The 144,179-nt window shown below is 43.6% G+C and overlaps 2 protein-coding genes and 1 long non-coding RNA gene across 29 annotated transcripts; 1 reads left to right on the plus strand and 2 right to left on the minus strand.

Annotated features, from left to right (window-relative positions):
* Positions 1-16,214: 16,214 nt before the first annotated feature.
* LONRF3 (LON peptidase N-terminal domain and ring finger 3) lies at positions 16,215-55,261 on the minus strand. 6 transcript variants are annotated; one of them, XM_081564406.1, is made up of 12 exons: positions 54,294-55,261; positions 51,458-51,576; positions 47,816-47,938; positions 43,602-43,757; positions 41,150-41,414; positions 40,312-40,402; positions 31,427-31,541; positions 29,114-29,235; positions 26,657-26,815; positions 25,886-26,048; positions 24,724-24,873; positions 16,215-21,093 (listed from the first exon to the last, which is right to left on the minus strand). In XM_081564406.1, the coding sequence occupies exons 1-12, from the start codon at positions 55,108-55,110 to the stop codon at positions 20,938-20,940; spliced, it is 2,436 nt and encodes an 811-aa protein (XP_081420532.1). In that variant the 5' UTR covers positions 55,111-55,261; the 3' UTR covers positions 16,215-20,937. The 6 variants fall into 6 exon arrangements, with proteins under 6 accessions (XP_081420532.1, XP_081420536.1, XP_081420534.1 ...); XM_081564407.1 differs by lacking the exon at positions 16,215-21,093 and adding an exon at positions 23,182-24,272; XM_081564410.1 differs by lacking the exon at positions 43,602-43,757 and having other exon boundaries at positions 41,240-41,414.
* A 136-nt stretch (positions 55,262-55,397) lies between these two features.
* On the plus strand, positions 55,398-58,792 carry LOC145536034 (uncharacterized). Of its 2 annotated transcripts, none has more exons than XM_081564412.1 (3): positions 55,398-56,653; positions 57,477-57,537; positions 57,952-58,304. In XM_081564412.1, exon 1 carries the CDS (start codon positions 55,475-55,477, stop codon positions 56,033-56,035), a length of 561 nt encoding a protein of 186 aa, XP_081420538.1. In that variant the 5' UTR covers positions 55,398-55,474; the 3' UTR covers positions 56,036-56,653; positions 57,477-57,537; positions 57,952-58,304. The 2 variants fall into 2 exon arrangements, 1 of the variants encoding a protein (XP_081420538.1); XR_014075603.1 differs by lacking the exon at positions 57,952-58,304 and adding an exon at positions 58,598-58,792 and having other exon boundaries at positions 56,328-56,653.
* Positions 58,793-83,739: 24,947 nt separating this feature from the next.
* On the minus strand, positions 83,740-141,289 carry LOC145536036 (uncharacterized). Of its 21 annotated transcripts, XR_014075615.1 has the most exons (11): positions 141,080-141,289; positions 139,753-139,813; positions 138,908-138,973; positions 137,795-137,906; positions 134,788-134,863; positions 133,787-133,935; positions 133,618-133,695; positions 125,188-125,263; positions 116,021-116,062; positions 104,043-104,134; positions 86,814-88,295 (listed from the first exon to the last, which is right to left on the minus strand). It is a non-coding gene; the product is annotated as an uncharacterized LOC145536036 (long non-coding RNA). The 21 variants fall into 21 exon arrangements; XR_014075608.1 differs by lacking the exons at positions 86,814-88,295; positions 138,908-138,973; positions 139,753-139,813 and adding exons at positions 83,740-84,040; positions 139,181-139,239; XR_014075616.1 differs by lacking the exons at positions 138,908-138,973; positions 139,753-139,813 and adding an exon at positions 139,181-139,239.
* Between the last annotated feature and the right edge of the window lie 2,890 nt (positions 141,290-144,179).

Consider the following 144,179-nt stretch of genomic DNA (forward strand, 5'->3'; position numbering starts at 1 on the left):
TTCCCCCACTTTAAATGACAGTGGGTTCATCTGGTTTGCAGAGGTGTTGCTGAGATCAAAGCAACTAATGGTGGGTATTCACTTCCAGCAGTCTCTGTATTAATCATCAATTTTCTACCTGACACGAGTAAGTATAAATGGAAATTTCCAGTTGTTGTAATAGATCGTGGGATGGGGAGAATGAGGGCTGCAGGGAATGGGTCTACTGGGCAGCTTAGCCCTTTTAACCTTGGAAAACTCTCAGGTTCCCAGGGCTAGGTCTTTTGTTGTTGTTGTTTCTTGGTTTTTCTGGTACCTACCATCCTGGTCTTCCTGTGCTTTCTTGTCCACACATCACTTTACATGCAAGTATTGGGTTGGCCAAAAAGTTCGTTTAAACCCCAATAAACTTTTTGGCCAACCCAATACATCTGGCTTGTAGTCATCTCTACCCCCACCCCACTCCTGCAAAAAAAAAAAAAGGAGTCCTGCCCGTTCTTGCCAAGGAACCAGACCAGCAGGGATTACCTAGTCTGAGTAGCACCAGGCTTTTCAGAATTAAGCTTTCTGCTTTTTTCCTTTGTCCTCCCACTCTTTAAGGCACTCTCCCCAACCCCACCTCATCCTGAAGACATGTACACAATATATATATATACTCCCAACCTCCACTCCCCACTCAGAGTTGAAGGCCTTCCTGACAATATGGCCATATGATGCAGCCTCTGACATTTATAAATACCTACTTGTCTCCTCCTTGTTGAGTGGGCTATAACCTTCATTTATTCCAGTTATATAACCATTGTCCAGCCAATTCCCATAAGGCCTTTCTCTGATCTAGTTGCACCTCATAATTTAATGATTTCATAGGTTACAAGAGGTGCGGCTGCCAGGCTGCTATAGAAACTTTTGCTCCACTGACCTTTTTTCCCCCTAATAAAATCTTAAAACAAAGTTAAATCAACTATCCAATGAAGGATTTGGTATATTTTAAGCATAATATGTTCTTTCACACTGTTGAATGCTTGAAAGCCTTCTACCTCAGACAAATTCGATATGTCTCTTGGGTTTTGGGTTTTGTTTTGTATTTTTACATTTTCAATCAAATAATCCTATTGAGTTCCCCCAAGGGAGAAATAACAAGCTGAAAATTACCCCTAATTGTGCATGCTCTTGCCAAAGGATTGACTTCATTGTCATGTCCAGACTCCACAGGCTGGAGTGGAAGAGGAAAAACCAGGGAATTGATAAGATATGGAAAAGAGAGTTGGAGGTATGGAAGTCCGGCAAGCCTGAGGTCACACTGTTTTAGGTCCAAGGCATTAGGCTATGAAACCCCTGAATCCTGTGCCTAGGAGACCAATGAGCAGAGGTAGAGGGCCAGACAACCAGAAGTCAGGCCCCAGGAAGGTGGCTGAGGAACAGCATAAGTCCTTAGAGCAAAAATTGAACTTGTGGCTGAATAACTGCCCTCTGACATAAGGTTGGGGGCCATAGGTGCCTCCTGTCCAGCAGTGGGGGCACCAATGAGTAGCTTCGGAGAGCTATATAGACCCCCTTTAATCCATCTGTCTCTCAAAGTTACTCTCAAATAAAAATATGAAAAGCCTTCTTTGATAGGGACAACCAATATTTTTAAATATTTGGTAAAGTATAAAAAGGGCTTCCCTGGTGGCTCAGTGATAAAGAATCTGCCTTCCAAATGCAGGAGACATAAGAGACAGGGTTTCAATCCCTGGATCGGGAGGATCCCCTGGAGGAGGGCGTGGCAACCCACTCCAGTATTCTTGACTGGAGAATTCGATGGACAGAGGAGCTCGGCAGGCTACAGTCTATGGGATCGAACAGAGTCAGACACAACTGAAGAAACTTAGCACATACACACAAAGTATAAATAAGACCATATTTGGAGACTTTTGGTATTTTTGCTCCACTACCATATACCACCTTAATAGAAACCGTGTGTTTGCTATATAAACTTAGCAAACTTAGGGCCACACAGAGTGCTCCTCTGTCTTGGCCCACCTCATCATCTCCCACTAGTAACTATTTGTGGCCTTAATGTGTGTTAGTCATTCAGTTGTGTCCAACTCTATGTGACCCCAGGGACTGTAGCCCCCCAGGTTCCTCTGTTCATGAGATTTCCCAGGCAAAAATACTGGAGTGGGTTGCCACTCCCTTCTCTAGGGGAATCTTCCCAACCCAGGGGTCAAACCTGTGTCTCCTGCATTGCAGGCAGACTCTTTACTGTCTGAGCCATCAGGAAAGCCAGATATTCTTCCTTTATACAAATTCTAGAGCTGCCATGCTCTCTCAGGATAATTGTTGGTTCCAAAGTAATAGAGAATCAAAGTTTACACAGAAATAATGTCGTATTATCCTTATTTACTAGTCTTCATGGCTAAGTCCAAGCAGGGCTGAGATGAGGCGGAAGGGGATGAATTCTAAGGCAACTTTCATTCCCAAGACAGCCCAGATTGAGCAGGGCCCTAGGGCTGAACAATGTCTGTGGAGTCTAGTGACCTAGCCAAAGCATTGGGCTAAGGATGAGTAGTAATACACACAAGGACCAAAGGAAGTAGGACAGAGAAAAGAGAAAAGTGTTCCTCTTGCAAGCATCTCTGATGGTTGGAGCACTGCTTAAAATTGCCTCAATCCTGGGGGACTTCCCTGGTGGTCCGGTGGTTCAGACTCTGAGCTTCCATTGTAGGGTGCGTGGGTTTGATTTCTGGTTAGGGAACTAGGGTCCTGCATGAGGAGCAGTGCAACCAAAAAAAAAAAAAGAAATTGCCTCAATCCTGGGAACACTGAGGCCATCACCCATCCAATTTTGAATGTCCCTGACACCTAGGAACACTTGCAGTTGATTTACTGTCAGGATATAGATGTAGACCTGAATCGTAGTGGTCCGTGGTCTTAATTATAAGCCACAGAAGCCACCTCTGATTTAAGGGAGAAAATGTATTCAGCACTTATTTATAGGTTCTTGGTAGCTCCCAGATTCCCTGGGGGAGAGCCAGCCAGCCCAGGACATTCCTACAGTCGTCTTCCATGGGCACTAGACACAACAGCCTGGCCCCTTAATTCTCTCAACATTGAAATCCATCTTGACGCAACTATTGCTGCTGCTAGAGAGGCTCTGCCTCCCCAAGTACTCATCAGTGAGCGAAAGTGAAAGTCACTCAGTTGAGTCCGACTCTTTGCGACCCCATGGACTGTAGCCCGCCAAGCTCTTCTGTCCATGGAATTCTCCAGGCCAGAATACTGGAGTGGGTAGCCTATCTCTTCTCCAGGGGATCTTCCCAACCCAGGAATCAATCCGGGGTTTCCTGCATTGGCAGGCAGATTCTTTACCAGCTGAACCACCAGGGAAGTCCAAGAATACTGGAGTGGGTAGCCTATCCCTTCTCCAGGGCTCTTCTTGACCCAGGAATCGAGCCGGGGTCTCCTGCATTGCAGGTAGACCAGCTGAGATGCCAGGGAAGCCCTCATCAGTGAGGACTTCCCCCAAATATTAGAAGGAGCTTTAGAGTCTAGGAAGTAAAAAAAGGGGGGGTATTCATTCACTAGGGCTATCAGGACAAAATAACACATATGGGTGGCTTAAACAACAGAGATTTATTTTCTCATTGTTCTGGAGGCTCAGAGTCCAAGATCAAGGTGTCAGCAGGTCTGGCTCTCCTGAGGCTTCTCTCCTTAGCTTTTTCAGATGACCACCTTCTCACTGTGTCCTCGTGTGTCTCTTCCTTTTCTTATAGGAACACTGGTCAGATGGGATTGGGGTCTATCCTAGTGGCCTCATTTTCACTTCATCACTTCTTTAAAGGCACTCTCTCCAAATACAGTCAGATTCTGAGGTACGGGGTGGTGTGTTAGGGCTTCTTCAGCTCATGAATTTTGCAGGGGACACAGTTCAGCTTGCAACAGGGACAGATATTTGTTCTGTTTTTAGATCTTTTTTTTTTTAATTTGGTTGGGTCATTCAACTTATGGGATCTTAGTTCCCTGACCAGAGATCACACCTGTGATGCCAGCAGTGGATGCATGGAGTCCTAACCACTGGACTGCCAGGGAAATCCCCTGGAACAAATGCTTATTATTAAAGAGATTGCCTTTAAGTAGGTAATTAAGTGCTTCCCTGGTGGCTCAGATGGTAAAGAATCTGCTTGTAATGTGAGAAACCCGGGTTTGATACCTGGTTGGAAAGATCCCGTGGAGAAGGGAACAGCTACCCCACTCCAGTATTCTGGCCTGGAGAATTCCAAGGACAGAGGAGCCTGGCGGGCTACAGTCCATGGGATTGCATAGAGTCGGACACAGTAAAAATGAGGTCATTATAGTGTGGATCCCAATCCCAAATAAACAAATGCTTATTTCCCTGAGTTTGCCACCCTGACTTGGGCACTATTAGTTTGGAATGGCTTGTTACCCCATCCCCTTGACCCTTCTAGGGGCAAACCAGGTTGTCTTCCCCTCCACAATCTTTTTTTTTTTTTTAATTAGTTTATTTATCTATTTTTTAACTTTACAATATTGTATTTGTTTTGCCATACATCGACATGAATCCACCATGGGTGTACATGTTTTCCCCTTCCAGAACCCCCCTCCCACCTCCCTCCCCATCCCGGGAGGGTCATCCTAGTGCACCAGCCCCGAGCACCCTGTATCATGCATTGAACCTGGACTGGAGATTCGTTTCACATATGATAATTTACATGCTTCAATGCCATTCTCCCATATCATCCCGCCCTCACCCTCTCCCATAGAGTCCATAATACTGTTCTATTTATCTGTGTCTCTTTTGATGTCTCGCATACAGGGTTATCTTTACCGATTAACTAAATACCATATATATATGTGTTAGTATACTGTATTGGTGTTTTTCTTTCTGGCTTACTTCACTCTGTATAATAGGCTCCAGTTTCATCCACCTCATTAGAACTGATTCAAATGTATTCTTTTTAATGGCTGAGTAATATTCCATTGTGTATATGTACCACAGCTTCCTTATCCATTCTTCTGCTGATGAGCATCTAGGCTGCTTCCATGTCCTGGCTATTATAAACAGTGCTGCGATGAACATTGGGGTACATGTGTCTCTTTCAATTCTGGTTTCCTCGGTGTGTATGCCCAGCAGTGGGATTGCTGGGTCATATGGCAGTTCTATTCCCAGTTTTTTAAGGAATCTCCACACTGTCCTCCATAGTGGCTGTACTAGTTTGCATTCCCACCAACAGTGTAAGAGGGTTCCCTTTTCTCCACACCCTCTCCAGCATTTATTGCTTGTAGACTTTTGGATAGCAGCCATTCTGACTGGTGTGAAATGGTACCTCATTGTGGTTTTGATTTGCATTTCTCTAACAATGAGTGATTTTGAGCATCTTTTCATGTGTTTGTTAGCCATCTGTATGTTTTCTTTGGAGAAATGTCTGTTTAGTTCTTTGGGCCATTTTCTGATTGGGTCATTTATTTTTCTGGAATTCAGCTGCAGGAGTTGCTTGTATATTTTTGAGATTAATTGTTTGTCTGTTGCTTCGTTTGCTATTATTTTCTCCCATTCTGAAGGCTGTCTTTTCACCTTGCTTATAGTTTCCCTTGTTGTGCAAAAGCTTTTAATTTTAATTAGGTCCCATTTGTTTATTTTTGCTTTTATTTCCAATATTCTGGGAGGTGGGTCATGGAGGATCCTGCTGTGATTTATGTCAGAGAGTGTTTTGCCTATGTTTTCCTCTAGGAGTTTTATAGTTTCTGTTCTTACGTTTAGATCTTTAATCCATTTTGAGTTTATTTTTGTGTATGGTGTTAGAAAGTGTTCTAGTTTCATTCTTTTACAAGTGGTTGACCAGTTTTCCCAGCACCACTTGTTAAAGAGATTGTCTTTTCTCCATTGTATATTCTTGCCTCCTTTGTCGAAGATAAGGTGTCCATAGGTGCGTGGATTTATCTCTGGGCTTTCTATTTTGTTCCATCTATCTATATTTCTATCTTTGTGCCAGTACCATACTGTCTTAATGACTGTGGCTTTGTAGTAGAGCCTGAAGTCAGGCAGGTTGATTCCTCCAGTTCCATTCTTCTTTCTCGAGATTGCTTTGGCTATTCGAGGTTTCTTATATTTCCATACAAATTGTGAAATGATTTGTTCTAGTTCTGTGAAAAATACCGTTGGTAGCTTGATAGGGATTGCATTGAATCTATAGATTGCTTTGGGTAGTATACTCACTTTCACTATATTGATTCTTCTGATCCATGAACACGGTATATTTTTCCATCTGTTTGTGTCCTCTTGGATTTCTTTCAACAGTATTTTATAGTTTTCTATATATAAATCTTTTGTTTCTTTAGGTAGATATATTCCTACGTATTTTATTCTTTTTGTTGCCATGGTGAATGGTATTGTTTCCTTAATTTCCCTTTCTATTTTCTCATTATTGGTGTATAGGAATGCAAGGGATTTCTGTGTGTTAATTTTATATCCTGCAATTTTACTATATTAATTGATTAGCTCTAGTAATTTTCTGGTAGAAGCTTTAGGGTTTTCTATGTAGAGGATCATGTCATCTGCAAACAGTGAGAGTTTTACTTCTTCTTTTCGTATCTGTATTCCTTTTGTTTCTTTTTCAGCTCTGATTGCTGTGGCCAAAACTTCCAAAACTATGTTGAATAGTAGTGGTGAGAGTGGGCATCCTTGCCTTGTTCCTGACTTTAGGGGAAATGCTTTCAATTTTTCACCATTGAGGATAATGTTTGCTCTGGGTTTGTCATATATAGCTTTTATTATGTTGAGATATGTTCCTTCTATTCCTGCTTTCTGGAGGGTTTTTATCATAAATGGATGTTGAATTTTGTCAAAGGCTTTTTCTGCATCTATTGAGATAATCATATGGTTTTTATCTTTCAATTTGTTAATGTGGTGTATGACATTGATTGATTTGTGGATGTTAAAGAAACCTTGCAGTCCTGGGACAAACCCCACTTGGTCATGATGTATGATCTTTTTAATATGATGTTGGATTCTGTTTGCTAGAATTTTATTAAGGATTTTTGCATCTATGTTCATCAGTGATATTGGCCTGTGGTTTTCTTTTTTTGTGGCATCTTTGTCTGGTTTTGGAATTAGGGTGATGGTGGGCTCATAGAATGAGTTTGGAAGTTTACCATCTTCTGCAATTTTCTGGAAGAGTTTGAGTAGGATAGGTGTTAGCTCTTCTCTAAATGTTTTGTAGAATTCAGCTGTGAAGCCGTCTGGTCCTGGGCTTTTGTTTGCTGGAAGATTTCTGATTACAGTTTCGATTTCCGTGCTTGTGATGGGTCTGTTAAGATCTTCTATTTCTTCCTGGTTCAGTTTTGGAAAGTTATACTTTTCTAAGAATTTGTCCATTTCTTCCAAGTTGTCCATTTTATTGGCATATAGCTGTTGGTAGTAGTCTCTTATGATCCTTTGTATTTCGGTGTAGTCTGTTGTGATCTCTCCATTTTCATTTCTAATTTTGTTGATCTGATTCTTCTCCCTTTGTTTCTTGATGAGTCTGGCTAATGGCATGTCAATTTTGTTTATCTTCTCGAAAAACCAGCTTTTAGTTTTGTTGATTTTTGCTATGGTCTCTTTTGTTTCTCTTGTATTTATTTCTGCCCTAATTTTTAAGATTTCTTTCCTTCTACTAACCCTGGGTTCTTCATTTCTTCCTTCTCTAGTTGCTTTAGGTGTAGAGTTAGGTTATTTATTTGATTTGTTTTTCTTGTTTCTTGAGGTACGCCTGTATTGCTATGAACCTTCCCCTTAGCATTGCTTTTACAGTGTCCCACAGGTTTTGGGTTGTTGTGTTTTCATTTTCATTCGTTTCTATGCATATTTTGATTTCTTTTTTGATTTCTTCTGTGATTTGTTGGTTATTCGGAAGCGTGTTGTTTAGCCTCCATATGTTGGAATTTTTAATAGTTTTTTTCCTGTAATTGAGGTCTAATCTTACTGCATTGTGGTCAGAGAAGATGGCTGGGATGGTTTCAATCTTTTTGAATTTACAAAGGCTAGATTTATGGCCCAGGATGTGATCTATCCTGGAGAAAGTTCCGTGTGCACTTGAGAAAAAGGTGAAATTGATTGTTTTGGGGTGGAAAGTCCTGTAAATACCAATTAAATCTAATTTGTCTATTGTATCATTGAAAGCAAAACAAGACTCTTAAAAAATATATCAACATGGCTTCCTGAGGTGTGGGTCTTGTTTTTATTTTGGCAAAGCCAAAATTGATGAGAATTATAATAAAAATGCAAATATATGTTGAGAAGCCATAATGAAACTGTTTAGGAGAATAAGGCAAAGCCCATTTGTGGGAGATGCTGGGAACCTTGAGCTAGGCCAGGCATGCAGTGTTCAGAGGTTATTGGGAAAAAAGAGGCACTGAGACCAAAATGCCAGAACAGTGTGATGCAAGCCTCAAAAAATAATGGCCAAAAGTGTAAAGGAGGGAAACTGAGTGGAAACATAACTATGGATCCATGATGCGAGCACTTGGGTGTGTGGAGATAGGGAAGCAGGCAAGGACAGACACCACCAGATGAATAAAACAGGGGGGAAACCAGGAACTGAATGTCCAATTGTCTTTAGCTTAGACTCTAGAATCAGAGAAAAACTATTTCAAGAAGGGCCCAGATCAGGAGCCAGAGAATATATAGAGCAGGAAGGTCCATGAGTACATGTCAAGGGGGTCTAAGAGTCTGCAAATATATGTGCCTATGTATATGACTTTCAGCAGATTTTCAAGGGCAGAATGACTTATATACATTTTCTGTTTACACAGAATGGCCCCAGAGATAGTCCATGAGTATTTACGTTTGCTTGTCTTCTGGGTCAATTCTAGGCTGTAGCCAAATAATCACCATGCTGGGGAAACTAAGTCAGAGGGAGGTGTCGGGGGCAGTCCCTAAACTGGTCAGACTGTTAATGTTGGGAGTTTAGCTCAAGTTCAAATTTAGCATGTTGTCCTGATATGCTGAACCAGCAGCAAATCACTGACATATTATGGGGCTTTCATGTTAACCTTGGTGATCTCAAACAAATACTATTAGAGTGTAGAAAGTTCTTCCACAGAGAGCACATGAATGGGCTTCACTGATATGGAGGAGGTCTGTAGACTGAGTATATGCAAAGTGTATTCAAAATAGTGTGTGTGCCTTTTTCTAGAGAGCAGACACATAATGTTCTGCACTTGTAACACAATAAAGGTGATGACCTGTGACATACAAAAATATAAAGAATGATGAAACAACAAGGTCCTTCTGTATAACACAGGAAATTATATTCAACATTCTATAATAAAGTATAATGGGAAAGTATCTGAAAAGGAATATACATCCAGTTATTCAAGCTGGATAACTTTACTGTATACCAGAAGCTAACACAAAATTGTGTCAATAAATCAACTATACTTCAATTTTTAAACTTTTTTTTAAAAAAAGAATGATGAAATAAGGTTAAAGTTTGTGTTTGAATGACCAAAAAAGTCAAGACAAGGTTGTTTCGGCCTGGAAGGACTTTCAAGCTTGTGGGGTCCCTCTGGAAGCTACAGTATAGGTCAGAGCTGTGAAACTGAGTGTGAAATTGATAGTACTTGTGAGAGGTCCTCTACTGCCAAAAGCCTCATGTCAGATCAGGGCAAAACATGGCTGGGGCAACTAGGAAAGCCATTTGATCAAGGCCTTACATTCACGACAGACCTCAGTATTTGGGTTTATCTCACAACTAGGCTATTTTTCATACCTTCACAGAGTTTCACTGATAGGTCCGGACAAGCACAATATTCACCATATAGCTTAAAGCTTGTGTCCCATTTTCAGATGACACTACATACAGTGCAATACAAATTAATTTCTATATAAATACTGGATTTAGCCTGTGAATAGTAAAGTCATATTGTATTAAACTGCTCTGTAATTAAATATATAAATGTGTTACCACAAATTTTATAACCTTATCTTTGACTTTTCCTCATTATTTTCATATACCTGCTATAATTTTTTTTAATTGTAGTAAAAAGCACTTAACATAAAATATACCATGTTAATCAACTTTAAGTGTAAAGTTCAGTTGTGTTAACTATATTCATATCGTTGTGCAACAGATTCTTAGAACTTTTTTAATCTTTAAACTCTATCCCCATTGGGCAAACGCCCCACTTCTCTTGTGACTCACAAAATTATATTGCACTATGTTTCTCTGTATTAAATGTGTGAATGTGTTACTACAAATTTTGTAACCTTATCTTTGGTATTTCCTCATATTTTTGTTTGTTGTAATACACTGGAAGGATCATAAAATGGAAACAGTCTGGGACTTACTCAGCTTCTATGATTTCCTCACTTAATGGTCAAATTCAGCCACATATCTAAGCCCCTAGGTGTGCCATCCTTCAATGAACAGGGAGAGAGTACAGTCTGGTCAGAGAGAGGAGCGGATGAGTCCTGGCCAAGCCAAGGAAGAGCCATGAGGACAGCTTTGATGGGAGCAATCTCCCCTCCATGATGAGAAAGGAGCACTCTGGAAGCCAACTACTTGGATCCCTAGCTCCCTCCATGGCTTGAGCACTCTGTGCCTCTAAACACGTTCCTTAACCTCTCTGAGCCTCAGTTTCCTCTTCTATAACATGAGGATGGTAATGGTATTTGCCTTCCAGGATTGTTGTGAGCACTAAAGAGCACTGCCTGGTAGATAGTAAGCACTCAATATATATTACCTGCTAGTGGTATTGTTATTATTATTATTAGTTACCCTTGTATAGTGGTGGTTAAAGTGAACCTCTCCAGCCGGGAACACCTAGGCTAAGGACCTGTCGATCCATCTTGTCATGACCTTAGTGAGATGAATGATGAAGAATCATCTGTTTAATTCCACTGAAATCTTAGGCCAGGAGAATAGTTTCAGGGTTGTGGTTTGAAGGGGGTGGATGTTGAGGGATGACCTTAAAGAAAAGCATAGAAGGGATTGTTGTCTATTATGTCCATCTCAACAGTGGTTGAAAAGGTTGGTCTGAAAATGTCTTGTCAATCACACCATCTTGGTGTCCCCCAAAAACCTCTCTTAAAGCATGAATAAATTATCTAAGAGCCCACCAGAAATCTGGACTCCTAACACTTTGCATGTCCACACACATTAGTTTTCAGGATTGCTGTTTCCTGAAAATAGCTATTGGCATTGGGGGTAAGTTGAGAGAGGGACAAAGGAAAATGACCCAGAGTCGGTGCTGTGCTGGTAAAAATGTAGCAACCTGTTCTCTGGGAGAGAAGCCCTAATTTCTAGTGTGCTGTACATCTCCTACCATGGCTGATTTCAGCTACCAACCTGACGTCACTGAACGAGAGGTGCTCAGTAAGTGGCGTACGATGATATGGCATTTCCACCTGCAGATGCAGGAGGGCTCAATAACTTCAACAGCGTGAATGAGAGTGAAAAGTAGTACAACAATTAGGAAGTGATAAATTTGGAGTATCCGTTATTTTGTTTTTAACATAATTTATTTAATTGTAAGTTTATACAACTCATTTAAAAATAAATTCAGTTCACTCGCTCAGTCCGACTCTTTGCGACCCCATGAACCTCAGCACGCCAGGCCTCCCTGTCCATCACCAACTCCCGGAGTCCACCCAAACCCATGTCCATCGAGTCAATGATGCCATTCAACTGTCTCATCCTCTGTTGTCCCCTTCTCCTCCCACCCTCAATCTTTCCCAGCATCAGGGTCTTTTCCAATGAGTCAGCTCTTCGCATCAGGTGGCCAAAGTATTGGAGTTTCAGCTTCAACATCAGTCTTTCCAATGAACACCCAGGACTGATCTCCTTTAGGATGGACTGGTTGGATCTCCTTGCAGTCCAAGGGACTCTCAAGAGTCTTCTCCAACACCACAGTTCAAAAGCATCAATTCTGTGGTGCTCAGCTTTCTTTATAGTCCAACTATCACATCCATACATGACCACTGGAAAAACCATAGCCTTGACTAGATGGACCTTTGTTGGCAAAGTAATGTCTCTGCTTTTTAATATGCTGTCTAGGTTGGTCATAACTTTCCTTCCAAGGAGTAAGTGTCTTTTAATTTCATTGCTGCAATCACCATAATGGCCATGTTTAACAACCAGCTTGTAAAATTTCTGAAATCTTAACAGTTGTCTTTCATGAGGACAATAAGCCAGCTCCAGTGCCCCACGGCAGGCGCCCCGTTTATGTCTGGTTGATCAAGGTGAGAAGATTCATCTCGGTCCATTGTGCTAAAGCCTCTGGATCTTATAAAATACAACCCTTCACTCTAGCCCAGCCAACTCCTTTCTTTCCCCACTCTACCATGGCCTCCCCACTTCTGAAGGTTTCAGTCACTCCCCAAAGCACGTCCCTCCCACAACCACCCCAGCTTCTCTTTCTCTCGTCTGGATCATAACAGGGCTCCTGGGCTCAACAGCAGGAGTCTGGCTGTGCTGAAGGGGTTCCCATGGCAGTTACCCCACGAACCCTGACTTGGCTGGTGGGCTGGGATCTCCCATGCTAGCCCACCTCCTTCTCCCAGAAGTTCACTGCACAGGTCTCCCCAGACAGTGGCTGGTGCTTTCAATCAGGATAAAACAAAAGTTTGAGACACTGAGGCCTGCTTCCCTGTCAGGAATTTCCAGGCCTTGGGTCCTGTGCTCTGTTAGACTGAACTGCTCACAATATTCCACACCATTGGCTGATGCTCTCTTTATGGACTTAATAGATTTTTTTCATGTGTTTCTTCTGCCTGGAATGTTCTTCAGTCTCTCTCCATACTTTCATCTGGAAAACTTCTCATCCTTCAGGATTCAGCTTCTGTACCACCTCCTCAAGGAAGCCTTCCCTGAATACCTCCCCAAGTAAGATTAGGTGCTTTTCCTTTGAAGAAAGTAATGCTCTGTGTATCTGTGTAATACCCTACATTTTCTTCCCTATGCTGTGAGCCTCTCAAGGGCACAGATGTGCTGTGTTCTTCCCTGTAGTCCAGTGCCTGGCATATAATGTGTCCTGTAAATACTTGTTCTGCCCTTGTAGGACCTGGACTAAGAATTACCATTGTAGCTGAACCTCTGTTTTGCTGTCAGTTCCTACAGGTGGAAAGGCCTCTGGTGAATATCCTTCTATCTGAACTTTGAAGGAGATGTGAGCATCAGAACACCCATCCGCTTTTCACTTATTTATTTTTCGAACACAAAGATTGTGTTTAACTCACAATTAATAAAGGAACCAGTAAGATGTCACAGGCTGTTCTAAGGAGAATGCAAAACACCTTTTTCAACTTAAAAAAATTCTTTCATCTGTGGATTTATAGTCCTGTATTACAGGTGGCTGACAAAACCCCACCCCTTTTGGCACCTGGCTCCCAGCAGGAAGGATGCGGTAGACAGCCTTCTTTGTGAAGTTGTTTCATTAATGATGAGGCTTTAAAAACATTCATGATGGACTTCCCTGGTGGTCTGGTGGTTAAGAATCCACCTGCCAATGCAGGGGACATGGGTTCGATCCCTTGTCCAGAAAGATTCCACATGCCATGGAGCAACTAAGCCAATTCGCCAGCCACAACTACTGAGCCCGTGCTCTGGAGCCGGTGCTCTGCAACAAGAAGCAAGTGCAATGAGTAGCCCATGCACCACAACTAGAGAGTAGCCCGCACACAGCAATGAGCACCCAGTGCAGCCAAAAACCAACACAAAAGACAAACAAAACAAACAAACAAAAAAAAACATTTGGGAAAGATGGAAACAGACCAGGCACTTGGTGGGATTATTGGCCCTAAGAACCAACCCGAAATCTCTTGCTTCTGGTCTTCTTATTAGATAGATGTCTTTTGGTGGGGGGTGGGGGGCAGCTGTCAGAATATAGGAAATGTGAGGCCTGAGAAGTGAGAGCAGTGGAGTTCATGAGAGGCAGTTTAAGGACTGTGGAGTCAGACAGCCTGGATCCCAAGGTCAGCTGTGTGGCCTTCAACAAGTTGTGTTCTTTTTCTGAAGCACAGCATCCTCCTCTGTAGAACAGGGATGATAACAGGACCCATCTCAGGACTAAACACAATAATGTGGAGCACAACACCCCACACGTTGTTCATTATTGGTCAAGGGGTGCTGCTCGCACAGAAAAGGTTGCTGTCACTCTTTCTGCAGGTTCCCCCACCAAGTGTCCACCAGGTGAGTCTGTGGCACCCTGTGAGGGGAGCTCATAAGAGTGGTGAAGGTTGGGGGCTCTGGAATCAGATTGCCCAGGTTTTCATCTGTATGACCCTAGGCAAGTACTGTAACCAGGCTGTGCTACAGTTTACTACCCAGAACATGGGACTAGAGATCTACTTCACAGATTAGAGTGAAGATCTTATGAGAAGCTTAATATTTGAAAACCTAGAAAAGAGCCTGGCATGCTGGGAACACTCAGTGTATGTTAGTTGGGCCTTTGAACATCTAAGAGTATAAGAACATGACTTGTGCTTCCTGAAGACACGACTTCAGTCTTGGTTTGGGCATAAGTGGCATCCCCAACCAGGATGGAAGATCAAATCCAGTCACCATGAGAAGAGGATGCATGAAGTTCTGCCCAGAAGGCGGTAAAAGGAAGTCACATGAGTTGTCATGATTAACCATTTCCTCCTTCTCTCCCTCCAGTTGGAACTCATCCTTGTAGACTGCCGAAACCAAAGGGCTTAACTCCATTTGTAGACTTCATGCTCTTCCAACTCTCAGCCCTGATCCTCTTATGAAAGTGCTCACTGGGGCTTGTAGGAGAAGCACATGGTCCAAAGGGTCAGTGATCTCCCCTTTTTCTGTGATTGTGTTGGATGTTCCCATAATGCACCTTTAAAACCCAAGAGAATCAAGATTTTATAGCAAAACTCGACTTCTGTTAAGTAAGCTATTTGGGGACTTAATTTTGTTGCACTTGTGGTATCCAGAAATTGTTGATATTGACTTATTGAGAGGCAGGTGGTGTTCTGCAGCGGGGCTAGTGGGAAGCACTTCACTAAGTGGAGGAAAGGGTTTTTTAGGACTTTGTAATGCAACTATGACAATGGCTCATACATGTGTGGACAGTAAATGTGGCTGAGCAGTCAATGTGAGGATCAATTGAAATGGGGAAATCAGTAGCAGAAAACTGGAAAGAGTGGGAGAGGTGAACTCTGAGATCTACAGCAGGGCTCCTTGGGGCCTCCCCCTCCTCTGCCTTGACCAGGGCATGGCTCTGCAGTGGGCTGACCATGAACAAGTCTTGCTGGGAAGTTTCTGCATTGTCTGGAAGAAGGCAATATGGAGAGTATTGACATCAGCTCCTTCCCATCCCACCCCAGTCCCTCCTAGGAGTGAAGAAATCGTAGAACATAAGAGGGGACAGGAAAGTTTAAACATCTGGGAGCCTGTGGGTTGAGGGCATTTGTCCATCCCTTCTCTGGCTCCTGTCTTATTTTCAGACCGGGAGTTCCTTCTAGGGAGGCATCTTTGGCTGTGGAGAACTCAAAGGGTGGATCCCAGAAGACAGAAAGCAGAAAGTGTTGGCTTTGGCTTTGATTGAACAAGACCTTCTTTTTAGATGATTCAATCCAGTTCTCCAGAGAGAATTAGGTGGCATTCTGGGCAGAAGACCTGCCTTGAAGGGAAGACTGTGCCTTTGGGCTGCGTGTGCTCTATCTCATGAGAACCAGACAGCAGCAAATGAGGCATAGAAGGGCCATGTCCAACAGAGCCAAGCATTCCCTCTGGGACCTGGCTGGCAGGAGTTCGGATTTTTCTCAATTACCAGAAAGATTCTGTTACAAAGAACAAGGTCAGGCCCAAGTGGAGTTTTCTATCATTTTTTTAATTGTTCTACTCCTATGTCTTTTTTTTTCTTCAGTGGTTAAATGGAACCTGTGTAAAGTCCTCAATGGCACGAGACTAACACCTGTATGCTAAAGGAGGTGAGATGTTACTGAAGCTCTCATGCCAGTGTCAGCTCAGTCAATATCACTCATTGTCCTAGCCAATTTTACCAGTTTTCCTGTCAAACAGCTCATGCTGTGGGCCTTAGCTTCAGCCTATTGTTGAGACACTATTGAATCGAAATAAAAATGTGTAATTTGCTTTCATGAGCATTTTATCATGCCAAAGAAAATATACTAGGTATTGTGCTCTGCTTTAAACAAACCCAATATATGAATGGATTGACAAAGTAGTGGCAGGTTATTAGCAAAAAGTTTCAACATAATTAGTAACAACAAGCTTTTCTGGTGCATTTTTAAACAATAAGTTTAATCAGTTCATACCTGCCTTGCTGTCACATACATAAGGTCTATTTCCTTGAAACATCTTCCAGTCAAATGTATTACAACCAATAGGAACAAGAACAAAACAGATGTTCTGATTGCTTTCAATTCAGCTTCTGACAAAAAGATACTGAAGTTATTTGGGCAATTCTTGCCCTACAGTATGGGTAGAGTTGTGTTAGATACAAAGTGAGACAATAGGAAACATTTTTAAATGAACAACAAGCTTTCACAGAGACTGTCTATATCACATTGTTATTACAACATAGACGAGCTGAAACTTCATTTGTATAGATTTAGAGGAAAGAAGACCCTAAAGAGACATCAAGCATATAGAGGTAGTTGAATAGCAATATGGGAAGAAAAAAAAGAAGCATTATCTTTATTCCCCATTTGGGTCATTACAGTGCAAGAGTAAAATGGCTGCTCAACAAACAACAGGAATTACAAACACAAAGACACATTTGCCACTGTTTAAATGGCTTGCTTGATATTTTAATCCTGGCATTACTGAGAACTGCATAAAATGATGGAACTAGTTTATCTAAGGTAAAACCTATGAAGCCACACTGAACTATTTGCTCTCCTTTGATTTTGTTGTTTATTATCATTGCTTTGACTATAGATAAATGTCAAGCAACTTTTAAAATGAAGCATAAGCTACAGTGTTGCTTTGTAAACTTGTTAATCACATTTGCTGCGACAAGGTTTTAAACGGCTACACAGTCACAAAGCAAAAGCTTTAAAATGACACCAGGAACAGAGATTACAGGCACTTCTCTCTCAAGGTTAACTTAGCGCATTTGAAAACACCCATTTATAAGGGGAAATATCTTCATTTCACCTCTGGTTGTGCATAATCCAGATTATTAAATAGTCGAACAGTGGGAGCTATCATTCTAAGAGGAACCAAATGCATACATTTGACTTGGCTCCTTTTCCTTTCTTTCTTGCACTCAGGAAAGGCCACAAATCGCAGGCTATACAGCCAGCTGCTTCTCAGAACTGTCTTCGATCAAATCAAAACCTCATTCCTCAAGCCCAAGAATGGGCTGAAAATTTGTTCTTTTCTCTTATTTAGGATGCCTTCTATTTGCATCTCGATTGCACATCTCTGCTATGATTCTGCCTTGGGAAACAGAAATGGATGCAAAGTCAACATGTTGGGAATTCAAGGAACAAGTCCCTGAATAACACTCCCATCTTGGAAAAGGAGTTGTTGAGGGGAAACACAGTCCCCAGTGGATTCCAGTCCATCAACAGTATGTGATCTATTGGCAGTGAGGGACCTCTGGGTGCTGTGAACCAGCCTCAGAGCTCCACTGCTCCAACACCCAGTCACAGGGGACCGGCTGAATCCAGTCCGGCTCCACAAGCAGAACTGGAAGCGCCACATGAGCAGTGATTTGGCTAGCCCCAGAGTGCTATGGCAGCAGTGGACTAGATGCAGTTGGCCTTCAGAAAAGGCAAATTGTTGACATAGTCATTTCTCTACCCCACTAAGTAAGGGGCAAGCACTCTTTCCTCCAAGTTATCTACAGAAAATTAGTTTTTATCATTTTTGATTTTCTACATTGTGCTGGTTATTAGCTAGCAGCAATAATAGTACAGTACAAAGCAGAAAGGCATAATGTCTGCTTGGTACCTAATATATATATACACAAGTACACATACACACAAACACACACACACATATATATATATATATGCACATCTATATACACCTATATACATCTTTATACACACACACACACACACACACACACACACACACACACAGGGAAAATAACCTACTAGGAAAAGACTAGGTCAATCACAATAAACTAGCTGAATAAATGGCACTGACTACCAAGGGGGAAGTCTTGTCCTTCTGGCCTAGATTTAACTTCATGTTTTTACTGTGTATACTCTTGATTCCTAAGCTTTGCAGCAAAATCAATTCACAAACAGTGAAATGGTCATGTCCAATTGATTACCCCATTCAAGTACATATCAAAGAAAGTCAAGGCTTAGCTTTGCACCTTGCCTCCCACCACTACTGAAACAAAAGCTTGCTATAAAACAATCCAAATGTGTATCAAGGGTACTGGGAGGCAAGTGCATTTCTGCCCAGCCAAGATCTATTGCTACAGTTAGGTCCTCACTCATCAATATGAAATATCCTATGATGTGGAATCTTACACATTTTGGAGAGCAAGAAGTGATGATTTGGTTATTCTATGGAGTTAGAATTTAAGGCTTCCATTATATCAGAAATTCTAAACCAAACAACACTAAAACAACACTACTACCAAACAACACTACTTTTTAGTCCTCTTGAAAGAGGGAAAATTTGCTGGGATGGGATTTTCCCCTTATTTCTAACCCTCATTTGTTTTCCAGTCTTTTCACTTTCCCCAACGGACTTGATCCCCAAAGGAATTACATGTAAATCATTAAGTTATGGTCTGAAAATCAGAGGTGTGGATTCCCTCAACCAATTGTCAAGGGGTTGGAAATGGGTATTGTATGTAAAGGCAGGGTTTTATGGAAATGTAGCCCCTGATGATATTCTGTAACTATGAATAATCTAATCATAGCAGTTACTTGTTGAATGATTCCTATGTGCTAGGCACTATGCTAAGTGATGTATGTATATTATCTCACTTAATGTTGTATTAATAACAACCCTACATGCAGTATTTATCATCGCCATTTGCTAGATGACAAATTGGTTCTCAGAAAAACTGAAATCACAAAAGTAACACATCTAGCAGAGACACTTAGGACCCTCTTCTTTGATGCATTTATTCTAGATAATAGGAAACTATTGTCCTAGGACTGTGTTCTGACCATCTGGTTGGGCACCAGGTGGGAGCAGGAGCCTTTCATTTCCTCCTCCCTGAGTCTGGGAGAGGTTGCTTGGGCAGTAACCACTTCCATTCTTTACTGGCCCAGTTGGGCTCCAAACATCCAACCTGGGAACACAATGTTCTGACAACATGGTGTTTGTTAAGAAAGTGCAGAAGAGGTTATTTGGTTTCTGCTTACATGAATCTCTTTTCTGTTGCCTGGATCAACTCATTCTCCCTTTTGTGTTTCTGGCCACAGGTGGTGATGGAAGAAGTCAGGCTGATTACTTGAGGCAATAACCTCTCATGGGAACAGAGTGGATGGGCTGCACATGAGTCACACATCGCAGCTGTCCAGAGTCACATGGGGGGATTATTTACGTGAAGGTAGGAATAACACGATTCATTTCTTCCCTGCCCTAATCTTTTCACTTGGTTGTTATAACACTCCTGTTTTCAGGTTGTCCTGGCACTAAAGAAATCAAACTGGCACTAAGCAAGCTAAACAAGACCTCACCCTTACCCTCTTATCACTGTTCTTCCCCTGTGTTGAAATCTTTAGCCCATCACAACAAGGAGGGAAGATCATGTTCAGATAAAATCATGGATTAACTGTCTGCTTCCTTCGAAAAGACTTAAAAACCAAAAAGGTAGTTTGAGGGTTTTTTTAAAAGGGTTCTACATCTTTTTTTGCCTGGCTTCTTTACACTTTTAATAACGAACCATCCTCATCAAGTGTTTCCACACATGCTAGCCAGGCCATGATCCTCACAACCCTGACTGACAAGTGGCGGGGTATGGAGGCTAGCTGGGCATGGCTGTGATGTGCCAGACTGAAAACCATCACCTCTGAAGAGTTAAATATTCTCCTGCCTTCCCATTCTAACTGAATTGGAGAGAAATTAAGATATAATTAGATTGCTGAAATAAATGCCTATGAGAGATTGTAATAAAATATACTCCTCTAATTCATCTCTTGATTCCAGAAAAATAATTCCTTCATCCTGCTTCCACAGCAAATGGATTATTTTTATTGTACCCCAGCTTATTCCATAACCTATGCCGAATCCCATAAGTATTTTCTACTGTTGCATTCAAATTGAAAGCAAAATAGAATCTGTAAAGATAGATGATCTTAGCATGATGCTGAACTTCCTTTAAGCATCCAATTGGATAGATACTGAAATGGTTCAAGAACTGGGGTCACATGTAGCACAAACTGTTAAAGCAAAAATCACACATTTCTAGTATTGTTACTTCCCCCTAGGTACATGGTAAACCACAGCAATAAATAAAGCAGTATTTTTCAGTAATACACACTTAAATAGTTATAAACACACATGTAGGGAAAAAAAGATATTGTAGTGCAAAAAATAAATTATTAAAACAGAAAGAACTATGAACATTATTTTACACAATGCTATATAAAATCTGAAACATTTGGAATGAGATCTCAAAAGTCAGTAAGATAATGTAGCAACATGATTAGGAACTGGGTATCACATTTCAACCACACAGTCATTCCTCTATGAAAGACAGAAAATTAAAGAAAAACCACTTTAAACTTTGAGAAAATTTTATGTCAAAATCAAAAAAAATTTTTTTTTTCTTCTGGGCTCTTAAACAACCTCTGCTGTGCATGTAGTTGTGCAGCATGTCAAGAAGCATCTTTGAAAGAAAGTTGCAAACAGATCACATTTTTCTGGTCTTTCCACTTATTTTCTCTCTGATCAATAGCAGGAGAGTGATTCTGTTTGATACTTCCTTCTAAGATGTTATTGCAATTAGATATATTTACAAGATGACTCCCCCACAGTGGTGGGGGAGCATGGGGGCTCCTTTTCAGCAATCCACTCACTAGTTCTGGTTTCGCGATATAAAGGCCAGGACTCGCCGAATACCGTTCAGCCGATCCTTCAGGGACCTCATTGCTAGGAACGGGAGCTGAGCTCGGCTTTCCAATGGAAGAACCGCTAACGTCCACCAGCACCAGGCCGGGCCATTCGGGTTGATCTGCAACAGAGAAATGGTATGGGTTCATCCTATTCCCACAGAAGCGATCCCAGTCTGCAGGCTTCCAAAGCCGCCAGGAAACAATCCAGGTGGAATTGCTTCTGTGTGTGGCAGAGACGGCTAATTACACCCCCTCCCCAATATCTATTTCCCTTTATCTTAGCTGGGCGTACAGCCACTGGGGTCGAGGCGGAGAAGCTACATTGATCAGTCTCCCTTGCAGCTAGGTGAGGCCATAAGACAAAGTCCTGGCTAATGAGATGTAAGAGGCACTGATGCATATAACTTCTGGGTCATTCTCTGGGAAAGGGGCATGTGCCCTTGCCTTCATCTTTCTCTCCCTTTCCCCTGGCTAGAACGTGGACATAGTGATGATCACCTTCTTCACTCAGGAGGATGAGGGCAGCAGTTACAGGAGGGTAGAGCTTTGTCAGGAATGAGCCTGGGTGTCTGAATGATCTCACAGAATAGAGCTGCCCTAGCTCCTTATCTCTATGACTTCTGCTCTCTATCTAGTTTAAGCTACAGTTATTTTTGGTAGTGGTTAAATCAGATACATCGATATCTTAACAAATACACCATACTTTCTAGTAAGTGTGATTTCATGAGCTGAACTAGCTACTACAATCAGCCCTCCATATCCACAGACTCAACCAACTATGGATTGAAATTGGTTGGTTGAATCCGCAGACATGAAACCTGTAGATGCAGAGGGCTGGTTGTACTCATTGCACTGTGTCACTTTATAGAAGGGGCCTCCTGGAACCAATCCCCTGTGGAGACCGAGAGATGACTACTCAGCCTCTTCTACTTCTTAGATTCTGTTTAGGCCCTTTGGTGTGCAAAGCTTGTGAGCCTTCAGTTCTTATGACCTCTTAGGCTTTGTGTGTCTCTTACCTCCCTTCCTTTACCTGTTTCTGGATGAAGCCAAGAGTCTACATATGCCAGGTCACTATATGGGCCACAGTTAGTTTCTCCCCAAACACCAGAGCCAGTGATTCACAGTCCCAAAGGACAACTTTGCAAAATTTCCAATTGCAAAACACAGTCACATGGAAATATATTCCACCCTAGGTTTCCTCGAATAAAGAGCTTTCCCACCCCACAGAAATCCTGAACCAAAATTCTGTTTGTCAGCAGTGTCCCAGGCACACACTGTAGACATTGCTGATTTATTTTCTTGTTTGTTGTTGTTTAGTTGCTCAGTCCTGTCTGACTCTTTTGCAACCCCATGGACTGAGCCCTCCAGGCTCCTCTGTCCATGGAATTTTCCAGGCAAGAATACTGGAGTGGGTTGCCATTTCCTTCACCAGTGATTCTTCCCCATACAGGGATCAAACTCACGTCACCTGCATTGCAGGCGGATTCTTTACCACTGAGCCACCAGGGAAGCCCAACTTATTTCCTGCTGCTGCTGCTGCTGCTGCCAAGTCACTTCAGCCATGTCCGACTCTGTGCAACCCCACAGATGGCAGCCCACCAGGTTCCCCCGTCCCTGGGATTCTCCAGGCAAGAACACTGGAGTGGGTTGCCATTTCCTTCTCCAATGCGTGAAAGTGAAGTCGCTCAGTCGTGTCTGACTCTTAGCGACCCCATGGACTTCAGCCTACCAGGCTCCTCTGTCTATGGGATTTTCCAGGCAAGAGTACCGGAGTGGGGTGCCATTGCCTTCTCCGAACTTATTTCCTATTAAGCCCCAAATGAGCTTTCTGCCCACATCCTTCGGAAGGTTGGCTTTAGGACTGCAGAGAACCACATTCTGGTCAAACCATCTACACGTGGGATTATTTGCCTCCAAAATGGTCACCTGATTTCCCCCAACCCTTGCTGCCTCTTTGTTTCTCTATGCCTCTAGATTCATTTGGATTCTTTTTGTCCCTCACTGTAATCTGTAACATCTCCCTCCTCTGATTAGTTCTGAATGTTAGATCGACATATCCTGAACTGTATTTCCCAAGATCATTAAGAAAGATATTTAAGCTGATGCTAATACATGTGGCAGTTTCTAAGAAACCCCCTCTGGAACCTTAGAACATTATTAATGGGACCACTGGGGCTACAGCATTGAATGGCTCAAACTGGATGGGATTTTTTTTTTTTTTTTTTGCTGCTGCCGCCGCCAAAGCAACATGATAACAGTCCTCATAAGAAATGAAACAGAACCCAAGATTTCAGCTTTCTGTGTCATTGAGCCCTTATGAATCACTCTGTGGCATCTGTGTTTTCTCTTTTGGAAGATGCTTTCACCATTACTGATCTCTATCATCTGCCTGACTGGGGAAGAATGCTTTCCAGAAGATGAAGGGGAATATTCAACTTGATCGTGAGCTTTCTCAGAGCTCTGTCATAGTCATGAGTCACACTGGCCCAGAGCCAGGAGCCTGATCACTGGGAAGCATTAACTGCCCTTCTCCCTCCAACATTCATGATGCCTTTGAATAGGGGGAAGGAGCCACATTTGTGGTCTGGAGAAAACAAGACACTTCAGCCCATTAGGGAAGAGACTGGGGTTTTACAGCCTCAGAAGGCAAGAGGAAGAAGAGACTTTAGAGACCTCCTTGTCTACTTCCTCATTTCAGAGATGGGGGAAAGTTGACAAAGGGGAAAGGACTTGCCCAAGGTCACATAGCTAGAGGTAAGGAGGACCAATATTTTAGCATGGATGTCAGAACCTACATATTCTATTTTACTATTGTGACAGAGTCAAGAATGAGTATAAGTCAAGAATCAAGGAAGTTATGGGGATGATACTGCAGAAGCTAGCTCAGAATGTGGAAAGGTGATGGCGTGAAAATATTAATATTTGACTACAACATCTCCAATCTTGTCCTAGAGAGACAGTATTCCCTGATTTACACTAGGCACAGAAAGCATCATGAAACTTAGCTACTGCCACTTTCCTAGGGAGCTTCTTTCTGATCTGCAGCTGGATCTCTCACATGGACCTATCCCTCCAGGAAATAGACTGATCTGGTAGAATCTAGTGAACTCTTTTCTAGTAGAGAAAAGGGTAGAGTTAAGGATTGGGTCAGTCTTCTCAGGAAACTTGCTCATCCATAATGACGACAATGACAAGGGTCTAGACCTCCAAGGCTAAGCTTCGAGGGAGCTGGGTATGAAAAGTTTCTGTGGTCCTGCAGCTGGAGCCCTGCAAGGTGGCTGGCCCTGGCTCCTCGCTCCTGCAGCAATGGGGAAGAAAGCAATGGGGAAGAGAGTTCTGAAGCCCCTGAGACATGGCAGCCTTTGGTCTGAGCTCCCCTAGATCCCCTTCTTTTAGGCTTGGCCTTTTGCGAATCCTGTCACCCTAACACATGACCACGGTGGGCATCTGGACTCCCATGAAAGACTCTGTTGATGGTGCCTGCATTCCCATCCTCTCACCTAACTAATTTCTCAAACCTGTCTTGGATCCAAATTCCTACTGCTTTACTTTAGTTACCACAAGTCTGACATGAGGTCCTTTTGTTCTTAACCATGATGCCCATTGCCCAGCCAAATGAGACCAATTTGGATCCATCTTCCCCTCTACACTAAATTTGCTGGATGGAAACCACACACCCATCTAATAACAAAACCCAGACTCTCTTATCTGGTGGGAATGACTGATTACAAAAAGACATTTTCATATACCTGGGGATCAGCATCTTTCTCTGGCATTGGACCAAAATGATTGAGTATCCGGTTCTTCAGAGATGATTTGAGGGAATGGAACCATGATGATGCTTGCTCATAGACACAGTTATGTAATCCCATGAGCTCAGCACAATCCTCTCCTTGAACCTGAAAGTACCAAAGTGGAATGAAGCATTCTGTACCTTCTCCATCACACCTAGAACCCTTTTTGACACGTGGCTCTTTGAGCATCTATCCTGCCACCCTCTGGGAAGGCTCACCCTTCTGGTTGTCTGCTGTGTGACGTGTGAAAGGCTCTTCAGCCGGATGATGGACTGTGTGGAAATACTGCTGAGGGTGGTGGATTGGAGAAAGGTTCAGCTGGGTAAATGAGCTGAAACAGCCAGACATATAGAAAACTAGCGATGCAAACTGGCCTGAGTGGATGCATGCTGTTCAACTAGGTTGTGCTGGTTCACACCTCTCTCCTTTTCATTTTTGACATTTGCTTTCCCATTGCTCCCTTGGAAGAGGGACATAAATGTGTCTGTGTCTCAGTGTGTAACTCTATCTTCCAAGGCAAATACATTTATTCACTGAGCAAATGTTTATTACTCTTGTACTATGTAGTGAATGGAAATATCAATGATTATGGGATAATTTACCTCTTCTTCTACCCATTAATTCAGAAAACCCAGGATTAACTGGACGTGTCCTCTTTCTCCCTTCTGGGATGATGGATTATCGGGAAGGGCTCTTGGCCAGGTTGCACATTTAAAAATAGAAATGTGCATGTGATTTACAATTATCTCAAAAGAAAAAGTTGTAAAAGATAAATAAATCAAAAAATCAAATATATATATGTAGATCCAGCTCCAGATCTTGGTATCCCTGGCAGAGACCCAATTCCAGTGCTGAATGGGCTGCGGGGTTGATCTGGCTTGGCACCTCTCATGCACAGATACAGCTCAGCAACTAAGCAGGGGAAGGCTGGACACTGGGCTGTGCACTGCTGTTCCACAATCGAACTGCAACCCGGTGGCATTCAGTGTGGCTGCAGCAGATGGGGAAGAAATCCCCAGGCTCCCTTCAGTGCCGAGAAATCCTCCTGCAATCATCTTGATCTGCCAAGCTACATGGTGAGCCTGGCTTCAGGATTCTTGGCACTGGCCACCCTCACCTTTTGGTCTTCAATGTATTCGATGTCGGCTGTGTTGTAACCATCCCGCTGGCCCTGATGGAGGACCTTGAAGCGCCTCTTGCCTATGCTGTCGACCACTGAGCGGCCATCAGCAAAGAACTGAACATTTCTGATCTCTAGGATGCAGCCATATTCCGCAAACCTGTTTAGAGGGAATAGAGTTAAGAACGTAAATTCTTGATAAGCTGTTTCCCTGGCCCGCTATCCCTGCTCCATCTCTATATCCCCATGTTGTGCCTTGAGGGACTTCTGCCTTCTTGTCTGTCCCAGGGTCTATGGCTGCAATAACACCACAGGCAATGCTTGTGTGAAAACCGATCTTAATGTGTAACCGTTACCGTTTATTGTACTGTACTCAGTACTTTATGTGCATTATTAACTCCCCAATCCTTCCAACAAACCAGAGAAGTAGGCACTATTATTGCACCCATCCTACAGATAAGGAAACTGAGTCACAGAAAGGTTAAGTTATTTGCCCAAAGTCAAACTTCCTCCAAGGCTGGAGCCAGAATATGAACCCAGGCACTTTGATTCCAGAGCCCACACTCTTATAATACAAGTTTTAGAATATATATCAGCCATTTAACAAAAGGTTGATCCTGGGGTGCCTTTAAACAGGCAGCCTCTCACACGATAAAACTAGGGGCCAGAGGGACCCTGATCCTTACAAATGCACCTGGAAGGGCCCCGAAGTAAACCCAAAAATCCTTTCCACCCAACCTCCCTTGACACACCTAACTCCTTGCTTACCCTTTGACAGGATCTCCAAGGCACATGCCAAACTGTCGTGTGCCTGTCTCAATGCATCTACGGATCATCAGACGATAGCAAGGCTCAAAGATGTGCAGGGGACAAGGAACCGTGGGGTAGGCCATGGTGCACACAAAAATAGGCACGTTCTTATTTAAGCTGTCAGGAAGAGCAAATGACATGGATCTCATAGCATGGGGGCAGAACAGAGAAAGGCTGGTCAAATTTCACCATGTGGCTCCCCCACAGGAAGACAAGGAGACATAAAGTATGGACAGCTGATAAAAAGTAGTAAAATGCATCTGATGCTGTGGGCTGAGTCCCATTGCCTGATGCACAGGTCAGCTTAAGGGCTATCATTTAAATGGATATTCTATACATTCTAATTTGGGTAATGAAGTTCTCTAGTATCTTAACATTGTTGATGATAGTTATACCTCATATTTTTCTTTCTTTCATACTCTCCACTCCAAACAATCTCTCCAGGTGTCTTGCTGGCAGTATGGGGAAGGGCACTGGTGGTAAAAGTGGACACAGCTCTCCAGAGGGATGGTAGGAAAATCTCTGCAAGATCCCTGTGAGCATCTCCCATTTGCAAAGCTCCCAGAGGATGTGCATGGCAGGCCCAGCTGGGAGGAGGGAGCAGTAGAGAGGAAAGAGTAATATAGCCCAGTGATGCTCAAATGCTCCTGTGCATTGGAGTCACTGGAGGCCCTTAAACACAGACAACCTGGCCACTACACCTTGCCCTCCCAGAGACAGTGGTGCAGCGGCTCTGAAATCAAGACCTACGAGTCTGCCTGTCAATGTGTGTCCATGAAGATTCAGACACACAGCCTGATGGGGAACCACCAACCAGGGCAGCTCCTCCCAATCACTGTTCTCTTGTTTGTCTAGTAAATCCAACACAGGGACATCTGAACCTAAACCTGTCAACAGATACAAGATTGTTTGCCCAAATCTCAAAAGGATTAAATTTGATTCCCTAAAGGAATATCCCCAGTAAATTTCAGTGTTTATTAATAAGACATTAAATGATATGTGAGAAGAGGGTTCAGAAAGATTCAAGGTGAACTTAATATCAGAAAGAAAGATAAAGACTCCTGCAGCAGATCTAATATGTCAAATGAGAAAAGAAGGACTGCACTTCTGGCTTCCCAGGAAAACATGTTAGTCAAAGGGAGAGGTGCAAACAAACTGGTTGCAGTTTAACAATGTTTTCTACGGGGTGGGCATAAAACCAGAACAGCGCCATCGGGAACGTCACCCTCAGAACGCTGTGAGAATTCCACTGAAAATGGGGAGATGAGAGGGCAGCAGTATGAGAGGCAGAAATTAGTGACTTCCCCCTGCTTTTTCTGCTACCTGAGGCAGAGAGTTTGGATCCCTACTTCCATCTCACCGCTACTTGCTACCTCTCACAACACCTGTGATGGAAGAGGAATCATAATAACCAGAAGCATTCTTACCATTACTTTAATTAAGTGCTTACTCTGTACCAGCTCATTTGATCTTCATGAGTCCTTGAGGTAGGAACTACTATTATCCCCAAGTTACAGATGAGGAAACTGAGGCCCAGAGACATTAAGTGACTTGCCTAAGGTCATGAAGTTTACTCACTTTGTGGCAAAACTGTGTCACAAGCCCAGGTCTGGCTGACATCAAAGTTCTTAACCTCATAGAATCTCCTTATGTATCTGAAGACTGTCTTCAGAATACAGCTGACCCTTGAACAACTCGGGGGTTACAGTGACTGACCCTCTGCACAGCTGAAAATCAGCATGTAACTTAGAGCCAGCCCTCTTTATCCATGCTTTCCTGGTGGCTCAGCTGGTAAAGAATCTGCCTGCAATGCAGGAGACCTGGGTTCAATCCCTGGGTTGGGAAGATCCCCTGGAGAAGGGAATGGCTACCCACTCCGGTATTCTGGCCTGAAGAATTCCATGGACTGTATAGTCCATGGGGTCAGAAAGAGTTGGACACAACTGAGTGACTTTCACTTTCATTGATCTTTATCCATGGTTCAGCATCCGTGGATCTGACCAACCACACATTGGATCACGTAGTACTACAGTATTTACTACTAAAAAAAATTCACATATAAGTGGAACCGCACAATTCAAATCCATGTTGTTTAAAGGTCAGCTATACTTCATTCAGTTCCCCTGGTAACTTATTCCAATCTAATCCTGCCCATGACACCCAGCTACTAGCACCAATAACCTGGTCAGTGGTTTGGCTTAAGTTTCTTCAGTGGTGAGCTGGTAAATGAACAATTGGCTTTCTAGGGGTGGGGAGGGGAAGCCCTTGTTACTGCATTTGCCAATTTTCATGGTGTCAACACTCTCACTGTGGCCAATTTCAAGCTATCAGCATGGTATCATTAAATAGGGAAGATATGTGCACTTTCAGTCTATGAGCTGGCATGAATGAAACTGAAAACAGCAGTGTGCATACTTAGAAAGTTCTTCCATTTCCTCTTCATAAAGCCTCCTTCGTTCCTTGAGTTCTTCTGGAAGGAATTTAGCTATTAGCTCTTCCATTATGACATTTTTGCTGTACTTTCTTGATGCCAAGCACTACATGGGGAACAAAGCAGTTAGATATTATGCAGTCATCAGAGAAATACAAAGCACTTCTGATGTAATCAGTAGAACAGGTCAATGACCAACATACTGGAGTAACATGGACTGACACATTGGCAGCTCATATGATCATAATGCATATAATCTCTGGAGGTTAGAATTTACCTTAAAAAAACACATGCAATGAATTACTTTTATAATTAGAAAAAATATTTTAACAAGGAAAGACACCTGCATTGAAGTTTTAAAAATGCCATAGCCTTCCTAAAACACTGAAATTGATTGAGATCATGTTCCTTGTCAATTAAGGGAGACAATCCTTTTCTTTCCTTTTTCTGATTATTGTGTTTATAAGTTCCCAGAATGTTCTCCACTTGGGATACGCTTCAAGTCCATGGTCAAACGGTTCAGGGAACTAAAAAGCAATTTTAAAATCATTCATCCTTTCCTGCCCTGCCACACTCTCAGTGCTTGGCTTCTGGATATTTTGAGTCTATACATTATAACTATTTTTATCCTCTAACTTAAGTATTTTTAAAATAAACTAAATACTGGTGATTTCATTTGCCTATTTATTTATTTTTTATTATAACACCTATATATCACTGAATTTACATTATAAACCCTGATTTCAGAACCTAACTCAGGCTCAACTGTCACTATTACTGTCATCCCAAACACCCCTAGTCGATGCATATCCAAGGAGCTGTAAGGAGTGGATGTTTAAAGGCATGAACCAGGCAATGGGGATGACATCTGCAGAGAATTGCTGGTTATGGAAACTACCCACACAGACCCAGCAGGGGGAGCTCCTGAGTATAAAACTGCAGGCTTCAGACATTTTTTTCCTTTGCCAACGTCTGTCTATTCCGCAGTGAACATGATCGGAGTAAGATATTTCTCTCTCTGGAAAATGGTGCAAGTGTGACCTCAGGTAAATACCCAGAGACAGGTGGGAATAACTTCTAGCCCCTAAGTCCAGGACCCCACAGCCTCCGCTTCCAGGATGCCTTCTTAGCCACTGCCATTGCCTGGCTGCAGGAAAATCAGAGGCTTGCCCAGTCTTTGGGAGAAAGCAATGGCTCAGAAGGTAGCCTATCCAAGAAGGAGGTGACACCTCTGCTGATGCTAAAACAAAAACCCAGGAAAGGCACACACTAAAATGTCAACAGTAGATTTTCCTTCTTTCTACTGTTCTGAATGTTGTAATGTTCCCACAACACGAATATATTATTTAAGTATAATGACCATGGGCTTCTCACCTACAATCAGGACAGCAATCCCACCTCTTTACCCAGGCCAGACATGACACTGACCCTCCCTCCAGCCCAACACACACCCTCAGGGCTATCCTGGGTGATTACCTCACTTCCTTCCCTTAGTTTAAATGGTGGGGTGCTGGGAGAGCTCAACATGTGACTTCTCTGGATCTCCATTCACCAAGAGAGAGTCTTGCATCATCTCCAGCCTCTCCTCAGGGATGACAGGGGTCAAGGAACATGAATACTAACTGTAAAATGTGGCAAACGAGTCCCTGGCAGGGGGAGAGGGGGTAACAAGATGGATTCCCGGATCTTCTTGTGCTATAGAAAATTACAGCAAACCCACTTGAAAAGCAAAGGTGGCTGTTTGTGTGATTCATTTTAGAGCACCTGGAAGCCCCAGAGATTTTCAAGCAGACAAATACCTGCTAATAATAATGGAGGCAGATGAGGAGATGGACAAGGACCACAATGAAGGGCTGTGAGGTTTTCCTGGGCACCTGGGGGTGATCTCTTCAAACTATGGAATAAACATTGATGATAAAGGAACACTGGAGCTCATAGATGAATGAGCCAAGGGCAGTGAATCAGGGGCCATGATGGGATTAGAACTAAGATCCATGTTTATCATCAATTTGATCCATGTTTATCACCATTTTGATTCATGTTTACTATCATTTTGATACTTTTGTTTCCAACACAGATTGATCTCACTGCTAGCAGTTCATAAAAAGGTAGCTGTTGCCTCATTTCCCTGGAGGACTTTGTGGAGAGAGGAGGGGTGCCTCTAAGACAGGAGAAATTGATGGTCTGAGGGGGTGTTTTGCTCTAGCACAGTGCAGTGGCTTGGGATCCAATAGGATACTGTCTTCGTACCCAATTCCAAATAAGCTAACCTGATCAAGAAAGAAACAACGTTTTACCTGGGAAAGACCGTCTTTGCACAGTGGACACTTCGCATTGTGATCTAGACATCTTTCAAGGCATTTTAAGCAAAAGGTGTGCCCACAGGGTGTTGTGACTGGTTCGTAGAATAATCTGAAATTTAGGAATCAAAATGGAAGAAAATTGCAATCAGACCAAACATAAAAGACAAAGCTATTCAATGTTAAGGTTTTTACAGTATTATTTGAAAAAGTCTATGCATGGGAGTAAGAGGGGGGTTCTTTTCCCTTTTTAAAAAACAATCCCTTACACTTTAGAAAACCATTTGCTTTTTATTTCTGAGCTGGATTTAAATGCATCAAATAATGCATTTATTAAAATTTAGGACATAGCTAGATCATTTTATAACATTAGTTCTAGTCAGTCTCTTCCAGAACATCCAGATTTTTTCCCTGTCAGGTCCCAGAAAAATGAAGATGAATGCCCAGAGTGTCTGATTAGATTCCATTCTAAAATACTTAGCCAACCTGTTCACCTGAATATACGTAAACACATAGATAAACAGACACAGAGATAAATACACACACTCCCATATTTAAGCACTTTATATCATATTAAATGGAAAAAGACTAGGTTTATTTGCTAGCTTTGATTCTATTTTTCATCTAAACAATGTTTACAGTCTGAAGAATCTCAAAATTGCACCTGTAACAAGCATACTACCTTTTACATGGATGGATCATTTGCCCAGGGGCAGTAGAGTAGTATTACTACTGTGCTTATTAGTAGACAGACAGACACATACATAGATACATGTGTATACATACACATTCTCTAGTTAGATCCTATTTTGATTGCTTTGCTGGAGCTGGCTATTTTTTTCAAAGCAATCTGAGCCTCTTTTAAAAAGCTGTTCTGTACATTCAGAGATTCATGGATTTATTTTGCTTAAAGAAAGTCTCACCTGCAGCAGGACCACTGGATGGGGGCAGCTGAAGATGATGCTTCAGAAGTGGAGCTCGCATTCTCCAAGAGGACAGAAAGAAGGGAAAGACGCCAGAACAGCCTATTTTGACCTCACTAGAGTGTTCAGTTGAGAGGAAGAGGCTGCAAGCTGCACAGCCCCCTCGTGTGGCCAGGAGGTGCACCAGCAGCCTGGGCCACACAGCCAGGCGAGCAAAACAATCAAAACATCAGAGCTGAAAAGTACTTGAGAAAACATCGAGCCCACCAGCCAGAATGAAACGGATCCAGAGTGAATGAAGTCACTGATCTAAGAGTACACAGCCAACTGTTGGCAGATGAAAGTCTTTCCAACTTCCCCTTCCAGCCGTGTGCCCTTTCTATTAGAACAATGATTCTCAACCGTTGCTGTGTGCAAGAATCATGTGGATTGTTTTTTCTTTAAACAGTTTTTCAGATATATTATTGACATGCAATAAATTGCACATACTTAAAGTGTACAATCTGATAAGTGTTGACACATGTACACACCTATGAAACCATCTCCAAGATCAAGATAATCAACATACTTGTCACCCCCAAATGTCTCCTTGTGTCCCTGAGCAAACCCTCCCCCTCTTGCTCCTCCCTAGACCACCCTCCTCCACCACCTGGGGGAACTTTTAAAAACTACAGAGGCTGGACCTCACCTATAGAGATTCAGATCAGTTGGTCTAGGGTAAGAGCCAGGCATCAGGATTTGTTTTAATGTGCAGCCAGAGTTGGGAGTCACTGAATTACACAATTCTACTAACCTCTGCATGGACAAATCTCCATTGGTCTCTAAACCTAATTATCAGAGTCCCATGTGGAAGTTTAAAAACACAGACATAGCAAAGTCTCACTTGATAAAGTTTGCAATTCAGGAGATTTGTTATTTTTAACAAGCCAATGAAGGCCTGGACCTGGGAAGAAGTTTTTCATATATTTACTGTTTTCTACTTTTTAAATGTTATCAATGTGTTTAAAAAGTAGTTAATGTGTCTAACTGAGTTAACAAATTTTAGTCACTAAACTGGCCAAAAAGTAAAATTAATTTTCAAAAAACTTCTTTAATGGAGGTCCTAACCAGTATATCAAGGCAAGGGATAAAAAAGTCTGAAGACTGAAAAGGAAAAAAACAAAGTTGTTGTTATTCATAAATGGTATGATGATGAACTTAGAAAATCTAAAAGAATCTTAGAATGATTATTAGAATTAATAGGAATTGAGATAATTAGCAAGAACTCTAGACAAATACACACACACACAACTGTAGTTCTACATACCAACAAGAAGCATGAGAGAATACATATTTTTAAAGATGACATTTACAATTGCTTTTGAAAATCAAGTGCCCATGAGTGAAGTCAGACAAAGACAAATATAATATGGTATCACTTAAATGTGGAGTCTAAAAAAAAAAAGTAGAAATGAACTTATTTAAAAAACAGAAATAGAGTCACAGACATAGAAAACAAAATTATGGTTACCAGGGGCTAAAGTGGGGAGGGAGATACAGATTGACACATGCATACTACTATATACAAAATTGATAACTAATAAGGACCTACTGGGGGCTTCCCAGGTGGCACTAGTGGTAAAGAACCCACTTGCCAATGCAGAAGATGCAGGAGACACGAGTTCTATCCCTGGGTCAGGAAGATTCCCTGGAGGAGTGGCAACCCACTCTAGTATTCTTGCCTGGAGAATCCCACGGACAGAGGAGCCTGGCAGGCTACAGTCCACAGGGTCACAAAGAGACAGACCACGACTGAAGTGACTTAGCACGCAGCATACAAGGACCTACTGTATAGCAGAGTGAACTCTACTCAATACTCTAGAATGGCCTATATGGGAAAAGAATTTTAAAAAGAGTGGATAACTGATCCACTTTGCTGTTGACATTAACGTAACATTGTAAATCAACTATGCTCCAATAAAAGTATTTTTAAAAAGACAAAAAAAAAATGAAAAAGAAAATCAAGTGCCCAGGAATAAATCTAACAGAAGTTTATGAGACCTCTATTGTAAGAAACTGTAAATATTTCATTGAAAGTAAAAGAAGACCTAACTAAGTCCCAGTGAAAGACCCCAATGGGTTATTTCACTTGTTTGCTTGTTTTTGTGGAACTTGGCAAGTTGATTTCTAAACTTCATAAGGCAAGGCGAAGTGCCAAGAAGAGCCAAGACACTTTTGAAGAGCAGCAACGTGGGAGAACTTGCTCTACCAGACATGAGAATTTATTATAAAATAGTACTGATTGAAACGCAGTAAGACTAGCACAGGAACAAACAGATCTGTAGAATAGAATAGAAAACCCAGAAATAGATTCAGACCCAGATTCTTGATTTTTAAAAATGTGGCACTTCAAAACAGAAGATTTTCCACACAGAATCCTCAATAAATGCTATTTGGGATAGTTGGCTATCCATAGGGGGCAAAGAAGTTGGACTGATTCTCACACCATACACAAAAAGCAACACCATGTGGGCTGTAAAAATGAACGTGAAAGACAAAGAGTAAAGCTTTTAGAAGACAAGATAGAACATCTGTATGACCTCAAGGGGGAAAAAATATTTCCTAAACAACACACACACACACACACACACACACACACACACAATGCTAACTGTAAATGAAAAGGTTGATCATTGTTACCACATTAAATTTAAGAACTTGTTAGTGTATTGAAAGATGCCATTAAGAGACCTTTCATGTTGAAAAATGTCTTTATTTAATAAGCCTCACAGAATGGCTTTCTTCCTTAAACTATGTGCATGTAAAACTTTGATAAAAATTTAAAAACCAAATTAAAGGCCATTAACAGGAAAAAAAGAAAGGTGCCATTAAGAAAGCAAAAAGGCAAGTCACGGAGAAGATATTTGCAACACAGGTGACTAATGAAGGATTTGCATTTAGAACATAGGTAGAGCTCCTACAAGTCAGTAAGAAAAAAAGAGATAACCCAACTGAAAATGGGGAGAGTTATATATACACTTCTTTGGTGGCTCAGACAGTAAAGAATCTGGCTGCAATGAAGGAGACCTGGGTTCGATCCTTGGTTGGGAAGATTCCCTGGAGAATGGAATGGCTACCCACTCCAGTATTCTTGCCTGGAGAATTCCACGGACAGAGGAGCCTGGCGGGCTGCAGTCCATGGGGTCACAAAGAGTCAGACACGACTGAGCGACTAATACACACATATATACACTAGTAGACATAAAAACTGTTCATAGTAACATTGTCCATAATAACCCTAAACTAGAAACAAGCCAAACATCCATCTAGAATATAACTGATTTTGGTAGATTCATACAATGGGACACTATACACTAATGAAAATGAACAAATTTCACCAACATGCAATAACATGGATAAATCTTCATCCCGAGGAAAAGAAGTTACAACAAAATAATCCATTCTGGATAATTCAACTTACATTAAGTATTCTTAAACAGGAAAAAATGAAATTGCACTGTTTAGAGATACATACAAGAGTGGTAAGACTCTTTTTTTAAAAAAAAAAAAAAGAAGAGATAAAAGTCAAGATAGTGATTTTAGGGACAGTGAGGGGGTATGATTTAGAAGTGACATATGGGCAGCTTCCAGAGTCCTGGTAATTAATGTTTTCTTTCTTAGGCTGAAAGGGATTGCATGAGTAGCCTCTTTACAGTATTTTATGAGAATCCATTCCTATTTTTATGTACTTTCCCACTGTGTCTATTTCACAATTTAAAGTATTTCTCAAGATTGTGACTTGCAGGCTGACTTTGTGAACCACTGCTGTGATGTAACTACTAGAAGCAGCCAAGACAGACAATCTCATTTCCTCAGTAATTTGAGACCTGTGAATCTGAATGCCTTTTATATATTATTCGACGACGCTAATGATGAAGACTGATTGATGAATCTGTATCTGTAAAACTATTTTTCCTGATAATTTCAAAATTGGGCCTTTTGTTCACTGAAGAATGTAATCCACATACAAATAATAATGATATAGCTGGCCAATTAATTGCAATAAATACTGACATTAATGAGCAGATGAATGTAGCAGACACAAAAGGATACAGCAACTCTTAGCAAGAGCTATGATTAAAATGCCCCTGATCTGAGTGGTCGCAAACAAGAATGCTACCACAGATGCTGCATAATTATTGCTCTGAAATAATTCAAGGTTCAGATGCTTAGAATATATCATCTTTCAATACTCAACCCACTTCTATTCAGGCTGACTGAGTAAAGAGACTGGGAACAGATGGAATGCATTTCTCTTGCTATCAGGAATGTGTGCATTGCTGTTTTTCATATAAATTAGCTTTATATAGTCATAGGCAGTAAGCAATTGGATTAGCTCTATTTTACTATGGAGGAAATTGGCTCAGGCAAGTTAAATAACTTGCCCAAGGTCACACAGCTAGCTAGTAAGTAGCAGCACTTGGGATGTGAAGTCACACGTGATTCTCAAGCCCATCTTCCTTCTCCACTAGATGACATAGAGACGACTGTGTGTGAATCTAGATCTTGGAACAAACACCATCCATGTACATGTAGATACACACACTCACACACAAACACACCCTTTTCTCCCTCTCTCTCTGTCTCTCTCCCTTCCCCACCACCAGAGAGAGCGAGAGAGAAACTCTATATATAGAGAGATAGAGTTAGAAATAGATATATACGCAAATTCCTCTCCCTTTTATTTATCACTTTAGGAGTGATTTCAGAAAACACTTCAGGGAGGCATTTATAAATCAGTGTAGGGCCAGATTTTCTCACAAGAAAGCATTTTACATTGTCAGGGTGATGGAGTAAACAATAGTAATAATAAATGCTTTCAGTTAGATGTCAGCCCGGATAAAATGTTTGGCTTGTCTGGAAATAGCTATCTTTTCCCACCAGTTACATCCTTGTATTGTGCTCTTGTGTGGCTATCAAATGAGAGCAAAGGGGGAACAAGGAGGAGGGAGGGAGTGGGGGGAGAGAGAGAGAGAGAGCAGTGAACTGACTCCATAACACCCAGCTACTTGAGCAGCTCAAACTAGGTTAAATATAAAGCTTTTCATTTCAATGGACAAAGGGGCCACTAGGCCATTAGGTAACTGGTTCAAATATCCAACATTCCTGCTCCACAGTGGGCCCAGAGGTGACCCCAGGGCAAGGGTATCTGGAGCAGGTAAATCTCAAGGGAGGATTGGCAGTCATTAAAGACGGAGAAGGAGAGTTCTGAGGTGTTGGAATCAGAGAGCAAGTTCCCCCAGCAGACCTTGCTCCATCCAGCACGGGGGACTCGGAGACTGGGAAGTTTCTCATTAGCTCACCCTCCAACCGTTGTTCCGTTCACTCTTTCCACCATTTTCCCCTGAGGAATTTACAAGCAGCTCCTGATTTTCTCTCTAGACTCAGAACAGATCAGTTCTTACTCTAACTCATCTTCAACCAAGACAGCACCACGGCACTGGATTTTATTCTTGAAACCTGCACAGGAGGTACGCATGTGTAGTTTCATGACCCGGCAGATTGCTTGAAAATATCTCTCACCATAAACCCTCTCCACCAAAGACACAGGACAGTCATGACAGAAGCTAAGAATAATCCTAATCATGATTAGAAAAATGAAAACACTACAGGAAACAGGAACTTTTTCAAGACTGCAATAATTCAAACTAAAGCATGTATCTGAAATGGCCTCTGTCAACATGTGATTTCTGACTTGGAGACAAGCCCTGCTGGAAGGGGAACCACATGTTTCTGAACTAGGGCTTGAGTTTTAAGAGCCTTGAGATCAGAAATGTTCTCTAGACTTGGCAGGTTTCTTTTCACCATCAAGCAGCTCCCAAGTGTCCCCCATGTAACTCAGCAGCCCATACAATAGCTGCTCCAGGCAAAGATGGGTTTTTGCTTTGAAGTCTCATTTAGAACAGAGGGGAAGGATAAGGGAAATAATGGCTTTTCAACTCAGAGTGAGCAAACTCGAAGGGGGTCTTATCCTCTTGGTGTTTATTTCTTGGACCAAATTTCTAACCCTTCTCTGAAGCCCCCTGTTGAGATCAGGGACAAACAAGATGAAAGGGAGAAAGCAGACAAAAGGGAACAAAAGAACTTCAACCTCAGAATTCTTAGCCCTCAGGGAAAACACAAACAGGATGAGTCTGCGTGTTTGATTTTGCATCCCCGGGATGTCGGGAGGCATGTCCAGGAGGATAAGCTGAATCAAGTCTATCAAAGTCTGGCATCTGAAAGACCCTGGCTCTCATCGCTGGCTGAGCACCATAACGACGTTACCTGTGGGGGCCCATGCCTCAGCTTGGAAAGCAGAGCTTGTCTGTCTCACACCTTGGCTCTGGCTTGACCCACCTGCTACATTGTTGTGAGGGGGAGGGGGCACAAGGGACCGGGTTATACAGCCGGTCCCACCCTCACCCACTCCACCTAGAGCTCTGACAGTATATGCAGGGCTTGCTTTAAGTGCTGCTACATTCCTTATCAAGTCTGTCTGAGTTTACAAGCAAATCTGACAATTCTCTTTTTTTTGAGAGAGAGAGAAATAAAAAGTACGTGTTCAGGTAACAGCTGCCTTACTCATTTTTATTCAGAGGACAAGAAAAGTCACTCTGAGCAGTGACAAATGCCTGGGATTGACATGGAAGGCGTATGTACTTGTAAAGGGCAAGAAGACATCTGAGGGGGCCTCCGTTGGCTGCACCCATCTGTGTGATGGACCAAAAGATTTTTCTTGACGTCTCTTGTCTTGGTTCAGTCATCTTAACAACTTTTGTGCAAATATCTCAGCCTCCTTTTAAAGCTCTTTTGCCAAAGGGAAGGCACATTTGAGAATCTACTGAAAGCTGTGGACCTTGTCCTGGAAATCTCTCTCTCTCTCTCTCTTACACACACACTTTTACATATAACATCAGGGAATTCCTAGATCTCCTAGAATCCATACACAGAACCCCCGCAGGGGTCAATGGATCTAAAGCTAAAGAACCTCTGGTCTAGGAAAAAAGTTAACATTTATTGAGTACTTGTTATATGTCAGGCACTATTCTAAGTGTCTCAAATAGAATTCCTCAATTAATCATAACAACACCATAGAACAGGTACCACTGTTCTCTATTTTACTGATGAGTCAGTGGCGGAGAAAGTCACTTGCTCCAGGTCAAAAGCCAGTAAGTGGCACAGCCTGGGTGGAAACCCAGGCCATCTGTTTTTGGAGACCTCCTCTTAGCCACAAGGCCATGGTTGTGAAATGAAACAAGTGAAAGTCATTTGTTTTTGCAGACCATGACTGTAGCAGTTTCCTATATGTGTATGTTATGGGGTGGGGGTAGGGGGAGGCATGTGTCTCCAGAGATCTGAGAAAGTAGAGACAATGTGGCAGTGGGCGGAGGAGAGACTCTCAGCCAAGTCGTACATGCCCACTACTGACTACTGCGCAGGCAGGTACGACCAAAAATGAGTCCAGCCCTCTCCTTGGCTTCCAGAGAATAGGTCTGTGAGGCTGACACTGGGACTCACGCTTTGAGATCTTGATCTAGTAGCCAGTAGAGATTAGTTCCAGGGTCCCAAACTTAAAGAAAGGCCAGGAAAGTGATACAAATGTGAGAGGAAGGCAGTGGCCGAGGGAAGGGGGCCGTGACCAACCCCCCAAATCCCATGAGGGCCGAACAAAAGACATCCAGCCTGTGGACTGTCAATTTGACCTCTGAGTAGACAGTTTCCTTCCTGCTCTCTAGGTATTTCCAAGGCAGGAGTGTGGGGCATGTGATCCGTAAACAAGGGACACAAGGTCACCCATGTGACAGTCAATGTGACTTCCATTTTGTTAGAACCACGCTTTTCTGTGCTAACCAACCAAGCCATAGGTCACTAGCAGAGAGGTACAGACACCAGAGGGGAAGACTTCTTGGGCAGTAAGCAACAGGACACCTCACATACCTCATACAGAGGGAGCATTCAAGGTCAGAGGCGTCAAAAGATGCCAGCGGGACACTGAGCGCAGGCCTGCCCCTGGGGTCAGTGGAAGAATCTGTGATGTAGAGAGCAGAAGTCAGAGGGGAACCAACCTTGGTGTCACAAGACAGCACTTCTAAGGCCAAAGAATCCAATTATTTTTTTCAGTCAGCCCCTCTCATCACCTCCCCGAGAATTGATTTAGTGGCCAGGTGAGCCACTGAGAATGGGGTACCCTGATACAGGCACGTGGAAGCTTTCAGCAGCCCCAAAGAAAGAGACGTGTAGGTCAGGGATTATCTGGGAGCCCTGGGGGGCTTCATTCAAATAGAACAGGCACCTCACTCTTGACAAACAGCTGCAACGACTCCACAGACTGAGCCAGGCCTTCATAGCTGACACTGAATCTTGGCACTGGCAGCCACTCTTGGAAAGATACCAAGCTGCAGCTGCTGCTTCTCAGATGCCTACCTATGGGGACACAACTGGGAATGAGCAGGGTAAGGCCTGATGGAGCTGCCCGGGTCCGACCTCCCTGGAATGGGGAAGGGGGTGCAGAGAGGCTGGCCTGGAAGGAAGTGACACCATCAAGGGCGTGAGATGTCGTTACTTGATGCTATGCTTGCCCATAAGCCCTGGCTTTCCCTTATAATTCATATGGGGCACCAGCAGGATGCTAGGAACTGCTTGCTCTCACAGAAACCCCACAGCTACCCTAGATGTTGCAGAGCAGAGAAGCCATCATGTGGAGGGCAGGAGCCTCCACACACTGCTGAGCCCGGGCTCCCCTCCAAGCCCCCAACTCTCTGGGTACAGTCTGCACCTGGCTTAGACACTTTCTTAGGCCTCTCTGGGTCTTGGGGTTCGATTTGGCAGTGCTTCCTTTTCTTCTCCTGGCATTTGCCAGTCTTACTGGAGGCAGCTTGGGAAGAGGCAGCGGCCCCCTTCTCCTCCTCTGCTCCAACCAAGTCTTCCGTGTGGTCCTGCGGCCCATCCCCTGTCACTGTGACCAGGTTCATCAGGCTGCCCCCCTGGCCCCTGGCTGCTGCCGCCTCCTGGCTGGAACAATGTGGGCGCTCAGGCGTTTCCTGGAGGAAGAAAGAGCCAAACATCAGAATCTACTGGGGCCCAACATCATCCTCTGATAATTGTCTCCAGAAGGGACAAGGAGAAAATACTGCCCAGTCCTGACCATCTAGAGGACAGGTAGCTTAACTGAGCGGCAGTCATAGGGCACAGAAGGCCCAGCTGGGGCAGAGTAAGGCGTGCAGGGAGACAGTCTTTGGGCAGCAGTGAAGGCGAGATGCCAAGTGCAGCGCCGGTCTCTGCTCCTCTCCAGTCAGTCCCCAGTCACCACCTGAGGGACATCAAGGCATGCAGTGCAGTGAGGGTAGATCCTGCTATTAGGCCCTTCCTCTCACCCTCACTGCCATTGCCAGCCATCCTCCAGTCCCACACCCAGCTTCCAAAGAACTTTCAGGAAGGTTCTGGTGCAAGTGTGTTCACAGGCCTGCTGAGTGCCCTCATGCTCCAGAGCTATATTATACTGGTCAAAGGAACTAGGAACAAATGAATCCTTTCATTAGATTTTGGGCAAAAAGTCTGAAAAAGAGACAAGATCATCTGGCAAAATGATCAGTAACGTCTCTAGCCTTTTCAAGAATTTTTGTCCAGGAGAAGGATCTAGAAACAAAAATCCAATGACAAAGTGTTTATGTAGGTTTACCTGGAGAACCCCTCTCTACTCTACACTCAAAGTGCACAGGTCAAAATGCTCAGGTCGTTGTCTTCCCTCCAATTCCAATCAAAAAACCCTGGTAGATAGATGAAAAATGGGGAGTTGCATAGCTGGGAGAAAATGATGAGGTGAGGAGGAAAAGGCTTTTCTGAGTCTCTAACCCAGGGAGTTCAGGGTTTTATCAGCACTATGGCACTGCCTCATCCTCAGCTTTCCATGAGCCCTCAGCAGAGTCTACACAGTGCAGTGTTTTGCAAGGCAAAGCTTGGGTAGAAACCCAGTCCCTTTTCTTCAGCTTCCTCATGCAAGAAAGCCAGGGGTGCTTTTTTTCTTCATTTCTGATTGGGCTGCAATTAGAAGTCACTCCAGGCACTTGGGTTCAGTATTATGGTTCTCAATCCTGTAATAATGATCTCAAAGAAGTATTGAAATGCAGGTGGTGCTAGTGGTAAAGAACCCGCCTGCCAATGCAGGAGACATAAGAGATGCAGGTTTGATCCCTGGGTCTGGAAGATCCCCAGGAGGAGGGCACGGAAACCCACTCCAGTATTCTTGCCTAGAGAATCCCATGGACAGAGGAGACTGGCTGGCTACAGTCCATAGGGTCGCAAAGAGTTGGACACGACTGAAGTGACTTAGCACGTAGTACTGCTTTGATTTCAGGATATACTCTAAGTTCTGCCCATCCCTCCCCGCCCCCCCCCCCGCCCCAGCCTTTTTGAGTCAGGCACACCTGCATTTTGTTGATTCTCCAGAGCAGGGAAAGAAGTCAGGGAAATATAAGATTTTCACCTGTCAGAGAACCAAAAAGCCATGGAGACCCTAGGGCTCACACACAGGGGAGGAAAACAGGGCACAGATAGCAGGCAGGCAGATGCTTTGACCTGCCTAGATCTTCAGAGCTCACCTCTGCCTACACATCTGTGCTTCTGAGCCCCAGCTTCTGCCCACTTGCCCTCTGCTTGCAAAGTTGGGGCCTGGAGACCATGGTTTTCAAAGACTCAAATCCCAGAAAGTTAACACTTCCTAAGTTGCTTCCCTCTCCCCGGCTCCACAAATGTGCTGGAAGTCTACTTATGTGTAAGACACGTTGCAGGAATATGAAATGACCTCCACTTGGGGATCAAATGGAGTTGCCTTTGCACAAGGAACTCAGCTGGTGCTCAAAGACCAGCAGCTTGAACAAACAAAAAGCAGGAAAGGAGGGGCTGTCAGGCCCTCTTCCCAGGCTCTGCCCCTAAGCTGATAAAGTCACCCCAAGTGAATGGCTCCTGGGGAAGTGGGCCTTTCTAGTTCTGTCACCTCTCTCAACTGGACCTGATCAAGAAGTGAAAACTGAACATAATAAATCATCAACCTGCCTGAAATCCAGTTTTATCTTTAAATAGCCTTTCAGCAAAGAAGACAGCCACTAGCAACTACATTTCTTCTTTCTTGGGAACCAAACAAAGTAGGAGGGTGAGGGCTCACTCTCCATGTTTGCCCACAAAACAGCCAAACGAAGCGTCAGGAGCGAGCTGGGTGAGTGGAGTTTTACCTGTGACAACTTTGGTAGATTATGGCTGGTGCCTTCAGTAGCCAATGACTCTACGTGTTCCTTTAATCTAGGGTGAGGTGCCAACAGCTTCAGTATATCGGGAGAATGTTCCTGAGAGGCCCCCGGGAAGGATGGTGTAAAGAAACTAAGGAGAAGCTGGGACATAAAACAGAAGACTTCACTACTTAAGTTTCTACAGGTGCTCGGGTGAAGGACAGGGGTGGGAGGGCAGGAAGGGACAAAGGGTACGGCTTGTGGGGCCAAACCCCAGGGAGGAAGACTTGGACCAAAGACCCCAACACAGCAGGGCAGGGATCCTCCCTTCAGCTCGTCAGAATCACCTGGGAAGCTTATGAGAATTCCAGGTTCCAAGTTCCCATGCCTGGCTCCCCTGGGTCTGAAGTGTGGCCAGGAATCTGGATTTTGAAAAGGCACTACAGATCTGCCTTTGTCACCCTAGCCAGTTACCACCACTCCGCTGCTACCCTTCCACAGAAAGATCTGCGGGGGGATTTCAAAACCTGTCTAGGAGGAAAGAGGCTGAAGAGAAGGCAGGAGACCAACATCAGCTGGGGGACCTGGAGTCGTGTCCAAGACGCCCTTGTGGGTAGAAGGCAACAAATACCATCAAGGTTCCTCTGTATTTCTTCCCTCCCTGTCTGCCTGTTTTGCCCCTCCTCCCCGACCATCAGCCCTGGATCGTGAATCCCTTCAGCAGCGATGTGTTAGTAAAAGCAGAACCAAGTCTTCCTCCCTCTTCTCCCAGCCTCTCTTCCTACTTTCTAGCCTTCACTTCCCAGAGAATGTCAAGTCACCTCAATGATTGGGGGGGCGGGGCGGCAGGCTGGTTCTAGTCTATGGCTGGCTTCCTTTGCAACTGGATAAGCTGGGGGTGGGGGTGGGGCAGATACAAGATCCAGAAGGGACCGGGAGTCAAAGATGAGTGATCTGGTGGAGGTTGCCCCATCAACCACCCGCATCCTTGCTTCAGTTCTCTCCTGTGAAAGTGCCAATTACATGTATACATAGGTATTTTTGTATGTAAAACATAACCCAGGAAGGCAGGTCACTTGCTTCTAAGAGACATTCACATGTTTTCTGCTGAGACCAACTAAAGGGTGCCCCACCCCTTCCTCTAGGTAACAGGGTATTAACTGATCAGGAGAATCTGACCGAAACTGGAATCAACCTCTTTCTGGTTTGATTTCTTTCCTTACTGGGCCCCAGCAGTTCCTTCATGATGTTTCTTCTGATGCCAGCACTTTCCATGTGGCCAAGCCCTGCTCATCCTTCAACGCTCAGCTCCAGGACTCCCTTCCCCTCTTCTTCCAGTCTCCCTGATCTCTCCCATCCTGCTGTGTTCTCATCTGCACCAGAAGATAGTGCCTTACCCTCCCCAGTCTTGTGTTAGCCTCAAATTGCATCGCAAATGTAAGTCTTGCTCTCTAACCAGATGCTCAGTTTCTGGAGGGCGTATGACCGATGTCCAATAAATACTCATCACACTGGACAGAACTGAGTTAAGACACTAGCCATCCTAGGACCCAGAGAGAGGCCTAGGGTTCAGGCCCAAAGTCTCCAGATGACAGATGCCTCTGTTTCCTTCCAGTTCTAAGTTGGTACAGGAATGAGACGGGAGGTTCTCACACTGACCAGGGCTGTAAATGCCAGCTTTCAGAGACTCCTTCTTTGCTGGAGCCAAACTCTCAGGGGCCTCTGAATGACCCACCAGGACCAACCCACCTCTGAAGCACTCCCCCTGGAACTCTCCCCCAGAGAGCAGTAGCAAGCCATAGGGCACCCCCAGGTACAAGGATATGAGGGCAGAGTGTGGTGTGAGGGGAAGAGAGGCAGAGAGGGAAGCTCGAAGGAAACTAGGCAAAGGAACAGCAGCACTGAGCTTCCTCCTCCACCTAAGACCTCAGTGAAGGCCTCCCCAGTGGCTTTGGAAAACAAAAGTTGGAGTCAACTCTCTGAAAATGAGCATTCCACATACGAATGGAAGTCAATTCCACTTCAGCATCAGCCTTGAAAAGGCCCAAGTGGGTCAAGAAGTCCAAAAGGAATCTGAGGTAAAGACAAACGTTAAAAAGAAACCCAGGCCAAGTGAACCTGGACCATCTCTGTCACATCTTTATCCCTGGAAAGGGGAACAATCCAGCAAATAAGCACAGAGGGTCCTCAGTGCTCTTAACTAAGTACCATGTCCTCACCTCACTCTGTCGAAATTCACCTCTAAATTCTCACCCTAGCTTCAGAACTCTGGAACACTCATCACAGGCAAATGTTCGATTGTATTGTCTGGCATTTATATTACATTATAGAACCAGTGCAAGAGTGTAAGGTCCTGGAGGACTGATACTGTGGCTTATGCCTCTTTGGGTCTCCAGAGCTTAACACAGTTCTTGCCCCACCCCATTAAGGCAGCTGTGGAAATGACACTGCATGTATGCTTACACGCTAAGTCGCTTCAGTCATGTCCAACTCTTCTCTATCCCATGGGCTGTAGCCTGTCAGGCTCCTCTGTCCATAGGATTCCCCAGGCAAGAATACTGGAGTGGGTTGTCATTTTCTCCTCCAGGGGATCTTCCCAACCCAGGGATCGAACCTGCATCTCCTGCATTGGCAGGTGGATTCTTTACCACTCAGCCACCTGGGAAATGATACTAGGTGGTCTATAAAGTGGGTGGGAAAGAGGATCAACCCAAATGATGACACCAAGAGCCTCTCAGGCCAACTGAGAAATGGACAAATGAGAGTAAAGAAATCACTCTCTCTCGGCTCCACACCTGCGTCTGTTGGCCTTTGCACACTCTGTTCTTCTAACCACCTTTGTTCATCCGTCCCAGAACTGGATAACCCCACTGCTCCTCTCCCCCAGTCTCAGCAGTGGGTGCTGAGACTCCTGACTCGGCCTCCCGGGCCAGTAGGATAGTGGACCAGCTCACGAGGCAGACTCTGGAAGCAGGAGGAGTCGGGTTTGGTTGCTCTTCCACCGATCATTAGGTTCATGACCTCAGGAAAGGCACCAAGCCTCAGCTTCCTCATCTGTTTCATTGGTAACATAGGGATAAATGATAGTACCTACTCTCATAGGGACGTTGTGGGGATTTAATTATAGCTTCCCCATAAAGTCCACAGAACAGTGCCCGGTACACAAGAAATGCTCAATAAATGTTAGCCATTATTACTATTATTACTCACACTGTGGACTACAGTTAAGATTTGGGGAAGGGTCCACAGCTTGGAGCAATTCTCTGCCACCAGTGCTCCTACTAACCAGCCCAAAGTAACTTCCCAGAACTTCCAGTGCTCAGCTGCCCCTAGTTCAATGATTTTGCTGAAGATTCCTTTCTGGAGCCTTCAGAAACCAGTCCTGTCTCTTGCTCCCTTTCTTCATCCACTGCTCTGACAGAGCACCCTGGGACAGAGGCACCTGGGGTGCAGTGGTGAACAGGGGGTGGGGCACAAGCAAAGCAGAAGTCCCCGCTGACTGTCAGCTTCCCATTTCTAGGCCAACGAGCCAGACACTGAGAGAGCACACTGCAGAACAATAAGCAACAAAGTTTACGAATTGAGGATGCTTGAGCATTCACTAATGTGCCCAGTATTTCATGCAGTTAAAAAAAAATAACCACATCTTCCAGCGACTCAAGAGTTGGGATGACTGGATTATACTGTAATGGTCCCCAACTTATATCACATACGTGTTTCATTTCTAGCAAAGAAGCTGAAGGTTGGAGTTCTGCATATGGCAGGGCAGATGGGACCCCACACCCCTTATGAAGAGCTGGCCACCCTGTATGGCTGGTGAAGCTGTGACTCAGCCCAAGGAAAGTTCTAAAACTGCCTCACACCCAGGATCTCTGGCCAACAGCCAGAGCCTTCTCCATGGGCCTCCATCTCCATGTTAACTTATTTGGTTTTATTTTTTTGTTTGTATTCTTACTGACCCTGAGTCAAAGAAGCAAGCACATTCCTCACAAGCTCCTCCAGAAGTGTAGGAACTGCTCAATCTGATTGTACATGCCAAAAGGATGGTGTTTCTGGGTCATCAACTGGCACCTGTGTCTTGCTCCTGTCCCCTCAACCCAGGAAACCATCCACTCTGGATCCCCAACCCTAGGAAGGGCAGTTCCCTTACTCCCTGCCCTGGAGAGGACAGAGGGCTGGAAGCCCATTAGGCAGCTATACATGACGTCATCTCAACTCACCCTTTGGGCTTCAGCTCTTGCTCTTTTGTTCCTTCCATCGAGGGACACACAATATAGAAACTCTCTTAGCGCTTCCTCCACCTTGCCAAGGGTGGCTAAGGCTTGCGCTTTTCTGAAGTGTGCCTGGAAGAAAACATGACCATTCAATCCCATTCTTCTCCACCTCTTGACATTGCTATCATTCATAACATCAGCTAGATTACTTCCTGGGTGTTCACTGTCATGTGAGGGCTTTAAAAGGACTATCTTATCCACAGCCTTATTGTGTAAGCCAGGGCTCTCCAATTCCTAGGCCACTGTAGTGGTACCAGTCTGTGGCCTGTTAGGACCTGGGCCACACATCAGGAGGTGAGTGGCAGGCAAGCAAGCAAAGCTTCATCCATATTTATAGCCGCTCCCCATCACTCACATTTCTGCCTGAGCTCCTCCTCCTGTCAGATCAGTGGCAGCATAATAAATGTAATGCACTTGAATCATCCCCAAACCATCACCCCCCACACCCCTCAACATCCGTGGAAAATTTGTCTTCCATGAAACCAGTCCCTGGTGCCAAATAGGTTGGGGACTGATGGTGTAGGCAATTGTTCTGAAGCCCATTTTCAAGAAAATAAAACAGACTCAGAGAAGTGACTTGCCTGAAGTAATCTGGCTGGAAAATTGTGGAATCAGGTTGAGAGCCTGGGAATGACTGATACAGAAGACCAGATTCACAACCACTGTGCCATACTACCACCACCCCCCACTCCCTGCTCCACCATTGTATTGGAGGAGGCATCAGATGTAGCAAGAACTCCCACTTGAGGTCACACTAACCAGCTTTCAGGACCTGCCTGGATGGGCCTTCCTGTTAACCAGTCTGTCAAGCAGAGACCTAGTCTATGTTACTGGCTGAGTGACCACCCACACTCAGTGATCACTTATTATAAGAGGCCCAAGTGAGCCAAGGCACATGACCCTTCTAAGACCCCAAAGGCAGCTAGCGGCAAAGTTGGAACTAGCACTGGGAGCTTCCCCACCAAGCCCTTCTGAACGCTATCCGGAGGCTGCACAAACGCTTTGGCTCCACTGGACTCAGCTCATGTCTGCTCCCTCACCACATCTTGAAATCGTATAAGAAGTTTTAGGGTTTCTCAGGGTCCAAGTCCAACTGCCCTGGGGGAGAAACCCTAAGGGGTAGGAGAGGAGCATCCTGGGGAAGACGGAGGAGAAAGAAGTGAGGTGAGAAGAGGGCTGTTTTCTCTCCGTGCCTGGCAGCTTGACTTAGAGGCTGCCCCTCAGTGGCCTGCTCCCCAGGCCCTTGCCTACACGCTGACCCTGAGTCTAATTTAGGGAAGGCAACAATCCAGGTTGCGGCTGCTGGGCACCCTAATACATGGACCTCCCCTTCAGACATGCCTCTGTGGGCCCTGGTGCCTCCTGGCTTGGGCCTGGCTTACTGGAGCCAGCCAGAATCTGCCTTCTTGAGCAGTGGCCCCTGCTCCAAGCCTCTTGGGGGCCTCTCCCCAAATTGCACCCTCCCTCTCCTTCTGGAGCTGGATCCTCCCAGCAGTACTTGCCAGGGGCCCTCTGGAGAAAGGCCTGCCTGACATTTCAAGGTGGCTAGAGGGTGTTAAGTGCTGGGAGACTGGCAGTTTTGGGGATCTGACCAATCATACCAAGTAGCAACCCATATACTCCACCTGCTCAGGGCAGCCAGCTCAGTTGTCGCACTTGCAGGAGAGTTCCAGCCCTGGCTGGGTGGCTGGAATAGGGATGCACGAAGTGAACACCTTTCACAGGAGCATTTCATACAGAAATGGGGGGAAATCCATAAACTGGGGTGTGAGGTGGCTTTGAATCAGAAGCATCAGTTCCAGTCTTCTTTCAATTCCCAAGTCCATAAAGTTCTATTATCACTGCCTCTCTGCTTAATCCAGCACTTAGGGAAAATGAACTTCTGTTTAATATTTTCACCAACTCTTCCTTCACTGGGGAAGTCACTTTTCCCATTTCATCCAAAATGGTCCACTGCTTACTTAGCCCTGTTTCCCACTGCACTGTCGAGGCCCCTGCCCCGATATGGTTTAGAATGGGAGCAGAAACAGTTACAAGAGATGTCCTCTCACCCCCAGGGAGCTCACTGGCCTGCACTGCTACAAGGTCTGAAATGCTCCCAGTGAAGTTCTTTTGGGTTAAGACATTGGTGAGTCTGAATAAACCGTAAATGTGTTCCTTGGGAAAGAGTATATACTAATCTATCATCACTCATGAAAATCTTCTCGTGAAAGAGTATGAGAGTCACTCTGACATTAATGACCCAGTATGCAGCTCCCGAGTGTTTTATCTGAAGTTTCCCAAATCCAAAAAAAGGGCTGATAATCCAATATTTTCATAAGCTTGACATCAAAAGTCATTAGGTGGCAAATCTTGATCTAAAACGATATATGTTACAGTCTTCTTCCCATTTAGTGTGAATTTTCATGTAATATGCTGCAGAAATATTAGTGTGTTTGACTATGGAGCACTGTCCAGAGCTGATACCTGGTCTTAGTGAAATTGGAAACATTCTGGATTCTGAACATATTCAGCCCTATGGGATTCAGATAAGGGATTATGGACTTGGCCTTGGATGAAGTGGGTTTCAGAGGACAGCATCCTGGGGCTACGTAGAGAGAGCACTACACCAAGACCCAACATTTCGGTTCATAGAACAGATTCTTGGACAAGCTGACCTTGAACCAGCACTGGCCCCCTGCAAGGTGATTAGGGCAGAGAGCAAGATCTATGTTTTGCAAAAAAGGACACCTAGGGTTCTGAGAGTGAAGCAACTTTCTCATGGTCACTCAGCTTGCAGGTATAGAGTCCAGGCTCAAATCTAATCTTCTAAACAAACTATTGACATGTGGCTGAAGGCTAGTCTTGAGGGAGGACAGACAGAGATATAGGAAGTGACATTGTGCATCCTGGCATCTTGAGAGAGGCTGAACCTGTCTTTCTCCCCTCTCCACTCCCACCCCGCACCCTCATGTGACCTACATGTTTAGGGAAAACAGCAGGCTGACTGACTACATTAAGGACTTAAGATGGCAGAACCAAACAGCAATGTTTCTCTTCCCCTCCTCTCTCTAGTGTCCTGGGAAAATAATGGTGATGATGATGATGATGTTGGCAAATACATACAATGCTATATGCCAGGCATTGTTCTAAGTATCTGGCTGCATTAGCTCATGTAGTCTTGACAACAGGTAGTCTCCCCGTGTTAAGTAGATGCTTTGACTATCCTCATTTTATAGGCAAGGAGATGAGGCACAGTGAGGTTAAGTAATTTGGCCAAGGCCACACAGCTAGTAAAAGTAGCAGGGCTAGGACAGAAACTCGAGCAGTCTGGCTCCCAAGTTCAAGTTCTAAAGAATCACAGAGTCCAGGCTGCTTTGCAAGTCATCAGTCTAAGATCAAATTAGGACAGAACTCAATACTTTTGCAGACCCCTAAGTCACCCTTTGTCAAGGGACTCCCCCCACCAGCTCCAATGAAGAGCCTTTCCCCTGCTCTGAGTGAGCTCTAGTGCCCCTACCCACCACTCCCCCCTCCCCAGTGGCAGTCTTCCCTGCCAGTTCCTGTCCTCAGTACAATTCCTTCCCATCCTTCCCATCCCACACTCACCTTAAACCCCATGGGGCGGAGCTTACATGCTATTTCAGCATCATGCAATGCGTCCTCATGAGACTCCAAGGTGAAATAAATTTGAGACCGGTTGCTGTAAAGCAAGTGGTCATTTGGAGCTGCCAAAATGAGAGGAAAAAAACCTTGAGCAAACTTGCAAGTTATCTAGGACTTCTCTAGTAGAGACCCAAAAGTGTAAGCTTAATCTCCAGCCCTAATATTGCCCTGCCTACCACACCCCCAGCCACTCTGGGTCTGAGCTTTCCCAACTGTAAAGAAGTCATTTTTCCCCACTCTCTCAAGCAGTTCCTTAGAGGGCCTGTGGGGTCAGTGGTGCATTATTAGCAACTCTGACACAGAGCAAATTCTGGTGCCCTGCTTCATGGCTGTGGCTAGGAACTGGCAGCCTAGCTTCTGAGTGAAGTATTGCCCACAAGGAAACAGGCCAGGGAAGAGGGAGAAGGGGGTGGCTGGATGTGATCCCCATTCTTGCCACCAGGAAGACAAGTCCAAGTTAGTCTTATCAGCAACATCTTTGTCTACAAACCCCAACACATATATGAAGCTTCTCTTAAGAAAACAGAAATGCATTTGCAAGGCTCCATCATCTCATTACAGATGGGCAGATATGAATGGGCTGGAACAAGGCTTCTGGGAATAAAGTGAGGTTGGCTCTCATCAATACTCTAAATTGGTAGACCCAGGGCTGGAAAGGCCTTTAGAGATCATCTGGTTCAAGCAACCCAATCTTCAAGGAAAATCAAGTTTGAGAGGTGAAGGCATCTGCTCAAAGCCTAGCTAGCTGGTCAGAGTCATTGCTACCTTGACAGACTTTGAATCTGGGGTGGGAGACAGGTTCCTTTTTTTCTGAAGGACAGTATAGCACTTAGAATAATAGGAAGAGAGACTGGCCACTTTCTAACACAAAGATACTCTTTGTTGGGGAAGCCCCTTTCCTCTTTGAAGGGTGAAGAGGTCTTCACATTTTCACCCCGGATCCTCTGGTGGTCCAAAGATGAACCCCCAGGGAAAAGTGATGACAGTAACCAAGAAAGAGGAGGAAGAGGGAAGGAAAGGGCTTTCCTGGCTCTTAAGGGACAGCTGGGGCTTCCCTTGTGGTTCAGCTGGTAAAGAATCTGCCCGCAATGCGGGAGACCTGGGTTCGATCAGGAATGGAACCTTCCTTTGAGATCTGGGCTTCAGCAAGCTCTGTCTCCTTCATACTGCCCTGCTCTTCCCTAGAGACTGTGGGAACAGGCTTTGCTGTTGTTTTTCCCCAGGGGTGTGCAGAGGGTTTGCGTGGGTGCCCATTACTTGCTCTTAAGACATCAGTTAAGAGTTTACAGCCTCCTCTGTTCATTTCCTGCATCACAAGCCAGCCTGGTGGCAGCTGACAAGGCGCTCTGCTTGGGCACATGGGTCAGGGGTTGGGGGGTGCCAGTGTTCCCCAGTCCACCCTCATTCTTCCCCCTCCCCCATTACCTGTTGCAGGCTCGGGTGAAGATTCAACACGTGGAGACTGCAGCCCACCCCCTCCTCCACCGTCCAAGCAGGGCTCAGGGCACCCTCGGATCCCAGAACCCTGTCTGCCCAGCCCTGTCGCCTTCTCCCTGGCACGCCTCGCCAGACACCGCGCCCCACCGCTGAGCTCCTGGCAGCCGGCCCGAGCTGGGCAATACCCGTCGCTCGGCGGCCACTTCCTGGGTCCAGACGTGGGGGTTTGGGGGGAGTCGTTCCCTGAGGGAACTCAGGCGCCCTAGTGCACCTAGAGGCGCGGGGCTGCCCACGTCGCCCTTGAGGCCTCAGAGCCCACCCATCCGTCCTCAGGCGGCACGGAAAAGCTGGGCAGAGGGGGCCCCCTTGGCAGCCAGCCCAGCGTCCTCAGGGATCCCTGAGCCGTCGCCCGGCCCGTCGCCCTCTGGGCTGGAGGGCTAGGGTTCGAGGCGAGGGCGCAGGCTGCGGGCAGGCGGCGCGGGAGGGGGGACGGGGAGGGCATCTATTTCAGCCGAGGATCGTGTGATAGGAAGCGGTGACAATGAGTCACAGGGCAGCGGGGCGTGAGAGCGCCTGCCCCCACCCCCCCGCCCGCACACGCTCGCGGGATGGTTTCCGAGGCGAGAGTGGCCCACTTCGGTTACCTCAGCCGTTACACAATCCCGCCCGCCCGCGCGGAGGAGGGGCCGCCCGGCCCGGGCCGCTCGCGGCCCTTATGCAACCAGTGCTCTCCTGACCTAATTCCATGCCGGACCCACCCCACCGGGAGCCGCGGCCCCGGAAGGGACAACTCCCGGCCGGCACGGCGGCCCCGGACCGGGAGGGAGCGGCAAACGCAGGCGCCGACCGAACATCATCCCCGGCGGTCTGGAGCACAGGGGCCCCGGAGCGCGAGTGGGAAGGGTGCGAAGTTCACCTCCCGGTTTGCAAGGTGTGGGCAGGTGTAAGAGGGGCTGGGGCACGCAGAGGGGGGAGAAGGCGAGCCCGAGAAACAGAGACGGTGACACTGAGCAAGAGCCAGAGTGACAAAGATGCGGAGAGAAAGGAAAAGACAGAGGAAATAGAGTGACACAAACAGAAGCAGGGACTGAGACACGCAGAACACATGAGCTAACAGGAGACATAAGACAAAGAGCAGGGAGACATACAGAGACCCAGAAAAAGGGCGATGAATTGGTAGACACAGAGAAAAAGTCGGAGAGGGAACTCCAGAGTTCCCCGCCCCCACTCCGGTCGCGGTCCATCCCATGGTCCTCGCGCCCTCCTCCGCCGGAGTCACCCCCAGCTCCCCTCCAGGCTCCAGCCCCCGCCCGCCCCAGCCCCGGCGGTACGGTGGGCTCACCCAGCCTAACTGCCTCGTTGTACTTCAGCAGGGCCGCCTCCACCTGGCGCTCGCGGTACAGCCGGTTGCCCTCGTGCCGGAGTTGCGACGCCCGTGCCGGGCCCGGGAACAACTTGCCAAGGAGGCCGCTGAGCACCACGTTGACCCGCAGCGGCGGCGGCGCCTGCTGCCCAGCCCGCCGGGTCCCGCGCGCCCGGCCGGTGGTCACCATCAACGCGGAGAGTTTGACGCCGCAGAGCGCACAGCGCCGATCGGCTGCCCGCCCGCGTTCCAGGCACAGTTTACAAAAGGTGTGGCCGCAGGACAAGGACACGGGGTCTGAGAGAAATCCATGGCACTTCCGGCACTTGAAGCCGTCCCACACCTCGGTGGCCTCGGCGGCTGTCACCACCCCTGTTTCTTCCGCCGCCAGCGCACAGCTCCCAGCGCGGCTCCCGTCTGGGGGCTCCGGCGCCGGCTCCTCGGCTTGCGGGACGTTCTCGGCCAGGCAGCGGACCAGCTGCTCCAGCTGCTCGGCCACCAACTGCTGCCGCTCGGAGAGCTGTCGGTACACCTCGAGGGCTTCCCGGAGGCGCCCCCCAGACGCCAGGGCGTCGGCCTGCGTGAGCAGGACTTTGCACTCCGGCGTCGAGGCCCTCGGAGGCTGCTCCTGCTCCAGCGGCCGAGTCGGTAGAGGTGCGGGGCCTTCTGCAGCCGCCTCCGGGTGGGGGCCCGTGTCTCCGCGGGCGGCTGATGCCGCCGGCTCCGCCAGCTCTAAGTTGTTGCTGCCGAGCTCGGCGGGCAAGCTCAGCATCTGTCCAGTCTGAAATGAATCCATAGAGAGAGGGACACGAGTGGAGAAGAGGCGTCTAGGGGCCGGGGACGTGGAGCTGGGAGCGGCGGCTGGAGGGAGTCGGGGCTGCCACCACCGCCGCTCTGCCGCGCGCCGGTCCCTGACGCGCCTCCGCGAGCTCCATGCCGGCCGCCCCGCGCCGCCTAATAACTGTCTTGTCTCAGCAAAGTGTTATATAAAACGGCACCACGTGATGCGCCGCCTCGCCACTCATTGGTCGGCAGCGGGGCGATTGTTACAAAACCAGACAGTTTTGTAACAGTGTTGCGCTTGCTTCTTTTGGCTTCGCTTTTCTTGGCTTCTTTTTGTGGTTGTTTGTGTTTACACTCTGTCTTATTTCCCCCTCGCAATGTGGTTCCTTTTTGGAAAAGTGAAGAAGAAGAAGAAAAAAAGCAGCAGTGTCTACTCTTGGACTTCTCCGTCTCCAAACCCTACTCCATCCCACCTCCAAACCCGTCAGCAAACAGGTCTCCTCTGCCAGCCGCTCAGTAACTGCTCCCTCCCCGCTCCCGAGGCCGGTACCTCGAGGACCACAGTCCTCCAGGTCTTTGAGGACTTAGGAGGTTTACCCTCCCAGGGGCGACAGCAGCTGTCTGCGAAGGGAAGCACCTTGGGAGTGTGCCGGGGAAGCCCTTCAACCTGGGTCCCTGCCCCAGCTCCTCTCATGCGGGGTCCCTGGCCACCTTCCCCAGGGAGTCCCCCAAAGGTAGTAAGTGTGGTTATCCGAGGGCGCTTGGTCTCCTGTGCTGCGAGTGACTCCGAGCAGCGAGCCCGGCGGGCTCAGCACTTTGGCTGCGCTCGCAGAACGGAAAGAACAAGCGGAGAAGATGCGCTCGCCAGCTCGGGCCGGGAGGAGGCCCCCCGCGCGCCCTGCTTCTTCACCTCTCTCTCCTCCAGCGATGGAACCTGAACTGGGGCGGGCGGCCGGCGCCCAGGCCCTGGGGGCCACCGGCCGGATGGGCGCGGCCGCGAGCACAAGGCCTGCTGGGTCAGTGGGTATTCTGGGGGCGTGGGAGAACCGCGAGGGGAAGACAGGAACCCAGAGCGCGGCTCAGGAGAAAGTCTGCGAGTTCCGGCGCACTCCAGCGGCTGGCCCAGCTGCCTCCAGGTCCGCTGCTCCAGAACGGAGAGTTCTGACACCGGCACGTCACAGTGGGGCGGGGGGGGGGGGCTGCGCAAAGCCTAGGTGCTTGGCTTACTGTGTCGAAGGTGCCCCGCTTACTTCCAGAAGGCCAGTGTGAACCGCCCACACTGTGTCTCCCTCCCGCCCCCACACTTCGGACTGGAGCCAAAAGCACAAATAAGCAGACAGACTCAGAGACTTAAAGGAATAACGCTCTTCCCCTAGGGTCCTGCTGCTCCAAGCAGGGATGTGGGGGTCTGGTCTCGCCTCTGACTCAGTGGGCCTCGGGAGTCAACTGGTCCTGGATATTGCCTGGAGCGGTGCCTGGGGAAAAGTGCTGTCCCATAGGCCTTAGGACCTACAATGGGCTCCTGCTATGGCCATTTCTGAGCTGAACGACCTTGGGTAAGTGATCTAAGACTGAGAGGTAACGTTTTGGCTTCTGAACCAATGTCAAGAATGACAGGTTATGTTGCGGAGCTAAGAACCACAGGATCCATCCAGGCTATGTCTGTTTCCACTCTTTAATCCCCCTTGAGTCAACCCCAAGGTCCCAGAGAACAGGTACTATGCAGCGATCCTTAGAGTCTCCCTCTGAGACAGGACAGGGGGAGACGGTCAAAGGGGAGAAGGGACATGGGCACATAGGGGGAGGGGACCAAGAAAAGAAACCGAGAAACTCAGGATATAGCCAAGAAGGCACACATAGGAAAACTTGGCTAGCAGCCCTGGCTTTGTCATAACTTGATGTGAGACTTTGGGCCAGTCCTCCCACAAGGTCTTAGCTTGACAAGATCTTGGTCCTAATGTCCAAGTTCCCCTTGAACCTTGAGTGCCTTCTATCCTAAGACTAGATGTCATGATACCCAACTCAACAAGTACAAAAGACTAGTCCAGATGCTATAGGAGCTGGTGGCTTGGACAAGGGGGTGGAGTAAGCAGTACTGGTGGAAGGGCAGGTGATTAGATGGCTGTCCTCTTTTTCAAGGTCAGGCTTGAGCCAGATTTTGAAGCTAGGGAAGTCAGGGGACTGGTCAGGAGGTAGAGGAGAGGGCTGTGCCAGGCAGTTGGGGAGAAGCTGGGGCTCCTCCTGACTTGCTGTCTAAGGGGAGCTCCTTTTATCTTTCAGTTTTCCCTGTTATTCAGTGGGGTCTAAGTCTGTTCGGGCTGCTATTACACAATGTCATAGACTGGGTGGTTTATAAACAAAGAAAGTTATTTCTTATAGAGAAATTCATTTCTGGAGGCTGGGAAGTCCAAGATCAAAGTGCTGGCAGATCCACTGTCTGGTAAGAATCATCATCCTGACTCAAGCCCGTTGTCTTTTTGCTGTAACTTCACATGGTGGAAAGGGGCAAGGATCTCTGTGAGGTCTTTTCTAAGTGCAGGAATCACATTCATGAGGGCTCCACCCTCATGACCTAATCACCTTTCAAAGGCCACATCTCCAAATACCATTACATTGGGGATTATGTTTCAACATATGAATTCAGGGGAGGACACAGTCTGTAGCAGGGTTCCCAGCATTAATTATCTGCCTACCTCTTCTGGCACCTGTGAGGTGGGATAGTCTGTGGGGCAGGTAAAGAGATTCATATGAAAGGGCCATGAGATGGATAATAATTAAAACCTCTTAATTCAAGAATTATATCCCTTTGACAATTTTTAAAACTAGATATTGGTTATCCAAAATTGTCTTCCAGATGCAGATTTGGGATGTGCTTTGTTCCCTGGACCACCTTGACAAGTCAGCCTCCCCTGGGTTGGCTTCCCTCCCTTGCCTGTCATGGATGGAGAGACAAGGAGAAGGCCAAGTCAGGCAGGCCTGCAGACTTGGAATAGAGATGCTCTCATTAGGTAGCCCCTCTGGGCAGCTGTGTGTGCCCATGGCTAACCATGAAGTTAGGAATGTTCAAACTGCAGGGAGCAATGGTGCAAAACGCAGCACCATCCACTCACTGACCAGACTCCATGAGAGTTTTACATTGTATTTTCAAATCAAGAATGCCTGCAGGATGACACCGAATAGGTTTCTATTAAACACTGGAAAACGTTACCACAATGTTTCTCTTTCCTTCTTTCTTTAAACAATTCCATTGATATTCATTGGTGAACCAACTTACAAATCTACTCAAAACTTCTTCTCTTCTGCCCTTAATAATTGAAGTTCCTAGAATTTGATGAAGCTGGGGAGAGAGGAGAAATGGATGACTCTTTTTCAGATGCAAATATTCCCTTTAGAGGGGTGTGTCCTTCAAAATTCCATTTTTTTTTTTTTTTGCCAGGATCCCCTCCTAGCTAAGGTTAACCAGGAAAAAGCCCACTAATTGATCTGTCCCTTCTTTTCAGCTGACTCACAGCAAGTTTTCCACCTGAGCTCTGAGGATCCTCTCTGGGGCCCAGAGGAGACAGCAGGCAGGGCTTGACTCCAGCTGCCCTCAACCGGGGCAACCAGGCATTCACCGGTTTCACCTAGTGAGCTTTGGGGATGATTTCATTGAAGAAAGGCTTTCCCTTCCTTAAAATTAAAAAGTTTTAAAACGTTGGCAATTTTCACCTCTTTTAACAAATTTGTTGAGCATCTTCTCTGAACCAGGCACTTGGCTCCCAGGTCTTCCCTTACATATGGTAGCACAGCTTTCCCCAGGCCAGCTAGGGGGCAAGGACTGGCCTCATGTCCTTCATCTCCTCCTCAGGGAACAACATGTGAACAGATTGTACTGAACATTGCAGTGGACATTCTGGCCCTAGATAACAGTGTGCAGAGGGACAAGAGGAAACCCAGCTGGTCTATGTCATACCTTTGCCCTGGATTGTTCACAGAGAGGGTGGGCAGTCCTACACTTGGGAAGGACTGGTAACAGCTCTGGAAGGGAAGAATCCAGCCCTAGCCAGGGAGCTGCAGTGAGGAATGAGCAACCACCTCCGCCCCCTGCCCCCCCCCACACACACTAGGGATGGAAGCTTGGCCAAAGCATTTACTTGTTCTTTAGTTGAGTTTCTCATTTTATAAACTGGGAGTGATCCATCAATGACGTAGTTCTTACAGGAAAAGAAAATAAGGCATGGGGGACATTAAAGACATTGACATGAAAAAGGCTGCCCCTGGCTAACCAGAGTCGTGAAAAAAATCAAGAGCTGAAAGAAAGTTATATATCAATCCTGGTTTCTCAAATGAGGGACTGAGGGCTAGAGAAGGCAGGCGACTTGCTGCAGGTCACAATGGGAGTTTGTGACAGTGCCAAGACTGGAAGCTAGGGCTCTTGCCTCTTTGTTTAAAGTTCTTTCCGTGTGACCAGAAGGCTTCCAAAGGATACAAAACATCTCCCAAATAAATAAGAAATGATTTCAGATTTCTGAATTACAAGATCTACCATTCAATAAATATTTATTGAAGAGCTACTAGGTGCTAACGGAGCTGGCATTTGGGGGGGGGCAAGAAGAGAAGGGTAGGACACTGTTTTTATCCCCTGATAGCTAACTGAGGAAACAAGAGGCAAAGATTTGAAACAGTTAAGTAAAAATAACAAGCAGTATGTGAGAAGTGCCAAAATTGGGAGAACAGGGAGTCCAAGGGCGAGCTCAAAGGAGACAGAACGCAATGTCTCCCATCTCGTAGCAAAGGTTCCTTTAAGCTGAGTTGAGAGGATTTAAACAGAAAGGTTAAAGACCACCCCACTGCTCAACTCAAGGGGGTTCCCTTCACACTGGGGGCCACTTGGCCAGGAGAATAGCGCAGAAATCCAAGTAAGCCAGGTTGGTCAAGGCCCAGGAATTTGTATTTTTTAAGTCCACCCATGTGATTATGTTCAGCCAGGACTGAAGTTCACCCGTGTAAAGGATAATGCAGAATAAATTGGATAAGGGTACCCAGATCCTCTCCCTAGCTCATCCACAGCTTCTCTGGGGGTAGGTACCAATAACTCTTGTCTACACTTTACTGAAGGGAAACCTGAGGGTCCAGGGACTTTCAATGATGTGTTCAAGGTCATTCAGTAAGTAGGGGGCACTCCGTTTCCTGCCATTCAGTAGACATGGGAAGACCACAATATACCATCCCAAGGAATATTTTGCTTCATTTCTTCGCAAGACAAGTTGGACCTGCTTGGTTAGCCAGAGAGTTCATGGCCCAGAGTACGAAAAGGAGCAAGTCTCTGGAGCTGCCAGGTGTGCGGGATAGAGCCCAGGGCGAGGCCAGTTGCTGGGAGCTGGGAGTTCTAACTTTGCTGTGTTACTCAACCCAAGCTACTTCCCCTCTCTCTTTGTCCTTCACCTATTAACAATGATGCCCCACGTCACTGTTGGGATAGCTATCAGTGATGGAAAATGCACAGCGCACTTTGTCCCGATGTGATTCCTGGGAACAGAAGGGATCCACAGCCATCTGCTGACTGTTGTGAGTAAAATATGTGCTGGCTGCCTTCAGAGTAGAGGCATTTTCTTCCCTGAAAGAGAGAGGGCTAGAGGCTTGAAGCCAGACTCTGCCTCTTTGGGGGCACTGACCAATGTGAGGCTCTGGAGATCTTGGTAGAGAGCAGTCTGGTGTCAGGAGGAAAAAGAAAGAAAAGGCAGGTTATCTGGAGGGAAAGCAGCAAGCATTCATTAGAAGGAAAATATCGGAAGCCTTGGGCAGGACTGGGAAATGGTTAAAATCAAGGCTTGGATCTTCTCTTATAAATTGTGGTAAAATATACAAAACACAAAATTGATCATTTTAGTTATTTTTAGGCGTACAGTTCAGTATTAAGTTCATTCATATCCTTATGCAACCATTGCTACCACCCATCTCCAGGACATTTTTTTCATTTTGCAAAGCCAGAACTCTGTCCCCGTTAAATAACCACCCCATTTCCCACTCCCTCCAACCCTGGCAACCACCATTTGACTTTCTGTCTCTGTGAATTTGACAACTCTCAGTATCTCAAATAAGTGGAATCCTGCGGTATTTGTCCTTTTGGGACTGGCTTATTTCACTTAGTATAATGACCTCAATGTTTATTCATGTTGTAGCATGTGTCAAAATTTTATTCCTTTTAAAGGCCAAAAAATAATCTGTTGTATGTATATTCATTTATCCATCAGTGGACACTTGGATTGCTTCCACATTTTGACTGTTGTAAATAATACTGCTATGAACATGAGTATCAAATCTCTCTTCTAAACCCTGCTTTTACTTCCTTTGGATATATACCTAGAAGTGGAATTGCTGGATGTACAGTAGTTCTATTTTTAATGTTTTTGAGGATCCACTATACTATTTTCCACAGTGGCTGCACCATTTTACATTCCTACCAGCAATGCATAAGGGTTCCATTTGCTCCTACCTTGCCAACACTTGTTATTTTTTGTTGTTTTCTTTTTATAATAGCCACCCTAGGGGGTGTGAGGTGGCGTAGCATTGTAATTTTGATTTGCATTTACCTAGTGATTAGTGATTTGAGCATCTTTCCATGTGCTTATTGGCCATTTGTATATATTCTTAGAAGACATGTCTATTAAGTCTTTTCCTATTTTAAAATAGGATTGTATGTGGCTGGATGAAATTTTGCCATTTGCAACAATGTGGATGGAATTGGAGGGTATTGTGATAAGTGAAATAAGTCAGACAGAGAAAGACGAGTACTGTATGATCTCACTTATATGTAGAATCTAAAAAATACCAACTAGTGAATATAAAGAAAAAAACAGATTCACAGATATAGAGAATAAACTAGTGGTTACCAGTGAGGAAAGGGAAAGGATGAAGGGCAACATAAGAGTAGGGGAATAAGAGGCACAAACTATTAGGTATAAAATAAGCTACAAGGACATATATAATACAACACAGAGAATATAGCCAATATTTTATAATTACTATAAATGGAGAATAATCTGTAAAAATTGTGAATCACTGTATTGTACATCTGTAACATATAATGTGTATCAACTATATCTCAATTTAAAAAAAGAATGAAAAAAACTGGGTTGTTTGTTGTTTTATTGTTGAGTTTTAAGTGTTTTCTGGTATTCTGGATATTAATCCCCTCTCAAATATGTGATTTGTAAATAGTTTCTCTCATTCCATGAGCTGCTTCTCACTCTGTTGATAGAGTCCTTATCTGAAACTTTGGCAGAACTGGGTGATGATTAGAACCAGCGTTTGGATCATGAACTCAAAGTTTCTGGATTCAAAATCTGGCTATTTGACATTGGGAAAGCTAATTAACCTCTTTGAGCCTGCCTTACTTTTTTCATCTAAAAAATGGGAATAATGCTTATAATAGCACCTAGCTTGGTATTGGATTGGCCAGAAAGTTCATTTGAGTTTTTCTGTAAAAACCTGAATGAACTTTCTGGCCAACCTAATATAATGAGGAAGAAATGAGATCACATCTAAAATCTCACCACAGAATCTAGCCTAGATTAACTGCTCAATAAGTGGTAACCTTTATTAGTATTGGGCATAATAAGGGACCAAGATGATGTAATTGAAATCTGATATTAGTTGTTATCAAATGGGTGAGTAGGCCAACAATATTAAATAACCAACCTGAACACAGTAATATTACATGATACTTATTAACACTGGTGTAGCAAGTTGCAGTTTATGAAGCATTTCAACATGCATCGTTCATTCAACACGTCTTTGCTGGAGACATAATGATGAATAAGTCACAATCCTGCAGAGCTGAGTCGGAGAAAACAAGGCAAAAGGTCACTTCAATTAGGGCCATGAGTGCTAAGGAGTCAGAAGCATGGGATGCTGGGGAGCACAGAGGAGGAGCAGGTCACACTGGGAGAGGACTTCCCAGGTGGGTGGAATGGATACTGGATTCCACAGGACTACAGGGTTAGGGGGAGGACAGGGTGCTGGAGCAGGCTGAGTGTTCTAGCTAGAGGCAAAAGCCATGCAAAAGCTGGAGGTGAGAGAGGCTGGCTCACTGGGGAACAGCTACTAGTTTATTGTGGCTGGAGCCTGGAACTTAAGAGAGAGGAGCAGTGTGAGATAAGCCTGGAGGGGTAGATAGGTGTCAGAAAATGAAGGGCCTTGTAGACCAGGGCCAGGGTTTGGGTCTTATCCTCAGAGTAATAAGAAGCTATTGAAGGGTTTTAAGCAGATTCGCCATGTAACTCGCTTTGACTTTTAGAAAGATCTCTTTGGCTGCAGTGTGTAGAGTAGAATGTAAAGGACGCAGCCTGGGGCAGACCAGGTAGAAAGATGAACTAAAGAAGGAACCATGAGGGCAGAGAGAAGTGGGGGATTCAAGAGACATTTAGGATAATATGGAGCAGATGTAGGGACTGATGAAAGTGAAAGTGAAGTCGCTCAGTCGTGTCCGACTCTTTGTGACCCCATGGACTGTAGCCTACCAGGCTCCTCTGTCCATAGGATTTTCCAGGCAAGAATACTGGAGTGGGTTGCCATTTCCTTCTCCAGGAGATCTTCCCCACCCAGGGATCGAACCAGATCTCCCGCATTGTAAACAGACGCTTTACTGTCTGAGCCACCAGGGAAGTCTCGGGACTGATGGGATGACCTCAATTGACTGGGAATAACTCTGGTATTAGCATCATTCCTTCATTTGAGATGAGCAGCAGAGGCTGGAGAAGGTGAAATAATTTGTACAAGGTCCCAGAGCCAGAAAGAATCTTATCGGGATGACTTTCCACCCTGACATCTCCTGTTCACTCCTCCCAAATATGCCGTTAGATGAGTCCCTAGATCTTGATGTGTAAATCCCCTCGCAGGAACTCAAGTCCTGTTTCCCCATTGACTGCTTTGCAGCATAAAATCCTCTCAGAGGCACTTTATCTGAGTTTTTCATTGGTTGTCAATGTCCTAAGGCTTCACACCTCTGAGCTTCAAGACATTTTCTTTTCCTTCCATTCCACTTAGTGTTTAAACCTCAGCCTGGAAGCAAACCCTGATCAAATCCCACGGAGGCTCAGATGAAGAGTCCTGGACTCAGAAAGAGTGAGCCCAAGTCCTAGGCTTAGCCACGAATTAGCTATGGGATAGAATGAGTCACTTTCTTTCTACAAACACCTATCTGAAAACCCAGGGGAAGAGAACAAGCAAATGCATAGTCATTCAGATTCAATAACTTTGGAATCTCTTAAAACAAATATTCCTTCAAATTGTGAAAAACCACTCTGTCATGAATGTTGGGTGAAGTGGGTTTCTGACCCCATGAGATGCTCATAGATATTAGGGATTTGCCCTGAAACCCAACTGTTTGCTCAGCAGGGCGTATGTCCTTGCTCTGTAGTTGCTGAGCACGGTGTTATCAGACTTAAAACTACCGACCAAGATGTATGGGAATGTTTGGTTCTCTCTCAGACACTTGTACTGGCCAAGACTTTTTATTTTTGGTTGGAGGAAGTGCAATTCTCTGTTATAAAAGCAGCAGGAAGAGGGAAAATGAAGAAGGTGAATTTACAGTTTATTGAAAAAGCCCACCCCGCACTATGCCTATCCTGAGGCATGGAGGAGACGGGGAAGGAGCAGTGTCTACGAATGGCAGGACCCTCTGCACCCAGACAGTGAGATGACACAATTATTCTTGCTTCAAACCCCACAAGCTAGGGGAGCCTGTGAATGAAAAGGGGCCATTGGCAGTGACAACTCGGCCAGGACCAGGGCCCTGCAGGGCCGAACTTCTGCTCAGCAGGAAGGATGGAGCCCTGACACTCCACCCCACTCCCAGGGATGGGGGTGGGCTCCAGGTCACAGACCTGGGCAGTGACCCCCTTCAGATGTGCAGGCCAGGTCGAGTCCAGAGACTCCCACAGGCCTGCTGGTTCCCTGCCCTCCCGCGGCTTCCGTGAACAGAGGAGGGGCTGGGCCTCAGCACCCTGTGCTCTTTACCCCAGGGCTTTCGCCTCCCCTGGGGAGATGGCACCCCTGTGTGGGTGCTTCTCTTCGGTGAGCACCCACAGCCTGGTCTGGCCGTGACACGTGGTCTAGGAGGCCAATGACAGCACAAGCCACTCCCTGTGGGATGGGGGGTGGGGCCTCACCTGGGGGCGCAGGCCCTCGTCGTACCCACCACCACAGCATCACACCTGGCCACAGGTGCGGAAACCTCCTGGGAGGCCTTGCAGAGGAGCCAAAGCGAGATGGGAAGAGGGCGGGAAGACCCTCCGGAGACAGTCAGGCCTGGGCAAGTAGAAGAGAAGCACCAGTGACAGTGAGACAGATTCAAAAGCCCCGTGATTCAGTCAACAGACACCTACCTGTGCAGACCCCGTGGGAGGGGGTCGCAAACTTGAAGAAGGTCTGGACCGTCCCCCTAGAGGGTCTGTGCTTTTCCAGGGGAGCCAAACAGTGTCCACACATCTCAGCGCAACCAGGAGAGCCTGTGGGGGCCGCAGGGGGGAGCAGATACAGAAGAGAAGGCTTCCTGGAGGGGTGAGTTTGGGGCCAGGCTGTAAAGGAGAGCTCGGGACTGGTCTTCAGGGAGTGTGCCCTGCCATGCCCGCCAGGAAGCGGAGACCTCTTCCAGCTGTTGTGGCCCTGGCTCCTTCCCCTGTTTCTCCTCTCCCAACCCTGATGATGGATCTGCAAAGGGAAAGGATGTGGCCACTTCTGTTGACCAACGGGGAGTGGGGCGGGGAAAGCGAGCACCTTCCCTTAGGGAAATCTGTCATCAATGTCCAAGTGTCTTCCCCGCCTAGACCATGAATTAGAGCAAGTCACGAATCCTGGACATCTGTCAATCCCCAGCCCCCAGCACAACTCCCAGTATACAGTAAGTGCTCAGTACATGCTCAGCGAATGGATGAATAGCTAGGGTCTGGAACATTTGTCCTGTAACTTCAAGTGGACAACGCAGCTTTTCATGACCTGAGAAGACACTTGTTTTCCTATAATAACATCCCCTTCCTTCCCCCACCCCAAGACTCAGGCTTTTATTATAGCCAAGGAGACTCTGAGACCTCATGTGCACTTTAACACACGTCCTGCGGAGACAACATCCTGCCTTTCCAGCCTGGCTCAGTCAGGGATGCTACCATCTTTTGAAATTCAAGTTCTCCATCCTCTTGGAAGACTTCCCTGAGAAAAGCCCTCACACAGCGACCCCTCCTGCCTCTCCTGGCTGCACAGTTGAGTGAGTCATTCATTATATTATAAGTAAATGTGTTTTGAGTCATAGAGATGTTTCATATGTGGCCTTTTCTCCCAAAGAGATGGTGAGCCTCTTGTTTCCAGAGATGGTAGCCCCTGCTTTTCTGTGCCCAGGAATGTCTCCCAAAATGTAATGCACACAGGTGTGCAGTAAATACTTGCTGATTGAAGGGAAGGCAGAGAACTGACTGGACGTTTTAGGGATCCACAAGGCCCAGACATTCACTTGGACTGGGTAACTAACCTGCAGCTCTCAAGTTGCCCTAGAAGCTGCATAGGTGAGAAACAATCCTGTTTCAATTTCAGATTGAAAGATCAGGAAATCCTGGTTATAGACCTGACTCTGCCACTAACTAGTATGAACTTTGGTAAGCTAGTTAGCTGCTTTTGGCCTCAGTTTCCTCAATTAAAAAATAGGGAGACTGCTACATCTAGCTAAGACAACACAGTAGAATTTGTATGTACCTTCTCGCATGAAACCACTGAAAGAAAAAAATCCAGACAGTATGAAGAAACAATTTTCAAGACACTATATATTAGGCAACAAAGAACAGTGATCCTGGAGAGATGGAAAGCAAAAGAGATGAGCCTTATGAATGAGCAGCTTATTTTTAAAACAACTTTATTGAGATATAATTCATATCCATAAACATTATAATTAATTATAATTCACATTCATCCATTTCAATTATACAATTCAATGGTTTTTAGTCTATGCACCAACATGTGTGATCATCACTAATGTTAGAACATTTTCACCTCAGAAAGAAATCTCATAGCCTTTAGTTTTCTATTCTCTGTTCCCTCCAGCCCTAAGCAACTACCAATCTACTTTCTGTCTATAGATTTCCTTATTCTGGACATTTCAAATAAATGGAATCATATAATATGTGGTCTTTTGTAACTGGCTTCTTTGACTCAGTGTAATGTTTTCCAAGATGCATCCATGTTGTAGCCTGTATCAATAAGCGCTTTGTTCCTTTTATGGCCCAACAATATTCCATCATATGGATATAGCACATTATGTTTATACATTCATCAGTTGATGGACATTTGGGTTGTTTGGGTCTTCCCAGGTGGCACCAGTAGTAAAGAATCCACCTGCCAATGCAGGAGACGCAAGAGACACAGGTTCAATCCCTGGGTCAGTAGGATTCCCTGGAGTAGGATATGGCAACCCACTCCAGTGTTCTTGCCAGGAAAATTCCAAGGACAGAGGAGCCTGGCAGGCTACAGTCCATGGGGTCACAAAGAGTCGGAGGGGACTGAACTATTGAGCACACACACACACACCTACCTTTTGGTTATTATGAATAATACTGCTATACCCAAGTTTTTTTCTGGATATATTTTCCATTCTCTTGGAAGATATTCTTCAATTCTTGGAAGAGAATTGTTGGATTTATTTTTTTTAATTGAAGGATAAATGCTTTACAGAATTGTGTTGGTTTCTGCCAAACATCAACATGAATCAGCCATAGGTATTCATATGTCTCCTCCCTGTTCTTCGTTTTCAAGATTCCTTTGACTATTCTGGGTCACGTGCAATTCCTTGTGAATTGTACAATCAGCTTGCCATTTTCTAAAGAGAAGCCAGCTGAGATTCTAATACAGATTGCATCAAAACCATAGATCAATTTGGAAATAATTGCCATCTTAATAATATTGTCTTCCAATCCATGAGCATAGAATGTGTTCCCAAATAATTTCTTTCAATAGTATCTTGTAATTTATGGAGTACAAGTTGTATATTCCTTCTCTTAGCTTTATTCCTAAATATTTTATTCTTTTTGATGCTACTGTAAATTAAACTGTTTTTGTAATCTTCTTGGATTGTTCATTGTAAGTATACAGACACACAATTGATTATTGTATATTGATCCTGTATTCTGAAATCATGCTGAACTTTTTAATTAGTTATAATAGGTGTTTTGTTTTCTTTGCAGATTCCTTGCGATTTTCTACATACAAGATCATGTCATCTGCAAATAGAGATAATGTTACTTTTCCATTTCCAATGTGGCTGCCTTTTATTTCTTTTTTCCCACCTACTCTCCCTGGATAGAACTCCATTAAATTGTTGAGCTGAAGACATTATTTTGTTTCTAAGTGTAAGGGTATAAAGCACCTATACTTTCACCATTAAGTTAGGTTAGCTGTGGGTCATAGAAGTCCTTTGTCAAGGTGAGGAAGTTCTTTTCTATCTCTAGTTTGTTGAGTGTTTCTATCATAAAAGGTGATTGGATTTTGTCAAATTCTTTTTTGCATCTATTGAGATGATCATGTGATTCTGTTTTTTATTCAATCATTACAATATACTACATTAATTCATTTTCAGATGTTAAACTAACTGTATATTCCTAGGATAACTCCCACTTTTCATGGTGCATAATTCTTTTTATATGTTGTCAGATTCAGTTTGCTAGCATTTTGTTGAGGATTTTTGTGCCTATAGTCGTAAAAGATAATAATCTGTAATTTTCTTTCCTTGTGATGTCTTTGGTTTTGGTATAAGGGTAATACTGCAACCCTGAATATTCACTGGAAGGACTAATCCTGAAGCTGAAGCACCAATACTTTGGCCACCTGATGCAAAGAGCCAACTCAGTGGAAAAGACCCTGATGCTGGGAAAGATTGAAGGCAGGAGGAGAAGTGGACAACAGAGGATGAGATGGTTGGATGGCATACCAACTCAATGGACATGAGTTTGAACAAGCTCTGAGAGATGAAGAACAGTGAAGCCTGGCATGCTGCAGTCCACAGGGTTGCAAAGAGTTGGACATGACTGAGTGACGGAACAACAATATATATACACACACAGTGATGTGTGTGTATATATGTATATATATCTATATAGTAATTGTATTACATGTTCTTAATTGTAAAAGTAATTGTATTACATGTATATACTATATATACATATATATGTATATACATACTATATATATATATAGTAATGTGTGTATATATGTGCATATATATATATATATATATAATGTGTGTACAAGCATACATAGAAATGATACATACAAATGTAGCATATATATAAACACATGTATGGGAATGTTAAGATTTTCCCTGGTGGCTCAGATGGTAAAGAGTCTGCTTGCAATGCAGGAGACCCAAGTTCAATCCCTGGGTCAGGAAGATACCCTGGAGAAGGAAACGGCAACCCACTCTAGTATATTCTTGCCTGGAAAATCCCATGGACGGAGGAGCCTGGCAGGCTACATCTCATGGGGTCACAAAGAGTCAGACACAACTGAGTGACTAACACACATGAGGATGATAGCACATTTAGGATAGTGGTTATCTCTTGGAAGGTGTATTAGTTAGCATGTAGTATAACCAATTACTCCCAAAACTTAGCTGCTTAAAACACACTTTCAGGAATCCAGGCATGGCTTAACTAGGTCATCTGCTTCAGGGCCTCTCACAAGCCTGCAATCAAGGCACTGGCCAGGGATGCTCCTTCATCTGAAGGCTCTACTGGGAAGGATCTGCTTCCAAGTTCAGTCACATGGTTGTTCACAGGATTCCGTTTTTCATAGACTGTTGGACAAAGGATTCAGTTCCTCATAAGCTGTTGGTCGCAGGCCTCCTTGAGTCTCTGGCATGTGGGTCTCCCCATACAGCACGTGGCAATATGGCATCAAGTTTCATTAAAGTAAGAGGGCAAAAGAGAGTGCCAGTGGGATGGAAGTCACAATCTTCTGTAACCTAATAACAGAAGTGCCATCCCATCATTTTGCCATATTCTCTACATTAGAATCAAGTCACTAAGTCCAACCTAATTAGAGATTTCTCTAAAGAAAACATACAGATGGCCAAGAGGCACATGAAAAGATGCTCAACATTGCTAATTATTAGAAAAATGCATATCAAAACTACAATGAGGTAGCACCTCACACTGGTCAGAATGGCTATTATCAAAAAGCCTATAAATAATAAGTGCTAGAGAGGGTATAGAGAAAGGGAAACCCTTCTACACTGTGAGAATGTAAATTGGTACAGCCACTATGGAAAACAGTTTGGTGGTTCCTTTAAAAACTAAAAATAGAACTACCATATCCAGCAATACCACTCCTGTGCATATGTCTGGAAAAGATAAAGACTCTAATTCAAAAAGATACTACACCTCAATGTTCATAGCAGCACCATTTACAATAGTAAAGACATGGACACCTTAGTGTTCATTGACAGGTGAACAGATAAAGAAGATGTGGTATATATGTGTATGCTGCTGCTGCTAAGTCGCGTCAGTCGTGTCCGACTCTGTGCGACCCCATAGACGGCAGCCCACCAGGCTCCCCCGTCCCTGGGATTCTCCAGGCAAGAATACTGGAGTGGGTTGCCGTTTCCTCCTCCAGTGCATGCAAGTGATAAGTGAAAGTGAAGTCGCTCAGTCGTGTCCGACTCTTCGCGACCCCATGGGCTGCAGCCTACCAGGCTCCTCCGTCCATGGGGTTTCCCAGGCAAGAGTACTGGAGTGGGGTGCCATCGCCTTCTCCGAATATATGTGTATACACACACACATATGTATAATGGAATATAACTCAACCATAAGAAAAATGAAATAGTGCCATTTGCATATCATACTAAGTGAAATAAGTCAGGCAGAGAAAGACAAATACATAATATCATTTATATGTGGAATGTAAAAAAAATACAAATCAACTTATTTACAGAACAGAAACAGACTCAAAGACATAGAAAACAAACTTATGGTTACCAAAGGGGAAAGAGTAGGGGGAGGGATAAATTAGGAGTATGGAACTAATAGATACACATCAATGTACATAAAATAAACAACAGGATTTGCTGGATAGCACAGGGAACTATATTAAATATCTTGTAATAACCTATAATGAAAAAGAATCTGAAGCTGCACACCTGAAACTAATACAATATTATTGATCAACTATAGTTAAATAAATAGATTAAAAAAATAAAAGCAGTATAGCTTTCCTGGCGGCTCAGTTGGTAAAGAATCCATCTGCCAATGTGCAGGAGACAAGGGTTTGATCCCTGATCTGGGAACATCCCACATACCGCAGAGCATTTAAGTCTATTGTTGCAACTATGGAGCCCGTGCTCTAGAGCCTGGGAGCTGCAACTACTGAGCCCATGTACCGCAACTACTGAAGCCCAAATGCCCTAGAGCCTGTGCTCCATAATAAGAGAAGCACCCACTCCCTGCAATTAGAGAAAGCCCGGGCAGCAACAAAGACCCAGCACAGGCAAAAATAAACAAGATAAATAAAAAAGAAGTGCACCAGGAATTATAGCAGCCATAGTTGGTGAAAAATTCATTTTCACAACCCTTAGGAAGTTCCAGGTAAGGTTGGAAACTCTTGGCATTGTTTGTATCCAATAAGGGTGTTAATCATACACATGCTCAGAATGCAGATTTTCTGGCCAACATCAATACACTTTATGATTGCTCTACTCATGAGCCACAGAGGAGAATAAAATCCTTCACTTTAGGACCAACTGTTAATAGCCTGTGGAGGAAAATGAAGATGACAGCTGTGTGCTCATTCTGTACAACTTGGAATGGTATGCTGCCCATTCTCCAAATAGTAATTACAAACTTTAAGCAGGAAATTCAGTTCAACCAAGCAAATCTGGAACAAACGCCAAGTATAGCATGTGGCTCCAGTTGTGACTGCCATATTCTCTCTCCCTTTCTTAAGAAAACACATCTGTGGCTCCATCACAGTTCTCTTAAGAATTGGTATGGGAATCTCACCTTTCTCTCTTGTGAAAGAGAAACCTTTTAGTACATACCCTACCCATTGCTTGCCCCTTGGGCCCAGAAGCACAGAACATGCCATTCTGGAAAGGTTGCAGGCCCGTGCTTTTTCTCTTTGCAAATACTCTTTGCAATTCCCCCAAATAATCCTTTGACTTTCCAATTCTCAGAAGAGAAACTGAAAAGATGAGGAGAGGGTAGAAACATCTAACCACACTGTCTCATACTATGCTTATGACCTCAAGCCCATTTCCTCACAAAGTGAAGCTTTTGCAGAATTCATAAATGAGGGCCTTAAACAGGCTCTGAGAGAGTTTTAAAGCACTTCTTAAAATTCCCAGAAATAGGATTTACCAAATGTTCAAAAATAATTATGATGAATCACAATCGTGAAGAAACAGTTTTCCATCTTTATTACAAAGTTATTTTTAAAGTGTTTCTTCATGAATCATACAAAATAACTGATTGCAACACAAATTGTCATCTTCATAACTATTTCTGAGAGGGGAAAACTCTGGTTTAAAAAAAAGGCAACTAATATTTTAATTGAAAAAACTAATTTCTGCAACATAAAAAAATGATACAGTAATGAAACAATGCACTCAAGTGTAAATTATCTCATTATTTAATGTTACTATTCTTAAATTTTGATGCAATTCTAACTCAGAGTAAATCACTAAACTCTCTTGGTAAAAAGGCAAATTCTTCCAGATTATTCAATTCTTTCAGGATCAGAGCAACACTGTGTGTCAGTTTTTGAAACTGGAACTGTTTTTTTTTTTTAAACAGAGAGACATATTGATGACAGAGTCTATGAATTCTCTGTCCAGACAGGTTTCTATCTGGAGTGAAGGGACGAGCACTAAATACTTTCACAGGGACTGACACTGCAAACCATTCTTCTGTTTTTTTTTAAAAAAGGGGGAAGTATTTTAGTAAAAAGTGTGATCTCTACTCTCAGGTCCTTCTGTTTTCATCACTACTATGACTATCAAGCATCTGGTCATACTGACACTCCTATTCTCAGGACACAATGTCCTGAATGAAGTGGAGGGTGTTCGGTGCTTATAGAACTGTACTGAGATGTTCTCCCTACTAGAGCCCTCTTCATGTCAGCTGTTCCTCCCATCATGACCATTAGCGTTTCTGAGAGCACCTATCAAATTTTATTATGACATGAATTATACATCATATTTCCTATTAGACTGTGAACTTCCTGAAGGTAGGGATATGCCTTTTAAGTATTACCTTAAGTGTTTTCTAACACAGTGCTTCAAACATTGTTATGATGATAATAACAACTCATTGTGCCCTTACTATGTGCTGTTGTTCAGCCGCTAAGTTGTGTCCAGCTCTTTGTGACCCCATGGGCTGCAGCACGCCAGGCTCCTTTGTCCATCACTATCTCCCAGAGTCTGCTCAAACTCATGTCCATTGAGTTGATGATGCCATCCAACCATCTTATCCTCTGTCACCCCCTCCTCCTCTTGCCCTCAATCTTTCCCAGCATCAGGATCTTTTCCAATGAGTCAGTTCTTTGCATCAGGCGGCCAAAGTATTGGAGCTTCAGCATCAGTTCTTCCAATGAATATTCAGGGTTGATTTCCTTTAGGATTGACTGGTTTGATCTCCTTGCAGTCCAAGGGACTCTCAAGAGTCTTCTCCAACACTACAATTTGAAAGCATCGATTCTACAGTGCTCAGCCTTCTTTATGGTCCGACTCTCACATCCATACATGACTGACTACTGGAAAAACCATAGCTTTGACTAGACAGACCTTTGTCGTCAAAGTGATGTCTGTGCTTTTTAATATGCTGTCTAGGTTTGTCATAGCTTTTCTTCCAAGGAGCAAGTGTCTTTTAATTTTGTGGCTGCAGTCACCATCTGCAGTGATTTTGGAGCACAAGAAAATAAGCCCTTACTATGTACCAGGTCCTGCATTCTAAGCACTTTAGGTGATTAACTCAACTGATTTGTCACAGTGACCCTATGTGGGAGGGACTATCCTGATTTTACAAATGAGGAAACAACAGGTTGAGTAACTTGTCCAAGACTATACAGGTAACTCAGGTACAGACACAGGATTAGAACACAAGCAGTCCAGCTCCAGAGTAATGCACTTAACCTCTAAATAGCACACTCTGCTCCCTAGAGTAGATGTTCAATAATTTTCAAGAGAAATATTTGAGTTTTCTCTAAACACATTTTCAACTTAAACATATAAATGAGCATAGTCTTTCAAAGACACCACCCTGGGAAGCTTCTATTGCTCAAAACCTTTTGTAATTTCTTCTTTGGAATTGTTTTCAAAGCCAGTTTATGAATTTCAGAAGATAAGTAATCAATACATTGTGATCACAGGTCATTTTAACTAAAGACAGTGTCATTTAGTATGATGAATACTTTATTTTCCCAACAAATAACAAAGATACATTGATCCAAGCAGGGCTTGCTCTATTCTTGAGGCTTACCTGCCCTTAAAAACCAAACGACCCCAGGATCACACAAAACTGTCCTCAGAGAGAGAAAAGGGGGCCTGGGAGGTGGGTAAGTACTGCTCCTCATGAGTGGGCTCAGTGCTTAAAGACGATGAGAGATGGAGGAAAGTGCTATGGATACCCAAGTCGCATGCCAAGGCAAGACTTTGAAGGCTCTCTTCTCTGTAATGCTCATTGGCCAAGTGGCCTAACCCTAATTTTGTGAAACCTTTAAAGAGTGCAAGATAAGGGACACATAATGAGGAAGCTCAGGCGAGGCACGGGATGCTGCCTAGGAAGAACAGGCCTTTCTGGGATTTGAGAGTGAAACCATCATGAGTTAGAGGACACAATGGGCACTCGGGAGACAGGACTACCTGCTCAGCAAAGGCCACCAAAGGCAAACTTGATCTGTTTCACAGGTCTGGCTAGAGCTGGGCCCAGTGAGCTCAAAAAGTAAGGGGCAAAAGATGGTAAGATGGAAAAGATATTTGCTCATGTACCATTTATTTATCCATTGAGCACATGAGATGTTTAAAGAACTGTGAGAGACAGCTGGAGGAGCTACAGAAAAGAAAGTAATACAGTTCCTGCCCTCAAGCAGTCTGTGATCCCAAGGGACTCCAAGGCTGTGCAGAACTTCCGTCTTGTTGCTAAGATATAGAACAGTGAGAGATGTCCTTCTCTAGACTTGCCACATCTTCTTTCCAGCACTACCATCCCTGGGGGCGGAAGGTGAGAGCAATCTTCTCTGGAAAGTTTCCTTTCAGTCTTACAACTCTACTTAAGAGGCTGAGAATCAGTGGGGTTTGTTGTTGGCTTTTGTTTGTTTTGGTTGTACCACACTTCTTGCAAGATCTTAGTTCCCCAACCCAGGATTGAACCCGTGCCTTAGGCAGTGAAAGTACACAGTCCTAACCACTGGATCACCAGGGAATTCCCAGAACCTGCGTTTTCAAGCATGGCCTCAGAATCCTTTAGATTTTACAAAGGATGCAGGAATAGTCTTTAAAAGATTTCCCTATGTGTTCCTAGTTCATTGGAAAATTCAAAAAATCTATATTCAATTTTCCAATAACTTACTGTAATAATTTAATTTATGTGTCAACTTGACTGGCCTAAGGGGTGCAAAAGATTAAACATCATTTCTGGGTGTGTCTATGAGGGTGTTTCTGGATGAGATTAGCATTTGAATTGGTGGACTCAGGAAAGTAGACTGCCCTTCCCAATGTGGGCGTCATCAAATCTATCGAGGGCCTGAATAGAACACCAGGTAGAAGGAGGCATTCATCCCTTTTGCTTCTTGTCTGCTTGACTGAGCTGGGACATTGATCTTCTGCCCTTGTACTGAGATTTACAGCACTGGCTTCTCTGGTTCTCAAGCCTTCGGACTTGGACTGGAATTCACCCATTCTCTAAGAACTACACCACTGGCTTTCCTGGGCCTCCAGTTTGCAGACAGCAGATCTTGTGACTTCTTACTTCCATAATATTGTGAACCAATTCCTCATCATATTATATTATACACACACATATCTATCTATCTATCAATCTTACTGGTTCTATTTTTCTGGAGTACTCTGACTAATACATTTGCCTATTATATAAGGTAGTGTCGTTCAAATTTTTTTTCTTATTAGGAGTTGAATTCATTTTGTAAACACATTTCACAGAGAATATCCACACATAAAACATAAAACAGAACAACTCTGACTAAGGTAGGGTGAGGTCTAAAGCCTCCACTTCTCAGCTCTTTCATCCGTTACTGATAATAACTCTCAGCAAGCTAGGAATACAAAGGAACTTCATTAACCTGATAAAGAGCATCTATGAAGAACCTATACCTAACATCATACTTAATGTTGAAAGACTGAGTTCTTCCTCTATAAGAAGATCAGTAATAAATCAAGATGTCCATTCTCACTGTTTATATTAGCACTGACTAGAGGTTCTGGTCAAAGCATTTGGGCAAGAAAAGATGTGCAAAATTTGCATGCTGAAAACGATAAAGCTTTGCTGGGAGAAACTAAAGAAAATCTAAAAAGTGATTTATACCTTATTCATGGGTCAGAAGACTCAATATTGTTGAGACAACAATTCTTCCCATATTGATTTACAGATTTAATACAATCCCTTTCAAATTCCCAATAGGAACTTTTATAGAAAATGACAAGTTGATTCGAAAATTCATATGTAAACACAAATGACTGAGAACTGTCAAAGCAACTTTGAGGAAAGAACACATTCAGACGGTTAACACTACCTGATTTTAAGGTGTATTACAGGGACTTCCCAGAGTTTACTCAAACTCGTGTCCATTGAATCGATGATGCCATCCAACCATCTCATCTTCTGTCACCCCCTTTTCCTCCTGCTTCAATCTTTCTTTTATGGACATCCATAGACAAAGGTATTGAATATAATAACAAACCTAGATGTAAACCTCATACCTTACACATAAATCGACTCAAACTGGATCACAGATTTAAATACAAAATTATAAAATTTTAGAAGAAAACATAGCAGAAAATATTCATGACCTAGGGTTAGGCGAAGAGTTCTTACACATGACACTAAAAGCACAATACATAAAAGAAAAAAAATCAATAAATTGAACTTCCTTAAAATGAAAAACTTTTGCTCTGTGAAAGACCCTGTTAGGAAGATAAAAAGACAAGCTACGGACTGGGAAAATATATTTGTAAATCACATCTCTAACAAAGGATTTGTATACAGAATATGTCAAGAACTCGTAAAACTCAACTGTGCCTTCACAAGAAATTGCAAAAAGAAGAAAAGAAAATACTAGAGAGAGGTGGCATGTACTGACCATCTAGCATCCCACATCAATGATATTTTCCATAATTAGAGTCATTGTCAAAACAAGACAATTAATTGGCACAATACAATTAAGTAGAGGCACAATTATTTCCAAATAAAAATTACAAATTGATACTCAATTAAATTATTAGAAAACTTTGACATATGTTTGGAACAACTTGATTTGGTGAATCTATATTTTCAACTGTAAATTTTATGAAATCTAAGTATAGATCAAATATTCCTGGTGAAACTTATCCTCCACATTGAAATGTGCTGTAAGTATGAAAGACACACCAGATTTTTTCAAAGCCTTCATATAAAAATATCTCATTAATAATTTTTACAGTGATCATATACTGAAATGAAAGCAGATCAGATTGATATACATGATACATCATTAAAATTAATTTCACCATTTTTAAAAACTTTTTTAATGCGGCTACAAGAAAATTAAAAACTAGTATTCACATTATATTTCTATTGGATAGTTTTCCTCTAAGGTATCACAAAGGTAAAAACTCCAGGGAGCAGCTATCACCCTGGAGCTTCGAGGGTGCGGGAAGAGAAGAGTTTGTAATTACTAAAACTTGGGAGAGGGGCTTCCTGGAGCGAAACCTCAGGCTTCTGAAAATGGGGTACTTGCCAACTGGTGCCAAGATGTCTGAGTTTGGAGGAAGGTGCCTGTGTTGCTGGAACCCAGACTTCTGAAGAGGGGGAAGATTGTTGGTAGTGCCTCTGAGCAGACACGATGAGGCAGATTTTTCCAAGTGGTGGAAAAACTGCAACCAGATTCAGCTGACACTATAGGAAGGCACTGCTGTTTGCAGGGTGAACACACAAGGCTGCAGTGATACAGGAACCACAGACAGGAAAACCCAGGGTAAGCAAACAGGCAGGAAGTCTCTCCCTTCTTCAGCTTTGTGGTCTCCTTCTACTGCCCTCTATTGGCAGAACCTAACAAAGCTCTGGTTTCTCCAGTAGTCAAGAAGGGATGTGAGAGTTGGACCATAAAGAAGACCGAGCGCTGGAGAATTGATGCTTTTGAACTGTGGTGTTGGAGAAGACTCTCGAGAGCCCCTTGGACTGCAAGGAGATCCAACCAGTCCATCCTAAAGGATATCAGTCCTGAATATTCATTGGAAGGACTCATGCTCAAGCTGAAGCTCCAATACTTTGGCCACCTGATGTGAAGAGCTGACTCATTGGAAAAGACCCTGATGCTGGGAAAGACTGAGGGCAGGAGAAGGGGACGACAGAGGATGAGATGGTTGGATGGCATCATTGACTCAATGGGCATGAATTTAACAAACTCCAGGAGATAGTGATGGACAAGGAAGCCTGGCGTGCTGCAGTCCATGAAGCCTCAAAGAGTCAGACACAATTGAGCAACTGAACAACAACATAGAGTTGGCCAACAAAGCAGAAATGTGGTTTGCAGTGCCTTACTGCTGGCATCACAAAGCAGAGTTTGGAGTTGAGATAAGAACTTAGTAACTACCACAGTACGACTTTGACAAAGTCACTTAGCTAGCCTCCAAATATCTGTATTGTCCTTCCATCATTCCTGAGATGTGACTGAGAAGTGGCTCCACAGACAAGAACTACGATTTCTCAGTTCCCTTTGCATCTAGGTGGGGCCTTCCTGACAAGTCCTTGCCAACTGAATGCTGGTGGAAGGGGTGTGGGTGACATTCAGGCCAATCTAAAAAGCTCACCTGCCTTCTCTACTCTCTATTTTTTCCATCTGTTGGCTGGTTGTCAGCATCCAGGGTAACCTTGGATGCTGCATGTTGAAACAACAAAGTTAATGTTACCTTAATGGACACATAATTCTGCAGACACTCTACCTTGGCCCCTAGGTAGAAATGGGCATAGCATCCCTAGTTGCCATGAGGTCATCAAGGAGGCATTTTTTAATTTTTAATTGGGGGATAATTGCTTTACAATGTTGTGTTAGTTTCTGCTATACGACACTGTGAATCAGCTATAAGAATACATATATCCCCTCCCTCTTCAGCCTCCCTCCTACGCACCCCCCATCCCACCCCTCTAGGTCATCACAGATCACTGAGCTGAGCTTGCCAAGGAGGTTTTTAAATATACCAGCAGGGAATTCACAAATGCTTATCAAAACTCTATTCCCATATATATCCATTTTCCATATAAGAAGAAATATTTCTTTTACCTTTTGAACTTACAGATTACTTAGCTGGGAAAATGGATACTCTTCTCAAGAGTTTTAGAGAATTTATTCATGTATTCTAAATTGGAGAGTACTTAGCATTGATAATGCTTCTGGTATAATATTGCAATTATGTTATAACAGCATACTATTAAACTTGTTAGAAAATCTGAGTAATTTTATGTAAAATATACATTCAGGAGAAGGGGATGAGGGTGAATTCTAGCACCTCTCTTCACAACAAAAGTGTTTTGTTTTTTAGATGATTCATATGCCAAATTATTAACAAGGGGTCATCTTCAGTCTCTGATTAAAGTCATATGTTAACATGGACTTGAACTTCCACCAACCCCTTCATTTAACACAGGTGTAAAAGGTGCGATTTTAATATGGGAATGGCCCTTCGGCACCAGAGTTATGGTGCACCAATGTTGTTGTGGCTCAGGCCCTAAGTTGTGTCCTACTGTTTGACACCCCATGGAATGCAGCATGCTAGGCCTCCCTGTCCATCACCAACTCCCGGAGCTTACTCAGACTCATGTCCATTGAGTTGGTGATGCCATCCAACCATGTTATTCTCTGTCGTCCCCTTCTCCTCCCACCCTCAATCTTTCTCAGCATCAGGATCTTTTCCAATGAGTCAGCTCTTCACATCAGGTGGCCAATGTACTGGAGCTTCAGCTTCAGCATCAGTCCTTCCAATGAATATTCAGGGTTGATTTCCTTTAGGATTGACTTGTTTGATCGTGCTGTCCAAAGGACTCTCAAGTCTTCTCCAGCACCACAATTCAAAAGCATCAATTCTTTGGTGCTCAACCTTCTTTATGGCCCAACTCTCAAATCCATACATGACTACTGGAAAAACCATAGCTTTGACTACACAGACCTTTGTCAGCAAAGTGATGTCTCTGCTTTTTAATACCTTGTCTAGTTATCTCATAGCTTTCCTTCCAAGGGAGCAAGCATCCTTTAATTTCATGGCTGCAGTCACCATCTGCAGTGATTGGAGCCCAACAAAACAAAATCGGTCACTGCTTCCACATTTTCCCCTTCTATTTGCCATGAAGTGACAGGAGCGGGTGCCAATGTCATGTAAACTATAATCAGAATTCTCTCAGATATGCAGACTAGATTCAAGGAGATGGAGAGGGACTTCCCAGGTGGTGCAGCGGGTGCAGGTTCAATCCCTAGATGGGGAGCAAAGATCCCACATGCCTTCCATCCAAAAAACCCAAAGAACATAAAACAGAAGCAATATTGTGTGCTGTGCTCAGTCGTGTCCTACTCTTTGCAACCCCATGGACTGTGGCCTGCTAGGCTCCTCTGTCCATGGGGATTCTCTGGGCAAGAATACTGGAGTGGGTTGCCATGCCCTCCTCCAGGGGATCTTCCCAACCCAGGGATTGAACCCAGGTCTTCCGCATTGCAGGCAGATTCTTTACTGACTGAGCCACCAGACCACTGGCCTAAACTGGGCTCATTTCAGCAAGACGCGGATCTAGAAACCTTGGGCTAATGCTACCAGTTTCTCAGTGTGGTACAGTCCTCACTGAGGCCACATCTGGAAAACATCCATCAGTGAAGCCCACCTTAAGGCCTTTGTACTTGCTATTGCCATTGTCATGATATACCCATGACTGGCTTATATTTTCACTGCCAGTTCCTCTGGACTTTCCCAATCTTTTTTTTTAAGATAATTTATTTATTTTTATTTTTGATTGCGCTGGGTTTTCATTGCTGTGCTCAGGCTTTCTCTAGTTGTGGTGAGCAGGGGCTGCTCTTCATTGTGGTGCTCAGGAAGACTATAAAAATGGTCCACATCAAAAAAAAAAAATCTTAAAAAACAGGAGATGGAGGAAGGAGGATTTTTTTGAGCAAGTCAAAGAGAACAGTTGCTTTAAAACCTTCCATGCATTACAAGAGGAAGCCTGGAACCCCCACAACAATGTCATAAGATCGCCCTAAATTCCTTTTTAGATGGTTATAAAGTTTAGAATTTCTACTTTCAGATTTTGAAATAGCATGAAGAAACTGGTTAAATATGTTTCTAGAAAGACAATCAGCAACCTCTCATAATATCATGTTGAGTGTTGGCTAAAGAGGCCAGAGAGAATGGAAAGAGGATCTATACCAGTGTCTTCACGGAGGGGCCGGAAGGTCTTCCAGAACTGTACAACTCTGTTTTGGAAGATAATGAAGATGTCTCTGTCTTTCTCCCTCTCACCACTAGTGCCATGGACAGGCCCTCTTGTATAGACCTGAATTCCCACTCTGCTCATTGATCCACTGGAGTGTAGATCTTCTCCACGCCAGCTCGCTTTCCTTTCACTTGCTTTCTCTCTGCCGAGACCTCACTTCAGAAATACTGATTTAAAGGGATATTGCCTCTCTTTTCAGTGTTATCAACTCCCAGTTCCTTCTTCCAAGTGAGGCTCAAAAGGAGTGATACATAGTTCTTGCGTATTAGAGGTCAGAGTGGATTAAGGCACACAAAAAGATTAAGCTACCTGTATCTGAGATCAACTGCCAACCTCCAAAATACTGCCCTCATTAGTTGTCCACTATTCCTGAAATTCTCACCAATTCTCCCTCTTAAAGGGCCTGCCAAAGGAATCCAACTAGGTTTTCAGGCTCTGAAAACAAAGCAGTGAAGTAGTTCACATTTGGCTTTAGCACAGTTTCTGCTCAATAACTGAGGAGTGATTTAACCTCTCTGAACTTTGGTTTCTTCATTTGTTAAAAAGAATCCTTTCTCTTCAGTGCACCTGACACCTATTTCTTGGAGTCTCTGAGCAGCTGGCATTTATTATTCAATAACATGCAAGATGGCAAGGCTGAAAGTGGTCTCTCTTCCTGTGGTATCTACATTTTCATAATAGTATCTCAGCAACATATCTGATGGATATTTGTAAGTTTCCACTGAATCCTCCCACCAGTTCTGTGTGATAGTCTGATTACATATCTATCTCTAACTGTCAAGAAAATGATCTAAAATGGGTTTATATGATCTGCCCGCCATTATGGGACAAACTGGTGGTAGAACCAGAATGAGAGACCGTATCTCCTCATGTTTGGCCCAGTGCACTTTTCTAGAGATGAACATTTCTGATCTCTGTGTTTCTGGACTCTCTGGGATTTATTTCTGATCATCTGGACAGAAAAAGAGAGGGGAATCCCAGGTTTTGCTCTAAGCATAAAACCACTAGCCTCACCTCTAGTTTATTACATGCTCTATGGTCTCTGACTCATGCCCAACGCCTTTTCCTCAACTTGGGAAGCTCCTGCCATCAGAAATCTACCAACCCTTCATCATCTGCCTGGAGACCTTCTTCAGGCAGCCTGTCCTGACCAAACCCACACTCCAGGCATTATTCCCTTAGCACCTAAGAATCCAGAATCCTCAGTTAGTTGCACATTTTTTGTGTTAATGGATGAGGTTCTTCTAAAACAGAGAAAAATGATAGTGTAACAATCAGAGATTTAATCAAACTGTAAGATTTTAGGTTATGACCATGATTAATACTGATGAAATAAAAATTCACATTTTAAGGCAAGTCAAGAAAAGCATAAACATAAAATTTTTCTCTGCCCTCTGACCTCCTCCCTCACATCTAGTGTGCATTATGTACCAACCAGATCTCCCCAGTGGCAGAAATACCTGCTCAACCGTAAAGAACAATGTTCTCCTGGTGTGGGCAAGATCACTTCTTAGGAGACCAACATTCCTTCTTAATCTTGTAAGGAGTCATGATGACATATTACCCGATAACTCCTTTAGGGGATAATATTCCTCCTTAACACTGTAAGGGGTCAGAGTGACCCAGTACTTTGTAGGTACACATCTGAATTATGCAAACCATCAATACATCTGATGTATAACCCTTTGTCTCAAAAATGGATACAACTGTTCTTTGACCTCTAATGGGCAGAACAGTTCTCAGAGTTCTCTGAGAGAGACTGTCTCTCAGGTTATAATCCTCAGGTTGGCTTAAAATTTTCCATGCTGTTCATAGATTGACTATTGAATTTTTTCATCAACAATTCAAATCTCTGAGATACTGGGAAGGAAATTTACATAGGAATTTCAGAACCCAAAAAGGTCAGAGATTTGATGAGAATGGATAGCCCTGGGGAGTTCTGAATCTCTTGGTCTTTTTCATTTTAATTTTTTAGCTGTACTGGGTTTTCATTGCTGCACGTGGGCTTTCTCTAGTTGCTGTAAGGGCTACTCTCTAGTTGTGGTGTGCAGGCTTCTCATTGCGGTGGCTTCTCTTGTTGCAGAACATGGGCTCTAGAGCATGCAGGCTTCACTAGTTGCAGCGCTTGGGCTTAGTTGCCCTGCAGCATGTGGGATCTTCCAGGACCAGAGATCAAACCCATGTCCCCTGCATTGGCAGGCAGATTCTTATCCACTGGACCATCAGGGAAGTCCTGAAGCATTTGTTCTAAGAAAAGGAAATGAAATGGAGTTCTCTTTTCAGTTTGAAAGATGATGAGATGACTTAGGATAACAAGACTCACTTCAAGGTGATGAGCTATCCTATTTGAGCTTCAGCTACAATAAAACTAATGGTTGCAAGGACCAGAATGATATGCTTGTTCATTGTATGACTGGAGAGTTCCAGGGCTATCTATCCTTTGGAGGTAAAACTCATGAGTTCCCTAGCAAAGTGAGATGGTACATCCTGCTTAACTACAGGGGAGCAATTCTGAAGTCGTACACACAAGATATACTTCAGATATCTATGTCAGTCTACTAATTTCCATAATAGTTCAGTTCAACAAGTATTTCTCAAATGTTATTTTTCAGGCACTGTGGCAGTTGCTAGAGATGCAGAGATAATAACTATTTGTAATAGTCAAGCATTACCAAGAGTTTTTCTTTTTTTTTTTTTTAAGCTATGTCAGACCCTGTGCTAGGTGCTTTAGCGATATCATCTCATTTCAATTTTTCCATTGCCCCATGTGAGGTATTCTTATTCTCATTTTACACATAAGGAAAAGGAAGCATAGAAAGGTTGAGTAATTTGCCCAAGGTTAGACAGCTTAGTACAGAGCAGAGGTGGGACTCAACGCCAGGTAGGCTAATTCCAAACTTCATGATCTAACCCTACACCATACTTCAGAGACTATTAAGCTTTAAGGTCCTGATGGCAAAGCCATAGGCACATACACAAAGAAAGAACTTAAAACTACTATGCTAAATGCTGAGATAGAGGTATGCATATGGTGCTATGCAAATACAGAGCATCGCTTATGGATTTCTATACACACAGACTCTGGAGCCAGACAGCCTGGGTTTGAAGTGTGACTTGCCACTCATCAATTATGTGAACTTGGACAAGGTAAACCTTCATCTGCCTCAGTTCCTTATCTAAAAAGAGGGATAATAATAGAACCTAATTCATAGAGTTGTTTTGATGATGAAAAGTGCTTAGAATAGTTCCTAGCATATATAAGTGCTATTTAAATGTTAAATGCATGCGTGCATGCTAAGTCGCTTCAGTTGTGTCCGGCTCTGTGCTTAACTCCATCAGGTTCCAGGGAAGACTTCTTGAAAGGGCTAATTGCCTGAATTGAGTCATAGAGGATGAGTGAGAATTAGCCAGGTGAAGGAAAGTGCAAAGGTGGGCTAGGCAGGTGGGGAGAGCATCATGGGTGGGGCTTCACTACAAATGGCTTGGTAATTCTACACTAGAGTGTAAAGCACAGAAAAGAAAGTGGTAGGGGGGTGTCTGGCAAGGCCTTGCATGTCACTTGAAGGAGTTTGGACTTGATTTCATAGGCAACAGGGAACCATGAAAGGGAAGGGTCTTATGCAGGGGAATAATATGGACAGATGTCTATGGGAGGATGGATTTGTTATATAGCCTGAAATCTACCTTGAAAAAACTCAGCTCAGGGACTTCCCTGGTGATCCAGAGGTTAAGACTGCACTTCCACTGCAGGGGCTGTAGGTTTGATCCCTGGTTGGCCAAATAAGATCTCACATGCCATGCAGCCAAAAAACAAAACAAACAAAAACAAAACAACAACAAAAACCTCAGCACAGACAATGCAAGATATACACACACCTATACGTATACATGAACATATAGATAAACTCTAGGAACAGTTACTGTCTGAAGCACCTCAAAGAGGAACACATTCTAGCAGTGCTTAGTTTGCATCTGAAGGACTCCAATTATGAGTTCATGCTCCAAAAGCAGCTACTGGAAAGCTTCAACCAATCTACCTAAATCTACAGTAGAGGGTTTGCTCATTACATACGGGATGGTAGAAATAAACTTTCACTTGTTAAATAAATAGTGTTCCAGATTTATGGACTGTTGCTTTTGTCTGCCCTTGTATCAAAGGGGCCTAAAACACTGGTACTTTCAGAGTGGCATTCTAGGTCTAGAAATCCATTGAGTCCTGGCTCCTGACACTTGATGGATGAGTCTGCTGCCTGATTTGACCAGAAATTTAGCTAAAATGCTACTGCTGGAGAATTGCTAAATGTGCTTCAAGTGAACCTTTCCTGCATGGGGCTTCCTGGAGCTTATGAGGACAGGTTTCAGGACTATGCCCAACTGCTAATAAATGTATGCTTGGCAGCATTGGGTCAAAGTCCTGTTTTCAGTGGAACATACCACCTGGTATGGAGGCTCTGGGGGATGAAGACTACAACCCACAGATAATTCTAGACATTGGAAACTACTGATATTGACTGAAAAGTACCTGATGGTGCCAGAGGCTAAACTGGCCTAGATCAATTTGCAACAGAATTAAATGAGGGCAAGAATGGAGGCAGGGAGACAAGTTAGGAGGAGGCTGCTGCAAGTGGTTCAATCAATAGATGGTGAGGATCTCAACTAGGGCAGTGACAGTGAGTAAGAAGAAAAGAGAATGGAGTTTAGAAATATTTCAGAGGTAAAATCTGGAAGCCTTGGTGAGCCATTGGATGGTAAGGTCCAGGAACAATTTGTGATAACCTCCAAGTTTCTTTGTTATTATTATTATTGAAGGATAATTGCTTTACAATGTTGTGTTAATTTATGCCTTACAACAAAGTAAATCAGCTACTAGTATACATATATCCTCTCCCTCTTGACTCTCTCTCCCACCCACCCCTCCCCACCCCTCTACAGGTTTCTTGTTTTAGTTATTGGGTAGACATTAGTGACATTCACTAATGAAGGGACAGTATAATAACCAGAGGAAGAGAAAGTCTGGGTGGGGGCAGGAGCAAACATTTTAATTATGCTTTGCATACGCTGAGCTTAACATCCACATGGAGATGTCCAGTAAGCATTTGAATAATATAAGCCTGAAGCTCAAGGGAAAGTGAGGGCTGGAAATATAGAGGGGAAGTCATCAGCACACAAAGCCTAAAGAATACTTCAAGAGTGGATGGATCTTCAGCTACCATAACACAAAATCAGTAAATGATGTTTAAACAATGTTTGATAAGAAAACAGTAGAATGTGGAAAACAACACAGTGCTCCTCAGAAAAGCAAACACTGAATTATCATACGATCCAATAATTCCATTTCTGGATATATATATCCCAAAGAAATGACAGCAGAGGCTCAGACAGATATTATACACTTGAGTTCACAGCAGCACATTCAAAATAGCCAAAGATGGAAATACATCAAATGTCCATCAATGAATGGATAAATAAAATATGATGTTGTATGTGTATAAAATAGAATGTTTCAACCTTTAAAAAGGAATGAAATTCTGATATATATATTACAACATAGTCAACCCTGGAAGACATTTGCTAAGTAAAATAAGTGTGACAACAGAGGACAAATATCGTATGATTCCATTTATATGATGTACCTAGAATAAAATTTATAGTGACACGACCTAGAGGAGTCATTACCAGGGGCTGGGCAGGAAGGGAATGAGAAGTTATCGTTTACTGGATACAGAATTTCAGTTTGAGAGAATGAAAAACTTTTGAGATGGCTCGTGGTGATGACTACCACAACGCAATTGTACTTAATGCCACTGTACACATAAATTAGTTGAAATGGTAAATCTGTGCAATGTATATTTTACCGGAATAAAAATAAAGGAATAGTGGGATAATCATATTCTTTTCAATGACTGAGGTAAACACCATAAGGAATACTTCAAAGAGAGATTGCTTTTGGGAAGCATGAAAGGGGTGGGCATAGGGTCTTCTGCTTATCACTTCGTATAAGCCTTTTGTATAAGCCTTTGGTATGCTTTAAAAAAAAAAACTATATGCATTGAATAAAAACATTTTAAACTGAAAAAAGAGTGGAGGAGATCACTCAGGGTAAGGTTGAGGAAGTGGTAGAAGAGATTGTTGTTGTTGTTCAATCGCTAAGTCATGTCTGATTCTTTGAGACCTCATGTATCCCAGCACGCCAGGCTCCTCTATCCTCCACTATCTCTCGGAGTTTGTCCACATTCGTGCCCATTGAGTCGGTGATGCCATCCAACCATCTCATCCTCCATTGTCCCCTTCTCCTCCTGCCTTCAATTTTTCCCAGCATCGGGGTCTTTCCCAGTGAGTCGGCTCTTCACATCAGGCGGCCAAAGTATTGGCACTTTAGCTTCAGCATCAGTCCTTCCAATGAATATTCAGGGTTGATTTCCTTTAGGATGGACTGATTTCATCTCCCTGCAGTCCAAGGGACTCTCAAGAGTCTTCTCCAGCACCACAAAAGAAGAGGTACCTTAGGACAAAAGTGGCAAGAAACAAAACCCCACTAAAATAAGGTAGTGAAAGAGAGTCATTACAACAATCCAAGGAGTCACGTGGAAATGTAGTGCAGCCAGCACCATAGCCCCTCACGGAGACTCAGAACTCCCCTGGGTACCCTCTCCCATGCTTCCTCTCCTCACTCCTGTCTCCCTCCTATTCCTCTCACCATGCTTCCCCTCTCCGCTCCTCTCTCTGCTCCTCTGCACTCCTCTCTCTCTCTCAGGATCTCTTCCCTGTTTCTCGGGGAGAGTTGCCTTTATTTCTCATGCTGCCTCCTCTGCCCGGAAGTGTCTTCTAGTCACTCATCCACTCACACAATCACAACCGTAGGGTCAGCCTCTGAGTCGGTGTGACCCCTCAGCCGAGTTCCCTGCCGTCTGCTTCCTCCATCTCACTGAATTAGAGAACGGACTCCCACAGGTATGGTGTCCACCTCCCATTAGAGAGCCATCACTAGACCTATTACTGTGTCGGGGGTTTTACCATCCCTTCTTGAGAGATGATGGGTTGGGAAGTACTGAAGTAAAGGAGATGTAAGCTGGGTGTAAACCCAAGATATAACTACTATCTATTAAGATCCTTGAGGGACAGAGGAGTAGAAGAATCCAGAGAAGAAAAGTCAGGGAAAAGAGTTTCAGGCAGACAAATACAGTGTGAAATGCTGCAGAGCAAGATACTATAAAATACTTAAAAGGTGCCCATTGAGTTTGGCACTGGGGTGAATGAAAAGGAAGGACTTAGAACATCAAATACAAACCATTCTTTCAAGAGGCTTGGCTGACAAGGGAATAGCTGAGGGCAGGGAGACATAGGTTGAAAAGATTTTTGTTTGTTTTTATTCAAACAAAACAGAGGTTTTGTTGCGGTTACAAGTACAGCAGGGTATAAGGGAAGAGCAGAGATTTGTAAAGAGATGGACAGGTGACAAGGTGGGTGTTGAACTGAGTTATCTGCTGAGACAGGTAGAACAGCCTAAGAATTGCAGTAACATTTTACAGAAAGCCCAAATGAAACTTTTGGCCAACCCAACAGAAGATAAGCAGGCCAAGGACAGTACCTAGGGGAATGCCAACACAATACAAACGAGGGTCAACTCCAGATCTGATGGTCCAGGGTGAATGTTTAGTTTGGGTCTAGGTTTCCCTACCATCATATGGCTCTGTACCACTCCTTAACACCTAATTGGCTTTGTGCCCCAGGAGTGCCTAATAATAACTTTTACAAGTTATCATTAGAAAGGAACGTATGGAGCAATAAAATCATATATCGCATTCCAGAAAGAGGACAGAGATGGGAATCATGACCCACCTTCCCTCTCTGGGTCTCTGTTTCCCCACGGTGAAAGTGAAGGGCTGGGACTTCCCTGGTGGTCCAGTGGTTAAGACTCTGAGCTACCACTGCAGGGAGTCAATCCCTGGTAGGGGAACTGAGATCCCACATACCGCACAGTGAAAGTGAAAGTCGTGTCCAACTCTTTGCATCCCCATGGACTATACAGTCCATGGAATTGTCCAGGCCAGAATATTGGAGTAGGTAGCCTTTCCCTTCTCCAAGGGATCTTCCCAACCCAGGGATTGAAACCAGGTCTCCTGCATTGCAGGTGGATTCTTTACCAGCTGAGCCACAAGGGAAGCCCAAGAATACTGGAGTGGGTAGCCTATCCCTTCTCCAGGGGATCTTCCCGACCCAGGAATCAAACTGGGGTCTCCTGCATTGCAGGCAGTTTCTTTACCAACTGAGCTATGAAGGAAGCACAGCAAAACAAAAAAGAAAAACACAAACACATGTGAAGGGCTAGTTTCAGTTGTTTCTATGGTTCCTCTGGCTGGAACACTCTTGCTTCTTTGACTTCTGGCTTATCTCTGCTTTTCTTGTAGCTGTATTAATATTCTCCTACATTCATACAAATGGGAGAAGCTGACCACATTCTTTTACAAGCTAATGATAACAGGGAAAAAATTTAACGAACCTGAACAATCACAAAATATGATCAGTAAAAGAAAAGGAGGGTCAAAAGGAAAAAAAAAATGTGATTGGCTTCTTGCTACTAATGTCAGTGCCCAGTTGTGCAACAGTAAGGCTGTGTTCCCTGGAGATCAAATCAATGGCTCAAAAGTGGAAAACAAACCACCTTTTTTCTCTGGTCAAATCAAGATTTTCTACTCCAATGTAAAATAAAATTAAAAATAGGTAAAAATAAAGAATAACTAAAAAAAAAAAAAATCAAGACTTATTCCCTATCCCTGCTAACTTTTGAGGAGACAGTGAATATGTTCCTCTCTCTGTAACATCCCTCACAGTTGTCATAAGCATTAAGAATATTTTAACATACATAAAAGAATAGATGCTTTACTAGTATTCTAACTCACCAACTATTCTCACCAAACTTTCAAAACTTCATGGGGAGGGGGAGATTAGACTAGGGACCTTATGCCCTGTCCACCTTCTCCCATACTGCCTGCTTGCAACAATTTACCAGTGTCAAAGCCTGGGTTCCTCACTCCTATTCTGAAGTTTAAAAATAATTTGAGTGGGATTACAAAGAAAGATCACGCTGCCATTTCTACAAAAAGATGGTACAACTGATTTGTGTGTACCTCAGATCCTTTCAGTTATTTTCCCAGGGTCAAGGATGGGATTATTCAGTCTTGTCTACACCCTCTCAACCCTCTTGTGACCAAATGGCTTTTATTTGTGTCCAGGTGGCCAGGGAGAGAGGTAAAAGTAGTGGTCAAGAAATTCACTTGTTCATTTAGATCAGACCCAGGCCCATGAATCAATCACAGGTGCGTGGACCCACATAGGAAGGTAGTTAAGCCAAATATTTCACCACAAGACCCGTGTCACCTGCTCCACCACCCAGGCCACATGTAGACACAGGCTGACCCAACTTCAGTACTAAACACCACAGGCAAAGGCTCCAGTCTGGAGAATGGGTCAAGTTCTCAGTTTCTGCTTCAATCTGTGAAGCTGAGTCAGTCCCCTGAGCAGGACACAGGGGACAATACACTGCCTTCTGTTCCATGTACCAGGGCAGGTAGAGGCAGGAAGATGGGAATGGCTCAGCTGCCAGCCTTTTCAGCAGATGGTATCACCACCACGAGATAATTAGTGCGCAGTCCCACAGTGGGGCTGGGTATAGAGAATGAACAACTGAAAAGGAAAATCAGATGAACAGAAATGTAGGGGAGGTTGCTGCCCCAGCTGAAAATGTTCATGCCTCAACATGAAAGGCTCCAATTGCATTAGCTCTAAAGACACAGAGCTTTTTCCATTGGCATTCGGGTCTCAAACACTTAACTAGCTTCCTGTTGTTGAGTCGCTAAGTCATGTCTGACTCTTTGAGACTCCATGGACTGTAGCCCGCCAGGCTCCTCTGTCCATGGGATTTCCCAGGCAAGAACACTGGAGTGGGTTGTGATTCCAGTCTCCAGGAGATCTTCCTGACCCAGGGGTCGAACCCGCACCTCCTGCATTGGCAGGCGGATTCTTTACCACTGAGTCACCAGGGAAGCCCAACTAGCTTCCTAGGTCTACTTTATTTCTGCTCTTTCTCAGAAAGCACTGCCTCTGCGATTCTTTCTTTGCAAAGGTTTGAACTATCTTGCAACTCAGTTCTCCTGCTCCCTGGGCTGCCCCTCAGCACACCTACCTGGAACCCCGGGTGCCATGGCCAGAAGCCCTTAGGAAGGAGCCTGCGCTTGCCCCAACACTTCCACCCTCTGTCTGTGTGCTGCTTTGCTTATTTAACCAAGGGCTGCCGTTGAATGTTACCAACCAAGATGATAAACTGCACTTCTGAGTATTCCTTTGTTGTTTTAAACATCCTTTTGATGCACTAAAAGCCACTTATATATGCATAAAATAAGCGGCCGTCTGTTTTATGAACCGTTAGATTGAAAATGTGTCAGCTCAAGTGCAATCTACCAATTTACTGATTGTTGGTCTATGACTAATGAACAGAAATGAGCTGTGTTACTGGCAGATGCGCCAACAGTTACTTCATTAGTTGTACGTGTCTGCGTGGAGCAAGAGGTTGTAGAATGACACTGGTGAAGAAGACCAAGGCCCCAGCTAACCCCAGGCTAAGGGGGCCCTGGCTTCCTAAATGGGTGCGCAAAGGTCATCCTAGTGCCCTCAGTTCGGGGGAAGCCTGACCACCCAAGGCTGACTCCCCTCCCTCACAGGGAATGACTCGGTTTACCCTCCACCTAGAGTCTCTGATACTTGGCCATCGAGTTGCTTTTATTAATACAAGCAGGACTTTCAGAGCGATGTGCCTTTGGAGAGAAGGGGAAAAGACTATAAACACAAAAGAACGGGAAACTGAATAAAAAAGGAAAGCCCTCCTGCAGTCGGAAGGTGGCTTCCTCCTTAGCGCTGGCTAAGTACACTGGATTCACAAACACTCTTACTGAATTGGGTTTCAGAGCTTTGACTTCATGTTGACTTAGTAGGTAGATAAGACAGAAGCAAACACAGCACCTAGCGATCTGACTCCAGAGTGGCCCACCAGGGCATGACCTGGCTGTACTGAGGACACAGGCAATGTTTGTTATTAGCATGTCCCACTGCCTCTTTTGACACATTCCCCCACCCCTTTTCAGCCCACTTCCCTGGGTCCCAATGTCTCCTGCTGTTAAGGCAAGTTCGTGCACCTGACAGTGAGGCTAAACAAACTGAAAAGGTGGAGTTTGGAGTAGGGAAAGGTTTACTGCACGGCCATGCCAAGAGGCGGGTGGCTCCTGCCCTAAAAAGCCTCGAGCTCTCTGAAGGGTTTCTGCAAAGCATTTTAAAAGTCAGATGGGGCAGGGGGTTGAAAGGTCAGTGATCAACTCACACACGATTCTCTGATGGCGAGGGAAGAGGGTAGTGTTACAGGAGTTAACATTATCAGTCCTTAGGCTCTGGGAGGCCTGGGTCTATGTGCTCATGGTCATCAAGTAATTAACATTTTCTATTTGGTGGGGTGTTTTCACACCCGCAAAACAACTCAGGAAGTTTGCATCAAATACTATCATCTAGGTACTTCAGAGAGGAGCTAAAGCAGAGGACATGGGGGAAGAGCTCTCCTGCGAAGGCCTCACAAAGTCCTGCTTGTTATACTGCTGCCACTTGGCCTTGCAGAGTCATCTGACCTCACCTCTAATTTAAGCCGGGGTCCCAGCCCTTAGCACCGAGCTCCACTCCAAATCTGGCCTCTGCCTCAGATCAGAAGGTTTTGTTTCAGCCCCTCAGGGCCCAACTTCATAATGGGATATCCTCCTATGTGACATGTTTGCATTTTTTAAAGAGAGGTCTTCTGGAACTCCTTAGCCTAAATGAGTGATTCTAATGTTAGAAGTTTCTGGTATGACTAATCTTTAGTAAAAGACATTTTGGGTTCCTCGGGAGGGCAGTTCAAGAATTCCTTAAAATGTCACCTTCGGGACTTCCCTGGCAGTCCAGTGGTTGAGACTCCATGATTTCACTGCAGGGGATGTGGGTGCAATCAGGGGGTGTGGGTGTGATCCGTGGGTGGGTGGGTGGGAAATGTTACTTTCTAGACAATTGTACTCATTCTTTTCTGTGAAGCTGGCTCTAGAATCAACAGGAAGGCTCCTAGGAAGGAAGCATATGTTTAGAAGTCCAGTGGCCACTGCTGTCCTGGTAGGTTTCTCAAGTGGTGAGAGAAGTGATTTGAGAACAGTTCAGGCAGTCAGGGGTGCTGCTTGCTGGTTTTAGAACTCTATGATGCTTGTTCAGAAATTATTATCTACTTCTTGCCTCTCTGCTTTTTTTTTATCAGCAGAAACAGATGAAGAACTGGATAAGAAAAACCTTAGTAACTGTCAGTCATTTTACCAAAGATGATTTCATTGCACACAGATTATACTGTTGCTACACTATTACAAAGCCTCAGAACCTAAAAGCTTAAGGAAGGTCAATGTTTTTAAGTTGGCCAATTTAGTAATTTAGATATTAAATCATAAAACCAAAGCAAACTTCCAAGTGATCTCTTTTGCAGACAAAAAATTTGTGAGGACTTTTTTTTTTTAAAAAGCCAATGTTGACAAAATTAAATTTGAGTCACTAAAGAAAAAAAAACTAATATTAAGGGGAAATGTACTTTCCCCATTGTTTGTTTAGTCCTCTGTGAAATTAAGTTTCTCTTTGATCAAAGCAAGTGATAAGTTCAAGATGCTCCAGGTCTGAAGAACAAGCAGGAAAAGAGCTTTTAGGAATATATCATAAAAACCCTCTAAGCTCCTCTTAAGGAAGATGTTGAATCTAAAGGTGGTGCATCTGTTTGGAGGCCTTGGCCGAGCAATGGAATGGGGTTTGCAGCCAATCGTCCACAGACTCTCATTCCCCCTCAGAGTTTCTCTATGGTCTGAGCCTTCTGGTTGCCCAGGGTTAGGGGTGACAGCTGTTCACCATACAGACTTAACAGGCCCATTCAGATCTCAGACATTGACTGTATGAAGAACAATCAGGCTGGTGATTCCTGTTTTGGAAGGGCTAAGGTGTGGAGAGGTTAGAGATACCCTATTTTGATTTTCTAATGTGGTTCTCTGAGATGAAGATTTATATAGAAAATGTTTGTAATTTCATGAAAGTGATTTTCAATTAAATTTGGTTATTGAGAATTTTCAGAAGGTGAACAATACCTCTTTGGATTATTACAGGCTCCCAAAGGGGCTGCATCTCCAAGTTGGGGGAGTCACTGTTCTTTATAACTATCTACTCTGTAGTCAGATGGCCAACTAGTTTCATGCCCGCAAATGAGCCAGATTCTATAGTTTAGCTTCTGGCAAAATGTTCAATGCCCCGATTGTTTTTCTTTTTTTAAAAATTGAACTTTGTATTTTGAGATCATTGTAGAGTCACATGCAATTGTAAGAAATAATGCAGTGATATACCATGTATACTTTACCCAGTTTCCCAAAGTGGGAACATTTTATAAAACTGTAGTACAGTACTACGACCACAGCACCAATACTGCCCATGAACCACTGATCTTGCCTGGATATCCCCAGCTTTACCTGTAATCATTTGTTTGTATATATCTGTGGATTGAGTTGTTTGCAATTCTATCACATGTGTAGGTTCATGAATCCACCAATAAGATCAGAACTGTACTATCACAAGGATCCTTCCAACTGCTCCCTATGCATTCATACTTCCCTTCTATTTGCCCCATTTTCTAACCCCTGTGGCACCCACTAACTGTCCCCCATCGCTATACATTTTGTCATTTCAATAGTATTATATAAACAACCATACAGTATGTAACTTTTTAAGACTGGTATTTTTCTCACTCAGGAGGATTCCTGGGAGATTCATCCAAGTTATTACATGAATGGATACCCTATTTCTTTTTATTGCTGAGTAGTATTCCATGGCATGTATGTCTTACAGTTTATTTAAACATTAATATGTTGAAGAATACATGTATGAGTGATCCAGTTTCTCTGCATCCTCTCCAGCATTTGGTGTCAATATTTTTTATGCTGTTCTGATAGGTGTGTCCATCTAGTCAGGCTATGGTTTTTCCAGTAGTCCCGTATGGATGTGAGAGTTGGACTATAAAGAAAGCTGAGCACTGAAGAATTGATGCTTTTGAATTGTGGTGTTGGAGAAGACTCTTGAGAGTCCCTTGGACTGCAAGGAGATCAAACCAGTCCGTACTAAAGGAAATCAATCCTGAATATTCACTGGAAGGACTAATGCTGAAGCTGAAACTCCAATACTTTGGCCACCTGATGAGAAGAACTGATTCATTGGAAAAGACCCTGATGCTGGGAAAGATTGAAGATGGGAGGAGAAGGGGACGACAGAGGATGAGATGGTTGGATGGCATCACCAACCCAATGGACATGAGTTTGAGCAAGCTTTGGGAGTTGGTGATGGACAGGGAAGCCTGGCGTGCTGCAGTCCATGGGATTGCAAAGAGTCGGACACGACTGAGTAACTGAACTGAACTGATAGGTGTGTAGTAATATCTCACTAAGGTTTTGATTTGCACTTTCCTGATGACTAATGATGTTGAATATCTTTTCATGTGTTATGTGCCATCTGTACATCCTCTTTAGTGAAAAGTTTGTTTATATCTTCTGCCCATTTTCTAACAGGATTGTTTGAGTTTTGAGAGTTCTTTATATATTCTGGATAAAAATCCTTTTCAGATATGTACTTTTGCAAATAATTTCTCTAGTTTGTAGCTCATATTAATAAGATCTTTCATACAACAAAACTTTGTCATTTTGATGAAATACAATTAATAGTTTTTCCTTTTATGGATCATGCTTGTGGTATCAAGTCTAAGAACACTTTGTTGAGCCCTAGACCATGAAGATTTTCTCCTGTGGCTTTTGTTCTACAAGTTTTATAGTGTTACACTTTAAGTCTATGATCCATGTTGAATTAATCTTTATATACAGTGTGATGTTTAGGTCAAAATTCACTTATTTTGCCCATGGATGTCAACTGCTCCTGCACTATTTATTTAAAAGGCTATCCTTCCTCCACTGAACTGATTTTGCAACTTTCAAAAATCAATTGAACAAATTTGTGTGGGTGTGTTTCTGGGTTCTCTATTCTGTTCCATTTATCTGTGTGTTTACCTTCCACTTTTATCATATTGGCTTAATTACTGTAGCTATATAGTAAGCCTTTACATTGGTTTATTCTTTATAAAAGTTTGTTCTTTATAAAAATCATTTTTAGCTACTTTAGGTCCTTTGCTATTTCATATAATTTGGTGGGGGAGGGGGGGTGTTGCACAGAGTGGTTTGTGGGATCTCAGTACCCTGGTCAGGTACTGAACCCAGGTCACAGCAGTAAAAGCACAGAATCCTAACCACTAGGCAATCAGGGAATTTCTTCCATTTAAATTTTATAATAAGCCTATCTCTATATACAAAAATCCTTGCTGGGGTTTTGATAGAGATTTCATTAACCTATAAATCAATTTGGGGAGAACCGACATCTTTAGTATATTGAATCTTCCAGTCCATGAACACAGTCAATCTCAAGTTCTTTCATCAGTGTTTTGTAATTTTCAGCATACAAATCCTGTACCTGCTTTGTTAAGTTTATACCTAAATATTGACATTTCATTTTCTTTGGAGCAATTGTAAATGGTGTTATTTTAGATTTCCAGTTACTATATAGAAATGCAATTGATTTTTGTGTTGATTTTATATCATATGGCCTTGCTGAGTTCAATTATTAGTTCTAGAAGGTTTTTTTTTTAAATATTTCTTGTGATTTGTTGTGCAGATGGTCAAATTTTCTGCATAGATAGTTTTCCTTGATTCTTTCTAATCTGTATTTTTTTAATTTCTTTTTCTTGTCTTGTTATATTGTCCAGAACTTCCAGCACAATGTTGAATAGAAGTAATAAGAGCAGACATGCTTCCCTCATTCCAGTCTTAAGAGGGAAAGCATTCAGTCTTTCACCATTAAGTATAATGTTAGCTGTTATGTTTAGATGTTCTTTATGAAGTTAAGGAAGTTCCCCTCTGCTCCTAGTATACTGAGGGTTTTTATCATGAATAAGTGTTGAATTTTATCAAATGTGTTTTTCTTTGCTAGTTGATATGGGCATATGGATGGGGCTTCCCTGGGGCTTCCCTGGTGGCTCAGGAGGTAAAGAATCTGCCTGCAATGCAGGAGACCTGGGTTCGATCCCTGGTTCAGGAAGATGCGCTGTAGAAGGGAAGGGCAACCCACTCCAGTATTCTTGCCTGGAGAATACCATGACAGAGGAGCCTGGTGGGCTACAGTTCATGGGGTTGCAAAGAGTCAGATATATATGGTAGCCTATGTTGACTGATTTTTTTTTCAAGTTTTTATATGTTGATTTTTAAAATATTGAACCAGATTTGCATACCTTAATAAATCTCACTTGGTCATGGTGTATAATCCTTTTATACATTGTTGGTTTCATTTTGCTAATGTTTTGTTGAAGATTTTTCTAAGTTCATGAGATATTTGTCTATAGCTTTCTCCCTTTTCTGCACTGTCTTTGATTTTGGTATGCTTCTGGGACTCTGATATGGATCTTTTGTAATTTCCCACAGGTTTCAGAAGCTCCATTTCTTTTCTAGTCTATTTTTTTTTCTGTGTTGCTCAGATTGAGTAAATTCTGTTGGTGTATCCTCAAGTTCACTGATTCTATCCTCTGTCATCTCCACTATGCTATTGAGCCTAACCAGCAAGTTTTTAATTTCTACTAATGTATCCTTCAGTTCTATAATTGCTGTTTCTTTTTTATAACTTGTTGTTTCTTTGCTCTGACTTCCTTTTTTTTTTTTCCTTTCATTTTTTGGAAGAGACATGGCAAATGCTTACTGAAGCATTTTTGTGGTGCTACATTAAAACCCTTGTCAGATAGTTCTCAGTGTGGTGCTGGCACAAAAACAGAAATATAGACCAATGGAACAAAATAGAAAGCCCGGAAATAAACCTATGCACCTATGGGTACCTTATTTTTGACAAAAGAGGCAAGAATATACAATGGGGCAAAGACAGCCTCTTCAATAAATGGTCCTCAGAAAACTGGACAGCTACATGTAAAAGAATGAAATTAGAACATGTCCTAACACAATACACAAAGATAAACTCAAAATGAATTAGAAACCTAAATGTAAGACCAGAAACTATAAAACTTTTAGAGGAAAACAGGCAGAACACTCGATGACATAAACCAAAGCAAGATCCTCTATGACCCACCTCCTAGAGTAATGGAAATAAAAACAAAAGTAAACAAGTGGAACCTGATTAAACTTAAAAGCTTTTGCACAGCAAAGGAAACTATAAGCAAGGTGAAAAGACAGCCTTCAGAATTGGAGAAAATAACAGCTAATGAAACAACTGACAAAGGATTAATTTCCAAAATATACAAGCAGCTCGTACAACTCAATTCCAGAAAAACAAACAACCCAATCAAAAAGTGGGAAAAAGACCTAAACAGACATTTCTCCAAAGAAGACATACAGATGGCTAACAAACACATGAAAAGATGCTTTACATCACTCATTATTAGAGCAATGCAAATCAAAACTACAATGAGATATCACCTCACACCAGTCAAAATGGCCATCATCAAAAAGTCTACAAACAATAAATACTGGAGAGGGTGTGGAGAAAAGGGAACGCTCTTGCACTGTTGGTGGGAGTGTAAATTGATACAGCCACTATGGAAGACGGTATGGAGATTTCTTAAAAAACTAGGAATAAAACCACTATACAACCCAGCAATCCCACTCCTAGGCATATACCCTGAGGAAACCAAAATTGAAAAAGACACATGTATCCCATTGTTCATTGCAGCACTATTTACAATAGCTAGAAAATGGAAGCAACCTAGATGTCCATTGACAGATGAATGGATAAAGAAGTTGTGGTACATATACACGATGGAATATCACTCAGCCATATAAAGGAACGCATTTGAGTAAGTTCTAATGAGGTGGATGAAGCTAGAACCTATTATAGAGAGTGAAGTGAGTCAGAAAGAGAAAGATATATATTGTATTCTAATGCACATATACGGAATCTAGAAAAATGGCACTGAAGAATTTATTTACAGGGCAGCAATGGAGAAAGAGACATAGAGAATAGACTTACGGACATGGGGAGAGGGGAGGGGAGGGTGAGATTATGGAAAGAGTAACATGGAAATTACATTACCATACGTAAAATAGATAGCCAACGGGAATTTGCTGTATGGCTCAGGAAACTCAAATAGGGGCTCTGTATCAACCTAGAGGGATGGGATGGGGAGGGAGATGGGAGGGAGGTTCAAAAGGGAGGGGATATGTGTATACCTATGGCTGATTCATGTTGAGGTTTGACAGAAAACAACAAAATTCTGTAAAGCAATTATCATTCAATAAAAAATAAAAAAATAATCCTCGTCAGCTAATTCTAGCATCTGATTCATCTTGGTAATGATGTCAGTTGATTGTCTTTTGTCACTCTAGTTGTGATTCTCTAGTTCTTGGTATGATGGGTGATTTTTCATTGTATTCTGGACATTTGGCTACTATGTTAGGAGACAATTTAAATCTTTTATTTTAGTGGATAATGTTTAGCTTTAGCACACAATTCCTAGCCTACTTTTGTAGGCTGTGGTTTCAATGGCAATTTACTATTCAGAGCCTATGTGGTGCAATTTTGTTCAGCTTGGTTAACATGGTGCTGATGGGGCCTTCACTGGTCCCTGTTGGTGCTGCCTGAGGGAGCAAAAGGTGCTTCACCAGGCTGGGCTTCCTCATGTCTCTAGGTGGAGGAGGTGAGTCTCTAGTCTCTAAAAGCATCACATCTTACCTGACTTTGCTTATTCTGGTGGCAACTCCCCCACCCCTTGCCAGTGCTGTATGCCATCCTGGTGTATCTTTTGGGGAGAGGGGAATCCTTAAGATCATAAGGACAAAAGGCTTCCTGAGCCAGACTGCTTGTTGCAATAGGATTTCCCCTTGATGGTGCCCTGTTTGCACAGTATCTTTTGGTGAGCTATGGGAGTCTCTGGCCTGGTGGGAAAGGAAGGCACTTCTCCTGACTGCTTATTGTCAGTGGGGCTCCCTGCTACATTTCCTTCCTGGAGTTGCCGTGCTCACTTGGTATTATCAGCAGGACTCCCATTCAATCCAGAGGAGCCTACCTGAGCAACCATCTGTTGCTATGTTGGGATCTGGGAAATGCTGGGCCTGTGTTGCCTTCTGTTGGGTGGTAAGTCATAAGGCTACCATGGTGTTCCTCCAGTCCTGGAATTCCCAGCCACTCTGCCTTCCTCTTTACCTCTTTTATAATTCTCCTTTGGTTATCTCTTGAATTATTTCTAGAATTCATAATTATACTCAGCTGAGAGGAAGAGGGAGCAATGAGTCTATGTCATCTTGTCCAGACTGGAAGTAGAAGTCCAATTTCACATTGGTTTCTGCTGCTGCTTCTCCTAGGAATGACTCCGGCTTTCATCTGCCACCCTTCTCTTGTCAAAGAGATGCTCAGGAGGCTTTGCTTTAGGTAATATAACAAGTTCTCAGTTTAGGAGGGTTTTTTGTGTTTATGTCTGTGTCTGTTTGATTTTGAGAAGAAAGGCTGGCAGAGACCAGCCCTGCAGCAGCAACTGTGTCACCGTGGGGAAACACTCTTGATTGGAGGCTGAGTCAGCTGTGGATCTGTCTGGCCGATACGACACTCCAATGGCCCTGTACTCACAGGATCATATTTTGAGGAGTCAGAACAACTAAAATTTGGCACTAATACTTCCAGACAGGATGGAGGCAGAATATCAGAAAATAAGATTTTAAAATATTCGTTCTCTGCAGAAAACCTTGGCATATCAGTGTGCAGCATACTCTGTGCAGCACTGATCTTCAAGGAAAACAAGAGGCCACTGGAGAAGACTGCCTGTTCCAGTATGCTGAATTGTGATCCCCCAGAGATGTCCACGTCCTAATCCTTGGGATCTGTGAAGATGTTACCTTACATGGACTTTGCAGGTGTGATTAAGCTAAGGATTTAAGATGGGGACATTATCCTGGATTATCCAGGTGGGCCTAATCTAATTACAGAGTCCACATAAGTTAGAAACAGCAGGGTTAAAATTAGAGAAGGCAATGTGAAGCAGGGATCAGTCACCGAGAGAGAGAGGTCTAAAGATGCTATGTGCTCGCTTTGAAGATAGAGGAAGGGGCCATGAGCCAAGGAATGACCATGGCTTCTGGAAGCTGAAAAATGGCTGATTTTAGACTTCTGATCTCCAGAAGTATAAGATAATAAATTTATGTTGTTATAAGCCATGAAGTTTGTGGTAATTTATTATAGTAGCAACAGGTAGTAATACACTGAAAGAGGGCAAGGAAGGGTCATGATGGGGGTGAAAGGTCAGAGAGTACTATACAGTAGTAGGAAAATGGCTGCAGTTTAAATGCTTGCTGAACAAGTTTCATGTTTAAAACTCCAGTCTGAGAGGAGACTGATTCAAAGTCTAGACCACGGCTGAAAATTAGAACTTTTTATGATGATGGGAAGGTTCTGTATCTGCACTCTCCAATACAGTAGCCATTATTAGGCACATGTGACTACTGAGAACCTGAAATGTGGCTAGGGCTAATGAGGAAATGAATTTTTAATCTGATTTACTTAATTAACTTACATTTAAATTTCAAAAGTTTCATGTAGCTAGAGGCTGCTTGTATTGGACAGAGCAGGTCTCTACCATTAAAAAGAGTGTGGATAAGGTAAATACAAACTTATCGTTCAATTCTTCAATGCTAGAAAACTAGCTTGCCGAAAACAGCTTATATCAAATTAAAGAAGCACCAACACTTCTCTGGAGATCAGATTTCTCATAATAAATTTATGTTGTTATAAGCCATGAAGTTTGTGCTAATTTATTATAGTAGCAACAGGTAGTAATACACTGACAAAGGGCAAGGAAGGGTCATGATGGGGGTGGAAGGTCAGAGAGTACTATAGAGTAGTAGGAATTCTACTTCTTAATTCTGGAAGTATTCTCATAACCTCTGCCATAATACAAGCACAAACCTAGAAGAGGAAAAAACATTTAAACAGCCTGCCAAACTGCTATCATAAAATCCATGAACTTCACAGGAGATATATGAGGTCAGCCCTTGGTGAAACATTAGAAGAACCTAGAATACACTGGTCTCAGCCTCTGACACCAAAAAGAGTAAAGCTGGAAACTAAACAAGATAGAATTTCAAAAGCACAGAAATCTGGGACCCATTTAATAGGGAAAGACATACTACTACATGCCTCAGAGGTCCAGGGCAAAAGCAGATGGTCATAATGGCCACTCTGAGTCACAAAGCAAGGTTATATTATGTTCTGAGCCATCTGTTTAAGAAGGCAAACAGTGAATGATGCGATTAAAAAAAGAAAACCTCAACAAAGAAAATGGATAAATGTAAAATAAAACAAAAAACTATGTTTCCAGTGTCACACAAAACTCCTACTTTTTTTTTCTTAAACTTTTTATTTTGTACTGGAGTATAGCTGATTAACAACATTGTGATAGTTTCGGGTGAGTGGCAAAGGGACTCAGCCATACATATACATGTATCCATTCTCTTAAAAAAACCCCTCCCATCCAGGCTGCCACGTAATACTGAGCAGAGCTCCATGTGCTAGCTATATAGTCAGTCCTTGTGGGTTATCCATTTTGAATACAGCAGTGTGTACATGTCCATCCCAAACTCTCTATCCCCCCTCTTTTTCCTGGTAACTATAAGTTCATTCCCTAAGTCTGTGAGTCTCTGTTTTGTAGGTTCATTTGTATCATTTCTTTTTAGATTCCACGTATAAGTGATATCATATAATATCTGTCTTTCTGTGTCTGACTTCACTCTGTATGGCAACCTCTAGGTCCATCCATGTTGTTGAAAATGGCATTTGTTTTGTTCTTTTTTTATGGCTGAATACTATTCCACACACACATATATATATACACACACACAGCCCCCCACCACATCTTCTTCATCCATCCCCCCATTGATGGACAGTTAGGTTGCTTCCATGTTTGGCTATTGTCAACAGTGCTGCAATGAACATGGGCAGAACCCCTACTTTTAAGGTACTGGCCACTGTGCTATGTCACCCATTCCAGCTCTTTGTCACTGTGGTTGTCACCATCATGATATGCACCAGGGTTGGTAACTCACTTCAAGCATTCTCTCACCATTACCATCAACACCATTCTCACCTTATCCTTCTGCTTTAACTGCCACACAACTTCCAAATCTGGATCAATGCAATAAGCCACCACTGCTGTTTCTGTGTCCATGGTGCTGAGCCCTGGGGGAGGAAAGAGCACAGTGGTACAAGACAGGATCATCGTGAAAAGCATGGTCTCTGTGGAATATTACATGGTGGTTATATATGCAAGAAATCTATATGTGCTGATATGAAAAAATATTTAAGGCACCTCAAATTAAAAAGCAAGTGATACCACACCCTGAGTATGGCAATCATCAAAAAGATAGATAACAAATGTTGGTGAAGATGTGGAGAAACTGGAACCCTCTTGGGTTGCTGGTGGGAATGTAAAATGGTGCAGCCACTTTGAAAATGTGTGGCAGTTTCTCAAAATGTCAAACATAGAGCTACTGTATGATCCAGTGTTGGGGAAATTAAATGAATAGTCTTGTATAGACTTCAGAGACAAAGCAGAGCAGGCTTCTGACCTTGCTTCTAACCTACCTGGACACTGCTCTGACTGGGAGTGACTGGGAGTGACTGCCTGCTATGAGTGCAAGACTTGCAGCACCATAGATAAGATGGGGGAGGAATCTTGAGATTGTTGAGAACCTGGAGGGGGCCTAGTCAACCAAGCCCCAGACTTAGCAGTTCAGTTCAGTTCATCTCAGTCACTCAGCCATGTCTGACTCTTTGTGACCCCATGGACTGCAGAATGCCAGGCTTCCCTGTCCATCACCAACTCCCAGAGCTTACTCAAACTCATGTCCATCGAATCGGTGATGCCATCCAACCATCTGTTGCCCCCTTCTCCTGTTGCCCTCAATCTTTCCCAGCATCAGGGTCTTTTCAAATGAGTCAGCTCTTTGCATCAGGTGGCCAAAGTATTGGAGTTTTAGCTTCAGCGCCAGTCCTTCCAATGAATATTCAGGACTGATCTCCCTTAGGATGGACTGGTTGGATCTCCTTGCAGTCCAAGGGACTCTCAAGTCTTCTCCAAAACCATAGTTCAAAAGCATCAGTTCTCTGGCACTCAGCTTTCTTTATAGAAATGTTGCTATACTTCTTTTTAACATTTCTTTATAGAAATGTTGCTACAGGCTTAGCAACATTCCAAGTTTTACAAGACAAAACAAACAGCATTAACAGGAAACTAGGCTTGCAATTTGGTCACAGATTGATGATGATATCAGTTTGCATCCATCCTGGGATTATAAACGGGAACCCTGAACTGCAATCTTTGAAGTCTCACCACGGAGTGGACACACTGCTTGGGACCCTTTTCCCAATCAGGACTCCAGATGTGCTGTGACACAGGACTTTAAGTCTGGGTGTTGGTCAAAACCCAATTTGGTGATGTAGTCTCTGCTCTTTCTAGTTCTCTTTTCTTTTAATGCTAGTATGTTGAAAGTAAGCTAGATAATTCTCTAATAAACATCTGTATTATTTATTTGTATATAACGAGTGGCTTATTTTGTTAACAAATCCTTTGAAGCTGAGACAAAAGTGAAAACTTTCAGCACAACACCAGCGATTCCACTTATTGGTAGATATTCAAGAGATATGAAAATAAACGTCCACACAAAAATTTGTAATTGAATGTTCATAACAGTATTATTCATGACAGCCAAAAAGTGGAAACAACTCAGTGTCCACTAACTGATGAATTGATAAAAAAAATGTGGTGCATATGTACAATGGAATGTTATTCAGCAGTAAAAAGAATGAAGTTCTGATTCATGCTATAACATAGATGAGCCTCGAAAACATGTGCTAAGTAAAATAAACCAGTCACAAAAGACCATGTATTACATGCTTCCATTTATAGGCAAGTCCAAAATAGGCTAATCTACAGAGACAGAAAGGAGACTAGTGGTGTCTTTGGGCTGTGGGTGGGCACTGGGGATAAGGGAGTAACAGTTAAAGGGCTCAGGGTGTCGTTTTGAGGTGATGAACATGTTTCAAAAACTGACTATGATGGTGGTTGTATATATCCATGAATATACTAAAAACCACTCAATTGTACAGTTTTAATGTGTGAATTGTACGGTGTGTGAAGTACAGCTCAATTCAATAAAGCTGTTATTTTTTTTAAAAAAGCAAGTGCTAGAATAATGCATGTACTATGAGTTCATTTACATAAAACCCCAAACTACATATGCATGCAATATAAACATTTGTGAATGTATGTAAATATATAGAAGATGATTTGGAAGGCTCCCCACCCATCTGTTAGCATTGGTTACTTCTGGAGAGGGAAGCAGGACTGCCTTCTGTACTCTCACACTTTCCGGCTTCTCCTCCTACCACCCTAGTTGTTCCTTCAAGTTGCTTTTGTAAGCATCCCTTCCTCTGCACATCTCTTTAGAATCTCATTTTACTCTTCAGGCTCTCCTCGAAGTGATCCTAAGATCACACATTTCCCAAAGCTTCAACAACTTCCATCTATATCCCAACCCATTCATTCAGCAAATATTCATTGAGCACCTACCAGGTACTGTACGAGTACCTTTGATTCCTTCCTTTCCCTCACCTCCCATCCCTCACCCAGCAAATTCCACCAGTCTCCTCTCCAATAAACATACAGTAAGGCCCCTACCTATGAATGAGTTCCATTCCAAGAATGCATTCAAAGTCCAGTTTGTTCCTAAGTCCATTTGTTGGACTAAGAGGAAGGAACTTTTACACAGGCAACTTGAAGGAACAACCAGAGTGTCTGACCCTCAGGTTTTTGGCTGAAGCAACTAGACAGACGGTGGGTGCCACTGGGACTGGAAGACAAGGGGAGGAGCAAGCGGGATTGGGGCTTGCTTCAAGAGCTGAGTTCTTGACATGTTAAATTTGAGATGTGTGTGAGTCATCCAACTAGAGATCCTAAGTAGATGGCTGGCTATAGAAGTCTAGATAGACCTCAGTGAGGTGGTCAGGGCTAGAGATGGAAGTTTAGAAACTAAACTTATCAGTATAGATATAGTATTTAAAGCCCAGGGAATAAATAACCTAGGAAGAAAGTGGAGAATGAGAAAAAAAAAGGGGCCTGATGCAGAGTTCTAATGTCTCCCATATTTGTATGTCCAGCGCTAACCTCCTTCTTCCATGAGTTCCAAATGCCTTACATGAACCTGATATGGCCCCAAATGATTGTATCGACTTCCTCTTCAAAACTGGTCCTCCTTCTGTAGTCATCAGTAAATTTACTCTCCAGTACCAATCCCCATCTTTCCATCCCCATGACAGTTACTTTAGGTCATCAACCTCATCATCTTATGCCTAGATGACTACAGTAGTTTCATAGCTGGCATCTCTGCCTCTAGTATTTCCCTCCAACTGATGCCAGTCAGTTCAGTTCAGTTCAGTCATTCAGTCGTGTATAACTCTTTGCGACCCCATCAACCACAGCATGCCAGGCCTCCCTGTCCATCACCAACTCTCGGAGTCCACCAAAACCCATGTCCATTGAGTCGATGATGCCATCCAACCATCTCATCCTCTGTTGTCCCCTTCCCCTCCTGCTCTCAATCTTTCCCAGCATCAGGGTCTTTTCCAATGAGTCAGCACTTCGCATCAGGTGGCCAAAGCATTGGAGCTTCAGCTTCAACATCAGTCCTTCCAATGAGCACCCAGGACTGATCTCCTTTAGGATGGACTGGTTGGATCTCCTTGCAGTTCAAGGGACTCTCAAGAGTCTTCTCCAACACCACAGTTCAAAAGCATAAATTCTTCAGCGCTCAGCTTTGTTTATAGTCCAACTCTCACATCCATACGTGACCACTGGAAAAACCATAGCCTTGACTAGATGGACCTTTGTTGGCAAAGTAATGTCTCTGCTTTTTAATATGCTGTCTAGGTTGGTCATAACTTTCCTTCCAAGAAGTAAAAGTCTTTTAATTTCATGGAAGCAATCACCATCTGCAGTGATTTTGGAACCCAGAAAAATAAAGTCAGCCACTGTTTCCACTGTTTGCCCATCTATCTGCCATGAAGTGATGGGACCGGATGCCATGATCTTAGTTTTCTGAATGTTGAGGTTTAAGCCAACTTTTTCACTCTCCTCTTTCACTTTCATCAAGAGGCTTTTTAGTTCTTCTTCACTTTCTGCCATAAGGGTGGTGTCATCTGCATATCTGAGGTTATTGATACTTCTCCTGGCAATCTTGATTCCAGCTTGTGCTTCCTCCAGCCCAGCGTTTTTCATGATGTACTCTGCATAGAAGTTAAATAAGCAGGGTGACAATATACAGCCTTGACGTACTCCTTTTCCTATTTGGAACCAGTCTGTTGTTCCATGTCCATTTCTAACTGTTGCTTCCTGACCTGCATACAGGTTTCTCAAGAGGCACATCAGGTGGTCTGGTATGCCCATCTCTTTCAGAATTTTCCACAGTTTATTGTGATCCACACAGTCAAAGGCTTTGGCATAGTCAATAAAGCAGAAATAGATGTTTTTCTGGAACTCTCTTGCTTTTTCGATGATCCAGCAGATGTTGGCAATTTGATCTCTGGTTCCTCTGCCTTTTCTAAAACCAGCTTGAACATCTGGAAGTTCACGGTTCACGTATTGCTGAAGCCTGGCTTGGCCAGTAGGGTCCTTCTAAAATGCCCAATCATGGCATTTCCCTACTTAAAACCTTTTGATGTTTCCCATTGTTCAAGATAAAGTACAAATTCTTAAACTGAATGTATAAGGTCTTTTAAGATTTGTTTCCTGCCCATCTTTTCAACCTTATCTTCCATTTACTCCGTCTCTCTTACATTCTAGGCATACCAATTGATAAACTGCCTTTAGTTCTCTGGACACATCATTCTTATTTATTTCTACAAACATGTACCTATCTGCAATGCACCCCACCACTAGCTGTTCTCCAGCTCTATGCAAAGTTTTCAGATTGCTCTCCAAGCCAACTTGATCTCTTCTTTCTTGATGTCCCCTCAGTATCCTGAGCATGCTTCCATCTTTATTGTCTATATCTTATTATATTTCTATGTCCATGTAGCTCTCTCCCTCTACTAGCCAATAAGCTTAATGAAGGCAGGGATGGTACTTACTTGTTTTACCAGCACTTAATATGGTGCTGAGCATATAGTTAATCACATCAGCCAGTATTTATCAAGTGCTTATTATTAGTGCTAAGTAATTTGATAAGTGCTTACATGCACTGATTCATTTAATCTTTAAAAAAATTTTTGTTGGAGTATAGTTGATTTACAATAATGTATTAGTTTCAGGTGTACAGCAAGTGAGTCAGTTATACATAGATATATATCCACTCTTTTTTAGATTCTTTTCCCATTTAGGCCATTACAGAGTATTATGTAGAGTTCCTTATTGTGTAGGTTCTTATTAGTTATCTATTTTATATATAGTAGTGTATGGGGCTTCCCAGGTGGCTCAGTGATAAAGAATCAGTCTGCCAATGCAGGAGTCTTAGGTTTGATCCCTAGGTAAAGAAGATCCCCTGGGGAAGGAAATGGCAACCCACTCCAGTATTCTTGCCTGGAGAATTCCATGGAGATTTCAAAAGGAACCTGGTGGCCTATAGTTCATGGGGTCGCAAAAGAGTCAGATGTGACTGAGTGTATGAGCACGCACATATGCCACTCCAGTTTCCCATTGGTAACCATAATTTTCTTTTCTACATCTGTGACTCTATTTGTTTTACAAATAAGTTCATGTGTACCACTTTTTTAGATTCCATGTATAAGTATCATCATATAATATTTGTCTCTCTCTGACTTACTTCATTCAGTATGACAATCTCTAGGTCCATCCATGTTGCTGCAAACGGTATTATTTCATTCTTTTTATGGTGGAGCAATATTCCATTGTATGATTCATTTAATATGTACAGCAACCCTATGAGGCAGGTACTATTACTATGCTCAACTGAGAAGTAGGAAATAGACACAGAGAGGTTAAGTAACTTTGTCCAAGTCACACAGCTAGTAAGTAATGGATACAAGCCCAGTCAGTCTAGCTCCAGAGTCTGTGCTTGTAATCACTAGTCTCTCAGCAAATAAATGCCTGTTCAATGAATGGAAAATTGGAAACATGGGACATATGATTTTTTTTCATGTTATTATTCTGACCTTGACAATTTCATCTTTTCTTTCATTAAAAAACCTCATTTCATTCAGAGCTCAGACTCAATAAAGCTACAAAATCAAATAACAGATCTTGTGCTATGGAGCTCAAGGGAACCAATAAGAGCAAATGTCATTATCCTCACACCTCCAGGCACTTAGCAAGTCAGGTTGATTTATTGATGTTCAATGACTAGGGCCAAAGCACAGAAAAATAAGATAGGTCTAAACATCATAACATCAAAGCATCCTGACAGTAACCATTTACTGAGCACCTCACAGATGTCAGGCACTTTGCTGAGTTTTACATGAATTACCTCATTCAATCTTTCCAACAGCCTTCTGTGGTTTCTGCACTCTTAGGCTCTCCATCTTACAGATGAGAAAATAGGCTCAAAGAGGTTGGGTAACTTCTGCAAGGTTGCAAAGTTAGTAAATGGCAAACCAGGATTTACGCCAGGGCTGTCGGCTGTAGTCGGTGCTTTAAAGCTCTGCAGCGGACCGTCCCACTTGCCTGAGTCAACTGTGACTCTAGGGCTGTGCTGCCCCCGCTGGACAAACACTAACCACATGCAGCTAGGTCAATTTATGTATTTATTTTTTAAATTTTATTGAGGTATAGTTTATTTACAATATTGTGTTAATTTCTGCTGTATAGCAAAGTGAGTCATTTATACATACATACATACATACATATATATATACACACACACACACACACATACACACATACATATACACACATTCTTTTTCATATTCTTTTCCATGATGGTTTATCACAGGATATAGAATATAGTTCCCTGTGCTCTACAGTGGGACCTTGTTGTTTATCCATCCTATATATAATAGTTTGCATCTGCTAATCCCAAACTCCCAATCCTTCTCTCCCCCACTCCCTTTCCCCTTTGGTAAGCATAAATTTGCTTTCTATGTCCATGGGTCTATTTTGCAAATAAGTTCATTTGTGTCATATTTTAGATTTCACATATAAGTGATTCATATGGTATTTGTCTTTGTGATTTACTTAGTGTAATAATCTCCTGATTCATTCAATTGCCGCATATGGCATTATCTCATTCTGTTTATGGTTGAGTAATATTCCACCTAGATAGCATATTTAAAAGCAGAGACATTACTTTGCCCACAAAGGTCCATCTAGTCAAGGCTATGGTTTTTCCAGTGGTCATGTATGGATGTGAGAGTTGGACGGTGAAGAAAGCTGAACGCTGAAGAATTGATGCTTTTGAACTGTGGTGTTGGAGAAGACTCTTGAGAGTCCCTTGGACTGCAAGGAGATCCAACCAGTCCATCCTAAAGGAGATCAGTCCTGGGTGTTCATTGGAAGGACTGATGTTGAAGCTGAAACTCCAATACTTTGGCCACCTCATGCGAAGAGTTGACTCATTGGAAAAGACCCTGATGCTGGGAAGGATTGGGGGCAGGAGGAGAAGGGGACGACAGAGGATGAGATGGTTGGAGGGCATCACTAACTCGATGAACATGGGTTTGGGTAAGCTCCGGGAGTTGGTGATGGACAGGGAGGCCTGGCATGCTGCGATTCATGGGGTCGCAAAGAGTCGGACACGACTGAGCGACTGAACTGAACTGAATATTCCACTGTATATATACACTAAATCTTTATCCATTCCTGTCAATGGACATTTAGATTTATTCCCACGTCTTGGCTTTTGTGAATAGTGCTGCTACGAATATAGGGTTGCATGTTATCTTTTCAGATTAGAGTTTTGTCTGGATATATGCCCAGGAGTGAGATTGCTGGATCATATGGTAATTCTATTTTTAGTCTTCTGAGGAACTGCCATACTGTTTTCCATAGTGGCTGTACTAACCTATACTTTCATCAACAGTGTAGGAGGGTTAGCTTTTCTTTATACCCTCTCCAACATTTATTAGACTTTTTAATGATGGCCATTCTGACTGGTGTGAGGTGACACCTCACTGTAGTTTTGATTTGCATTTCCCTAATAATTAGCGATGATGAGCATCTTTTCATATAGGTCAATTCAATTAAAATTAACTACAACTAAAAATTCAGTTCCTCAGTCACACCAGCCACATTTTATGTGCTCGAAAGCCACATGTGGCTAATGACCACCATATTAGAGAGCGCAAAGAAACACTGCCCTCATTACAGAAGGTTTCCTAGGTCAGTGAGGCAACAAAGTGCGCTGCCTATGACAAGATAGGCTCTGCAAGCTTCTTTCAAGTGTTGTGTCCTTCTCTCTATCCTGTCAATCTGGCTCTTCTCACTTCATAGTCTTGAGGAAACTCAGAGGCATCCTTTAAGGTAATAACTTTCATTATCATCCCTTCCATCATTCACCTCTTCAGTAACATCACCCTTTCTATCCACTACCCACAGTTCATCCTTGTGCCCCATCCCAGTTGCCCCCTCCCCTCTCCAGTCCTGGGGAGACAGAGGTCCTGTTGTTATTCATTCTCATTCTGCCTTCAATCAACCCAGATGGTCGGGCGGGGGGACAGACACTTCACAGCCACAAGTAGGAAAGGTCCCCCAAAAGCAGAGATCCCCAACTGTTGTCTGCAACTAAGCCCTGTCTCCTCACCTGCTGCTGGCTCTGCTCTCCAGGGGGAGGGCTCACCCCACCCCTGGCCTAGCTGGCTGCAGAGGTGCAGGCTCCTGTGGCCACCATGACTCTAATATGATTTTGGAGCTGCTGAAAAGGACCTGCAACCTTTTTCAAACCACATGTTACCCAATGTCAATGAAATCTGATAGGATGCTAGAAGACAGGCTGATTGCATATAATCTGCTCTGCACACAGGGATGAGTTGGGAAGAAAGGAGACAAAGCGGCCAGGGATAGAGGAGCTAAATAAGATCCATTTGATTACCTATGGTCATGGAGAATAGATATGGCAGCTTATTAAAGCCCCTCAATAATCCCAAAGGCACTCTGGAATTCATTATATGAAGTAGCCATACCCTACCTCTGAACCCCAGCAGACTTATCCACCTAATTAATTTTTCTCAGACTGATATTAAAATGGGCATATATTTTCCAAGCTGATTATAACTGATGGCTAGAGGAAGTGGGCAATGGCATGCAAATTGGGAAGTGTAAAGACAGCTTAAAATGATCAATTCACCACTGAAAATCTCAATGGAGAGTATTGCAGAGTCACCTGTGTAGACTGTCCAAAGAAGAATTCTGCCTGTCAAGGCAACTACAGAGTTGAGACACCTGAGACACTTCTCAGAGGCCCACACCAAAGATGCAGGAAATAGTCAAGCTGGATGTCTCTTAGTTCACCATGCCACCAGTCAAAAAATCAGAGACACCCTGCAGATCTCAAAAAGGTTCTCATGCAGAAGCAACCTCACTCCAGCACAAGGCACTTACAGTTGGGGTTGTACTAGGGAGAGAAAGGGTGGGGGGAACTTCCCTGGTGGTTCATTGGTTAAGAATCTGCGTTGCAATGCAGGGGACACAGTTCGATCCCTGGTTGAGGAACTAAGATCCCACATGCTATGGGGCAACTGAGCCCATGCACCACAACTGGAGAGTCCATGCACGGCAAGGGAAGAGCTCAAATGACACAATGGGGATCTCACATCACAGCTAAGACCCAGCGCAGCTCAGTAAATAAATATTAAAAAAAAAAGAAGAAGAAGAAGAAAAAAGAAAGGAAGGAAGGAAGGGTGGGCAGGCTCTGTCCCCATCCCTGTGATATGTGGGTCATGCTGCCTTTGAAAATACAGCTGTAAAATGGGGACAGTAAGCAACACTCAGGGTTTTGCTCCAGTCATGCTTGAAGTGGGCAGAGCAAAGTGATAATGGAGCAGGGAAAGGATGAGGGGCCAGAAGACAGAATCACCATTCCTGAGAGCAAGAGTTCTCGCGAGACATTTATTGGTTTCTGTCTCCCCTCTGAAGGGAAGAAAGTAGGTCAACACACTCAAAGAACTGTGACCAGGAACAGTGAGACTGAGAGCGAGCTGCTGGCTGAGCCCTGCCAAGATGAAGCGGTGAGGGACACGCCTTTCGTTTTCAGGCACTTGGCTGAGGTCACTCTTGGCCTTGGGAAAAACTTGGGCTGTGGATCTCTTGGTGTGTATTCTCTGCAGACCCTCAGAGTTGGGTGCAAGGCGAGCCTCACATTTTAAAACTGTTATCTAAATGGTTGGCTGGCATGAGCTGCCAGGCACAGAATATTTATAAGCAAACTGCCTGCTTTGGCTTTTAGTCAAGGTGGACAAGGCTCAGGGCAGCTCGGCTAAATATAGACAGCACAGGGGGCCCAGGAAGCTGTAGAGCTCAGTTTCATGCCCAGGTCTCTTGGCTAACCTGGGGCAGACTCCCAGAATGTCTTTCTTTCATGGACGGATTTGTTCTTCGTAAGACCGGAGCACTGAGTAAGTTTTCCCAGGTCTAGAGAAAGGTGGGGGGTGGTGGGTGTCACACTGAGTCTATTGCATTCTCTGGCCTTGTCTTCCCTTAAAAGATCCAAGTTTAGGGAAAAGACCAGTTGTGATCGGGAGGAAGGTAGAGTAGTGAATACACGCATGGAAACAGGACAAAGTGGTGATGACCCACTGGCGGCCACATGGGGCCCCCTGAACAAGGTTGTTGGTTAGTCAGGGCCAGAAGGAGGCTGCCTGAGCCCTGGTCTAAGGGTAGAGGTGGTAAAGAAGCACACCAGAGGTGCCAAGTTAGAACTCCTGTTACCTGGGGCACAGCTATGAGGCAAGCAGTGTGAGACACAGGAATTCAGGGAGGCAATTTTAGTAGGAAATTTAAAAAGCAGGCCATTCCTGCCCTTTGTCTCTGCCCATATGCCATTCCTTTGCTCAGCAAGACTCTACTTGTACAGAAGCAAAGAACCCAGACCAAGGTGGCTGCCTATCCAGTCCAGTGAAGGGGCAGTGTTCTCAGGAAAAGCGTGGACTAGCCATGGAGCTGGGGAGGCCAAGGCTCAGGGAACTCTTCACTATTTCCCGCCCCCAAGGCCCTTGGCCCTACCTTTGCTCCTAGACACTTCTGCCAGAAGTCAGTATATCCTTGGGTGGCAGGAATACCTGGGAGGAGCTGCTATTTTTTTCTAATTATAAAATTGATAAGTGATGGCTGTATAAAATTGAGTATAAAAGAAAATTTAAAGTAGAAAAAAATAATCACTATAATCCTATCACTTAAAGATTATTACTATTACCAGCCTTTATGTAAATTTGGAGTATTCAGGCCTGGATGCAAGCTCTGGCTCTACTGCTACTTACAGTGTGACTTTGGGCAAGTTACATAACTTTCTGAACCTCAGTTTTCTTATCTACAAAATGTGAATAATCATAGTACTCACCTCAAAGCACTGCTGCAAGGATACAAGAATTCATTTAAAGAGGTATAGTCATCCCTGGCAAATAGTAAGTGATTAATAAATCCTGGCCACCACCACCATCATCATTATTCTATGTGCCAATATTCAAAACCATCCATACTGATGGCTGCATAATATTCCATCTTGTGATGATACCATTTCCTGAGTGTTAAACATCTCTGTTGTTTCCAAGATTTCAGCATTACAAAATTGTTGTAAGGCACATTCTTGCATGTAACCTCTGATCATTTCCTTCACATAAATCTCCTAGAATTGAGCTTATGGGAAAAAGAATATGAACATTTTCAGGCCCTTGTTCCAGACTACAAACTGGGTTTCTAGAAAGGTTGTATTCATTTACATTTCTACCAGCAGGGCATACAAGTACCTATATCTTCATACTTTCACCAACACTGAGTAATAACATTTTTTAAAAGTCTCTGGCAATTTGATAAGGGAAATGATGTTTTGTTTTCATTTGTAAGACTCTGACTATAAGCGATGATACATATTTTAAACTCTCTGTTAAACTCATACAAGAACTCACGTGTTCCCAGAGGCAAAATCCATAAGGAAGTCTTCAGGGATCCTGAAATGAAAACACACAAGGGGTATCTGCATTAAAATAATTTACATTTGAATAGTTGATATACATATTTGTAATCACTTTAAATTATAAAGTATAACATATAAAACACTGCACATCTTAATAGAGCATTATAAAGTCAATACCTTCTTATTCTCATCTAGGTCAAGAAATTGAACCTTACCAGCTACCTCAGAAACCTGATATATATCCCATCCCAATCCCTCTTTGCATTCTTTTAGTTTTCTTTTTTAATTTGCACCCAGGTTGCAACCTTAAGCACTAAACTTTAGTTTTACTTTTTAAAAATATATTGTCTCTTTTTCTTAGTAACTGACATACTTATAATAAAAGTTACACTGGATTATATCACCATATAACTGAAAGAAACAAACGCTTTTTTGAAAAAAAAATGGAGCTTTGATGTTGTTGTTTAGTCATCATGTCCAACTCTTTGCAATCCCCTGGACAGTAGCCCGCCAGGCTCCTTTGTCCATGGGATTTTCCAGGCGAGAATACTGGAGTGGGTAGGCCATTAACCTGCTCCAGCGGATCTTCCCAGATCAGGGATCGAACCTGTGTCTCCTGTGTCTCCTGCACTGGCAGGCAGATTCTTTACCACTGAGCCATCAGGAAAGCCCAAGCAGACAAGTATTTCAGATGAAAGACGATGGTGGTTTGGACCAGACTGGTTGAAAGGATGAGAGGTGGTCTCATTTGGGATACACCTCAGAGTTAGAATCAGTAGTAATTACAGGGACTTCCCTGGTGGTCCAGTGGCTAAGACTTCATGCTCCCAATGCAGAGGGCCTAGGTTTGATCCCTGGTCAGGGAACTAGATCCCTCATGCCACAAGTAAGAGTTATGCCGCAACTAAAAATCCCAAGTGCTCCAACTAAGACCCTGCACACCCAAATAAATAAATATTTAAAAATAGTAATTATGGATTGACTGTGGGTGGGGGGGTGGTGAAAGAGGAGAATCAAGGATGATGCCCAGGTTTGGGGCTTGAGCAATAGAGGGAATGACGCTGACAGTTACTGAGATGGGGAATGGTGGCAGGGTGGGGGGGTGTTCAAGTTCAGATTTTGACATGTTCACATGCCCGTGTCTAGGGGACTGGAGGAGCCAGGTAGACAGTGATGTGTATCTGAGTGGAGCTCAAAGAAGAGGCCAGGTCTTGTGTAGCCCCACACTGGGCACTCTGAGAGGGGACATGAACTGTATCAGACACAGTTTGGAAGAAAGAGTTAATACAGAAGGTCTCGTGGATCAGTCCTTGTATGTCTCCAAGGGACCCTGGCATCATAAATGACCCCTGACCTATACCCCTGGGACAATGGCTCTCAGCAGGTTCTTTATGTCTCTGATTGACCATGCTGTCCAGAGAAATGGTGTGTGTTGCACCAGCTCAGAAGGTCCTCTCAGGAGTGTTTAAGAAGAGTCATGATGTACATGGCTTTAAGTATGTTTCGTTTGAGTCTTGAGTTTTGTCTCATAAATTCCTCAGACCTGGAGACTTGGTGGACTTCCCTGGGCACCGACATGTCATGAGTGTCCCTGTAGTTTGCTGTGAGTTGTTCCTGTGTGGCCCTGGGTAGGGAAAAACTCAGAAGGTTATCTCCGAGCGATGTGTATATTTTTCCCGCTGCCTTCTTCTGTATCCTTTGCTGTAAGACCTCAGCTGTGACTAAAACCTGCTGTTGCATCTTGTGAGTCGTCCTTCTAGTGAATCACCCAACTTGAAGTGGCTGTTGTTGTTCAGTCACTAAGTCATGTCAGACACTTTGCGACCCCATGGACTGGAGCATGCCAGGCTTCTCTGTCCATCACCAACTCCCGGAGCTTGCACAAACTCATGTCCATTGAGTCAGTGATACCATTCAACCATATCATCCTCTGTTGCCCCCTTCTCCTCTTGCCCTCAATCTTTCCCAGCATCAGGGTCTTTTCAAATGAGTCAGCTATTTGCATCAGGTGGCCAAAGTATTGGAGCTTCAGCTTCAGCATCAGTCCTTCCAATGAATGTTCAGGGTTGATTTCCTTTAGGATTGACTGGTTTGATCTCCTTGCTGTCCAAGGGATTCTCAAGAGTCTTCTCCAACACCATAGTTCAAAAGCATCAATTCTTCAGTGCTCAGCTTTGTTTACAGTCCAACTCTCACATCCATACCTGACTGTTGGAAAAGCCATAGCTTTGACTATACAGACCTTTGTTGACAAAGTAATGTCTCTGCTTTTTAATACACTGTCTAGGTTTGTCATAGCTATTCTTCCAAGTAGCAAGCTTCTTTTAATTTTGTGGCTGCAGTCATCATCCACATTGATTTTGGAGTCCAAGAAAATTAAATCTAACGCTGTTTCCACATTTTTCCCATCTATTTGCCATTGTGGAGCCTCCAAAATATAGCCTCTGCCCTCAAGGGGCTTGTTTTAGCTGGAGAGAAGGAAGGAAGAAATATGAAGCCACTGTGACCCAAGCAGGAAAATATATACAGCACAGTCTGCCTGAGGACAGGGACTACATGTCCATTCATCTTTGTATCCCCCAAACAGGGCTGGGGAATGGCGAGGTCCTCAGCAAAAGGTTGCTGAACTTCAGGCAAGAGGTGGAACTTGCTGGATGGTGAGGATTTTCAATAAGCTAAGAAGAGAGAAAGGGCATGCCAAATGGAGAAAACAACTTGATGCAGGCCCAAAAGCCAAGAACAGGCAGGGTTTGTTTGTCAAAAGCTTCCCTTTTAGTCTCCCTGTTCCACAATCCCTGGCTCAGTTACCAGAGTGTAGGCATTTAATAAAGTCGATCATTTGTTGGGTATCCATGACCAAGCTTGCTGCCACACCCTCTCCAGCCTTCCCTCTCCTTTCTGGGCAGCACTGAGGATGAGAGGGAAGGGCACAGCCTAGTCCTCCTGCACCCACTCAAGTCACGTGCAAGAGAGTAAACTGAGGCTGAGATGCCGAGTTCCAAACATCACTGTGACACAGACAGGTGTCACAGGGCTGGTCTGCTTGCTGTTCAGCGATAAACTTTCAGATGGGACTACCATATCTGTATTAATCCTGAATTCCATGTCAGTTCCAAAATCAAAACTCCCAGAACTCAGGCATCGAGAATACAATCTTGCCATACTCCCTGGCCAGCTTTTGAAAGAAAGAGATTCAGAATTTCTTCACCACAAGAGAAGCTCAGGTGAAGGGAGATATGGAGACGGAGGAAAAGAGAAGGTACGCTCAAAAATGGCCCATTTCTGTCTGTATGAACAGGACAGAGAATAGAAGAGTGAGCGCTTGGACCTTCGAGATCATTGAATGCAACCACTGCCCCTCCCCCTCGGGCAGAGAAGTAAGAGATCTAAGACCCCACAGCTGATCCAGGACCAGAACTCAGCTTTCCCGATTTCCAGTCCAGAGCTTTATCACATTTTAGTGCCCCATTCAGTAGTGCTACTGCCATGAGAATCATCCCCAAACAAGAAGGATGGGGTAAATTGGCCAATTAGCAAGGACTTCTTGGTGAAGTGCATTAAGGGACAGAACAGGGAGGAGGCAAAGGGCTCGGCCAAGGCATCATGCTCGCAAGGGCTAAGGGAGCCACATTTCTGCCTGCTGCATGGGCTCTGCAGCCTCACTCTTCCTGTGCTTTGAGCTGAGGCAATCACGCTCTGTGTCATGGGATGGGGAGTCAGTCAGTGAGAGGTGTGAACAAAAGACTTTCCTGCCAGCAGAGGTGAGTGCCCAGACTATTAATCAACCAGCAAAAGGAGGAAGGTGATTGCAGATGATTGGCTTAAAACTCAACATTCAGAAAATGAAGATCATGGCATCTGGTCCCATCACTTCATGGCAAATGGATAAAACAATGGAAACAGTGACAGACTTTTTTATTTTGGGGGGCTCCAAAATCACTGCAGATGGTGACTGCAGCCATGAAACTAAAAGAGGCTTGATCCTTGGAAGAAAAGCTATGAACAACCTAGACAGCATATTAAAAAGCAGAGATATTACTTTACCAACAAAGGTCCGTCTAGTCAAAGCTATGGTTTTTCCAGTAGTCATGTACGGATATGAGAGTTGGACTATAAAGAAAGCTGAGCACCGAAGAATTGATGCTTTTGAACTGTGGTGCTGGAGAAGACTCTTGAGAGTCCCTTGGACTGCAAGGAGATCAAACCAGTCCATCCTAAAGGAAATCAGTTCTGAATATTCACTGGAAGGACTGATGCTGAAGTTGAAACTCCAATACTTTGGCCACCTGACGTGAAGAACTGACTCATTTGAAAAGACCCTGATGCTAGGAAAGATTGAAGGCGGGAGGAGAAGGGGACGACAGACGATGAGATGGTTGGATGGCATCATCGACCCAATGGACATGAGTTTGAGTAAGCTCCAGGAGTTGATGATGGACAGGGAAGCCTGGAGTGCTGTAGTCCATGGGGTCGCAAAGGGTCGGACACAACTGAGCAACTGAACTGAACTGATCACAGATGCCTCTGACAGCAGCAGAAAGCCCTGGCCCAACCAGTGTCCTTCCCACCCAAGGCCTGCCAGTTCACAGCAGCTGGGCAGAGAGCTCAAGGCCATGAGAACAGGACAGGCTGCCAGAATGGAGTCTGCACATTAGCCTCTGCACCCTGCCCAGACTTCTGATTCAGAGGTGGTGACAACGAGGCTGTGCTGGTTCACTGGCACAGTGAACCCATGCAACAGAGTGGCAGTGACTTCTTTGAGGCCTGAGGTCACTTCCTGTTTGGTATCCCCAAGCCCTGACCTGCCATCCCATGCAGCTTGGGCCTCCATGCAGGCTCACAGGCAGCTCCTAGGCCAAAATGTGAGCAAAAGCCTAGAGGTAGCTGACGGAGCCTCAGATGAAGTCTGAAATGGACGCCTCTACCGAGGACCAAATCTGAGAATGAATGAATTTAGGATTCAAATCACATTCTTGCTCAATGCCTGAATCACTCTCGTAAAACAAGACAATTTCAGCTCTGCTCAGGGCTTCAAATCTTACTATCAAAAAGCATTATATTGTTATTGCAAGAAATACTTCATAATTCTGGCTTAAGCAAGGTATAGAAGAGTTAGAAACAACTGGATTTGTACAGATAAGCAAATCGTATCCTTTAAACACCAAAATGTTTAAAGAGTATCTCTGATGGCATGAAATATACATGTATATATTACATGCTTCCCAGAGTTCTTAATTCACTTGAATCTTTTCCCAGCTAACTCAGGGTAATCAGAATTAACATGTTTTATTATGTTGTGCTATTTTGTCAGTATGACTTCCCATCAGTATGTCTGAGCTTCTTCCCCCCAAGCCCTCACTCCAATATCTCTTTCTGTTGCTTTTAATCTGTACAGCTAGGAACCAGATGACAACATTCTTTAGAGCTATGTTGTAAGCAAGGCACTAGAAAAGGCCTGGGGAATAAAGCTAGTGACTCCAGTGCTATCACTCTGTGTTTGAGGGAGTTTATGTCTTTTCTTCTTTCTAGGTTTAGAGCAAAATTCCAGAGGACAGAAGTTGCCAGAAGCCTGGCCTGGGGTTAAGTGCTGTGCTATTGGATATCTGCCTGGATATCTGCCAGGCCTCAAAATCCCCTGTCCCTGCACCAACTTCCTGGCTCATACAGCTCTGAGTGACAGTAAATTGGGAAGAATAACCAAGAATAAACATGAGGCTGTGCCAGATTCTTCTTTCAGAGAGCAAAGTGCCCAACGCAATACTGTAGAGCAATTATCCTTCAATTAAAAACAAATAAATTGCAAAAAAAATAAGAAAGCGAAGTGCTGACAAAGTGGGGGCAACATGGGCTTGGGGAATCTGCTCTAACCTCCAACTGAGGAACATCTCTGCCTTTTCCCCAAAACTGTGGAATGCTGAGGAAATTAAAAAGGTGAAGTCTTGACTTTAGGCACATCCAGAGAGAAACCAGATGATATGAAAAAATGCACTGATCAATTTTTAAGTCTGTGATACCTTATTGCATTCCAGTCCCAAAGAAAGGCAATGCCAAAGAATGTTCAAACTACCACACAATTGCACTCATCTCACACGCTAGCAAAGTAATGCTCAAAATTTTCCAAGTGAGGTTTCAACAGTACATGAACCGAGAACTTCCAGATGTTCAACAAGGATTTAGAAAAGGCAGAGGAACCAGAGATCAAATTGCCAACGTCTGTTTGATAATAGAAAAAGCAAGAGAGTTCCAGAAAAACATCTACTTTTGCTTTATTGACTATGCCAATGCCTTTGACTGTGTAGATAACAACAAACTGGAAAATTCTTCAAGAGATGGGAATACCAGACCACCTGACCTGCCTCCTGAGAAACCTATATGAAGGTCGAGAAGTAACAGTTAGAAACAGACATGAAACAACAGGCTGGTTCCGAATTGGGAAAAGAGTACGTCAAAGCTGTATACTGTCACCCTGCTTATTTAACTTATATGTAAAATATATCATGCAAAATGCCAGGCTGGATGAAGCACAAGCTGGAATCAAGATTTACGGGAGAAATATCAATAACCTCAGATATGCAGATGACACCACCCCAACACCTTTATGGCAGAAAGCGAAGAGGAACTGAGGAGCCTCTTGATAAAAGTGAAAGAGGACAGTGAAAAAGTTGGCTTCAAACTCAACATAAAAAAAATGAAGATCATGGCATCTGGTCCCATCACTTCATGGCAAATAGATGGGGAAACAATGGAAACAGTGAGAGACTTTCTTTTCTTGGGCCTGAAAATCACTGCAGATGGTGACTGCAGCCATGAAATTAAAAGATGCTTGCTCCTTGGAAGAAAAGCAATGACCAACCTAGACAGCATACTAAAAAGCAGAGACATTACTTTGCCAACAAAGGTCCATCTAGTCAAGGCTATGGTTTTTCCAGTAGTCATGTATGGATGTGAGAGTTGGACTATAAACAAAGCTGAGTGCCAAAAAATTGATGTTTTTGAACTGTGCTGTTGTAGAAGACTCTTGAGAGTCCCTTGGACTGCAAGGAGATCCAACCAGTCCATCCTAAAGGAAATCAGTCCTGAGAGTTCATTGGAAGGACTGATGCTGAAGTTGAAACTCCAATACTTTGGCCACCTGATGCAAACAGCTGACTCATTTGAAAAGGCCCTGATGTTGGGAAAGATTGAAGGCAGGAGGAGAAGGGGATGACAGAGGATGAAATGATTGTATGGCATCACCGACTCGATGGACATGGGTTTGGGTAAACTCTGGGAGTTGGTGATGGACAGGGAGGCCTGGCGTGCTGCGGTCCATGGGGTCACAGAGTCGGACACGACTGAGCGACTGAACTGAACTGAACTGAACTACAGCAATACTTGAGATCTTTGATGTCCTTCTTTAAAATCTTGGCAGAAAAGCAACTCATGCAATTTATAATGCAATACCAATGGCCATCATGTGTTTCACACTTTTACAATTTAGAAACCATTTCACACTTGACACTTCATTTGATAAGCTGCTGAGAAGGCCATTCTCCCTTGTATCCTCAGCTATCACTTGTTACTTTAAGAAGCAACACTTGAAATTTTCTACTGTCTATAATATTATTGACAGCTAAATCCACACTGTGTCCACATCCTCTGTAGAAAAGGATGACAGCTGGATTCTGCTGGGAGAGCTGGGTCAGGCCCCAAAGACCCAGCTATGCACAAAATATAAAAGGAGGATTGCCTAGATGCTGGGGTCCCTATTTACTGGGGGCCTCTAAATCCAGAGTCCTGCCTCTGCCAGACCATTAACCCACACATGATGGAAAGCAGTCTCCCTCACGCTGTCCTAGGATCATTTTTAGCTTACGATGGAGGGAATAATGCAGAATCCATAGGCTAGCAATTCTTTACTTTGGCCTGGACATCAAACAACAATCAGGATGATGACAATGGAAAAGTTATCACCTATGCACCTTGATTTGACCATTCTTGAGAGAGAAGGAAGGGACTTCCATGGTGGTCCAGTTGTTAAGACTCTGTACTCCAAATGCAGGGGGCCCAGGTTTGATCCCTGGTCAGGGAACTAGATCCCACATGCTGCGACTAAATGTTCGCATGCCACAAATAATGATCCTGCATCCAGCATGCTGCAGTGAAGATCAAAGACCCCACGTGCCTTAACTAAGACCCCACAAGGATAAATAGATAGTCTTAGCATTTAATGATGCTATGTTCATTGAACATAGTATTAAACACATTAAAAAAAAACTAATAACAACAAAAAGAAAAACAGAAGGGATAAAATGTGCCTCTACCTAGTTCCCAGATAGAGATGATAAACACAGTACTACAATGGACTATTTTAGTTTTTAAGGTGAATTACTTTGAAGTCCTTAGAAAGATCACGTAAGTCTGCAAGATTCTAACTGGCTCAAAGTTAAATATCTTTGATCACTTAAAAGTTTTACTGGAATTCATACACAACATCTCAAACTGAAGACATGGAAAAGAGAAGAAGGCTTAGGTTTCGATGTTGGGAAGGGGGAGAAAACTTAGTGAGGAGAGTGGCAATCAACAGCAGGAATATGAAACAGGAAGAGGAAGACATGAAAATGTCAAAGTGAAGAATTAAAATTTTGTTACTGAGAAAGAACCTTGGGTGGACTCAGAGAGTTGGTGATGGACAGGGAGGCCTTGCGTGCTGCGGTTCATGGGGTCGCAAACAGTCGGACACGACTGAGCAACTGAACTGAACTGAACTGGGAAAGAAAGAAACATTGAATGATGTTTTCCCATAAAGAAATCACAAAGAAATTTTAAAAAGTGGTTCAATCTGGAATAACTGTGAAACAATGAAAAACATATTATAAAGGACATAATGCTCATATGTATGAAATACATTTAAATGGTAGACTCCAATCCAGGTGAGTGCTGTACCTGGTCTTAGAAATCTTTTAACCATAATGAGCTTGGCAGTGACTCCAGAAGGTAAGGGGATGTGATTTTTATCTAAGAACTATTTGGGTGAGTCTCACCCAGATTTAAGCTAATAGGACTCACACAGACTATCACAATGAAGTCAAAGGAGAGAAAGGAAAAACTCATCATCATGACTCTCTTTCAGATACAGCCATGCCAACCCCTGCCTCATTACATTGCTGCCCCTCTTACCTTTCAAAGCCAACCAGTTCATCAGCCACCCAGCTATCCTGTGGATAACTTACTTACATCGGGTCTAGGGCTCATCCTGCAGAGAGATACACATGTCAGAAACAAGGAAGATGGGCTGCAACTCTGGCAGATGTACACTCCTTGGATTGGTCTGTACTGACCCCAGCCACCCCTCTTCTCTGGAAGACACTAAAGGCAAGAAGAGTTGATTATTTCCTTAGTTTGCTTGCACCTGCGATTCCAAGGGAAAACAACAAGAAAGGAAGCAAACTGTTCAAGAGCTGGGCAACCAAAGTCACCAAGCACCACAGGATTGATTTTTACACACACACACACACTCTAATATACTCTAGTGGTTATGGTTCAGCTACACACGATAAGTCAGGTCAGGAGCAGCCAACCACTTTTTAGCTCCCAGGTCCCTTCTGGGAATTTGGTCTTCACTTCTAGAGAGAAATCTGGAAATGGTTCCACTGGTCATCCTCCTCCTGGGAGAAGGGCCACTGTAACTACAGAGAACTTGGCATTGGGAGGGGAGTAAGTCCCCTCTCTCAGTGATACTCATGGACACTGGGGAAATCTGCTCCCTCAATCTCGTCAGAGAGTTTTCTGTAGATTAATTTATGGTGCCTCAACTCTGGGGCCTGAGGACCACTAGGGACAGGGACTGCCTGCCCAACCTTGTGAGAACTTCGGAAAGAGCAGCTCTTCCACTTTCTCACTCAACACTCCCATAGCTCCAGTCAGACCTGGAACCTGGGACCAGAGTGACAAAGGTGTCTGAGCTGGGAGCCATTCTTGCATTCACACGAGTGTGAGTCTTAAGACAGAAGCAGGAGGATGTGAGCTTCATGGTGAGCAATGAGGGAGGACAAGGAAAAGGACTGAAGCTGACAAACAGCTGCCTGTCCTGTGTCCTCTCGTTAGCTAAAACTAGTGCTGTCTGTCAGGTTGGAGAGCTGGTTTGGTGTTTGCAGAATTAGGAAATCAAAATCACTCATACATTCCCTGAGAGTGGGGTGGGAAGTTAAGGGTCAGTTGGTCCCCAGAGGATATAGGAGAGACTCTTCACAGCCACCAGATAGACCAGATATGCTTCTACATGATCCTGGCATTAGACTGGGCAAAGTGATGAGTTCCTGCCACTGAAATATGTGCAGAAGTGATGTGTCAATGTTGGGGTGAGGCAATTAAGGCCAGTGGGCTTCCAGCTGTCTTTTCCTCTGCCATACTGCCCTTGGAGGTCATGTGTGCCAGATGGCACTACTACAAAATTAAAGAGAGCCAACCAGTCTGCATCAAATCTTATTTATGTGAGCGACATAGGTGTTGCTTATTTGTTACAGCATCAGAGTCTGGGGCTTCCCAGGTGGCTCAGTGGTAAAGAGTCTGCCTGCCAATGCAGGAGATGCAGGAGATTCAGGTTCGATCCCCGGGGTTGGGAAGATCCCCTGGAGCAGGGCATGACCACCCACTCCAGTATTCTTGCTTGGAGAATCCCATGGACAGAGGAGCCTGGTGGGCTACACTCCATGGGGTTGCAAAGAGTCAGATATGACTAAACGACTGAGCATGGGTCCCTGCAGAATCTAGCTTATCCTGACTAATACAGGGGCCAAAGCAATGGGCCATCCCCGATGCTGGAGACTTCAGTGCACAAAATTAACCTAGTTACACTCATAAACTCTATGAGGATGACTGCTTCTTACATGTTTTCCAAGACTTTCTTCAACAAAACCTTGTCTCTGAGGAAGGAGGGTTCATCCTGAAACAGTAATTTCAAGTGTAAAGGCCGCCTCTCCCAAGACATGTGTCTTCAAAATCTCATAAAGCATCTACAACTCGTTCAATAGCTCATGAAACCTCTGCCCAGGCACCTATAACCTCCTGCTGTCTCCCATTGTACTAATATGACCAGACACAAACGCTAGCTTATAGTCTTTATAAACACAACATCCTCATAAATTCAGGTTCCCATAAAAATCAAACAAGAGAAAAGTGAAAAAAAGAGCCATGACTAAGTTTTTCTCTATCAAGACCATCGCGGTTTCTTGAGAGCCTTGGCTCAGTTTCCTAAAGATTAGAACAGAAGAAAGAAGAACTTCCCTCATTCACTGTCTCTAAATGTCTGGATCTTTCTCAGGGAGGCAGCAAGGCTAGCAGGAGATAGGAGGTACATGCTTTAATGTTTGAACCAAAAGGACTGGCGACAATTTAGGCTGGGTGCTCTTCAAAGTCCTACTTTTCAGAGCATCTACCTACTGAGATACCAGGGACCCTGTCTGTTGCAAATGACCACAGTATGTCTTTAAAAACATGTCTTTCAAAGGCAGGTCAAATTATCAGTGTGAGTTGGAGAAATTACACACACATCTATTTTTCTGGGGCTGGGACTTGATGGGAATGTTCAACCCCTAAGGAGAAGGCCTGTCTGGTGGTTAGGGGTTGCACGAAAGCCATGGCTTGGGTTCGTACTCCGCACTGGAATCTGCTTCTGGCAGGAGGAGACAGAGAAGCCCTTACTCCCTGACCCAGAAGGCCTCTTCTGAGCATTGCCCAACGCTCCTGTTATACAACATGCAAAATAAATAACCAACCTTAAAAGTCAGGCAGCCAAAGCTCTACTCAATAATAAGCCCTTTTACAAGCTGCTTATCACTTGCCAAAATCAGCTCCAGAGGAACACCAGGAACTCTGAATTCTATTGTTCTTATGAACTACTTGGGGAATATAGACAAGCGTCACTGGCTTTATTGGTCTTCTAAGAGACAAAAGACCAACATTTTCATCTACCCCTACCCTGTCCTTGATCTCAAAAATGTTAATATAGCCCCATCCCACCATCTCAGAGAGGTCTCTATGAGAGGTGTGAGTGAGAAAAGGGTCCTAGCCTTTTCTTAGAAAACATGCCTCGCTCTGCTTTGCCTGTCACCTGATGGTAGGGGTGACAAAGGGAAGAGAGTGCCAACGTTTTCAGAAAATCCACTGGGAGGGAGCGTGAGGGCAGGACAGAGGCCTGTGAAATGTATTCCTCTGCCCGTGAGGGCTCTCTGGCTTCACGACAAAAGGAAAGAGGAGTTTTGCTCAAGGAAAATTGTTCAAAACCATTTTTGGTGCACTTAGGTTGGCCTGACGATACATTGTTGTTGGCCCAGAACAGTTTCTCTCAGTTTCAAAACAGAGGGTGGGACCTCTCATGAAGGGGTCTTGTTCAGGAAATCAATGGGAGACATCTGTTCTAAAACTCATTTCTGAAGAACCACAAAAAAGGTTTTGATACCTATTTGACATTCTTATTCCAGGATCTGCAACCCACAGATTCAAAGCTCAGGATATACCTGCTCCAAAAAGCCTTGCATGAGTGTTCAGTCGCTCAGTTGTGTCCGACTCTTTGCTACCCTATGGACTGCAGCCCACTAGGCTCCTCTGTCCATGGGATTCTCCAGGCAAGAATACTGGAGTTTGTTGCCATTTCCTACTCCAGAGGATCTTCCCGACCCAGGGATCAAATTCATGTCTCCTGCATCTCCTGCATTGCAGGCAGATTCTGTACCACTGAGCCACCAGGGAAAACCCTAAAAAAATCTTATGACCCTCCTTTTTCCCCTCACTGGTCCCTGTCAAAAAGTTGCTCCCTTTCTCCGCTAGGCTCTATACCTACTGACTTGCTGCCTTCCCTAGCAGAGGGGTTTTCTTAGAGCAGGAACCAAGCCTTACTCATTTCTGCATCTCTATTGTCCAACACAGTCCATAGAACATCAGAGATGTATATTAAGTCACTTAATTAATAAGATTCAGTTCAGTTCAGTCGCTCAGTCGTGTCCGACTCTTTGCTACCCCATTAATCACAGCACGCCAGGCCTCCCTGTGCATCACCAACTCCCAGAGTTTACCCAAACCCATGTCCATCGAGTCGGTGATGCCATCCAGCCATCTCATCCTCTGTCGTCCCCTTCTGCTCCTGCCCCCAATCCTTCCCAGCATTAGGGTCTTTTCCAGTGAGTCAACTCTTTGCATGAGGTGGCCAAAGTATTGGAGTTTCAGCTTCAACATCAGTCCTTCCAATGAACACCCAGGACTGATCTCCTTTAGGATGGACTGGTTGGATCTCCTTGCAGTCCAAGGAACTCTCATGAGTCTTCTCCAACACCACAGTTCAAAAGCATCAATTCTTCGGCGCTCAGCTTTCTTCACCGTCCAACTCTCACATCCATACATGACCACTGGAAAAACCATAGCCTTGACTAGACGGACCTTTGTTGGCAAAGTAATGTCTCTGCTTTTAAATATGCTATCTAGATTGGTCATAACCTTCCTTCCAAGGAGTAAGCATCTTTTAATTTCATGGCTACAATCACCATCAGCAGTGATTTTGGATTAGAAATAGATATAGTTAACATTTGACTGTTCAGTAACTGTTTAACTTCCTATATTTTTTCCCCATTTTCCAGATGAGGAAGCTGAGGCAATAGAGGCTAACAAGCTAGTAAGTGACTAAGCAACAACACAGACCAGGGCATCAAGTTCTAAAACCTGCATTCTTAACCACTACACAGAGTGGTACACAGCAATAAATAAGTGAGCTAATGAAAGGGCCATACACATATGAAACTGCTAAACACGAACTTGAATTTGATTTAGAAACCTGTTGAGTCACACAAATATGTATTAAGCACCTAGTACTCTGTGCCAAGCCCAGTGCTAACAAAAGGGTGTGGTCTTATTCCTCAAGGAGAAGAGAGACAAATAACAAAAGCTTATACTACTGTACACCTAAAAGTAACACTACATTGCAAATCAACTCTACTCTCATAAAAATATTTTTTAAAGTTTATTGAGCACTTACTACATGCTGGGCACTGTTCTAAGGGCTTCACATGTATCAACTTCTTTCATCTTACTACTATTCTATTCAGATGAGACAGAGGAGAAACTGAGGTACAAGGAGATGCAGCCAGGACTTCCCCGGTGGTCCAGTGGCTAAGACTCCATGCTCCCAATGCAGGGAACCTGGGTTCGATCCCTGGTCAGGAAACTAGATCCCACGTGCCGCAACTAAAGATCTCATGTGCTGCAACTAAGACTTGGTACAGCCAAATATATATATATACCCAAGCATCCTTGATCCAAAGCCTGTGTTTTTATCTACTGTACTCTGCCATTTCTTCCATTCCCAGCCACACACCCTCAGTGTTACAGGTGCGAGAAGAGAGAAAGAGAAAAAGTGGTCTGGAAACTCGGGGAAGGAAATGATGCATTTTGCCTGAGATGGGGCTCACAGAAGGTTCTGCAGAACAAGTGATGCTTGAGCTGGGCCTCGAAGACATGAGACTCAGAAACAAGTTCAAATACAAAAAAAAGAACATGGAAACTTGTATGTGTTCTCAAAGCCATCGCTCCTAGTACACACAGCTAAGGATTGAGCCCAGCTAGACATGGAGTTCTGCTGCCAAGCCTACTTCTGGCCAAGGAATAAGGACATCATTAGTGGTCAGTTCAGTTCAGTTCAGTCACTCAGTTGTATCTGATTCTTTGTGACCCCATAGACTGCAGCACGCCATCACCAACTCCTGGAGCCTACTCAAACTCATGTCCATCAAGTCGGTGATGCCATCCAACCATCTCATTCTCTGCCGTCCCCTTCTCCTCCCACCTTCAATCTTTCCCAGCATCAGGGTCTTTTCCTGATGAGTCGGTTCTTCACATCAGGTGGCCAAAGTATTGGAGTTTCAACTTCAGCATCAGTCCTTCTAATGAATATTCAGGACTGATCTCCTTTAGGATGGACTGGTTGGATCTTCTTGCTGTCCAAGGGACTCTCAAGAGTCTTCTCCAACACCACAGTTCAAAAGCATCAATTCTTCAGCACCCAGCTTTCTTTATAGTCCAACTCTCACATCCATACATGACTACTGGAAAAACCATAGCTTTGACTAGATGGACCTTTGTTGACAAAGTGATGTCTCTGCTTTTTAATATGCTGTCTAGGTTGGTCATAGTTTTTCTTCCAAGGAGCAAGCGTCTTTTAATTTCATGGCTGCAGTCACCATCTGCAGTGATTTTGGAGCTCAAGAAAATAAAGTCTCTCACTATTTCCATCAATTCGTGGCCATCTATTTGCCGTGAAGTGATGGGACTGGATGCCATGATCTTAGTTTTCTAAATGTTGAATTTTAAGCCAACTTTTTCACTCTCCTCTTTCACTTTCATCAAGAGGCTCTTTAGTTCTTCTTCACTTTCTGCCATAAGGGTGGTGTCATCTGCTATCTGAGGTTATTGCTATTTCTCCCGGCTATCTTGATTCCAGGTTGTGCTTCATCCAGCCCAGCATATTGCATGATGTACTCTGCATATAAGTTAAATAGGTAGGGTGACAATATACAGACTTGAGTACTCCTTTCCCTATTTGGAACCAGTCTGTTGTTCCATGTCCAGTTCTAACTGTTGCTTCTTGACCTGCATAAAGATTTCTCAGGAGGCAGGTGAGGTGGTCTGCTATTCCCATCTCTTGAAGAATTTTCCACAGTTTGTTGTGATCCACATAGTCAAAGGCATTAGTGGTACTGTGGTACTGTGACCTGAATTTTTATGTCAGTTTTCCTACTTGGTTCACACCCCACCTCGGGTTTTGTCATGTTCACAGCATCTACAAGAATTTATTTTCCTCTTCCTTCTGTAAATAATAATAGATAATGTTTCTCGAGGTAGATTTTACAGGCTGTCTTCAGTATAATGGAAGCCAGATCCACCAAGGTTGGCACAGGAGGCTAGAATCACCCAATGGACCAGGGGGCTGGCTATAGCTCATGACCACAACTATTTGCTTCCACACGTGGAGGTACTCTCCCCTTTCCTAATTGTGGAGGTTCTGGGTCAAGTTTTATTAAAGGCTGTCCATGGGTTTCCTTAGAGTTTGTCCAGTCAAACCTGCTTGCAATTTCCCCTCCCTCAACACCTTGCTTCTCTAAGGATTACCAGAAACGTATGTGACTAAGGACTAGTGAACTCCAATGACTTGTGAGTACTCCTGGGGCAAACGTTCCATTATTCCTCCCACCATGAGTTTATTTTTGTCTGTGGTGTGAGGGTGTGTTCTAACTTCATTGTTCTGCATGTAGCTGGCCAGCTTTCCCAGCACCACTTGCTGAAGAAACTGTTTTTTCCCCAGAATATTTTTTTGCCTCCTTTGTTGTAGATTAATTGACCATAGGTGTGTGGGTTTATTTCTGGAGTCTATTTTCTCCCATTCTGATACTTCCTCTTGACCCTCCCACACACCATTCCGGTTACTGCCTCATCGCTCTCCTCTTCTTGACAGCAAAATTCTTCAAAATATTTGTCTATATTCCCCATGTACAATTTTTCTCCTCCCCTTCTCCCTTGGCCCCACTTCCATCAAGCTTTTGTCCACTGAAAAGGCTTTTATCCAGGTCACTAGGGGCCTCTATGTTGCAACAGTCCATCTAATATTCTGGGCCCTCACCTTGCCTGGCCAACCAGAAGCACTTATCACAGCTGATCATCCCTTCCTGGAAGCACCTTCTTCACGAGGCTTCGACTGCACCACATTCTTTTGGTTTTCCTTCCACTTTACTGGCCACTCCTTGTCAGTCTCCCTTGCCAGTTCTTTATCATCTTCCTAATCGCTGGCTGTCAGAGAGCCCCAGGGCGGGGTCTGTGGCCCCCGCCTCTTAACTATCCTCACTCCTGGAGATTTCATCCATCTCAGAGCTTGAAATACTATCTAGACATCTGTGACTTCAGAACATTTATCTCCTGCCCTAACCACACCTGTGAGTGCCATGCTCCTGTACCCCACAGCTCACTCATAAACTCCACTTAGATGTCTGACTGGCATCTCAAATTCAACACATCCTCAATTTAACTTCTTTTACACTCCCAACCCTGTTTTTCCCACAGTCTTTACCGCTGCAGTTAGTGGTAACTCCATCATTTCGGCTGCTCAGGATGAAAACCTTGGCATTGTCTCAAACAGAAACACTGTGTTATATCACTCCAGAGAGCACCAGCCACATTTTAGGCAATGCTATTGGTGTTATGCAACATGGTGACTCTGTTTTCCTTGATTCCTCTGTCACATCCCATATCTGATCTGTCAGCAAATCCAACTTCAAGATGCACCCCCAAATCCAACAACTTCTCCCAAATTTCACTGTTACCAGTCTGGCCCAAGCTTATCCTCTTATATATAATGTATTCTACAGAAAACAATAGTGATCCTTTTAAAACGTGTCAGATCACACCATTCCCATTCAAAATTCCCCAATGCTTCCCATCTCACTTATAGTAAAAATCAAAGTTCTAACAATGGCCTATTAGACCCTGCATTGTTTCTCCCCTTTAGCACTCATCTCCATCTAATATACTACACATTGTATCTATCTATCTTACATATTATCTGTTACCCACCTGAGTCCACCTCATGAGTTCCATGAGGTCAGAGACTTGGTAGGTTTTGTTCACAGATGAAGTTCAGCATCTACAATACTTGAAAGAAAGTACAATGATTAGTATATATCTGTAGATGGAATAAGTGACTGGGGAGAGGGAAATCTTTACACATGGGCCAGAATCATACCAAAATCCAATATGACAAGTGAAATTGCATTTGGGCCAACTGGTGCTGGAACCAAATCAAATCCCAAGGGATGTGAAGTTCCTACTTCCTATTGTTTGTATTCCCATTGCTTCGATATTTTGCCTGATGAAGTCTCCTTTCTTCTGCCTCTAAAGAAAAAGAAATTGATCTAGATACAGTAAGGAGCGCCCCCTGGTGGAAGTAGTTCCATCAACGCTATGGCAAAGAAAATCACAGAAAACAGGCTTTAAGTTACAAAGGAGATTGCTGGGGACAAAGGAAATGACTCTAGTATTTCGCAGGAAAAGTCCTCACTAGAAACAAGAGAAACTAAAGATTAGATTCCAAGTACACTGGGGAACTTATCAACTTATCTCACTGTTGAACCTCTTTTGTATCTGATGATGACAAAGAAAATTATTCATTTAAAGTTGAACAACCTAAGTACCTTCCCTCAAGGAATTTAAAATCAGGTAGAGGATATAAGTCATGAATATGAACAAGTACAGGGACTTCCCTGGCAGGGGAACTAAGATCCCACATGCCACGGCATGGCCCAAAACAAACAAAGCCAAATAAGCACAAAACAATGAGTATGACTATAAAAAAGTGAATGGGGTCTAAATAAAACAAATAAACTAAGAGCTACGAGAATCCCTTAGACAGCAAGGAGATCAATTCAGTCAATCCTAAGGGAAACCAACTCTGAATATTCATTGGAAGGACTGATGCTGAAGCTGAATTTCTAATTCTTTGGCCACCTGATGCAAAGAGCTGACTCACTGGAAAAGACCCTGGTGCTGGGGAAGATTGAGGGCAGGAGGGGAAGGGGGTGACAGAGGATGAAATGGTTGGATGGCATCACCGATTCAATAGACATAAACCTGGGCAAACTCCAGGAGATGGTGATGGACAGGGAGGCCTGGCATGTTGCAGTCCATGGGGTCGCAAAGAGTTGGACAAGACTTAGCAACTGAACAACAACAAGATTCATGCCTTACCTCAGAAAAAGAAGGATTACTTTGGGCTGAGAAAATCCAGGAAGACAACTCAGAGTAGGTGGTTCTTGAACTGAGCCTTGAAAAACAGACAAAATTTTATTGAGTGTATTCCAGGTAAAGACCTAAATGTAGGGAAAGGCGCATCACAGGGAAACCCAAACTAACCAATGGGGCTCTGTAAAGGTCACAATGTGGGTGAGAACACAGAATTCAAACCCTTTCATAAAAAAAGCAGAGAGCGTTTCCCTGGTGGCTTGGTGGTAAAGGATCCGCCTGCCAATGCAGGAGACACGGGATCGATCCCTGGTCCAGGAAGATCCTACATGTCATAGACCAGCTAAGCCTGTGCGCCACAACTACTGAGCCTGGGCTCTAGAGCCCAGGAGCCGCAACTAGTGAAGCCTGCATGCCCTAGAGCCCAAGCTCCACAACAAGAGAAGCCACCGCAATGAGAAGCCCACGCACCACAACTAGAGAGTAGCCGGCGCCTCGCTGCAACTACAGAAAAGCAGCAACTAAGATCCAGCACAGCCATAAATAAATAAATAAAATCATTGGGAAAAAAAAAAAAGATATAGTCCTAAGTTTAAAAAAAGAGCAGAGGGGGATTCTCAAGAGAAAAGTCCTTGGCAGAGGCAAACACAGGAGGGAACCAAAGAAAGCTTCTTTCCTAGTCTTCCCTTGGATGAAAGGAACACTATTGAAAACCATAGAGGAAAAAAAGAGAAAATACAGTTTCCATACTCAAGAATTTAGAATCCAGAAAACTAACAACAACAACAACAAAAGAACCCCTATAGACAGGCAGGGTCTCTTCTGTTCTATATTTTATCTGAAGATAATGCCCAGAGAACATCCTTTTCAAAGGAGATGGTTCTCCCTTCTCTTCCTTCCTGCTCAATGTCATTCCAGTGGAGATGCCAACAAGTATCCTGAATCCATCCACCCCTCTCTATCTCCACTGCCATCCCCTGGTCTGAGCCATCATCATCTATCTCCTGGTCTACTGCCACCGTCTCCTGACTGATCCCCCACTTATACTCTGGCTCCCCTATAAGCCACACTGCAGATTGCAGTCAGATCACCTACGGCTATTCAGGGGTGTGGTAAATGACTCCCTTTCACCTTTTCATTTTGAAACTACAGAAAACAAAACACAGTTGCAAAATGTCCCAAAGAATCCTCACATATCTTTCACCCAGATTCTCCAAATGTTAACATCTGCCATAATCACAGAATAATACTATTAATATAAATCAAGAAATTGACATTCATACAACACAATTATCTAATCAATAGACTGTATTCAGTTTCCTCCAATTGCCCCAACAATGTCCTTTTTCTGGTCTAGGATCACACCTGTCCCTTTCAGCTCCTTTAATCGGGCATAGTTCCCTAGTCTTTCTGTTTGTTTGTTTTTTGGTCTTTCATTACCATGACATTTTTGAAAAATACTGGCTGTTTCAATTTTGGGTTTCTCTGATGGTTCATCATGACTCAATTTAGACGATTTGTTTTGGCAAGAATACTATAGATGTGACACTGTGTCTTTCTCAGTGCATCCTAATAAGAGGCACATGACATCAGTTTGTTCCATAACTATTAATCTTAATTGATCATTTGGTTAAGGTGGTGTCTGCCAGGTTTCTCCACAGTGAAGTTACTAGCTTGCCCTTTGTAATGAATAAGCATTTTGTGGGGAGTACCTAAAAAATTACCAGTAGAACTGCCATATGGCCCAGCAATTCACTTCTGAGTATTTATATGAAGAAAACAAAAACACCAATTTGAAAAGATATATGCACCCCAATTTTCACTGCAGCACTATTTATTAATACAATAGCCAAGATATGGAAGCAAGCTAAAGGGTCCATTGATACATGAATGGCCAAAGAAGATGTGATATACACACACACACACATGATGGGAGTATTACTCAGCCATAAAAGTTCTCCCATTTGCAGCAATGTGGATGAGCCTAGAAAATATTATGCTAAGTGAAATAAGTCAGACAGAGAAAGACAAATACTGTAAGCTCTCACTCATACGTAGAATCTTAAAAAACAAACAAAATGAAAACAGACTCACAGATACAGAAAACAAATGGGTAGCTACCAGAGGGGAGGAGGGTGGTGGGGGCAAAATAGATGAAGGGAATAAAGAGGTGCAAACCTCCAGTTATAAAATAAATAAGTCACATTAATGTAATATACAGCATGAGGAATATGGTTCATAATACATAATAACTTTGTATGGGAATAGATGGTTACTAGACTTAACCATGGTGATCATTTCATAAGGCATGCAAATATCAAATCACCATATAGTACAACTGAAACTAACATAATATTTCACGTCAACTCTATTTAAATTTGGAAAAAAAAAAGAAATCCAATCTAATGAGTAATCTAGAGTCATCTGAACCTGGGAATACTGACACATGGTAATAAGGCTTAGAAGAGAATGAAGTTTATAAATTAGAACATCAATTTATTAATTTAACTGTAAAATGGGCATTCTCTTCCCACAGGCTCACCTACTAAGACAGTTTTCTTGTGAGCCTAGAACAGGGATCCATAAACTTTTTCTTTTTGAAAGGGCCAGACGGTAAATTTTTTGATTTTGTGGGTCATACACTTATATCTGTCACAACTACTCAACTCTAGCATGACGAGGCAAAAGCAGTGATAGACAATATGTAAACAAAGAATTGACTGTGTTGCAGTAAGACTTTATTTACAAAAATAGCTGTCAGGGTCTATGGATCCCTGGCCTAGAATAAGAGGAGTAGGAGTTATATGATTCAAATGTTTGATCACATCCAGCTTCAGTAGCCTGATGTGTCCATCGCTGGAGGAGATAAACCTGTATCCACTATTAGATTAGGTATGGTGCTTAGCTGAACACAGTCAACATTGCCCTTGCTAGTCCTTCTTTTTTAATGCCAGCTATCTTACAGAATCCCACTCCATTTTAAAAGCCGTGGGTATAAGAAAGCTCTACGTACCAGTAGGGAAATGCCAGGAGCCTCAGTTTACATTCTACAACCATTTCACAGAGAAAGACTTGACCCTTTGTTAGCTTCCGGGAAGAAGAGCACCCTCCATTCTTGTGTTTCCCTAGGAAAAAAGCGACAGATTTGGCAATATTAATACTTAAAGGGGCATTAGCAGGTAAGCACCATGAAGAGAGATTATGTTTTAAATTAGAAAGAATCTTTTATTTTTACAAAAGCAGTGTATATTTGTTCATTGTGGAAAATTAGCAAATAAAAAGATTAGAAACAGGAACAGACTTGTGGACACAGTGGGGGAAGGAGAAGGTGGGATGAATTGAGAGTAGCATTAAAACATATATATTACCATACGTAAAACAGATAGCCAGTGGGTATTTGCTGTATGATGTAGGAAGCTCAAACCGGTGCTGAGTGGGTGGGATGGGGAGGGAGGTGGGCGGGAGGTTCGGGAGGGAGGGGACATATGTATACCTGTGGCTGATTCATGTTGCTATATGGCAGAAACCAATACAATATTGTAAACAATTATCCTCCAATTAAAAACAAATAGATTTAAATTAAAAATAACAAACTTTCTTTTTCTATCACCCAGAAATTGTCACTATTAACAGCTAAGTATATATCCTTTCAGATCTTTTTCTAAGTATATATAACATATATATGTATTTTCTACCAAAATGACATAACGCATGTATATAATGCTTTGTAACTCTATAATTGCTTTTTCTCAATTATCAACCTCTACCATTCCATGTTAAGAAGCTTCCACTGCAGTGAACCTAAGATCTCACATGCCATGAGGCGTAGTCAAAACACTTAAAAAAAGTTTTCATCTCATCTAAGACCCATCCATACTTATATTTGCCTACTTCCCCCAAAATTCCCTATAAAGCTGCTGCTGCTGCTGCTAAGTCGCTTCAGTCGTGTCCGACTCTGTGCGACCCCACAGACGGCAGCCCACCAGGCTCCCCCGTCCCTGGGATTCTCCAAGCAAGAATACTGGAGTGGGTTGCCATTTCTTTCTCCAATGCATGAAAGTGAAAAGTGAAAGTGAAGTCGCTCAGTCGTGTCTGACTCTTAGCGACCCCATGGACTGCAGCCTACCAGGCTCCTCCGTCCATGGGATTTTCCAGGCAAGAGTACTGGAGTGGGTCACCAGTGCCTTCTCCTCTATAACAACAGAAAAAAACAAATTTTCGTAATTTTTTATTGATTAAACCCAAAATATAATAATAATTGATCACATGGTTTTGTAATATGGTCTACTAATGAAAAAAATGGAATTGAAGAATTACACTTTGTTTCATTATGGTTGAGCTTGGAATTAACAGATACACACTACTATGTATCAAATAGATAAACAAGGACTTATCGTACAATGCAGGGAACTATATCCAATATCTTCTATGTATTCAATACCTACAATGGAAAAGAATCTGAAAACAAAAAAAAAAAAAAAAAAGAATCTGAAAACACATGTATATAACTGAATCACTTTGTTGTACACCTGAAACTAACACAATATTGTAAATCAATTGTATTTCAATTTAAAAAAATAATGCTTTCCTCCATCCTCTCCCCACAGCACCGCATGTTCAACTCCTTCAGAGCATTTAACACACTGTAACTGTAATTGTCTGTTTCTCTACCTGTCTCCCAAGGAGCTATATATTAGCTACTTGCAAAAAGTGACCACGTATTATTCATTTCAGCTCCTAGATTAACATATTAAAACAGGTATTCATTAAAGTGAAGTGAAACTAGCTAAACCAACTACCACTCAGTCTAGTCAAATTAACATCACAATGGGATATGAACATCAAGACAAAACAAGCATTGGTGAGAATGGGGAGAAATTGGAACCTTCATACATTTACCAATGGGAATATTAAATGGCAGCCACTTTAGAAAAGCCTGGAAATTCCTAAAGAAGTTAAACATGCAGTTACCTTATGATCCAGAAATACCACTCCTAGACCAGGGAACAAGTGAACATGGTCCTTGCCCTCTCTAGAGGAGAGACAGAAAATGAACCCAAGCTTACTCGGCAGTGTGTTAAGTGTTATAACAAGGGTCTGCTAAGGGTGATATGGCAGCACTGGAGCAGAGCAGTGATATCAAGAGAACTGAAAACATATGTCGTCATAGGTATTCACAGTAGGATTATTCATGATAACCAAAAAGTGGAAATAAACGTCCTTCAGCCAATAGATGGGTAACAAATGTGGTATAGCCATACCATGGAATACTATTCAGCCACAAAAAGCAATGAGGTACTGATATATGGTACAACATGGATGAACCTGAAAAATGTCATGTTAAGTGAAAGAAGTCATTCACAAAACACTACATATTGTATGATTCCATTCACATGAACTGTTCAGAAAAAGCAACTACAGAGACAGAAGGCAGTTTACATGGTTGCTCAGGACTAGAGGTAGGAGGAGAGATCAACTACAAATAGTCTTTTGTGAATTTGGGGGGTGGGGTGGGGTGATAAAAATGCTCTAAAACTGGACTGTGGTGACAATTACTAAAGTTTACTAAACACAAGTGTACACTCAAAATGAGTGAATTTAACGGTATGCAAAGTATAAGGCTCTTATACCATTAATCTATTACATTATTTAGTTTTTCTCTAAATTAACTTTTGTTCTCCATGGCAAGACCTGGTAAGAATTGTGGTGAATGAAATTTCGGATGCATTTTTGTCGATTGGGGCTTCCGGTTGTGCTGACAGGAACAACAAAGTCAGCATCTCTGAATACTGCACGATGAGGTGTAGAATCCATTTCCGATTGGGTGATCCCAGTGTGTACTCTGGACAATCCGTGGCCTGCCAGTTTAAGTGTGAGTGTGCCTAGGCCCCTACTCCAAGCAATAAACTGTAGTCAGGTAACAAGTTCATTTCTTGCAACTCTCAAACCCTGTTCATAACCAGGTGAATTGTTCTATTCTAGCATATCTGTGAAAATGTTAATGATTTTTGTTTGTTTGTTTGGGGGTTTTCTAGCAATTTGGTTAATGCTTACTGGGCTAGAAAGTCCTGCCAGAACAGCTGAAAGATGCAAACTCCACCCCCCAGGCCCGCCCCCTGGGATACTCCAGAGGAGAGCACACCCCTGCAAGGGCAAGAGGATGGAGGGGCACCTCTCCGATCTAGGGGAAAGGATGGGACCAAGTCCCTCCTTCTTTGAGTTACGGGATGGCAAAAACTGCCACAAAGTCAGGGTGAGGTGTCTCCTCCCAGGGCCTCCTGGTACCAGGGAAACTCACGCTGCTGCTCCGCAGGGTCGCCAGGAGGTTACAGCGCCCCAACTTCAGTCGTTTTCACCGCTGCAGTTCCACCGTGTGGCCCGCGCACAGCGAAAGGAGAAGGTGATGGAAGAAGAAAAGCAGCCTGAGTAGGCTCCAGCCCTCCCCGGCTCCAAGCGGCGGTCCCCCACGCCCCAGCGCGCGGCTCCCGGATCACTTGGCCGCCGCCCCTCCCAGCACGTGCGATTGGGTCCTAGCGCCCCCTGGTAGCCGGAAACCAGAAAAACCGGCGCAGCGGGCACCAGATGGTCAGAGCATGCGCGCGGGAGGGGGTGGGGTGGCTTCCGGTCCGCAGAGCAGCCAAATGCCAGGCGGGGCCATCTGCAGCGAGAGAGGTCACCGACCCCAGAGTGAAGCCGCGACGTCGAAGGGAGCTGACAGTGCTCCTGTTGCCTAGTCGCTCAGTCGTGTCCAACTCTTTGCAACCCCATGGACTGTAGCCTGCCAGGCTCCTCTGTTTATGGGGATTCTACCCATGGCAAGAATACTGGAGTGGGTTGCCATGCCCTCCTCCAGGGGATCTTCCCAACCCAGGGATCAAACCCAGGTCTGCCGCATTGCAGGTGGATTCTTTACCATCTGGGCCACCAAGAAGCCCAACGGGAGGTGACCCAGATCCAAAGTAGAGCAGATGGAGGCAGCCTCCATCACTTCCTCAGTAATTCCCAAAGGGAAAAAGGCCCCCAAAGAGGACAGAATGGACAAATAATCTTGAACCTGGATCCCTTCGGCAAAAAAAAAAAAAAAAAAAAGACTAGAATAAGGCAGCTTTGTTGAAATTGTGTTTTCTTGATGTTCTGAAGAAATGAATTAGTGCCAACTCCACAAGGTGTTTGTGAGAATTAAACAAAATAATCCACCTAAAGGGCATAGCAAACTGTTAAAGCTAGCTATTTAATTAGTATCTCAGGGCTTAGCAAACACCTAATAAGAAGAGTAGGTGTCATCTTTCCTCAGGATTCAGGGGAACAAAAGGATCTTGACACTACAAAATAAATGCATACCTAAGGTGAATTATTTGTAAAATGTCTTGTGTATGAGAATTAAAACAGTCCATCCCCACACTCAGCCTGGACACTAAGAAACGAAACCACACAGTACTAGCTACATAAATGTGACTTTGCTAGTCCACTGTCTTCACTGACATTAACTTTCCAGGAAGTTCCTCCCATCAGGAAGCTACCACAAGCCTCCTATCCTTATGCACCAGAGGGCAGACAGAATAAAAACCACAATCACAGAAAACTAACCAAACTGATTGCATGGATCACAGCCTTGTTTAATGCAATGAAACTATGAGCCATGCCGTGTAGGGTCAACCAAGATGGATGGGTCACAGGTGGAGAGTTCTGACAAAATGTGGTCCACTGGAGAAAGAAATGGCAAACCACTTCGGTATTCTTGCCTTGAGAACCCCATGAACAGTATGAAAAGGCAAAAAGATAGGACACTGAAAGATGAACTCCCAAGGTCTGTAGGTACCCAATATGCTACGGGAGATCATTGGAGAAATAGCTCAAAGAATGAAGAGGCTGAGCCAAAGGGAAAACAGCACCCAGCTGTGGATGTGACTGGTGATAGAAGTAAAGTCCAATGCTGTAAAGAACAATATCGCATAGGAACCTGGAATGTTGGGTCCATGAGTCAAAGTAAATTGGAAGTGGTCAAACAGGAGATGGCAAGAGTGACCTTGACATTTTAGGAATTAGTGAACTAAAATGGACTGGAATGGGCGAATTTAATTCAGATAACCATTATATCTACTACTGTGGGCAAGAATCCCTTAGAAGAAATGGAGTAGCCCTCATAGTCAACAAAAGAGCCCAAAATGCAATACTTGGGTATAATCTCAAAAACAACAGAATGATCTTTGTTCATTTCCAAGGCAAACCATTCAATATCACAGTAATCCAAGTCTATGCCCCCCCCCAATCACTAATGCCCAAGAAACTGAATTGGATGGTTCTGCAATGATCTACAAGACCTTCTAGCATAACACCAAAAAAAAAAAAAAAAAGATGTCCTTTTCATCATAGGGGACTGGAATGCAACAGCAGGCAGTCAAGAAATACCTGGAGTAAGAAGCAAGTTTGGCCTTGGACTACAAAATGAAGCAGGGCAAAGGCTAACAGTTTTGCCAAAAGAATGCACTGGTCATAGCAAATACCCTCTTCCAACAATACAAGAGAAGATTCTACACATGGACATCACCAGACAGTCAATACCGAAATCAGATTGATTATATTCTTTGCAGCTGAAGGAGAAGCTCTTATATAGTCAGCAAAAACAAGACCAGGAGCTGATTGTGGCTCAGATCATGAACTCCTTATTGCAAAATTCAGATTTAAATTGAAGAAAGTAAGGAAAACCACTCGACCATTCAGGTATGACCTAATTCAAATCCCTTATGATAATACAGTGGAAGTGACAAATAGATTCAAGGAATTAGATGATAATGTGCCTAAAGAACTATGGACAGAAGTTCATAACAGTGTACTGGAGCCTGTGATCAAAATGATTCCCAAGCAAAAGAAATGCAAAAAGCAAAATGGTTGTCTGAGGAGGCCTTACAAATAGCTGAGAAAAGAAGAGAAGCAAAAGACAAAGGAGAAAAGGAAAGATATATCCATCTGAATGCAGAGTTCCAAAGAATAGCAAGAAGAGATAAGAAAGCCTTCCTCAGTGATCAGTGCAAAGAAATAGGGGAAAACAATAGAATGGGAAAGACTAGAGATCTCTTCAAGAAAATTAGAGATACCAAGGGAACATTTCAGGCAAAGATGGCCACAATAAAAGACAGAAACGGTATGGACTCAACAGAAGCAGAAGATACTAAGAAGAGGCAGGAATACACAGAAGAACTCTACAAAAAAGATATTAATGACCCAGATAACCACAATGGTGTGATCACACACCTAGAGCCAGACATCCTGGATTGTGAAGTCAAGTGGGCCTTAGGAAGCATCACTGCAAACAAAGCTAGTGGAGGTGATGGAATTCCAGGTGAGCTAATTCAAATCCTAAACGATGATGCTGTGAAAGTGCTGCACTCAATATGCCA

Source organism: Giraffa tippelskirchi, chromosome X (assembly GCF_054371585.1).
Source record: "Giraffa tippelskirchi isolate mGirTip1 chromosome X, T2T-mGirTip1v1.2.pri, whole genome shotgun sequence".
Lineage (NCBI taxonomy): Eukaryota > Metazoa > Chordata > Mammalia > Artiodactyla > Giraffidae > Giraffa > Giraffa tippelskirchi.

Excerpts from the sequence above, each read along its gene's own strand:
- LONRF3 (XM_081564406.1), bottom strand. The coding sequence starts at position 55,110 with ATGGATTCATTTCAGACTGGACAGATGCTGAGCTTGCCCGCCGAGCTC. Across the intron at positions 43,758-47,815 it reads CAAGAGCTGAAGCCCAAAGG|CTTCTCCTTAGTTTCTTTAC; the intron begins GTGAGTTGAGAT and ends TTTATGTCCCAG. Across the intron at positions 29,236-31,426 it reads GCAAAGACGGTCTTTCCCAG|TGCTTGGCATCAAGAAAGTA; the intron begins GTAAAACGTTGT and ends TTCCCCATGTAG.
- LOC145536034 (XM_081564412.1), top strand. The coding sequence starts at position 55,475 with ATGTGGTTCCTTTTTGGAAAAGTGAAGAAGAAGAAGAAAAAAAGCAGC.